This window comes from Leptonotus elevatus, chromosome 2 (genome assembly GCF_054856555.1).
Source record: "Leptonotus elevatus isolate MCC_2025b chromosome 2, RoL_Lele_1.0, whole genome shotgun sequence".
NCBI classification, from domain to species: Eukaryota; Metazoa; Chordata; class Actinopteri; order Syngnathiformes; family Syngnathidae; genus Leptonotus; species Leptonotus elevatus.
In genome coordinates, this window is record NC_141240.1 from 36,895,916 (window position 1) to 37,012,370 (window position 116,455).

The 116,455-nt window shown below is 38.5% G+C and overlaps 2 protein-coding genes across 3 annotated transcripts; one reads left to right on the plus strand and one right to left on the minus strand.

The window, feature by feature from the left end:
* Positions 1–2,388: 2,388 nt before the first annotated feature.
* cacna2d3a (calcium channel, voltage-dependent, alpha 2/delta subunit 3a) lies at positions 2,389–109,759 on the minus strand. Of its 2 annotated transcripts, XM_086068362.1 has the most exons (37): positions 109,260–109,759; positions 109,009–109,090; positions 85,637–85,753; positions 78,021–78,080; positions 67,881–68,043; positions 65,055–65,186; positions 63,916–64,127; positions 63,013–63,087; positions 60,034–60,123; positions 59,495–59,608; positions 56,838–56,916; positions 53,470–53,603; positions 51,912–51,929; positions 45,113–45,184; positions 44,076–44,156; positions 43,172–43,246; positions 40,616–40,699; positions 40,470–40,541; positions 39,822–39,883; positions 39,683–39,750; positions 38,424–38,469; positions 37,860–37,957; positions 37,668–37,761; positions 37,485–37,580; positions 37,206–37,327; positions 34,772–34,849; positions 16,621–16,682; positions 16,212–16,256; positions 16,061–16,123; positions 15,058–15,128; positions 11,952–12,027; positions 11,525–11,577; positions 10,886–10,941; positions 8,046–8,160; positions 4,287–4,402; positions 3,616–3,695; positions 2,389–3,494 (listed from the first exon to the last, which is right to left on the minus strand). In XM_086068362.1, exons 1-37 carry the CDS (start codon positions 109,451–109,453, stop codon positions 3,402–3,404), a joined length of 3,348 nt encoding a protein of 1,115 aa, XP_085924488.1. In that variant the 5' UTR covers positions 109,454–109,759; the 3' UTR covers positions 2,389–3,401. The 2 variants fall into 2 exon arrangements, with proteins under 2 accessions (XP_085924488.1, XP_085924489.1); XM_086068363.1 differs by lacking the exon at positions 51,912–51,929 and having other exon boundaries at positions 109,260–109,758.
* lrtm1 (leucine rich repeat transmembrane protein 1) lies at positions 21,809–29,056 on the plus strand. The gene is made up of 4 exons (XM_086068364.1): positions 21,809–22,162; positions 25,538–25,922; positions 26,021–26,226; positions 28,368–29,056. The coding sequence occupies exons 1-4, from the start codon at positions 22,156–22,158 to the stop codon at positions 28,874–28,876; spliced, it is 1,107 nt and encodes a 368-aa protein (XP_085924490.1). The 5' UTR covers positions 21,809–22,155; the 3' UTR covers positions 28,877–29,056.
* Positions 109,760–116,455: the final 6,696 nt, after the last annotated feature.

Below are 116,455 nucleotides of genomic sequence, written 5' to 3' on the forward strand. Positions count from 1 at the left end.
AAATCTCCCATGTCAACAAAAAAATGCATCGCATGACAATTATGCTGTGTAATGCACAATCCACACAAAAAGAAATGCCTAATAGACAGCAGAGAGCATTCTTGAAAGACAAGATGCTACAAACTTTTTATCTGAATAGAAAGATGTTCATGTTACAAGAGCTTTTGTCGCTATACATGGCGACAGGGAGGCTTTAAAAGGCAAGTCACCAAGCGGAATGTTGACAGGATCGCTTGTGTGTTTTCCGAGCTTGCCTTCACCCTGGCGTGTTGAGACCGCCAAGCCTGTGTGTGGTCCTTGTGTGGTTCAGCTCCTCAGAATCATTTCCATTTATCTGTGGACCTTAATGTCGGTAAAACTACTGGCATCTTAACAGAAAGTAACTTTTGGTGGAAAACTAAGTCACCGTGCCGAATATAATTGACACCTTAACTAAATTATTCAACTATAGTGGTGCATTTGCTAATGAGTGACATTAGCTAGCACATGTTAGCCCACACGAGCCATTAGCCTAAACAAGCTCATTAACAATTTTGACTTTGTTTTCAATTATGACTGTTTTCATGTAGTCACAACGGACAAATAGTTTAGTTGATGAATGTGCATAGACGCTTTTAAGGGTATTTTCCTTCGTGATCAATGACTCTTTTCAAGGAGACCCATCCTACCACAAACAGCAGTGAACCGTACATCAGGAATGTGGTTGCTAAACCATAAGATGCATTCAGCAAAGTTTTTCTCGCTTTTGATGGACATTTTCTGGGTGTGGCTGTCTTGGCCACAGAATTATGAGCCGAGGCCGTTCTGTCAAGATAAATATACAGTACACATTGTATGACGCTGTGCTAGGGGGTGGGTGGGGGGTGAGAGGGTGGTGGTGGTGTTGCACTAGTTTTGATTCTGCTGTTTTGCTTTCTTTCAAATATGCATTTTATACCCCATCAAACATCTTTTGAAAGAACCATCAGAGACCGCTGTCTTTACATATGTACTTCTGAATGAGACCAATCATTTTCCAAGACAAATCTTGTCCAAAGACACCCCAAAAACAGGTTGACCGTATTTTAAAAACAGGAAAATTTTAGCTAATGCTAAATGCAATCTTTGATGACTGACAGTTCAACAGCGATAAACAAGACAATGGACTCGCCATTATCCAAGCTTTTTCTCCTGGTCCCTGCAGCTTTCGGAATCCGGCCGTGCCATTTAACTCACGCCGGTTCCTCATTTTAACAAAATATGGCACTAGAAAGTTTAGCTTGCATTGGATCCAACACCAGCAGCGATCACCGTTTTGAGATAGTAGGATTACATTTCCCATGATTCTTAAACATAAAAGCAGTAGATAACAAGCCTGCTAGTGAGTAAATGTGAATGAGAACGCAAACAAAATGTGAAAGTACATTGGAATGAATTTAACAGTTAAATTCCCTTTAATGGGTTCATCGTATGAATCGCTATGACAACTGTGTGATTGACATACACATGGCAACAGATCGGGACGGGACCTGAGTAACATTGGGACAAAACAATGGGGTTGGCGAATCCACCGGGACACAAGACTCAAACCGGGACATTTGGTCACCCTACCCAAAAGATAAGATGCTATAGCTACTAAGAGAAAGCCGACTAAACTTCTTTCTGCTTTCTCTTACTACTTTCTCTTTCTAAAACTGGAGATAGGTGGTCTTACCATCAAAATATGAAGAATGTGTTCTATTACTGGTATGAAGGAAATGGTGACAAGCATTTATCACTCACTCAGTCTGATGGTGACGGGAGGACTGCAATTGCAGTAGATCCCAAGGGAGAAGATCACTTTCCACGAGTCTGCCTTAACGCCGATGTTGTGTCGCAACACACTTTCATACAACTCATCTGGCAACCAGGAAGGAATCACAGACTGGATTTCAATGTGTGTTGACCCCAAACAGCTCTCAGCCCATTATAGAGTGATAAATGACCGAGCAACGAGACAGGGAGTCTTTGGAGCATTGGAAGAGGAAGAACAGGATGAACTGGGAGTGATTACAGTCACATAGCTCTGCTCAAGGGACAGAATTGTTGAAATAGTATAAGAAAGCTCATATTTGTTAGAACAGTGAGCTTTACTTCGTCAAACTCAGGTGGCCCACAGAGGCGACTGGGTCAGAGGTGCCGAAGAAGGAGATCGTGGGGACCTTCAAGTTGACAACCACGGATGAGGCGCCTGGGATTCTCTCACAGAACTTCTGTGGTTTATTATTTCTTGTGCTACTTTTGTTTGCACAAACACAATAAGATTGACCCAACATGCCATCAAATCCTTTTGCATGCATGTACGCATATGGCCTGAAAATGAATATCAAAGGATTGTTTGTGTCTATTTGCTGAACATTTGCAGATGTGTGGCACTGTTGAATTCAATAGCTTTAATGTGTCTGTGTTGATGAAAGAGTTCTTGGTCAAAGGTGTACAGTGTACACAAAAGGACAGAAGGACGAAACAACAGATGTACACGCACGCAGGCATGCACGCACACGGGTGACTGCCACATTTCTATTGAGCAGACCGAAACGGAAAGAACAAAGAGAGCAAAACACGTAAAATCCAAAATCTGTCTGCAATTTGGGAATTCAAACTCAATATGAAAGCTCTTCAGCCCCTTTTATTTAAACATGATTTTATAAAAATAAAAATAAATAAAAGAAACAAAAAGAGCACACAAACAGGACCAATATCAAAGAATAATGCAAAGCTTAAATTTTAACAACTACTCACATCATAGGACTCAAAATCTCATAGTCACAGTTTATGGGTACCACTTGTAAATTAAATATTAAACTCTTTAGTCATATATACTGTACATATATAACTCACATATCATAACAAAACATAATTTTACTTTTTTTTTTTAAACAAAATAAAACGTACGCTTAAACATTTCTTTAACCCCCCCCCCCAACCACATATGGTTAAACTTCATTGTTTTTAAATCTTCAGAATGATAAATGTCCATGAAAATTCGTTACCAGAAGAAAGTGCACCGGTCTTGCTGCAAACGGGTGGTCCGTGGCTTGAATGCCCTCTTCAGAGTGTCAGTAAGACGACTTTCTCATCAGGCTCATATCTAAACAACTTTTGAAAAGCAAAGCTTTTGTGCCTGTGATATTGCAATAGCACCTGACTGATAACACTACATCGGAGCTCTCAGTCCTTTATGAATATTTGCTAGCAGCTAAATCAAGAAAATGACTTTTAACGGTTGTGAAAGGTGCTATAACTAGAACGTTGGGCAAGTTTTGGGGGTGTTTTTTTTTTCCAGATTGTTTCCTTTTGTGTGAATTATTTGTGATATTTTTACATGCCAAGTCGATCCAATAGAAAGTTCTGGATGGATGCACAGATGCAGCCAACTCTGGTCACCTGGGGAAGAGCGCCAGGAGGATGCAGAGCAGTGTTGCAGAAAAAGACGGCGTGAGAGTGTGAGCTCCTCCACACTCCATTGAGTTCTCCTGCAGAAAGAAGTGGGCCAAACGTGATGATGTGGAACAGATATGGAAGATTTTAATACATCCAACATGCTGGCTCAGCTGAGAATACAACACACAGACAAGTGAATTGGCATGTGAATACCTCAGGGTGGAACGGGTGACAGGGATCTGGGCGCCTCCTGTCCTTTTGCATCTTAAGTCTCTCACACTTCAGAGACTCATTATGTGAAGGGAAAAGTTAAGGTGGATAATAATGATGATCTGCTGTCCGAAAAGTCACTAAACACTCCCTCTTCTCTATTTAGTGACTTTGGTTTGTCAAGAACAGATCTTGTTTTGAGAAACTGTAATACATGCTGGACAGTCAGTGTGACGGCCATTACGTTTTTACAAACTAGCATTGACAAAACTTATTGAGAGGCGGAAATTTTACAACGACGTCAAATGGCAACCCGTTGGCAAAAATTGCAAAACCTAAGCTGTCAATTACTAATAGCCTCATGTCTATCTGAATGATACCCAAAATGAAATAGAAACATTGAAGTAAATAGTCACTTTCGGGATGCATCTAAACCTATTAAAAATATGCAAGTAGTCAAACTTTATAAAGCCGATATGGTTGTAAAGATAAACAATGCTTTGGCTCTTTACATTTAAAGGTCATTATTGTTGAATAAAAACACAACTTTATAAATGATTTGTGTCAAATGGGCAAACCCCCCAACGTCAGTACAGTTGCACCTCATACATGGGACCCATATAGCCCAATGCTTTACAGTCCAGGCCTTTCAATTAATTTTTTTAAGTAAAGGATATACATAATTTCAACAGGATCCATGGTGATTGGCTCGAACATGCTGCAATCACATTTATTGTCCACCACCACCATGAAGAGATTACTGCTGGGGATCTGCTGAATTACAAAGGACCTGCCAATCACAGCCAGAGACAAAATCATCAGAAAATGCATTAATAACACTGGGGAACACAATTTTTGTCGATTAAGGTTTAACAGCTGTTTTTTAAACTAATTTTTGGGTGTGGAACCCAATAATGATCTCAGTTTTTCCTCTATCACATCGTTTTTTTTTTTAGATATATGATCCTCATTTTCTCAAAAAATATTATTTACGTGTGTAAATAAAACACTGGGATGGAAAAGTTAACAAGCTTTGAAAACTAAATTCCCTCATAGCTGTAAATGAGTCGAATCATAATCAGCTCTTCTTACTACATACAGTCTTACTACAGGTCATCAGTGGAATTTTATCTTATCTGGAAAGTAAGGTGTGAAGAAAAAAACTTGATGTGCTAGAAAAAAAACGGACACAAATTTGTAATCAGCATATCAATTCTAGTTTTAATCAGCATAAAAATCGAAGTCAACAGAAATATTTTTTTCACATTGTTCCCCAGCGTAATAAATTGTAGTATTGAGAGTCAGGTTGGCAGAAGAGCTTCACGAAGATGAAATATACGCTTTGCATTAGAAATCTTCTCCTTTGGCGTAGAAGAGCGACTGGACTGGACGTGCATCAAAAGTCATTGCCAGCTGTCAATCAACACACAGCGGCGGGAGCACACATCATCATCCTCAATCTGTCCTCTTCAACTTTTCTCTTCTACTCAATCCAAGGTGCGCTTCAATGAAGTGTTGCCTAACGTAAAACATTCTGGAGGAGACAAAGGGGAACGAACTCTTGATCGTAGCTTCATGGCTCCCTTTTTACTGACTGGTTGGCTTGCCACAACACAGTTCATGGTAACCTTTATGAAGAAAAGAAGCCAGACAGATGATCACTTCTTTATGTCATCTCTTGACTCCCTCACTTTTTTTTTCTTCTCTTGCTCGTTGATTTATTGAACTCACAGAGAAAGTTTTAGCAGGGACTATAAGAGTCACTAATTTAAAGAAACTCTCTTTGAGCAGAAGGAATGCACCGCTTCATATGTTGCCTTTCATATCTTATTTGAGGAATTTTGTTTTTCTCAAGGCACATTTTTTTTTTAATATTGCTCTCGTATGAATGATGTATTGAATGTTGACACCACTGATACTACTATCTGCATTGTTCTCCGTTCCCTCAGTTACATAGCCTAATCTTCTCTCTCGTCTGAAACATTGAGTTGGATGCCCTTGCTTCCTTCCAAAACCTCTATACATAAAAAAAGTGTCTTGAGGCTACTTTTATTGATTCAGTACATAAATAGAATGGGATTAAATTGAACTAGCATCTTGGAACAAAAATGACATCATAACTACAGGAATATTCTCCTAATTTAATAGCATGGCCATTTCAACCAACCGCAAAGAGCCTTCAGTTCCGGAATTTCACTATACTTTAAAACAGTCTTCGCACCATGACAGAGCAAACCAGCATACAGGCCAAGACTGTCCCGCTCGTAGTGAACCGGGCGTGCTGATGTTGAATCTGCTGCTCTTGGAGGAAAACAGTCGTTGACTGCACGCCCGATGGCCTTGAACATACTGTACCCACGGCAACACCACACACACACGGGCTGTGTAACTCTTGTAAGAAAATACACAGTCTCACACACTTAGAAGGACGCGATCAAAATAGCACCGGCCGGCATTCAAGGTTAAGGCTATGATAATTATTAAGTCTGCATGCTTTGCTATGGACCAAACAAAATGTCATGCACCTTATTTGCTCACTTTTGGCTCAATGAGTGTGTGGGTTCATATTTTCCAATTCAAATTTTCCATAAATGAATGTGTGGTTTTTCATCTGTCATCATATCCGAGAAATATGATCATTATTACCGCATGTGGTTCAACACATTAATTCAGCGAAGTTTTTCTGGGTGCGATTCTTTGGGCAGTTCAAACACTTGAAACATTACCATAAAATAATAACAAAGTCATTTTTTTGTACACACCAGCAAAATGTGTTCGTGGAGATGAAATCCACTTTGATGCAGAGCAAAATGTTGCGGCAAGCTACAGAACCAGAATTGTTTTTCACCCCAGTGACACAAGAGAACAATTTGTTTATTTGAATGGTGTTTCATCAGACAAATCTGGAATTCACATTGGGGTACTCCAGGGGACGATCTTGAGCCCTTTATTGTTTTTAATTTACATTTATGACTTTCCAATGTCTTGCAACAATCTTCTTCTTTTATTATTTGCTGATGTTACCAGTTTCCTAGTTGCTGATGATGACATTAAATCTCTTATTGAATGTGTTAATAGTGAATTATCAAATGGCTTTAATTATATTACACATGATATTTTGCAGTAAGAATAAATCTCACTTATTAATTAAAGGAGTTTTCAAGTTTTTGGGGTGTTGTTTTGGATGACTGCCTCATCTAAAATAAACATACCTTAAAAAACTGTTAACCACAAGATCAATGAAAATTCTTGATATTCTGAAAAAGGTTTATCCCCTGGTCCATCCGTCTACTCATGTAACCTTGAATAATATATATATATATTTTAATCTTCATTCATGAATTACTACTGTCAACCCAGAATATATTTTTAAGAGCATTTCTGTCTGGCACACATGAATCTTCTGCACCTATTTATTTATTTATTAATTAGCAAATATTCAATATTAGCAAATACCAATTCATAAAATCGATTACTTCCATTCTGCATGTTTATGCATAAGTAAGCAAGATCTACCTGACACTTTTCAAAGATTCTTTGCCTTTTCATTTGACTTTTGTATCCAACTAAACATGGTGGCAATTTTCATTTACCCAGTTTAAGATATTTAGTGGCCCTACACTTTTTATTTTTTTTATCTGTAAACCACTTACAGTTGCAATTCTTGTATGAAAAGTGTTTTATAAATACAGTTTGGATTGATTGATGATTGGATATATCTTTGCGATCCATTATCCTCCTATACAACCTTTAAAAAGTCACTGAAACTCCAGTTTATCTTATCCTAAGTTTTCTCCTTCGCATTCATTATGATGAAATCTTAACTCTGCATTTATGAACTTGCATATGATACTTCATTATGTACGCTAGTAGTCAAAGTAGATATAAGATTGCTTAAAAAAAAAGCAGAGCTCCATGACAATGGCAATTAAAACTGAGTTTAGTTGAGTTTTTTCAATGTATGCATCCCTGCGGTGAGATTGCGTAAAGAGATGCATGAGGACTGCACACACACATATTTCCCTGACAGTTCCACAGCTGGGAGCAATGAAGGCCCCATTGGAGGGTTCCGGAGAACACCCCACAATTGCCTGACAGAAAAGCGCAAATTGTTAATGGGGACCACACTCATTTTCCCATTTTTAAAAGGAAGCCCTTTTTTTTCCCACCTCTCCTTTCCCCTCTCAAAATGCCTCGCATATTAAACTGCAAGCAGGTGTTACCAGACAAATGACTTATTTGGATCCTATATTTATTTTAAAAAGTGTCTTTATAGATGCAGGAGCTTGTTTTAATAAGCTCTCGGAGGCTTCCTGATATTAAATTTTAGAATATCACCAAAGAAAAAATGTAAGTATACTGAAATGATAATCTCATCTCAATTTATCGCAAATTCATTTGTTCATATGTGTGTGTTTGTGTGTGGCACATACTTGATGCATCCATCACAGTCGATGTTCCCTGTGTTTTCTTTGATGGTTCTCTCCGAGACAAAGGCCGGGTACTCGGTGTCACATGGTACCTGCATGGCCCGGCCCATCCTCTGAGCTGAGCAAGAGGGGAAGAAAAGAGGAGAGGAAAATGATAGGGACGTGAGGAATGGAGAAAGAAGAAGTGCAGGAGTTTGTGAGGAGTTCCTGGAACCTGAACTGCCAAAATAGTTGTGCAAATAGAATGCAAGCAAACAGTTAGACACACCACATCCTAGTAAATATACATGCTTGAAAGAAAACAGCTTTTGTGTAGCAGACCTGTTAAGGACGTGAGCCTGAAGTTGAACTCTCCTGCCACCCAGAGGTGTGAACATGAACTACAGTGTAAAAAAAAATCTTCAAACGTTCTATTCTACCCGGGTCACTGTTTCAAGGCAGCTTTATCAAAGCGGGAGCTAATCCTACTTTGCATGTCAGAAATAAACATTGGAACATAAGTGGCATCCTTTCATAAGCTCTCGATACATTTTCCCAAGCAAGTCTTCAAGGGAAGTTGGATTACGTCTGTAATTTGAATGGAGTCGTTTAATTACTGCAGCAGTCAATGTGTGCCGGCATGCATGTATTAAAACATGTGGGATTAGTTCAACTCGGTAGATGTTGCAGACTGGTTAACAGGCAGCTAAATTGGTGCGAGCCAACTATGCGTTACGGGCCCACGTATGCATTGTAAAAAACTGGAGAGTAGTGCTGCTAAGACCTGAGAGCAGCCAGCTGTGAAATTGTCCCATCTGTTTGCTAAGAAGCAGTACTCAGCTTCCCTTTATTCACGATAAGCGCATGTGAAAAAAAACCCCATTGACTTTCTCCTTTCTCATCCAAACACAAAATATTAGCGTTCATCGTAACTAAGCTTTAATCCCGCGCAGGCATTCAGCATTCACTTTGCCACAAAGTATCAGGCATCAGAATGTTTCAAATGTTGAAATAATCAGAGCAAATGTGTGCACATGGGAAGAAAATTGAAACCAACAAAGAAAATAAAAAGCATTCGTTAACTACGCTCCATAGTGGAGATTGCTTACCACAAGTTCTAACATAATGCACAGTTCTGTACATCACATATACAGTATGTGATTCTTTTTGGAAATACGAATAAAAAAACAAATGTGTGTGCTGACAGACACACACCAGGGCTCATTCCGCTTGCGGCAGTCTCATGCTTTTGTCGCTTTTATTTTTGCTCGTTGGAATCATGCCTCTTCTGTTCTGTTTTTCCGTGGTCAAGATGACGTATGGAGTCAAATACAGTACTGGTCTTCTTTTGACTCGGACTTTTGTTCCAACAGTTTATAGATCACTTTACGTTTTGGTCTGTGGATAGGCCTTTCCAGATGGAAAAATGCTTATTATTAATGCTTAATTGTAAAGAACAATGTTAATTTTTTTAAATTCCTTATAAAGCAGAGAACCAGATTTTTTTTCACGTAAGACAGAAAACCATAAGTACAGCTGGTTGATTTACAGGATAAAATGTCATATACATTTTAGGGAAATAAGGCAATATTGTAATTGTTAATTTATAAATAGCAGGGGGTATTAATAATGCTGGTTAAAATATGTTTCATAAAACCATTCTGCTATGATCAACATAAAATGTTTTTTTTCCTTTCGAGCAGACCTTCTATTATTGTCACTGTGGCGCAAATTTAACGGAACACTGTTGAAACTTTAAGTGTGTATTTAAAAAAAAAAAAAAAGGAAATTAATATTAAAAAATCATCGCATGTGGATGATAAAGCATTCACACTTATGTTATTCCGATTATTTATTCTGCTTAGTTTTCATGTCTATTTTTGGTCATTCAACTACATAAAACATCCAATTTAAAACGTTCCTATTTTAACATGCTCCAAAAATTCATGCCAAACGTTCATTCCACTTATGTAACGTTTTTGCACAATTTAATATAAAAAAATAAAAATATCCTATTCATTTTCAATGCGACAGAGGTTCTAAATCAGCATTCCACTCCCAACCCACTCATCATCATCCAAAAGTGTGTGATACTGCTTCGGTTGCACAGTTGGTAAAGTGCATTGTCTAGCTACCAAGAGGTTGGGGGTTTAAATCCCAATTCTGACAATACATTGCATACTAAATATCATATGAAATGCCTTGCTTAATCACATAAATGTGGATTGGATGGAAAGCCAGGGTTTGAATCCTAGTTGGAGTAGATTTTTGTTCAATTTCATATTATAATCATTGTCCAATTATTAAACCCCCATTATATTTAATGTTACTTCACATTTTTAAGTTGTTTTCCCCCCCAATATTATTCCATAATCTCAACAACAAAATTCACCCTTTCAAGCTGGCATTCAGCAAATTCTACGACAGCTTTCAGTATTATACTGCATTATTCAATACAATTACATACAATGTCGTAGTTTCTTATGAGAGAACAATAGCCCAGCGGTTAAAGCAAAAGAGCAGGGCGTGAAAGACAAAGGTTCGAATCCAGGCTGGAGCAGATGTTAGTCCAAGTTCAATTTCATGTAATAATCATTGTCCATTATATTCAATGTAATTTCACATTATTATTATTATAATTAAGAATTCCACAACATTCAACATGTATTCAAATATTAGCCTTCTGCTTTCAGCATTCACACACAATTTCTCTAGTAATTGCATGTCTAGTTTTTTTTAACAATACTGTTAATGAGAATCAGTCACAGGTTCTTTTTCTCCACTATAAATTACAGGAATAAATAAAGAGAAAATAACATCTCACTCGTGTGTGTGTGTGTGTGTGTGTGTGTGTGTGGACTTACCTTTTGCAGTGAGGTCAGACTGCCACCAGCTGTACAGGTTGAACTCGACCAAAAATCTATTACATGAAAAGGAACATAGGCCGTAACTACATGTGGAAATTAATTCTACTCTAACAGAATGAACCACAGTCTTCAGTCCAAATTGCTATACTGTATATTGTCGATGTCTTGTGAAAAACACTTATGTCAATTTAAAAAAAATAAGTTTTTGGGATGTCTGGATTCAGTTTTATCCCATGTAAAATGTAAAAAATAACAAAAATGAACATACGTGTTTTTCACAGGACAGCGACGATATGCAACATTTTTGCAAGTATTTATCATCTAGAATCAAGTTTAAACTACAAGTGGGGTGTGGTGGGGGTACATCTGGGCTACATTCTTAAATCTAACAGAGAGTCACCAAAATAAAAGAGAATGAAAACATACAGACACAGTGTGGCATCATAGGCATGCTATTGGCGATACAGGAAACAGCAGGTAGCAATGACTGGTGACCACAGCAACATGCGCGAGTGGAAGCTCACAAACAAGCCCACAGATGGCACACAAACAAAAACACACAAGATTTAACAAAAAACAATTTTAAGAGCATTTCTATCACAAGCAGACACCACACTCCCACATCACAAGTCTTACATGACAAGCTCTGTAAGGAGCCACTTGACAGCTGAGAGGAAAGCAAAGTAAGGCTGAAGGAGAAAAAAGAACAAATACCATATATTCCAGGAGTGACGCAATTTTCAAATCTTGATGTTGCTTACAGTAATTTCTGGACTACAAGGCGCACCTGACTATAAGCCGCGCTAGCTAAATTCGGGGAATCATTGAGTTTGTTACACATATAAGCCGCACCCGACTGTAAGCCACAGGTGTTTTAATGCTAATGCACCGGGTTCCCGCTACTTTCTTTTCCATAATGAGGGCACCCCCTTGTGATCTGATGGATAAGCCGCACCTTTGTATTAGCCGCAGGGTCAAACGCAAGTGAAAAAAGTAGCGGCTTGTAATCCAGAAATAGATTTTTAAAAAAAAACATAAATAAAAGGACGAGTACAAAACTTACATCCAACAGTGTGTGTCCACTGTCACTGCTCTCTGAATACACCCAACACAGAGCCTGGTAGTCATAAAGAGTCACCCTGCGCAGACACAAGAAACCTCTCAATTAAATGCTTCATAATGTGAAGACAATGAAGTCAAAATAAAGTCATTTCTTAAAGATTCCGATTGACACATTTTTGAGAGGCAAAGGGAGAAACTCTTATGATGGGGCTGCCGGGGGGTTGAGTATGGAGAAAACAAAGCTGAGACCATCCTCAAGTGATGTTGAAAGGTGTGTGACAAACTGAGGATACTCGGGAGTAGTATTGGTGGAATTAAGGCTTTAGTAAAACCTCAAAGTATGAGGTGCGGTGAAGTTCATGAAAGTTTATCAGACATACACTGACATACTTTCACAGACATGCTTATCTGTCTACTTTATGTCAAACATTTACTGAAGCTGATGTTGAGGATTCCATTGGTCAGTTCTTATTGATTCTTTCAGGTTTTAATGTGATTTGTCCCACTACCTAAATTTGATATGGCTTAAAATGGTACGATCCACAAATGAAGACTGGGCAAGTATTGCAATGGATATACAGTAAAACGATTACACACCTAGTAAAATGTCATTTTTTCTATTAAAACAAGAAACCAAGATAAATTAAATCAAACTTTTTACACTATTAATGTAATGTAATGTAATTAATTAATTATCTATAACCTGTACAACTCTTCTGAAAAAACAAAAACTGTGAAATATTTTAAAATGCAGAAGTAAAAATTAGGGGTGCTCGACACCACTTTGTTTCAGGCCAATACCAGTATGAGTACTCAACTCTTGAGTATTCACAGATACCAAGCACTGATACAACTAGTTCTTTGGATATCTAGAATATCAGAAAGAAAGAAAGAAAGAAAGAAAGAAAGAAAGAAAGAAAGAAAGAAAGAAAGAAAGAAAGAAAGAAAGAAAGAAAGAAAGATAGATTAAATTTATCTGGGGTTTAATCAGAAATACACTTTAAATTAAAGTAGTTAAAAGGGTGTGTACACTTGTGCAACCACATTAAATTAGATTTTCACTTTCCCACTCTAAAATTGTAGTTTTTTTTATTTTTTATTTAGTTGTACATGTTATCAGTCACTTTAGACGATTTGTTAAAAAAAAAAAAAAGTCTGGCGTTTGAAAAGGGGTGTGTAGATTAAAAAAAAAAGAATCCACTGCACATGTAATCTAGAACTCTCTCACAGCATTATAAACACAAATATGTCATGTTGTGGTTAGAAGTACATCACATCTATGCAATTGCTAATATTTGCCAAGGTTTGTGCTTTTAGTTTGGAAAAAGTGCAACTTAAAACGGGTTTGAAAAGAGCCATTTGAGAGCAAGCAGGCTTATGCTGCTTTCGACATGGTATGCAAATCATATGGAAAAAGTGAGGAACCACATAGCTAGTTGCACTTGCTGGCATAATGTGAGAAGGATAAAACCTTCTGAAGCTGGCTGCCCGTCTTGCTCATATACTGCACATTACATGACGTACAGTATCTCATATGTACAAACATTTTTGCAGTTAAACACTTTTCATCTTCGGGTATATTTGTCGGGACCATTTCGTTTGTCTGAGGGGACCAGGTTAATCCGCAGCTTCGGGTCAGATGAAAACCTCAGTCACAGGACCGATGACACAGCTGCTACGCACCACCAGGAACCAATTAGCACTAAGCCAGGTCCCATTATGTTGTAAGCAGCAAACCTGCGCTCGTGTCCAAATGTGATACATGTGAGTAATGCATCATACATGCTATTTGGCATGCAAACTTGTTTCCTCATTCTCAAAGGCAAATTCTCATCAATTTGCCTTTCTAATGCTCGCATTAGGAAATGATCGTCATGTTTAATCGCCAAAGTGGGCTGAACACAAAATCCTGACAAATGAGTGGGCATTTTGCATTGAGCTCAAAATTGAAGATTAATCCAAATTAAAAGTGTTCACATCAGCACATTGATTCTGCACGGATGGTGACAGTTGTGGAGGGTTAACACAGCACTGCTTTCATTCGTGTTAAGATCTACAAGCAATATAATTCACGCATCACGTCATGCTCAATTTCAAACTTAATCCTCATCATCCAACCCTGAAGATTCTCTGAAAGCTCTCATGGGTCTCTTTGACAACTTGTACTCTCAGCACATGCGATTCATGTTGATAATAATCGAAAATGATCCTGATTTTGTTGCAAAAGGATGAACAAAAGATGGAAATGTACTTATAAATAATTTTTGGGATCTGTGATTCCCTGAAGAGACCATTAATGCCTAATCAATTAACTGATTCACTCCCAGCCATTTTCACCGAAGCAACCCTCTTCGCTCCCGGCTGTTTTACTGGATTTTGACAGATTTTGCAAGAACCACAGAATATTATTTTCTATTGCTATAAAAACAGGGAACCTACCAAAAGAAACATATATTTATGTTTCAGTTTTGTAGCAATTAGCATCAGAATATAGCTATATATTCACAAACCTGTTGAAAATACTGGGGAAAAGAAGCTTGTTGTAACATGGCCCTAGCTGATCTCTTATACTCTGCTGCCACCTGTTGGCCATTTTTCTAGTAACTACCATTGCTTTAAGCTGCATCAAAGCCTAGTGTATGCTCTGGCATAAAAACATATATAAAATACGTATAATTACGTTTTTGGGACCATTGCAATACTTAGAATAGAACATGTTTATACGTTTTTGGGAGCAAATGAGTTAATATTGCTTGCATGGTAATATTAGTCATGTTAAGAACATAATGTATGTGGGAGATTTTTTCCAAAATCATAGAACCACACTACAACAGCAGCTCTACAAGTTTTGTATCCCCGAAGGTGCGCAAATTCTGCGTGTGTCTGTGATTTCTGGTTTCTCCGGCATTTCAGCAAAAGATTTGCGGTAATCCCGAAACGAAGAACGCTTCGCCAAGGATCGGAGTTCGACACTTAATAGCTCAACATGATTGGCCAAGTTAAGAGCTGTCAGCGCCATTGGAGACATGCTCTCATTCTGTGGCCCGTCTGTGTGCCATGATATTATGCGTGGAATTTCTAACACACCCACACAAAATGAGACTTACCTCTTGAAAGAGCCCATCTGCAGGAGCTTACTCATTACAGCCCCTTCGGCTTCTCCAAAAAAGTTCCCCGTCTGAACAGAAAGACAGTCAAAAGTCAAGTTCTTTATAAGTCCTTTGGGAACACGTCTAGAAAAACAAATGAACCCCACATGAGCAAGCACTTTGACAATGGTGGGAAGAAAGAGCTCCCTTTTATTTTATTAATTTTTTATCGGAACCAACTTCGACTGGTTGGGTTAAAATAGAGAGGCAGGGGAGACGGACAGAGGGCAGGCAAAGAGAAAGAGAGAGCAATCACACTAAATTGTGACATGATCTTATTGGCAATGTTGATACGTCAAAATAATTCTTGCAAACAAAATCTTGTTAATCATGCCAGTGGGGGGAAAAACACACTAATACAACCTCCCTTATGTTAGAGTTAAGTTTTTCTATTGTACTGTATTTAGTTGCTACAAAGGCTACATCTACTACGTTGATTTACTTCAATCAATGAATCAGCAATTAAAAAAAGCAAAAAAAGTGACTAAGAATAAAGTGTATATTTTAATGATGTCTTTTCTCATATACTGAACAGTACTCGTCCATTACAGTCATCATTATTATCTAAACCACTTGGGGGCAGTATATGCAGGTCTAAAGTAAAATGTATATTCCTACTGTATGTAGGATATCATGTATTGCGTATGTAGAATTGTTATTTATATTGTTTACATTTTATGATTGCTCACCAAATAACAGATTGCTTTTCTTTAATTAAGATAGTGATCTAATGTAAGATCCACATTAGTACTCCAGAACAAGGGAACATTTCATGTTGCAAAAAAAAAAGAACATTCACATTTGTCCAGTTTACTATGAAAGTTTGTCTAATCTATTATAAATATTGGACTCTAAAGTACAAGACTCCCTTTTACTTATTTTCATATTTAACAGTTTATAGTTTCATTTATGGATTTCAGATCAAGTGTGGCACGTGATTCAATATTAATGCGTGTCGAACCAGAGTATAGTCCTCTGCAACCAGGATGAATCCGTTGTTGTCAATGAGGTAGCAGTTAATGTTCTGTTGAAATAAAATTAAAAAAAACACACACATCACACTCAAGTTCAAGTTGATGTGTAAGAAAGTGACAAGTGAGGAAGGAACGAACCTCATCGTCACAACTTATGGAGCATTTCCCATCCAGTGCAGCACACTAAGAGAATAAATAAAAGCATGTGCAGTGAAATATATGAAAAGGCTACCAACACGAAGCCCCTTGCTAGCTGCTAACTTTTGTTATCTTGTCAACTCGTGCTTCAAAATGAATACGTTCAATGAAGCGATTCATGACCCTTTTTAAATAAGTCTTAAAAGTGAAATGAAAAACTCACAATCGCTGCCTGAATGACGAATGGCAAAACTTCACTGTTAATTGGCTTCTGAAACTTGCGAAAGCAATTTTGTATTTTCTCCTGAAATACTTTTGTATCAAACTGCACGTCACACAATAATACTTGCAATGACATATTGCAGGTTTATGTTGTATGTTGATGTGTACTGTATTTGTCATTGTGTACCTGTCTGCTGGCTGTCCAGAATTTCCTCTGAAAGAAGTCAAGTTTCATTTGGATGCCGACGGCTGAAAAACACAAAACACTGCTAAATCAGTCCTGACATAAAAAAAACAACAACATTATTTAGAATTAAAATGAATAATAAGTTAAAAGATGAATTATAGTCACTTAAGTGAATGTTGTATACTTGAAGAGAATCTTCTGTTTCAATTTAATTATAACTGTTTAGATTTTGTCATAACTGTTTTAACTTACTCAGCAAAGATTGATAAGTGTAATAATGTGACCAAACGTTTGAAGATTCTTCCTTCCACATTTTATCACTTAATTAGCCATCTGTTTCGGGGGAGAAAATGTGTTCTAATCAATTCCTTTGTAAAGTTTTATGATGCCTACAAAAGTGCCAGGATGTCTGGCAAACTGTGTTTCCGCCTGGTTGATCAGCTGTTGGGGGGGGGGGGGGGGTCGTGGCCAGGCAATGTTTGCATATCAAGTGACCATCTGTTATTGTCTTGAGATTCAGAGGGCAGAGAAAGGGGAGGGGGTTTGGGGGCAGCGGGGCAGGAAGAGGAAGGGGAGGGGCTTTTTGGGATGCTGGGAGTATAATGGCGGCTGCAAGTGGGAGGAGCGGGACAGACGCATGGGGAGATAATGGCGTTTGGCCACACATGTGCTTCTGTCCAGAAATTTCTGACAAAATAAATCCTTCGAAGGAACTGTTCACCGATCTCAACTCTGATTCTGAAAACAACATTACGAACACGCGGAAAACTTAAAGGATCGTTTTCCAACACACTTCACGTATGATTGGCACAAAACAACTTCAAATCCACACCAGGCCACTCCTCCCTGCAGCAATTTGAAATATTCAGACTCTTTGCTGACTTGAATGTAACCAAATCAAATTGTATCATTCATTTTAATATGTAGCTCATCTTTTATCAGAGACACACACCAGGTATAAATCGGTATAAACTGGTTTGATGTTGTTGATGATTTGTTGGTTCTTAAATTTAATAGTTTGGGCTTTGGAGAGCTTGTACATGTTGTACATAACTAAACATGACAAACACTGCACTTAAACTGGTGGATGGAATTATCAAAAGTTTGAAATAAAAGTCAGTGTTTGCACAAAACCTTCAGGCTTCTGCTAAAAAGCACAAACAAATTGTCAGGAAAAGACTACTAAAACATCTTAACTTGAAATCAGGGGTAAATCAGACCCTATTTAAATGGTATCCATTTATACATATACGAGTTATTTATTTTTGACTTTACTCTCTAAACAATTTTTTCATTGAGTTCTGTAGGTAGCATGTCACATGATCAATGCAAAAAGTTTGGAATAATTTTTCACAATTTTTATGTCTTTTATGTTAATTTCTGCGATTACATCATATTGCATGTACCTTGTGCTACAGCTGGTGCTTTCATATTTTACTGGAGAATATCCATCCATTCTCTACTCTCATTAGGGTCACAGGTGAGCCGCAGCCCATCATAGCTGATTTTGGGTGAGAGGTGTGGCAGACTCCTGACTGGTGACCAGTCAACCACAAGTCTTACTTTCACTATAAAAAAAAACACGGTAGTGAATTCTCGGCTGCTAAAACACTTACGAAGGAATTGTATTTTTGTTTTTGTGTATGTTGGTACAATTATTAAGGGCAGTGGTGTGCTGCTGTGGCCTGTTTTAGCTGCCGCGCAGAGGAACAGGTGCAGATTATCTCATCATAAGCTTTGCCAGATCCCTTCAGCAGCCCACCATTTCTACACCCACTTGTAAAACCCATGAGGAAAAGCTAATTTAAGACGCGGGGCAATGGAAAGAGCGCCTAGCTAGCTCATGACGCCAAAACAGATACTATATGATTTTTATACCAGGAAAAAAAAGACAACAGAAATAATGACTGTAAGGAATAAAAATAACAAGGGTGGGAAAAATGCAGTTCTCCATGCGGAATGAATGGAAATCTGTCACAGTGCATTACAGGTAAAAAGAAACAGTCAAGTCGTCTTCTTGCTAGAACCTCAGTGCAAAAACACAAAGGGCCTAAATCTGTCATGCTTAAGTTTCTGCACTATAGGGACGAATTAAATTTCCCTCGGTATGATTTACGCACGTGGGGGTGTCCAGCATTATGCTCTGAGCTGGGTTTATGAATCCAAAGATGAAGAGTCATAAAATCCACTCCAAATCCACCCATCGCCGACATCCCATCAGCGCAATCCCAGGCAGGAAGCGATGACAACCGGCTTAATGCCGACAGTTAATTGGAATTCGACTAAAGACTGTAAAACCCAAAGACATTTGAGTGAGCATGTGACTTAATGCAGTATATGCAGTACATATAGCCAAGGCAAATGTGCGTGAATTGTGTATTTGTTTGATTTGACACAAGCCCAGATGACACAATCAAAAATAGTTATTACTGTGACGCAGTTGAGATGACATTTGGGCAGTGTAAGCAGGCTTTCGGAGTGCAGACTGCTCATTTAATATTTGAGGCCATGGATATTATTTCACCTCCATGATTTTTATGGCGGTTTTCACAATGTTAGAAAGTCTTTTAAACATTTTTGTTTTTAGATGTACCTGTACATAGAGGTGTACACAATTAGTGCTGTCACTAGCAAATATTTTTTAGAATCAAATAATCTATCGATTATTCATTAGATTAATCGACTAATTCATTAGAATTTTGCATAACGTGCATTAAATAAATTCCTGATTACTGTTTATTAACCAGTCATTGGTGTTTTTTTCGTACTGTATTTGTATATAGTGATTAAAAAAAGGGGGGGGGGGGGCCCTTGACTATGTGTTACCGGTTTGGTCATTGTTTTCCAAAGTAAAAACAGATGTTTGTAAATGTTTTATTTTGCTCAAACACAGAAGATAATCTTTCATGAAGAACTACAGAAATCAGTGAACAATTACTGATGATATGCTGAAATCAGAGGATATGGACAATTAAATTAAAAAAGGGCTGCAAACGATTACTCAATTATTAAAATAGTTGTCGATTAATTTGATGATCGATTAATTGTGACAGCTGTTGTAGAAAGCTTTGACGACATACTTTATTCAACTGAACTGAACAGTTAGGACCTTTCTGTTGATCCGATACGATCTTAGCAGTGTATATTATTGTTAATTTGATCAGCCATTTTTAAATGTACAGCTATGTCTTCAATTTCAATTGCACGTGTTAGGTTTGATCACATTTAGCCAACCTCATCCCATTTTTATTTAGTTACTTTTTAGTCGGCTATTAGCGGAGCATTTTAGTCTTCGTTTTAGTCAAAGAAAACACGCACGCGCTCGCGCACACGCACACACGCACACACACATACACACACAAAGTGTCAACATTTTGGTGCAGTTTTGGTCAGGACAATCATTTTGTCCTTTTACATTTTTTAATTATGCGTGCTGAATCATTTTATTTTATCGAGATGAATTGTTGACTTAGCAGTATAGCAGTTAGCACACATTCAACTTCACACAATTACTGTATAATAGTGGCTACATGCTACATGCTAGCACGTTTGGAACATGATAGCCATTGGTTAATGTTACATTATAAATAACTACCACCAAACATTTTGTTAAGATGTGTCTTTGTGGTAACCTGCGACATGTCACCTCATGTTTGGTGTGTTTTTTTTCCCCAACTACCTTATATCCACATTCCTTCCCGTCTACAAAAATCAAGCAAACAATTTGTTTTTTTCTTCACTTCAATGTAGCGAAAATGTGTCCATATGTCAGGTCTTCTCTTTCTCTGGGCCCTGTGTAAGGCATGGGGCCATTAATGTTTTACTTTTAACCTTGCACCGTGAATCCACCATCTTCTGTCTGTCACACTGTGCTTACTGTGCAGATTCCACAGGGTGTGTGTGACTGTATGTTAATGGTGGATTACATCATCAAATTTCAATCTCTTCTTTTTTCCCTGAACTAAAATGTCCATAGATATTAGCCCAGTCTTTATTTAGTGGACAACATTTTTGTCTTGTCTTCGTTAGGCCACAAAACTGCATAGTGATTCAGTCCCATTATTAAAGGGAGTTTTACTTTTTGCCCGGTGAAAAATGAGAGTTGATTAAAATGTTAACGTTTAGTTTTCGTTAACAAAATTGTACTGGATATAAATAATAAAATGTAATGTTCTGATGCTTACAGCCACCAAGGGGCATATAAGCTAAGTATCAGTTACCATTTTAGAGCGGGAACAGGTCACGTGTTACACTGCATCGTGAACTGGATGACAGACAATCTCCACAAATCCATGTTATCAAATACTTATCAGTGTGCGCACTGATCTATTGTGTTTAAAAATGTTATAACGCATGTAGTAATTCAGCCCTGGGCCGATCCTGAGCCGGGTCATCTAATAAAATTGAATTGCCAATTGCATAGAAGCACGTGACATAAACGGCAGTTTTATACGTCAGAGAGAAGGAAAGTCACTGGATGGGAATATGGATGGACAAGGAGGCAACAAGATCCAAGGTCACATTGCGAGCTTAAATATAATAATAACCATTAGAAAACAATTCCCTCATTAATCTGCCTCATCCTTTGTCCATTTTTGCCTCTCCTTCAATTGACCCAAGAGCTCAAAAGAGCTTAGCAAAAAGAATTCAATGTAGATTTACTGCAACAGCTTAACATCCTGCTCATTCTACGTGTGTTCATGTGTGCATTGGTGCATATTTTTTTCCCCCCTTCTTTACTGTGCTGGGAGCACGTTCTGCCATCCCCTCTGCCCGCGTCACACGCGTATTAGCATTAGAGCATGCCACCACACTGGGCATCCTTCAAGTGTGTGTTCTTCCACATTTAATTGTTTGAATATTACACTCCACATTCAACTTTAAGCTCTTGCCCTTAGAAATAGGAGTGGCGGTAAATGTCATAGTGCACGTGGACCTGAAGATTTAGGAGGCACAGCTGTTTGCCGAGATATGACACTTTACTGATATAACTATGGACAGAGGGAGTGAGCAAAAAAGCAAGCAAGGCAGACGTACAATTTTGAAGATAAAATACCCAGGCAGGGGGGGAGAAAAATATGTTGAAGCACAAAAAACGATGACGGAAAATAAAAGAGACAGAAAGAAACAAGCTGCAAGCGAGAGAGAGAGAGAGAGAGTGTGTGCGAGAGCGAGAGAGCGAGAGCGAGAGAGCGAGAGCGAGAGAGAGAGAGAGAAAGTGTTTCAGTGGTTCCCACACTGGCTGTTTAGCTGGCAGTAAGCTCTGTGTTCTGATCCGGCCCCTCTGATGGGGTTTCACGCTCGTAGGCAGTGTTAAGAATTCGGAGAACAACACAGGTTTTCCAAGCCTCTTCTTGGCTTGTTAAAAAAAAAAATGCTCATTGACCATATTGGCCAACCAAAATGACAATAAGGACTTTTAGCCTCAATGACAGCTAATGGAGCCTGGACAAGGGTCACTCACTAGAACCCAAAAGGGGAGCTAAAAAAAAAAAAGGACAGAAAACTCAAGAGGTCAAAGGACGTCTGGCAGATATGAGAGGTAGGAGAGCAATTATTTTGGTTACAAATTCTGTAAGTGTGCTTTAACGTGGGCAGTATAATTTCAGTAGGCTGCATGATTTCAGCATGTTGTATAAATGGTTGTCTAATACAGCAATGGCTTAAGTATAATACTAACAACAACAACAACAACAACAACAATAATAATAATAATAATAATAATAATAATAATAATAATAATAATAATAATAATAGCAAACATTTATATATTGTAGTTCCCGGCCTTAAGATGTTTCACCTTGTTTTTAAATAGCCCTGAATTAAAACAGTTTAAATATAAAAACAATTTCTCTGTCTTTGCTGTGTTTATTGTTGTCTTTTTGCAATGCCCCTCATAGCTTCCTGTTCGAAAAAAAGGCTTTGGTATGAGGCTGACTTAACGTGGTAGCCACTTGCTGTGGGCTGCGTGTGCACATCATTACAAGCCTCTCTGCATGTATTTGGGGCTGAAGGGACACATGAGAGCACAGAGCCATTCTCCAGTGTTGACCTCGTTCTACAGCTACAATGCTTCACTGAGCTGATGCTGTGTTTATGTGTGGCCATGCAAGCGCTCGATGCATACACACGTGTCAGCGCACTCTTTCAAGGAACACTTGTGTATTAATTATGAGATGTAATGATACTACATATTAATTCAAAGTGTTCTTAACCTGGGCATATCTGTGCTGCAGGAAATTTGGTGTGATCATTAAGAGACTTTTGACTGTTGCGACGGTATGTCTGTTTATTATTGTAATCCCTTCATACTAACTACGTCGAGGGGCCGGACTAATTCATGTATAACGGAATATATGGTGTTCCACAGGGTTAAATTCTGGGGCTTCTGTTGTTTTCATTGCGTCTAATGCACTTGGGTTCCATCTTAAGAAAACAGCGGTGGTTGTTTAAAAGTGCTCTAGCTGAATTGAGTGATGCGAGCTACTAGCTATCTAGCAAAAAGGGAACACTTACGTCAGATGCATGGAGATGGAGAGTAAAAGAACACAATGCTTGCTGAATTCTAGTGGGGTTCAGGACCTCAAACAAGGTTAAGAACCACAAATATGTTCTTCGAAAGTTTGAATTTCATATATTGTTGGAAAAAAAGCATGTCTATTGGTCCACTTGGATTTATCTTAATTGGGAAGAATGAGTTGAATTGTTCCTAAACACAACACAGTAGACTTAAAACATTTTAATTTTATTTACAGTACGTCATGCTTCTATTGAACTCCTGATGTGTTTGTTTGTTGACTGCAGTGGACATGATCACATTAGATCCTGATCTCTGTTTTTTGGTGATTCGTTTTATACCTGTTTAAAATAAGTTCTGCATAGGAATACCAGGTTGAAATGGTGAATACTGTAAAAAATGTAAAAGTACAAAAATAATAACAAAAAAAAATACATTAAAACTAAGATACGACTCATTAAAACTGAGGTCACTTGACTTTCCCAATGCTTTCTAAACTCTGTGTAATGTGTAATGTTTACGTTTGTTGCATTTGAAGAGCAAATCATTTTGTAGCCTACCAATCTGTTCAGAATAAATAGACTACAATTATCTAGCTGCATTCACAGGCTTGGGCCTGAACTTCATTTCAGATAGCCTCAAGCTAGTCCAGCCAATGCTATAAATACTGCTGTGATGTTCCAGGAGGAATGGGCATGTGAAGTCAACTCGAAAGGAATCAGACACCCAATATCTGCTATGTATGGATTTGTGTGTGGGTAGCGAGTGGGTGAGGGGTTGCGGTTTGAGATTTTGACGTCACAGAGGGCCCGTGTCTAAGCAGGCCAGAGAGGTGGGAGTGTGAGTGAGCATCATTCTTATGCGTTACATTCAGACCTTTGCAGCATTCACGGAAACTTGAAACAAATATGTCCAACTATTCAAACTACTTTATGTTGTACTTAAGACCATGAAAATGTGAGCTCATTGTGTTAAACTGAACACACTCCACTTTATGATGGTAGTGTGACTGGAAAAATGGTGTACAGTAACAGAAGGGATGACATCATCATTATCCTAAAAGAAAACATCGTATGTTTTTTTTTCTAAGATTCTAAAGTTGGGTTCACCAACATTGGACAACAAGGACCACATGAGCTCCCTGCAGGCCTGTTCTAAAAATAGCTCGATAGCAAGATTAATCCATTTTTTGTCTATTGCACGTCTTAAAAAATAAAATAAAATAGTGCCACTTATCAGAAAGCTTCTATTCTGCTATTTTTTAAAACACAATTGCATTGGTCTAAATTTATAAATGACAATATTTAAAAACAAACGTAGTAAAGTATTTCAAAGTTGAGTATTGTAGTGCATGACTAAACCATAGACACAAGCTAGCGAGCACAACGAGGATGAGGAGATGATTTACCCCAAATAATCCAAGTAATTTTGTTATTTCAGAAGTTTGCAATTAGTACTGAAGAAGTAGCTGCCAGCTCCAAAAAAATTGGTTACCCCAGTTGTAAAGTATTACGCATCTGAATTCCTCGAACGCCATACTAACCTCACGTAAACTTAACACAATGTAAAATGATCCATTTGACTTATTGAAGCCAAACGAATGAGTTGTGTGGATGGCAGTAATTTTAAGATTTATTTTTAAATGTGCCAAGTTGAATCAATTAGTTCTGATCTGTATCATCCAGACAGAACGTTTGGACACATTTAAAAATGTGAATGTGTACACAAAATAGTGACTGTTATTATACAGCAGTGGTTGTTAACGTTGTTGGAGGTACTGAATCCCACTAGTTTCCTATGCGTATTCAACAAACTCCTCTTGAACCCTCCAAATTTAAGTTAAATGTATAGATTTCTATATACACTATGTGAATTCATATTGCACATATTTGTTCGACCACTTTCCTTTTTTGGCTTGACATATTATGACGGCATTAAAATAATAGGAAAGAAATCATAAGACGAACCATTACGACAGTCACAAGTCAACTTGAACACACTAATACCCTGCAGCACACAGGCTAAGTAATGTAGCGTATAACGTGCAGCCAATGATGACCAAGTGGTGTGTGTCATCACAAATCATATGAGTCGGATGTGGGTCTTGTCGTCGTGAGTTTGACTCACAGAACCCCTGGGGTTTGATCGAAGGGGCCGTCGGAACGAGAAGGGGTTTTAAGAACCACTGGTATGCAATAAATAAATACACTATTGTTTTAGGATTTACATTTGATGGTTGTAATTATAATGTGTGATTATCCCGCACATCTTAAGTGTGTGATTATTTGACTTTTTATGCTAAGCGCTTTTAAGTGTATTAACGTGATCACATTATTTTTAAAACCTTGTTTTAAAATTTTTGAAGTCCTAATTTATAATGACTACTTTCTGTCTCTGCAGTGATACTGGTGTGTTGCCTTCTCTCCCTCCTCTCTCTGTCACGTGCCTGTCCAAAAGAGTGCAGCTGCAACACTAACACCAAATCTGTGGACTGCCGGGGTCGAGGCTTATACGACATTCCCCGACGATTACATCCGGATACTCAAGAATTGTATCTCCAAGACAATCGCATCAGAGGCCTCGGATCGATGGCTTTTCGAGAAATTCCCTTTGTTCGCATTCTCGATCTATCAAATAATTCCATAACATCTGTTTCCCCAACTGCTCTTCTGGGGCTCAGAACTCTGCAGCATCTCAGTCTCGCCTACAACAGCCTACGAGAGCTTGATAAGCGGTTGTTTGGACCCATTCACTCACTTTCACACCTTGACCTTTCACACAACAGGTTAGGCATCATAATTGTCTCGATCGGACCGTGATGGAATTTTAACATTATTGGTTGTAGGATTTCATTTTGCTTTCTTCCTATGTGCCTTCACGAAGCCTGTGGGGTTTGCCCGGAGCCATGGGAGAAAATCTGAGGAACCTGAGCCACCTGGGACTCGCCCACAACAGGCTAACGCGATTAGACCGATCGCTGCTGGAGGCCTTGGCCCGCCTGGCCAGTCTCACGCTACGAGGCAACCCGTGGAGGTGTGACTGCCATCTTATAGGCCTCAAACTGTGGCTAGAGACCTACCTCTTCAAAGGTGCGTGTGCTGCAAATGTTTCGGATGTTTTATTACCTCTTGATATCAATAGAATATATCAATATGTTTGGATGACAGAAAAACTGAAATGGACTAAATATGATTCATAGCCTTACAAACCTCTTTAAGCCTGTCCCATAAAACAGAACCAAATAGGTGTGTTTGAGTGTACAGTAAATGTGTATTTGTGTCAGTGTGTCATTGAATGTGCATTTGTGAAACGTTATTGCACTGCTTTGATGTACATGTACAGAGAGTCCTAAAAGTCATTTCCACTTCCTTTCTAGTGATTTGTCTCGGGTATCATTCAAACAGCTGAAAGGCTATCATCATTTGACATCTTAGGCTTGGCAGTTTTTACAAGTCTATTTGTCTATGGCTCGCTCTTGGACATTGGAGCAGTTTGCAAAATTGACAGCAAGAACTTTCCGACTGCAGTTCACTACCAGTTTGAGGAGCTTTATGGCCATCACATTGCTCCAACATGTAGTACAATTTATACTACACATGACGAGTTTCAAATCACACAGCGGAAGCTTAAGCAAGCGGTTGAACTGCAGGGCTGCACTGGGACTCAGAATTTTAAAGAAAGCTAGATTCAACAAATGTGTCAGAGAGTGATCAAGTTTTACCCGTACCAAGTTCAGGACTTCTCTTGGCTTTGAATGAACGCCTGCTCTAAGAGCTCTGTGTACTCATCAGTATAGGCAGACCCTCAACTGCATGCTTGTCAAGACCAGATCGTGTTTCAAGAAACGTGCAACGGATCGAGTGAACTTGCACTATGAACTGGAGAAGTGTGAGATCCATAAATATTGGCAGACTGTTACTGAACTGTTGGACCATTTTGCAACACTGCCCTAATTTCAATTGATGAGCCGTGGACAAGGGCAGCATACTAGCAAAAACTGAAAAGTCTAAAATGTCAAATGGTATTGGCTTCACGATTTTTCCGAAAGATACTGTACCTGAAATGATAAAAAAAAAGAAAAGTGAATTAATTCCTTGGTAGTGATTATTGATTCACTTAGGCTTGAGTCTGTTTTCTTCGGAAAAAAAAAATTACTGACAAAACTCATATATATTTTATATAGTGCTGTTAAAGTTAAAGAGTTAACTCATTGATTAATCACAAAAAAATATTGCATTAACCATGCACTAAAGCAGATTAATCACACTATTAATTTTGACCACAAATTAGCTTACAGCGGATGGCTACGTTAAAGTTAGCACAGGTTGTGTTCAAGCAATAAACATAACTACATGCATTCAAGTAAAACATTTAATACGAATATGTTTGTGTATGATATTCAGAATATTTGTTCATGTCAAACTATTGGGGTCATTTTTTAAATTCTAAATTATGCAAGTAAGTAACTGATTAGAAAAAGAGGAGGATGAGCGTGTGCAGTGGCGTCCAAATAATAAATGTAGAAGTAATTCACATAACAAATGCTCTTTAAATTTGGTGGGCAAAATTCAGCGATTAATTGTAATTAACCAAAATTATGAGATGTGATTAATCTGATTAAAAAATGTAATCGTTTGGCAGCTCTAATGTTATGCTTGATTTGTACGAAGCACCTTCCCTCCGTGTCAATAAATTAGCAGATCCAGTTTGAAAGCAAGTTCTGAATGATACTGAAATCATGTGACATTGCACAAAAGTCGTCTTTTGACTGAGTTATCATGCACAAATACACTTCTTTTTTTCCTGTGTGAGAGCTATCCTGGCATGTACTGTCGATGTACGGTATATAACAAAATGACCATTGGCTGCCTACTTTAAAAGCTGTAAATTACAAGTGGCGCAGAACAGAACAATGGGCCTTGAAACAATAATGCCTGGTTAAGAGAATAGCAGTGATTACCCCGAGAGCTTGAAAAAAAGTGTGCTGACAGAAAGACAAATACAATACTGATTTACAGGGGGCGACACAGAGGGTGCCTGCTGAAGTCCTACAATTAATCATAACACACTTTGTATAGCCCATTCAATAAAGGCATTATAGGCCAGATTAATTACGACTGCCTCTCAAGCCCATGAACTGTTTGAAGCTGAGCTATGACTGAGGTCATCTCTATAGTGTGGTGCCAAAAAGATTATAACGCAACCGATGATGTATATCTGTGCTCCCAAGGTGGCGTGGTGGATGAGGTGCTTTGCAGCCAGCCCATAGAGATGAGGGACAGAGATCTGCAGAAGGTCCCTTACCAGCTCTTCCACGCCTGCATGTCCACAAGCTACCATTACTTATTTGCCAACATTCATCATCTGGAATCGGAAAGGCTGCTGCGAGGTCACATGCACGGCAACCATGCTCATCCTTCAAGCCATGCGCTCCATGTCCCCATGGCAATGGGGGAGGGATTTGGTGGCGGGGGAGGTAATATCCCAGAGTGCGAGACTAAGCAAAGGCATCGGCCAGTCAACTTACGCTATGCCATCGCCACCGTGATCATCACCGGAGTCGTGTGTGGCATCGTGTGTCTGATGATGCTGGCAGCGGCAGTATACGGTTGCGCCTACGCTGCCATCATGGCCAAATATCAGCGGGAGCTGAAGAAAAACGAGCAGTTGGCAGAGGCCCGTGCGGCCGATCATGCCAGGCTGGACGAGAAGGAACCATTGGAGAATGCCATCGCCTAAGAGATGACAACACAAACCCTGAACTTCAAATTTGGGCCTCAACCCTTTAACCTAATCATATTTGGATGATATATTTGTGTGTATGTGCTGTGACGGGGAGAGAAAAAAATGAGGAGTGTGAAATTAATCATGTTGGTGTGACTTGACTTTTTCTACGGAGCCCCTTTGGTGCCAGGGTATGAAAAAAATGTGTGTGGGGGGGGGGATTAATATGTACCCACAGTTTTGTAATCTGTACCCACAGTTTATTAATCTGTATCCAAAATGTTGTAATCTATATCCACAGTTTAGCAATCTGTACCCACAGTTTAGGGTTAGGGTGGGTTTCAGATTGCTAAACTGTGGGTACAGATTGCTAAACTGTAAACACGGATTAGTAAACTGTGGGTAAAGATTGCTAAACTGTGGGTACAGATTAGTAAACTGTGGGTACGGATTACTAAAGTGTGTGTACGGATTAGTGAACTATGGGTAAAGATGACATACTAGCAAAGAAAAAACAATCTTTCATACCCTGGCACCAGAGGGGCTCTGTAATTTTCTGAAACTTGGGTAGCTAATTAAATTCCACAGGTATTTGACTATGCACTGAGAAGAACTGGAACTCAAAGTATGAAAATTAATATATTCCACTTTCTCTGAGAAACGCATATCACAGATACAGTAGATGCAAACTGATATATTTAATAGTCTGTATTTGTAGGTCTTAGTAGAGTTCTGGTATTGGAAATTTATTTCAGAAAGTGGTTGTCTTTCAGCTGTTGTTTCTAGTTTTGTTGTCCAATATCAAATTTGTTTCCGAATTCATAGTAGGCAGCTGGTGTCAGTAATGTTTTCATTTGTCTTTGATGAGAAAATATGAGTGAGTGTGTTACTGTTTATGCTTGAGTGTGTGTAAGTGTACTGAATGCACATACTGTATTTGTAGAGAATTTGATTGTTTGTGCCTGATAACGTGATATAGTTTTGCAGAGAAAATATGTTTTATGAAAGATATTTTTCTGACAACCCTTGAAGGGATGATGGGAACTTCTTTGAAGCAATAACAAATTTACGGGTACACAGAGATTATTATTGACCATTATTGTACTGCTGCACAAAATCACATGCAAAACTTTGACTGAGCAGTCAGTTGAGGTGTTGTTTGTGAGTCATGCTGATCTCCTTCAATATACAAAATAAAAAGAAACATTTTAACCGACAAAACTGTAATTTTGTATTGACCAGTGAGCGGGTGTACATTGGCAACTGGAAATTTGTACAAATTTGAAATGAGTCAAAATTTTGAATAAAATAATGGGGCAGCACATGATACATTCCTTAACAGAAGCCAAGGAAAACCAATCCCTGTCATACACTCTCAGGTGAAAATAATGACATCAATATAAACTTTCATTGTTGTCTGTTTGGCGTTTTTTAAAACAAGACGACATGGGTGCTACTGGTACACCCAAATGGTCCATTCTTGCGGAAGGAATGGCATTTGGGCAAACAATAACTCCTATTTTCTTTGAAAGCTGGCACACCACCACAGGCACCAGGCATAAAATTATTCAAGCAAATTAAGGTTGTATTTTTCCAACATGTGTTTAAAACTCATTCACTCCCAGCCATTTTCACTGAAGCATTCCCCTTCACCCGGCTGTTTTACTGGATTTAGATGGATTTTGCAAGGCCCACAGAATATTGTGTTCTATAGAATAATTAGAGTCTCTTCTTTCATCTGTTTCCATTTTCAGCAATTAGCATTAGAATATAGTTAAGTTTCATCATTATTCACAAATCTGTTAAGAACTGTGGGTAAATTAGCTTTTTTTCAACATGGCCCTGGTTGATCTCTTTTGCTCTGCTTCCACCTGCTGGCCGTTTTTGTAAAAACTACCATTGCTTCAACCGTTCTGTGCAGTTGAGAGGCTGCATCAAAGCCTTCTGTATGCTATATATATATATATATATATATATATATATATATATATATATATATATATATATATATATATATATATATATATATATATATATATGTATATATATATATATATTTATATATATATAAATATATATATGTCTTTGGTACACTTAAAACATTTAAAATAGAACATATTTATACACTGCCTCATAGCGGATGGAGGAGGGATGGCCTTTCAGCATCTGAATGTTTATAACTGCCCTGTGTGTGAATATCTTGAAACAGCGTGTTTGTCTCAAAAATAAATGTGCGTACCTGCCGATCCACAAACGCGCATTCAAATTAAAATCACTGATTTATTTGTGGATCTCAAAAACACTTGAAAATCACAAACATATTTGTGTGAATGATTTTGAGACACATTTCTCCCCATAATTTTCAAAATTAAATAAAGTTTTCCAAAAATGTCAAAATACTTGACATGTTAAACTTTTACTTATCCTTGCTTTTGTTTCAAACAAAAACAAAAGGTGCAGAGAGTTCCCAGGGTGAGCAGCATCTCTTACAAAGTTAATTGAAAATAAAAAAATAAGTGTGTACCTTTAACGTAGCCATTCCCTTGAGTTAATTAACAGTTTAAAATTTAAATCTTATCCGCTGTCATATTTTTATATATTTACATACGCCATTTTTTTTTAAACCCTAACCCAAATACAAACAACAGACCATGTCACTTACCGTATTTAAAAAAAAAGAAGTTAAAATACGCTTTTTGCCATTTGCAGTTGACTGTTTAATTTACAGTTATATTTGCTATTTTTATGTATAATCGGAAAACAGCACTGAATTATAGCTTACTGAAGCATATAATGTAAACATACACAGATGCTTTTGGTCTTAACGGCTGACGTGACATTCATGGCTGTGCGCGTTATGCCAGCGAACCCACGGCACGTGGCACAGGATGTGACACACGCGCACACAGATATGCTGGCATTCACGTGTGTGTGCGTGCGTTCGGCAACGTTCTGACTCAAGTGATGTCTGCGGAATTGTAGGGTGGAGGATGGGTGCGATAGGCCCATGGGGTACCGTAGCGTGTGATGTCATCAGCCTGTCCTGTCAAGTTAGTCTGGTAGCGTATTCACAAGTCTGCAGCTCGTTCGAAACGCAGGCCAGCGAAAACTGGCCCGAACCGGCCTACGCTAAATTTGCATTCCAGCCTACATATCCCCTCCCATCTGACTCTCTTACATAAAATCATTCTTACAGACATCCCCCAATCTGACAGCCATGATCATCATTACTGTACATCAGCAGCCTTTGTAATAGTAGCGTCTCCTTGTTAAAGCTAGTTTAGTCACTCCGATTGCAGCTTCACAGATCTGACACAAGGATGCAACCTGAGAAAAATACTGAGAAAATAATATGGCGGGCTGCATGTTTACCGCTCTGCCAGGAGTCTGATGTATGTGTGTACGCGTGTGTAGGTGTGTGCGTGCTTGCTTGTGCGAGTGAGAGGGAGCTGTGGCACCACACAGACTCTCCCATCTCTGTCCTTCTGCTCCAACGGTTTCCCCCAGGCCTATAATACCCACAATGCACTGCTCTCATGTCAACGCAGTCAGGCACCGTGAAAATGTTTCTCTTTTCCTGCCCTTCTCTGTTCCCTCCTTTGTCTTACCAATGGTTACTCACAACCCGATGGTTGTTCTCTGCCAAGATACAGCTTTGTCCTATGATTCTTGTGCATAATCACCTGTTTATCTGTGTATATGCCTAATTTCATTACTGTATTTACCGTAATTTCTCAAGAATAGCAATTTTTTGGACTAAACAACAACAACCAAACTAAGAACGTATCATACACAGTAAATTTCATAGAGTACATTTTACTCTAAAAGAAGACTATATCCGGTCTCATACTAAACAGAGTAAACTTTACACTGTACACAATAGTAGAGTAATATATATATATGTATATATATAAAAATAGCACTCAAGGGTTGACGAACAATCGCAGAACCTTCAGGTTGGCAGACGGCCAATCTACCCACTGAGCCATGCCGCTCTGCTGTATGTCAGTACACTCTAAAAAGAAAATCGTTGAACCAATTTAAGACTATAGATTGAATTGTTGACCAACTTAAAAAAAATGCTTCAATTGGTAACACACAATTTAATTAAGTTAGTCCAAAGTGAATATATTAAGTTTAATCAATTATGAGTTCATTAAACTTTTTTTTTCTTTTTTATTCATTCCATGGATCTTACAAGTTCACAAAAAACATATTTTAGAAACAGAGAAAAAAACAACCAAAAAATCAGCCTTAAAAACAATCAACCCCACCGCCCCTCCCCCAAAAAACATCCATACACAACTTAACATCTAAACAACTAAACATTATCATCATCGTTGTCATAATGCTCAACCCAAAAACATGATGACACTGAATCAACATCCAAACAGAAAACAATAAACACACACTAAATAAATAAACAAATAAACAAACACATAAAAGGGCACACATCATCCTAGCACTCTACACAAACATTAGCACTCTCGTTGTCATCATCATTAGTAATAGTAATAGTCCAAAGTGAATATATTAAGTTTAATTAATTAGGAGTTATTTAAACATATATTCACCTGAACTAAATTAATCCAAAGTAACTCCAATCCAAAGTTTAATTAACTCATAATTTATTAAGCTTAATATATTCACTTTGGACGTACTTAATTCAGTCGTGTCTTACCAATTAAAGCAATTTTATAAAGTTGTTCAACAATTCAATTTGTAATTTTAAATTGGTTCAACAATTCTCTTTTTAGAGTGTATATCGCTGGTGTCAGGTGGAAGACAATCATTTTTGGTCTCCTTTTGGACACATCAGCAATATGTTAACAAACCATAGGCATTGCATAGCTCAAGTGGTAGAGTGGCTGTCTCCCATGCTGAAGATTGTGGGATCGTTCCTCGACCTTTGAGTGACCTCTTTTAAAAAAGATGATGATGATTATTATTAGTTTTAATATTTTTTACAATATTTTACTGTTTAGACTGGGACAGAATCTAGTCTTTTTTATTGGACTATTTAATTTGGTTGTGTTCGGGTGGTTTCTGTAGGACAAAAAAAAATACAAATTCAAATAAAATAAACATGATCTATTGCATGTAAATGTCTTGTTTATACAATGCTAATAAACTGAGGCAAATAATACAGGTAACATTAACACAACCCACAATCACTAATAACACTTATTTAATAACACTTAATTTTTGAGGCACTTACTTGCTAATGCACAGACACATTGTGAATCAAGTGAATTTGTGGAGGAAGTCAAACGTGTTATGTTCCCCATCATCTGGCATTTAGTGTGGGTCTTAATCTTAAACATAGGAAGCCAAAACATGCCAAATTAAAATTAAATTGCACTAATAAACTAACCACCAGAGGGTGCTGGAACGGCACAAATGGAAAACAATCAGCCTTTTAACAGATGTGCTGCTTTTAATATCAAAATATTACAATGAAGATATTGTGGCAATTTTAAAAGCACAATATCACAATATTGCCATTATCGTTACATCCCTACTGGATAATACTTTCCCCCCAAGAAATTCCGTAATAAAAGAGAAAAATGGCAAAAATCACTGGCTGCCAGTTTGCACCCAAAGATCTGCATTGAGTTTCACTGCCTTTACTGTATTTTCTACCTTTTGATGCGATACACAAACAGGGACGGATACACGGAAATCTGATTGTTTACACAACTTTTTGTCTGTTCATTTTATACCTTCTTTTGAGCGTAAATTCATTCACAACAGCAAGCGGTAAAGTCAAGAGGGAAAGACAAAAGGGCAAACAAATGCAGAGCTGATCAGCAGGCCAAAGATTCCTGTACGATAGTCAGAGGAGAATTTTGCAGCCACTGTCAATGTAAGAGCGCGTGGCGGAGACAGAAGCAGCCATCCTCTACTTACCCGCAGCGATGGGCGATTTCCTCTCATCCAGGAGCTGAATGGCTGTGCTGGCTAAGACAACACTCTTGTTTTCTGAGCCTACAAGCACACAAACACACCTCATGAATCATTTCCAAAAAAATTTTTTATCAGTTCTGAACTGACCACAAGATAAATGCCAAGGAGTATTATTTCATGGCTGCAGCTTTCTGCCATGAGTGAGTGAATGCAAGGCGAGCCGTTGCCAGTAAATAAGAGGCTTTCAGATCACTTGTATTAGCTGAGACTAATGGAAAGCCCGGGGCTGAGGACAGATAAAAACAAGTTCCTCCTTTAAAAGGAAAAAAAAACAAAACATTTTAGTGTTGTAGTTTAACTGTGTCCGTGTGTGTGTGTGTGTGTTCTGGCCAAGTCACTATGGAAAGGTCTGGACCTATTCCTAACATATCTGATTTCACCCCAAAGCAATCAGACCTGTCCTCAAGGGCACAGCACAGAATTAATAAGAGGGGAGGGGAGGATACATGGCTGTAGTAGACGACCAAATGTGTGTGCGAAGAATAAGTAAACACTGTAGACCTAAATGTACCCTGTGTTCATTATTTTTAAGCATTCTTACAGCTTAGTAAGTCATTACAACAGAATGTTTTTTTTTAATTTTGAGTGTTTTGAGATTCAGGAGTTTTGTAGAACCTAATTTCATTTCTACATTTATGAAAGAGAAAGCTTTTTGGAAACATCTGTAACTGAGGGCCCGTTTATACGAGGTTGCGTAAAAACTCCCAAATATTCTATCTGAAGTTCCTTTCGTTTGGACGGTGACGGTATTTTGGTGGCTTGAACATGCAAAAATTTGAAAACACCTTCCAGAGTGGAAAACTGTGTGTGTTCCCACGGTCCAAAACTCCGCTGAGATCTGCTCCCGTCGTGTACGTGTTTAAGTCACATACATGCGCCGGTACAGGGAAGTACACAAACATGTCTGACTATATCTGTCCGTCGGCCCTTCAAGCTGCTCTGGCTGCTTTTATAACACAACACGAGTCCTTCCAACAATTACAGACTCATCGACTATTACTGAACAGAGGAACATCCTTTTGGTTTTTGTGGCGTGATGACTCACATAGAACGAAGATCAGAGATTCGACGCATGCGTATGGACATGGTGGAGTTACATCACAGCATCACTTAGCCGCCTAGAATGTGTACATAACAGAATTCTGCGTAATCTTGCATCACTGTATGCACACCGTATTTTCTCTGATAGACGCTCATCTAAACGTGAAAGACGAGACGCCACTTTTGTGTCTTCTGTTCAGAACGTCATCATATAAATGTAGTTTAAACTATCAAATGTGATCAAGGTTATTTGAATGATGAGCCACATCAAAAAAGGAATGAATTGGTTTTATTAAACAAATATATTGTAAACCTACTATTTTTTTTACAATACAGATTAACTGAATGCATTTACTGGAGAAAAATAAAGTAGGGATGCATGAATATCGGTGGCCGATAATTATCGGTAATTCTCAACCTATTTGACGTCAAACAGTTAAACCAGATAATAGAGAAATTTGCAGATAATAATAGACATGCTGCGTTGGTCCCTCTATAGTGGCTCAAGTTGTGCCCAACTCCTCAACCCCTCCCCTCTCCGATGGTAGTGTTGCATATTTGTGACGTCATAATGCGCGCAACCTCGTGTTCACAGAAGATGCATCATGGCGACATGGCAGTGTCCAGTGTGGGCATTCTTTACTGTGTCTCCCCAAAATGTTACACTCACCGTTTTTTGTTGCATTTTTAAAACATGACATGTTTTGTTTTGGCAAACTCAAAATTAGTTACTGGTTGTCTTTGAAGCAGAGATGTCAATAAAATTCAACTTCATGGTGCTTTACACAACGTTTCAATGTATTTAACATGTAAGACTTATAGTAGGACTCAAAAGTATATTTGTATTCAATTATCAACTTACTTATCGGTTATCGACATCGGCACTTTCTAAATGAGTGGTTCATTGGTATTAAAATAGCATTATCGTGCATCCCTAAAATAAAGCCCAAGAAGAGAGAGTACTAAAAATACAAAATATGGACCTTGGACCTTTTTTGGGGGGAGGACTTTTATACAGTACGAAATGTAATTCGCAACATGAAAAACATAAAAAGAGAAATTTACTTTTGTCAATAATTGCAATACTAATAAATCCTCTCTTTGCTCCCCCCTCCCCCCTCTGTCTGTCTTGATAGAAGTTACATTGTTAATGGGAATCTAGTCAATTCATTTGTCATTGGCATCTTCTTAAATATTGACACATGCACATGAGAAAACAGCTAGCGTGTTCAATCCAATTCCACAAATCCTGGTTTGATACACCATGGCTGTATATTACACGGCGAGAACCATCCATACTTTAGAGACACAAATCGCAGCATTCTCCTTTACTGACCTGAGTTGAAGGGCAGGGAGTAGACAAAGGTCCCAGGAACTTGTTCCGCCGCCCTTTTGTACCACAGGGGGAAGTGATCGGCATTAAACACCCCTTCTTTGTCCTCGGCAGTCAGGAAGTCTCTTGAGACAGACGGAAATGACGGAGATGATCCATGCATTGTTTGACAGGTTTAATGAAGTGACAGACTAAAAGTTGACTTTCCTCATTTTATCAAGTAACTAAATAGAAACTTTTCCAAAGACGAATCACAGCGAGATACAGAGATGACATACTTACTGGTTAGTAAGCTTGTCAGGTACAACAAACAGGTTGATTCTGGACAGGCCGGTCCTCGTGCCAAGATAGGCAATCTCAACTCCTTTGTCAGAGTTCCTAGGTTTTAAAATGATTCACAAATGCTGTCTCAAGTAAGACCATAATACAGCAAGCATCACGTCGTACTGTGTGTGTGTGCCATACTCAGACTTATTGAGCACCAAGCTGGTCCAATAGGCTTCCAGTGGGGCAGTTACTACTGCATCAAAAAGCACTTCTTGAACCAACTCCTTATCACCTACAAGAAAAAAAACAGGGCCAAATTTTAACCAGTGAAATACTGTACCACAAAGAGACTCGTTGAATTAAGATGGATTGTTGGTGAATTTTACAAACATTGCAGTTGGGGTTCATGTCCACTGAGGTAGAGTTTGATTGCCTCTATCTGGGTCATGTAGCGGTGCTCTGGGTGCTCATCTGTATTGCAGTATGTCCTGTTTGAAGAAGACAGATATATAAAAGAATGGACAAAAACATAGTGCTAAATGATGACAGAGTTTTTCCATACGGGAAAGTTTGGATCACATTTTCAAGAAAAACAACTAAGCCCCAAAATATATGACCCACTATTGTAGTGGGATTTAGCTTTTTCTAGAAAATTGGTTGCAATGTCACAACAGGTTACTGAATTTCTGCTTAACACTGAAATCATAATTCAGGATCAGTAACCTTAGAAGATGTAACTTATTTAGTCATTTTCTTCTTCTTTTTTACTTTTACATCCTGTAAGCTAAATAAAGTGTTTGTATTACATTTTGACAGCACTTAAAAAAAAACAAGTAAAAAAAAAAAAACCATCACAGTTTAAAATGACAACAACACTGTTAACAATCATCCCCTCACTGATTTAATTAATTTTCCTTCAAAATGCTGATTGAAAAAATGCTTAAGTACGCATACCATTCATCTGCAAGGGCTACATCAGGATGCTCTAAATCGTGAAGGCCTGCAAGAAAAAAAAAATCGTATGAACAAGCATTAATTCAAGCCGGAGAAGCTGTTAAATTCTTACACTTTCAAAATACATGCTGCATGTGTGAAAAATGTATTTTGTGTCTGGTTTTGGCAAGTCTGATTGGATCAGGAAGAGCCAAGTCATGCTCAGACCGCTCCCAATGATGGATATGTTTGGAGTTACAAAGAGACCACCGTGACATGAATATTTACACGCATGAGGCTGGATATGGAAGTTTGACTCTGTGGTTTGACATAAGCATCGATCAAGACGCAGTCAACTCATCTAAAGAGCCACTAAAGAAATATTATACTGTTTAATTTTGAGGTTTCATGTTACATTTACTACTTCAAGCTGAGAAGTGGAATTTTACTACCTATGATGACTTACGCAAATTGTGAGGAATGACTTGCCAACATATTTGACGACCTTTGTAGAGCTTTATGTTCAAAGAGCATTAACACAAATTATAATCAGTAACACCAACGTCTTTATAACACTGATGTACACATTACAGCATGAGAGATAATTATCTCAGTGAGAAAAGAGAAGGCAACTGAAATATGAAAATGAAATGACCGAATCAATAAAGTAATTAGTTAATGCTGTTATAAATTGTAACCCTACTTTGAAACCCTAACCCACATTCTGACAGCTGAATTAAGTAATAATTTTATAGCCACTGTTATAAATGATGACCCTACTTTGGAACTGTACTTTGAAACCCAACCCTTCTTTGAAACCCTACAATAATTTGAAACCCTGACCCACATTTTGACAGCTGAATTGTTTAAGCAATATTTTAAACCGCTGTTATAAATTGTGACCCTACTTTGAAACCCTAATTTGAAACACTAATCATTTTTGAAACCCTAAAACTTTGAAAACGTACTTTGAAACCCAACGTTGAAAGCATAACTTTCCTTGAAACCCTACTTAAAAAAAAAACTAAACCTACTTTCAAACACATTCTGACAGCTGAATTCTTTCACCTATAATTTTATAGCCACTGTTATAAATTGTGACACTATACTTTGAAAGCCTAACCACACTTTGAAACCCTATACCAGATAGATTTTTCCTGGTTCGTATTTTATAAAGGAAAAAAAATACACATTTGAAAAGAAAAAGTGCGTACAATTTTTACATCATGTACGCATACAATGGAAATTATATGGCTTAAAAAATACTGTGCATGTCATACCTTCTTCCACAGTGACATTCCCTGTGAAGAAGGACTTGCCGTGGCCCCTTGAAAGAGCAACTCCAAGACTAGCAATAAAACAAATAACTTGTCTTTTTAATCTTCATTGTGCAAAGATAAATGTCTGAATGTTTCTCACCTGAAAGGAGTACCATGAATATCCGTGTAGTAGTAATCATTTTGCAACACCAGTACACGCCTCTGTAACAAAACGGATAATACACTCTGTTGTGGCCAGCTTTCATATTCACAACACTAACTGCCATTCAGTAATTCATGGAATTGGCTGCAGCATGGCTCCATCTAGTGGTGATGGGAGTATTTGCTATGTGGCATACAATGTTGCTGCACTATGAAGTTTCCTGCATTAATATCGTGAATATGAATGAGTGTTGTGTGCCTGAATGTGTATACTGTATTTGGAGATACGCATTTGCATATTGAATGCTTATTAATCAGCTGAAAGTACAAAGCTTTCAAAGTGCAATGCAGAGGCAACACACACACCTGTGTGTGTGTGTGTGTGTCTCTCCAAAAGACACGCCAGGCTGCTGTCTCTCGTATTCAGCAACATGTGCATGTTGGAGATAAGGGGCTCACACACTGAGGCAGACACACTCGTGCATGCAGAACAAACCAAATCAGACACAAATTCCCCAGTCAGTGTTGTACATCGCTGTATAACCTCTTGGCAAAGTGGTCTTTCCCTGCTGAGTTCTGCTTTTCAAATACAATTCAGGACTTTGAGAAAATGCTTTTGTTTGCATATTACGGGGGAGATGCTCACCCCTTTGTCGATACTCCTTTTCACTTCCATTGAGAAGGTCCCCGTCTTCCTGTTGACCATGGCGTTCCTCAGCTATAAGCACAAAGACCGTGCTGAGTGTCCAACATCGCTTTCGTAACGGTGTTGAATTACCACAAGAGTTTCACCGTGTCGTCCTTGTCCTCCCATTCTACCTCGGACAGATCCACACTGCTGTAGTTTGGCTTTCGTCGCTTTTTGCCGTCGCCATACTGAGCCGGCAGGAAACATGCGCATAGAAACATATGCATACTGAAGAAGTTGTGATGGCATGAATTCCTATTTGTGTCAAAATAAGGGTTAATTTACATTAGGGGTGTTAAAAAAAAAACGATTTGGCAATATATCGCGATATTACAGCGCGCAATTCTCGAATCGATTCGATATGCGGCCGAATCGATTTTTAAACATCAATTTTTTATGGGAATATTCAACAAAACGTCTCACTTAGGGTTAGGATTCACACATTAAGCATGGAAGAATGTAATATTAATGGAACATTAAGCCATAATATTTGATTTCAGTGCTGTTCAAACATGAAACAGATTGCAACCTGTTTGTTCAATGCAGTGGCTCAGTTATAAACCTGAATTTTCTGATAAATAAATACATTTTCATACAAATCTTACAGTGTACATGTACAAGTTTACTGATTAGTATTTTCAAAATTTGAGTTTAAAAAAAATCGCAATAATCAATGTATAGATTCGCATGGGGATTAATCGGTATCGAATCGAATCGTGACCTATGAATACTGATACGAATCGAATCGCCAGGTACTAGGCAATTCACACCCTTAATTTCCATAGTATGTTTTTATTTGATTCAGGTTTGTCCATCAATTGATGCACTTGGTCAGTTGGTGTGGCAACAGCTTGCCAAGACACATTATGTTGTTTTATCCTCTTTCAATTTGTCACTCATCTGTGTGTCAACATGTTTTTGTGGATCAGCACTGCATGCGTGCACTCGGAAGTCTCGTCCGTGTTCATCTATCAGCCAAGATAGCCTCCCAACCCTCATTAGCATTACTCATTAACATCTTTAATTAGACCACTATTAAACCATCTGTCGGTCTGTCTCGCCGTTTTCTCCTCTGCACCTCCTCATCTTATACCTCCATTTTTACTGCATCCCGATAATTTGGCCATCAGCCTCCTGCTACACATGCACTCCTCTTCCACCATTAATAGAATGGCGTTAATCATAATCAGTCAGGCATTATATGTTCACAGTGAAGGACTGGAGCACACTCTCCTCATTTACATAGCACAAATGTGATGGCTCAATGGTTTTTATGGGATTACAAAAAAAAGTCCTCATTGAGATATTCATATACTTTAATTCTACACTTAATTCCCTTTAAAATGACATATATTACATGGAAGTAGCTCAAAGATTGATGGTGGTACTGCAATTTTAATGTTGCCGGGTTGAAATCAGCGGTTCGGAGAAAAATGGGTTTAAAGTTTTGGCAAATACATCTTTCAAAGGTTCATTGCAACCATTATCTTAGAAAGACGATTTTGAACCAAACCCTTGAAAGACCACTAGAAAGAAAATTCCAATCGCAGGTAAAGAAGTCATCCAAAATGTTAACCCTTTAAAAGCTGTCCTCAGCTCGTTTGACCTCTCAACAGATGAAATCAGCCTCAAGATTCCATTTAACCTACAATCCAAAGTTTGTTTTATTGTTGCTATTGGTGGCGTTTGTTATTATAATTTTACCGCAATGGGAAATTTGATTTAAGAGCTTCGTATCCATCAAAAGGGTTATTTGTCTGTGACAAAAATGCTTATTGATATTTTATCATGGATATTATATCTCAAATGCATTTGGCCACAAAAAGAAGACAAAAAAGTTTTAAAGGTTCAACACAGTATTTTCTGCATTCAATGTAATTCATAAGCAACACAAACACTTTTATCATATTGTACAGTATTTATAAGTCACGCAAATATGCAGTGTGCACATTGTGGGGCGTGGGAAACGGGCTTTGGAAAGAACAATTTAGATCATCTACAAATTTAACAGTGCTCATATTTGATTTGAATTTCATCCCACTTAAAACAGCATAAAGTGGAAACCATTTGTCAATGACTTACGTGGCGTGTCATCTATAGTAAATGTCACATGAAATGATGACATCGAGGAGATCAACATTAAATTAAAAGGAGAAATAGACATAAAGAAATAAAGAGATTCCGGAACTGACGATTACCATATTTGCCGGTGTACGGATCCCATGACAGCATTGTCTTCTGTTATAAGGTATTATTTCTCTTTTGATTGAAATTGAATATTGATTTGAATCCAAAGATCTTGTCTTTACGTAGTCAAAATGGCTCAAGCGCAAAACTCCGGGTTATTTTTAGACCAATTTTGCAAGTTCCCGAAACAAATTAGCTAACGATGCACATTGTTCTACAAATCACTTATCATCCTACACTTTGTCGAAATTGAACATTTTAACCATCCGGTCTATTTTTGTCCATAACTTGAAATCAACATGCGTACTCGTTAACCTGAGCGGGTCACGCATGACAATTTTTACTGTGTTTCTGTGCCAAATGACATTGTTGTGTGACAGCAAAAAAAAAAAAGATCTTATTTGACATTGACGTAACGTAAAGAAGGAATATGTTGCGTTAGCGTACGCTCCCAATGAGCAACTAGTACTTACAAGTGGCCGCAGATCTGGGTGGGTGAGAATGTATCCGTTGTTGGTGATTGCAAAGGCATAGCCGTGTATGCCCAACTAAGAGGAAAATACAAGAAACAGATACAAGTAACATGTTTTGACTGACTGTCAAAAAGGGTCTCACTGCAACAAAATATGTTAGCATTGCGTTAGCATTATGTTAGCACATCATTTCTTTGTAATAATAATATAAATGACTAAGATTTGTGTTTTTTTATATACAGACAAGTGGAGAAAATGATTAGATTAGCCTCCATTTAATTGTGAGTACTTCCACACTCCAAATCGCAACATTAATAAACTATTTAAATCCAACACCAGTCCCTAACAGTGTAAAAAGCAGGTTAACATAAAGCATATTTATACATGTACCTAATTGTAATACTAGTGAGTTGATTTCTAGAAGGAAGCAAAGATTTCGGAGGCATTGTTCAGTATGTGTGTGGAAAGGAAACATGCATGCATGGTTCAATGATCCTTACAGTCAAAGCTCATTCTTGTAAATCTCTCGTTGGATGGTAAAAGATTCTGATCTGCTACGCTAATTAACCTACATGCAAATCAAGTTTTGTGAGTTTGTTAAAATCTGTATTTTATTTAAGAACAGCCATCCATTCATTATATGATCCGCTTGAACAAAAACAAATAATACATCAAAATCCAACATTAGCCACAAGTATCAATTAGCACTGGTGTGCATGCTGTATAATTTATTTAATTACTGCATGGGAGCAAGAAGGCAATAACAATAAGTATCAAACCTAATTTAAAAAAAAAACTCATTTTCATCCTCGCCACAGTTTGCCATTCCAATTACTTCGTCCATATCCACATGCAGTCTATAATTGTACGGGGGATTTGGAAAAACAATAATAGCATCTAATACCTTGTATTTAGGGATAGTCTTGAGTAGCTCTGAGACAGGGACATCTGTTCCTACCACCCCAAGTAAAATGCCATGGTTCCGCTGAAAGCACATAATGAAATACAAAAAGTTCATGTTTGAGAAGTAGTTGAAAAGATTATTGACAGAACACACTTTGAAAGTAATCTACAATTCCATTCCTAAAAACGTGCTGTCAAAACTAGGATTATTATTATTATTATTAGTATTATTATTATGGGCATCTTAGTACATTAACATTGTCATCACTAGTAGTTTTGGGAATGTGCGTAACCGTAAAGTGCGGCTCGGCTGCACGTGGTGACAAATGGTGCTCGATAGTGTAATGGTGTCAATTATTGCCGTTTGTTTGGGAAATGTGCGCCCCCTTGTGGAGTCACCCTCTCTAGAAGGCACACAGGAGGAGGAGTAGAAATACTCTGGATTAATGCAACACGGGGAGCAGATACAAGGACATAAAGACGATTATGCATTAAGGAAGACTTGAAGACTTTTTTTAAATAGGGGGTTGTGGGGCGGCTCATGCAAGGTGATATTCAAGCTAGGTCCACCACTTCCTTCCATCATCATTTCGTAACGAGGTTCTCCGATCGTGTGAGCTTTCCAAAACAAAGAAGAATCAAAATTCTCGGATATGTCGCGATGTTACCCGAGTGTATCTGAACACTTGCTATGGAAAATACTTCTTACCGTCTGGGGAACCCGATTGTCTTTATGTGTGTACCGTGCTGGTACAGTGTGGTGGAGAATCAGGTAGTGTGCTTATTTGAGCGGACTTGAAAAATATGCTCAGGGACTTGAGGGTGTAAGGGTCTTAATTTGACTGGCGCTTTTCCCCCAACACAAATGCTGGATTGTTTCAATTTCGATTTTCTTGACAAGCTGACAAAAATATTAAATAGACCAGTAAGATCAACCATTCATTCAAAAAGGGCAGTCAAAGAAAGAGCTAACAGCACTTCACAATGTGTTGGAACCTGCCAGGGGAGTCATAATGAACTTAATGCACGGATACTTACCGTCTCATTCTTGGTGCTGAACACGGGCATTGCCACGGTGGTCATCAGCACTGGACCTTGACCATCATCCAGCTAAATAGATATTGAGTGAGTAAATAAGACAGAAACAGACAGGGAGGAGAAAGAAAGGAAGCAACAATGGAGTACAATTTAATAGGTTCATAAGAAATTGTTGCCCATTGTCACTCACATTCTGTGAATCTGCCTTGTGACACTTATTTTAAGATCATACCCCAAATAGCGGACCTGTAAGTAATTGTGCGGCCGACCCAGTCGTACTCAATTATCTTCTTCAGGCTACATCCAACTTATATGACATGTTTTATTCATGTTCCTTGTTTGACTTAAAACATGTTCAATCACAGCCTGTCTTTGATCTCCTTCAGAATAAGCTTATCCAGAGGCAGTGCTTCTAGTTAGGATGTGAGTATCTTTCTTCCCTCAGGACTGCTGGAATAATTAAGATATTTATCTTTGCAGCGGCTGCCAGTCTATGCTTGTAACTTCAATTTCTTGATGAAAGTTTGTTGTGGAGACTGCTCACAATGTGTTATATGGTTGTCCACAAAAAAAAAAAAAACATGCATAGTTAGAAGTATTTTTACCTCTTTGGGTACATAATGTCTTAAAGAGCTGTCAAAATGAATCAATTAATCGACAAGTAATATATGACAACTATTTTAATAATCGAGTAATCATTTGGAGCCATTTTGTAATTTAAAATTGTCCAAATCCTCTGATTTCAGCATATCAACAGTAATTGTTCACTGATTTCTGTAGTCCCTCATGAAAGGAGACTGATTATCTTCTGTGTTTAATCAAAATAAGACATTTGCAAACATCTGTTTTTCATTTCACTTTAATACAAAATTAAAATGAATCCGATGAGTCGATTAATCGATTGAATGATCGATAAATGAATCGATACAAAATGAGTTGATAGTGACAGCACTAATGGCTTGTCACTGGGATGACACCCTCAACACTTCTCTTCTGCTTGCTAACCCTTCTACATTTGGAAACATGCCTGTGCCATTTTGGTCCTTGCAATGACTAACTAACTAACTAACTGACTAACTAACTAACTAACTAACTAACTAAAACAGTGGTGGACAAGAAGTGACAATTGTGTTTAGTAAAAACTATATAAATTGAGCCAATATCACCTTAAGGCTCTTTTGAAACGTGCCCATTTCATCCCATAAAATTAAATAAGACATTATTTTCCATTAAACTTCAAATTCATTGTTGTGATTTTATGATTATTAAAAATCATATTGGTCACAACACATTTTTTTAAAATATAAATTAACTTCAAACTGACAATGTAATTGCAAACAGCAAAATATGCACACTTGTTGACAGGGTGGACAATGACAGAGTGGACATTCTTGGCCAATGCTGGCATTTAAAGAGCACATGGTGGACCTTCACTTGGAAAGTTTGTTAGAAATTGAATTTACAAAAGGTTTTATATCAATTTCACTATTACAGGGTGGACATGTTAACCTTGACAACATCCAATGACACACATAATACGAATCAATTAGAAAACATAAACATTTACTCTGAAACTACTAGCCACTATATCAACCACTATTGAAGGAAGACAAAATGCTGGCAGTAATATCAATGAAAATGTCATGAAATGACAGGGTGGACAGCAAATTCAGAATCACATGCAAAATGTTCCGTATACATGATCAAAACAACTCAATTTATTGAATAACTTATTTTGGACAATAAAACAATGTAAGCTGCCAAAATCATGCATATTCAATGTCGTTTTTGTTTTGACACTTATTTTACTGAATGTAGGTAAATATTTGACCCTTTGTAATAAAACCTCAGTTTCATTATTCTACTACTTTTTCGTGATTGACCCAGTTATTGTTGATCCATTTCTGCTGCAGCAATCGGTTTACAACTATTGTGTTATAGAACAGAGTGCACATCCTCATAACAGCACCTCTATTTTACCACCAGCAATAACAGGTAATGACATGAAACTACTAGCATCCATCCTGTCTCTATCAGACACAGAGCGAAAAAGAAGCAGTGACCTGAGCCTTGATAGATGATAATAGCAACTGAGGACACAGTATTGGACATCAAAGCGGGAAAGAAGTACACTTAAGTACAAGTGCCGTAACAATGGACAACCTTGCTGCTGGAAAAATGGTATCGATCAAAAGACAAGGGGGAATGAACAGGACCTCATCTAAAAATAAGAAATCTATTTCCAAGCTCAGGTACAGTATATTGGATCATATATCACAGGTCTGTAAACACATGTGCTTGGAGTTATCGTGTATTCTCATGACATCAACAGCTGTTGAGAGTTTCCATTCACTCGCTACTACTTTGTGCGTGAATGATCATTCGTTTGGTGGAATTCAGGCTTGTTTTGCTCTGCCGGGAAATGAAAAATAGATAAAAGGAGCCGCACGGAGATTGACAGGCGACTTATTTAAATGTCAAAATCACTGTGAAAGTGGAGTTTCTACTTGTCTTTCCTGCGGGAGGAAATGCATCAATTTGCCTTGTCATAATCTCAACGAAGAAGGAGGACCAGCCTTTAATACTTAATGAGACCCACAACCATGCTGCCGAAATTCTAGAATTTGACCTGTTATCTCAATTTGCTTAAAGGCACAATCATTACAGTTTTTCCTAAAGCTCTCAAATAAGGTGTGTTCCCAATATGGAGAATGGTCTCAGCAGGCTGAGGATTTTTGTTGCATTCACTCTTGACTAACAGTTTGTGACCAAACCTGTAAACTTTTGACCTCAATAAGGAACACACAGTTGGAGAGAATAATTACCTCTGTGCGGTAGATTGCACTGTGCAGGACAGAAATTGATGCCTATCCCTTTTCTGAGAGGTCATGGGCTAAAAAAACTTTTCCTCTTAGAGGCACAAATAAAAACACATTTCAGCACCCCTCTAAAAATACAGATACAAGCCCATGCCCCAAGTTTCATGTCTCGGGGGGGGACACCTTGTAATTTAGATTCATGTGACAAATGCAAGAGCTTGTGTATGAGGTGACCTTTGTTTCCTTGGAGACGGAGCTCAATGATGGTGTACAAGAACAGGACGGTGCGCAATGCTGCAAAGGGGGTTACGGCAGCTCAGAGAGGAACCGTCATAAAAAGCTCTCATGATAAATTTACAAATTAAACAATTATTATACATATATTATACATATATTATTGACACTTGTAAAGCTATCGACTTTGCATTCAGTAAATGATTTTTAACTGCTCCCCTGCTCCAAAATCCTCCTCACACGTCAATATTGGGTCGTCAATATTACGCTCTACTACAACGGTACCTTGTAGCAAGCAGTGTTGCCACAGTTATCTTGAAAACCTAACTTAGTTACTTTATTCATCACTTGATTATAAAAGTAACTAAATTCGATTACTAGTTATTTTATCAGTTATACTCAACAGATCACGACATTCCCACGTAACATAAAGTTGACAACTCGTTCTGCTAATACTTCATTGGAAGTGCATTTTTAACCGTGACATTTAAGCATTAAGGTTCTGTTTTGATTAAAAGTAAGGACAACCTTTTTTGGCATAATATATGTAATTTTATTTTTAAAAGAGTTTATAGATTTCACTTAACATAAACGGGGTAAGGAGATCAGGGCTAGTTGTATCACTTTTTATACTTTTATATATTTCTGTACATGTATACCAGATGAAAGACCACAGTCTTAGGTATATTTTTGTATTAATGTCATTTTCATACTTTGTGTCAGTGCAGTTATAAGCCATCAAATAGAGGGAGTGAATATCTGACATATTGCCCCACCAATGGGTAGGTTGTCACACTATATGGGGTAAGATGTCACACTGGATATTGCAACTAATAAAACAAGGACAAAATTATCATTGTTCTCCTGTTTTTTGTCTGTTTGTTTTCTGGCATACGTAAACAGTTGCCAAAGGTGCATTTTTTTTTTATTGGCCCATTCTTTGCATATGAGACAACAAACCCCAAAATGACTGAAACAAGTTGCCCCAAACTACCATGTTGGCCAATACTTGCTCTAGTATAAAGTTATCTTAAAACGGAAGTGACTGAGGCATCACAAGATGCCTAAATCTATCCTCTAACCGTTAGAGCACCAAATCATGTGGACTCGTTAGAGTCTAACGAGGCCACATGATTTGGTGCTAGAATTTGTCTATGTATGACGCCCGTTTCAAAACATATAATGTTGAATTATTTTACTTTGGGTTACTGGCTCACAATATGCTATACTCTTCTCAGACAGTACACATCCCCTAACCATTTATACGAAGAAAACTAGAATTCCACTTTTTTCGTTGCGCCCTCTGGTGGGGAAGGAAATTGCAATGTGACAACTTACTAGCCCCGGTCTAAACGAGAGGTCTTGTTTTTATTTAAAGAAAAACAGTCTTTCCAGAATTCACTCATCCAAAGTCTTTTTTGGTCTGACATATTTAACATGGCAAAATTCTAATTTATATTGTATATTGTTTATAAATACAATGATTCAATTTGGTGAACTTATACAGTCACACAGCCTTGTGGGTCTTTCTCCAAGTTTAAATTTGCTGTGAACCATATTATTATTATTAGTATCTATTATTATTAATTTGATCCACAGGTATGCATTAGAATAGTCATTACTGTAAAAATGTTTTTTTTAATAATAATAACAATGCATCAGATTTATACAGCGCTTTTCTAGACATTCAAAGACGCTTTACAATGGAATGGATACATTATTCATGCACTTACACATTCACACTCTGGTGGCGGTAAACTACTTTAGTAGCCACAGCTGCCCTGGGGCAGACTGAGGGAAGCGTGGCTGCCAGTGTGCTCCTACAGCCCCTCCGACCACCACCAAACATTCGCACCATTCATACACCAGTGTGAGTAGCAGTGGAGGCAACGTGTGTGAAGTGTCCTGCCCAAGGACACAACGACACATGACTTGGGGAGAGCGGGGATCAAACAGCCGACCTTCTGGTTACTGAACGACCGTCTCTACACTTTGAGCCACGGCCGCTTTTGCGTCACTGGCATCACTGGTGGTAACGAGCACCAACTCAAAAGTTTGAACAATTCTTACAACCGACATGATGATGATGGTGATAAGGTAAAATAGAAGAAACAAATCCACTAAAGTTAGCAAACATTCTAAGCAAAAAAACGTCGTCCACATACTAACAGCTCATATCCCGGACAACATCCACAAGAAAGAACGGACACGTCATCTTAAGTTTCTGAGGAGGCTGTGTTCCTCATAAACTGCTACACAGGTTTCACCAGTCTGTTGTTGCCTGTTTACTTTTCTAAGTTGTAGTTTGTTGGGAAGGTAGCGTTAAAGAGAAGGATATAATACCACTGGACAACTGGACAGGCTGGGCAGGATGCGGTGTGTAGGTGTGGTGGGCACAAAACTAAACTCCTTGGTCTCTGTGGCAGACAGAACAATCCTGTCCACCCTTGACAGCAGCCAGCATCAAATTCATGTTCAATTCCTAAATTCTGTCTGTGACCATATGGCTTTAAATCTTATCAGCGACCGGCCAGAAAGGGACACAATCACAATCACAACCACTTTATTAGATGGACTATTTCAGACCCAAAATGTGTACTTATTTTCTTGCTTTTTGCAGCTCAAATACTACCCGTATTTTTATGACCTGTAATGTTATATTTGATATTACAGGTATAATATCAATATGTTATAATGTAAGATCTGGGATGCTGGAATTTTCCTTTGGATTACTAACACTCTTTTGTCCAAGCTGTTTCACTGTCATGCATGGTCACATGAATGAATGAAAAGATCATCCTAGTCCAAATAATTATCCAAATCTGTCTAACCTTGTCACATTAGTTTGCTAAGATGGGGAAAAACTAATTATCGAGAGAAAAAATATTAGCCATTATTTTAGAGTCAGTCCCTGTTAAATACTTTTTAGACACTACAGCTGTGCAGAAAGTCTCTATGACTTTGTCTATTTCACTTTTGTTTACACAAAAAAGCACACTGGCCAGAGCTGTGATTGAAGATACCATGCAAATAAATACTATCGCGTTAATCATAACCACAATGCTAGACAATACTGTATCTATTTGTAATTTCTGTTGAGCTGCACTGGTGTCTATCACCCTAACAGTGTGAAATGTCTGCCAACTGCCTCATGGGATTCTATTCCCAGTTCATATTAATGGTGTAATCAAATATAACACCAAAATGGTTTAAAGAAACAAAAGCATCAGTGCAGATCATCCCACCAGTTATTATGGGCTGCTGCATTTCCATTCAACCATTTTCTGAACCGCTTATTCAGACTATGCAAATTAAAGTTATTTCAGAAAATCAGACCGAGACAAATGCCACAAACAGGCTTGTTTTCACATCACAATGCACATGAAAAAATAATAATAATAATTATGGTCACACTGCAAGCCCCTAAAACTGTGCCATGCATGCCTGACGTTGCATCACCACTGACGAATAAAAGTTAAGCATTTGTAAAGATGTGATGTGCATCTTTGACCAAACATGCAAGAGAGACTTTACCAACAACAATCACAAGTAATGCCTTGAAAGGACAGCCTAAAGTCACAGTAAGACACCTAATGTGATGTTCCTCCAACTATGTTGTCTTATAGTTGTGGAATTTGAGACCAAACTCATATTACACGACCAAGCAATCCCATGACCACACAGGCCTCAAGACAACACATCACAACACAGCACAGCAACAATCTCAAATCACAATTTGTATTTACCTTTTGTGCTTGAGGGAGCTAAGGCCAGTTCAAGTGGAAAAAGAGGAAGAGGACAGGAGAGGTCACTGCTTTTTTGGGGGGGATTGGTGACAAAAATCATGCCAGTGACCCCTCACATTCATCCAGAAGAAATGAACACAGAAAAAGTGTTTGGTGGCATTCGAGCCAAACTCATTCAACCGTATTTGAACAGATATTGCTTTGCACACAGAAACAAAAGACAAAAGAACATATGAATGAAGCATAACAACTCTGTATTGACTATTAAATACATTTGTCATTTTCGTGAGACCTTTGATCTATATTTTTTTGCACATTCCAGCCTCTACATTAACAATGGGTAGATATTCATCCATTTTAATACTGCTTATCTTATTCAGGATCAGGGTGAAGCCTAGCCCAGCTAACAATGGACAAGAGGCAGAATATAATCTCATCACTGGGTAGCTGTGAACAGAACATTGAGGGAAATAGTTCCATCATCAGTTGCATGGAAGTCTGCTTTGTATTATTTTGGTATAAATCCACACTTTGATGTCCATTCCTCTTATGAAGAGCAAAACATGAAATCATTGTATTAATCATTGACGCATCCGAACCAGATGCCCGAGCCACCTCAACTGAGTCCTTTCAATGCGGAGGAGCAGCGGTACCTCCCGGATGACCGAGCTTCTCACCCTATCTCTAAGGGGGAACCCAGTCGCCCTGCAGAGGAAACTCATTTTAGCCGCTTGTATCCGGGATTTTGTTCTTTTCAACCCACAGCTTGTGACCATAGGTGAGGGTAGGAACGTAGATCGAGCGGTAAAACGAGAGCTTCACCTTTCCGCTTAGCTCCTTCTTCATCACAACTGATCGATACAGAGTCCGCATCAGACGCTGCAACGATCTCCCGCTTACATACATTTTGCGTCTTATAATGTGATTAGATCAGGTTGTACTGGAACTGGATCTGACATTGCAGCGGCTCACTTAACTGATTTTGCAAATGACAAATATTCGTCACTTTTCAGGAGATTCTAATAACGACGTTTTTTTCAAATATTAACATTGCATCATCAAAAAGAACAAGCCCTTTTCAACACTTTAGATTGGTCAATAATTCGTAAAAGTGACACCCACACATGAGGACTGACCAAAAGTATAGATTTTTGTAAAAATATGGACTTATGAGGTTTTGGCCCTACGGCAGCGATATAGTGTTCAGGTGATTTACTGTAGCTCAGGTCATGTATAAGTAAAGCAACAGAGTCATTTTGTACCGTATACTGCATCTCCAAACAACCCAGAGAAAGATCATATATTTTCATCCCCCCCCAAACACTCAAACAGCTTATTTGCTTAATTGTTGCATCTGCTTCCTTCACACAACACATTCACATGTTGTGACACAAACAAATGGAGTGTTAAAACATTGCTTCTTTTCCCACCACAAAAAAAAAAAAAAAAGTAAATGCACCATTTAAAAAACCCACAGAAGCGAGGAAAGGTGTTATTAAAAAAAAAAAATGGTTATGGTTCTTCGACAGATTGTGTGAAATTGAGTTCAGCAACTTACGGTGCTATCAATGTAGGCCTCAGTCCAAACTGTATCATGCTCCCTGTCGATCACCTTGGGACGACTCAGCACATGGAGATATTCCATCACATTCTCCTGGACATCTGCCAGTGTGGATATTTGAGTGAAGTAACCTGTCGGGAAAAGTTAAAGAAGAAACTCTTGAGAATTTCCAATAGAATTATCAATAATATAGTTTGAATTGGCTACTTCTCTTCACTTAGCTACCACTCTTACTTCAAACAGGAATGAAAATTCCAAAGTGTGTCATTAAAAAAAAAAAAAGACTTGTAGTGCAACACAATCAATATCCTCAAAAAGCATCAGAATGTTTTCAGAATCATTTCTTGCATTTTAAGGAATTGCACGTAAAATACAGTTCAGCAGGTGGCAGACAGCTTCGAGATGACGCTTGATGCATGTTTGCGCAATCGCGACATGATTCCTGGAGTCGAGCACAAGTGAAAGGAAAACCAGCATGGGCTTGGAGACAGGTAAAGTAAGTAAGTGCTATGTAAGTGTTGTGCAAAAACGCTTTTATGTATAATCCAAATGTGATGCTATTTCATATGACGATAATGTCACCATTGTGCCGAGGGAAAGCGCTGTTATCTCAACAGGGGGCAAAAAGAATCAGGGAAGGAGTGAGTCAGACAGAGAGGGCAAAAAGTGACATGGAGAATAAGTGAAAGGAAAGAGAGCACATTTCTACCCGTCCATGAAAGAAAACTGTCACCATCACAATCATAAAAATCATAGCTAGAGGAAATTGATTTTGGGGTCATCAGTCCAGGCAGTGACCTTTATTCCACATGGAGAAAGGGGCCATCGCCAGAGGAGTCCAGACTAATACATAACAGCGATGTGTGATGGGGAAAAGTCAGTCAAAACTTCAACAACAACCAAAACAGCAGAAAATGCAAAAACATAAAGCATTGTTGAAATTGTTTTTATTAAAGCAGCATGAAATAGCATCTCGTACTTGACAAGGAAGTGAGCCATGTCCTCTTCTTTTCGTACCAAGGCACTCTGGGATCCAGCTATTATTCCACCAGGTCGTTGGTTACAACACACACTGAAGAGGCTCACATAAGGCACAAAACAAGCTGCCTCAATGTAGCAGCATCGTTTATCAAGGCGCTGAGTGAAGAATGACTGGTCCCTCCGGAGGCCTAAGGGCGTCCTTCAGGCTGAGCCACGACGGAGAGCGAGATGAGGTGGGGAGCAAAAAAAATGAATCCTCCCTGCTTTCCGTGACATGGTACACCTGGTACAGGCGAGGAGAGCATCAGTGTGAAATGGTCGTGATGAGAGTATAAATATGTTCTAATGGACCTCTTGTGGTACCAGACGTTAGCGAGAATACGCACAACGTGCTGTTGACAAAGTATGTCATGACTCATGAGTGTAACGAGTCTTTATTATGTGTTGGCCTTACTATAAGTACATAAGTTATACATAACCAACTCTCTGTCTCTAATAGAAAGTTGGCCATAATAAAACAAATAGAATAACTATAAAAGGCTCCAGCACAGTCTAACTATGAGATTAGCATGACATTTGGCATTGACGGATTGATTTTGAAAACTGTTACCAAAAAATGTAAGTCTGTAATATAGATGAACAATGTTTCTTTCTTAGCCTGTCCCAGCTGTGTTGGGCTAGTAGGCGGGATAAACCCTGAACTGGTTGCCAGCAAATTGCATGAAGATCCGAAATTAGATTTTTTTCATGAAGACATATCCTTCACACATTTTTTTGTGGGACATAATCGTGAAGTGGAACAAAATGTATACATTTCAAACTTTTTTTCTTCTTTTTTTTACAAATATCTAAAAAGTAGAACGTGCAAAATTAATCACCCCTTTTCTCTCAGTGCAGCCAACTGACTACAGAAGTTCCCTGATGATTTCTGAATGATCCAAAATTGACCTAAATGAATGATGACAAATAAAGTCCACCTGCAAACCTACCAAGACCCGGCTGTCACTTTTCAACTTGATGATTGTCCATTAATCAACCAATTTTGACAAATCCAAAATTCCTAAAAGAAGCGCAATGAGGCTTGTGTCAGCACGAAAACCAGTACGCTTGAACGCAATGGCACCTGTTATGTGCTAGGGCACAAATGATGCTAGTCGGAATAAAATGGGGAGCAGGGAAGTGGTGGAGAATGGGGTAGCATTCTGACGGGGAGTTCGAGTCCCGAAAATAACAAACAAGAAATAATAAGCAGGTGCTCGACGGAATGATTTGCAAAACCAGGCTGGACACCTCTACTCTTATCTGGAAAAGCAAATGTGGGGCGGACAAAAACACAGAAATGACGTAAGTCCCCATTAGCTATGTGATAGGGCAAAGTTTAACACCCACAACACAAAACACAAATAAACAGCCATGACATATTGTGGACCGTAACAGCACCATCTACGGATATAGAACCCTTAATGTTGTAAGGCTGGTCGATGTATAAAATAGTTCTGATGGGTATGCAGTAGCATAAAAAATACTAGGGGTGTCAGGCGATTAACTGTTTTTAATCGTAATTAATTGCATGACTTCAATAGTTAACTCACGACTAATCCCCCCCAAAAAAAATTCAAAATGTACAATAACATATTTTTTTCTAACTTTCATACTTTTGTTCACGTAAAAATGGAATAGAAATATGGTTGCAACCTCTAGTTGTTGATACAGTAATTTCATAATTAAAAAAATAAAATTGAGTTAAAAATTAAAAAGATGTACTGTAAGAAAACGAGTGTGTTATCGATTTGTGTTGAGGTCATTTTCTGCCACTAGATGGCATAATTGCATTTGTAAGACGTTGGTGACAGCTCAGTGCATTTTTCTTTTCATATTAAGAGCTATCTAATCTTTAACATGAAATAAATTGTGAAATTCTGCACAAAATTGTACAATACAATATGACCCCTGCAATCTCCACAAATATATGCATTATTATTAAATTGATTACTGCTAAATTTTGAGGTGGACGTGCCTGCTGCGTTGCGACTGGAATTCCCCCAGTGCAGGCTTTCCAAGTAAGGGGCAGTCATTAATCGCGCAAGAAAATAATTTGTGGTGTTAAATCAACTTTAAATTAACTCAAAATGAATACATTAATTTTGACACGCCTAAAAAATACACATACATAATAATAAATGTTTGGCAGGTAGCACACACTCAAACGTACATGCATACAAGCTCATCCTCATCTTGAAGACCTTCAAAGTTTACACCCACACACCAAAGCCCAATCATTGCAATGGCAGATGTGTTTGTGTATCGCAAAGTAACACGCTGTAAGCGCTCTGAGCAAAAAAAACAACGATTTAATATGGGTGAACAAAGTATGTCGATCGCACCTTTGTTAGCACATGCCATCCATTTGAGATTATCTGCAAAGGCCGACTCTCGGCCAATCAGGTAGGGGAATATGCGGACCTGAGGAAAAAGAGCAGATAGGACCCGTCAGTCATCTTAATCGTATTTCCACAGAGCCCACCACGCCAGCAAGGGGAAGATAATGCAATCAAAACAAAACGGTGGCACGGTGGGTTCATTATGTGGCATGCGAGTGATTAGCAGGACTGTTCTGTTGATTTAGTTACAGATTTTTCCTAATAAATCATAGTTTTAAATATGAATTAATATCATGTTTATGAACCCAAAGGACAAAATTAATCAGTGAGGAATAATGACATAAATTTACATAAACTTCTGTGTCAAGTCATTAGATAACCATCAATACAAAATCAGTCACAACAGGTACAGCCTGTAGATGTGTGTGAGTTTGTGTGTACATACTTTTCCAGATTGGACCAAATGCAAGCCTTTTAGGGGCGCAGCTGTCATAGCACCCAAGCCTATATTTTTCACTGCCTTTCTTCACCCTGACAGCATGTGTCTGCTTACTGTACGTGTGTGGATGGGGCACAGCACGTTTGAATGAGAGTGTGTTTGTTTATCTTATTTTGAATGGCTGCTCTTGAAATAAGTGCACCATACATTTATTAGACTCCTTTGTTTTGTTCTCTTGAGGTTCGCCTCCAAAAATAGATTCATCACTGTTACTATGATGTATCCTATAGACTTGTAGATATTGTCTTACAGCAATAGCAAATAAATGATTAGTTTCAGCTCGGTTCAAAGTCAATATCTTTTTAGTAAAAATATTGTTGCTTCATTGTTAGCTGCTATGTATTTTATCGGATTATATCGTCAATGTGACAACAACATACTATGTCAATATGTTTACAGTTGCTCCATTGAGGCCTATAGATGAGAGAAGTCTGAGAAGTACACTTCACCGGTCATTGACAGGTCAAATTACAGCGACCGCTTATTAAATATGAAAGTGGTTGACTGCAGTGCAAAATGCTGCACAAGTACAAACAAGCAGCTGCAGCATGCAATCTCCAACCCACCTGAATGCACACATGAATACGACGAATACCCTTTCAAATATTTACAACATAAACGCAAAAGTACATTTGTTTACCTGAAGCCTATGGGCGGGATTTCTGAAAAGACTTCATGATTAAGATTTAGATTTGCTGGTGCAAATACTATTAAAAAGTCATTTCCATTCTGATACAAAGCGACTCGGTGTGATCGTGAGACTGAAGTTGACGAAAAGTGACAATAGAAGAGGGAGAGCGTCTCTGTAGAGCGACAGTGACTGAAGACTTCTATTATCAGCAGGGCATTTTATAAATTGAACGATGAGAAGCTTTTCCACTTCTCATTGCTCCTCAGCCTTGAGGCAGCAGTCAGAAGTTGGTGAGGGGGATCACCACCAACACCCGCATGGGAAGAGTTTGAGTGTCGTCATTTCTATCGACGCTTACCTGGTGCCTACACCGTGAAAATGCATCTTTCTTTAGATAGGTTAGGGTTATACATTTAGAGGGCCTCGTTGTAAGCCATGAGTGCACGCATGTAATGGAGGGAAGGCAGAAGGTTAAAAAATAAAAATAAAAAATGAAAGTCCAACTTGACAGCCAGGATCTAAAAATGTGTGGCTGATTTAAGAGAGCCTTGTTGTTGCAGGGTTAGCATCGCAACACTCCGGTGTGATATATTCCAGCCCTAGAGGCTTTGAGTGTATATATTTTTGCAGCTCAAACATGCAGTTATGTGTAGGCATAAGAAACATGCATGAGGACGTAGCATCCATTTTTCCAGATCATAGTAGCGTTTTTTTGATTGATAGTTGAGCAGTGTGTGGTTTCAGTGTATTTAGCACATACACCCACAGCGTCCGAGAGAAGAGAGAATAGATTTCTTTTTCATGATTTTGAAGCCTCATTTTACATACTTGGTGATTATTTTTTAAATCACTAAAAATGAACAGTGTTGTTGACAACACTTGTCTCCGTTGTGTGTCAAATTGAGAAGTTCCAGGTTTCCAGAGTAACTTTTTTTTTTTACTTGGAGCACATTGGTCCCTAACTGAAATTTTAGGGGCACAAGCAGAAAATTTAAGGGCACAGACTAAATCAACTTGCAAATTAAATATTCAAGAATAGTCATTTTTAAAAACATCTGCAAATTTACCACTGGAATGGGCACGGGTACATGAAAAATTGAATCCCACTGTCTCAAATGTTAGGAGCAAAATGCCACCATTTTTTTCCCACATTGCCTTTCTCCTGCAAGCCGGCCTCGCCTTCCTGAATCTTGCATCCTGCATCCTCACCCCGCAAACGTAACACCATTAAGGGGTGGGGGAAGTCTGGAGCCCTGAGATTACATATTTACTTTCACTTTACAGAGACTTTACTTATCAAAAGAAGCACAGTATGTGTACACACACTCATTTCTCAAGCCGCACGGTATCAAGTACAGAGCCAGGTGGGACAACGTGGCTTTGAGCAATATAAAAATGACTATGTACTATATTTAGAACTGTTTAAAATGCAAAACCTATTCATAGTCTGCTGTTGGTGACGTCAATAGAAAATTGCGCTTGCATATAATACTGACAATGATGTGTTGTGTGCGTGTTATAATGCCTCACCTTCCTGTCTGGCCAGTTGAACTTGGCAAAGATGGCATCGTACGTGTCCACTGCTCCATCTGTAACCAACATAATGGCTTGGCTACACTCACTGCCTCTTCCGGTCTCATTGAACTGGGAAGACGGGGAGTGAGTGATAAAGGAAGGTAGAGTTACTCGAGGATACCACAAACAACACACCACAATGCAAACTGATTGAAAATCAACATGCAAAATATAGCGCTGAATATGATTCCCTTCGCGGAAGGCAATGCATCTTTAATCAGCTTTCATCAACTAATCAAACTGAAACGGATATCTGTTATGACAGTATTTTACCGAGATGAAATGATTGCATCCAGTGTGTAACTTCCCTTCTGTATTACTTATTTAACTATTTGCTGAAAATTGAGTATTCTGTAAAGACATGTCCTATTACTTTTGAATAATGATACTTCAGCTTACATGCTTTTGCAGATGGAAAATTAGAGCATCGTAGTGACAATGTTAGAGCATCTAAGTTCATGTGTGAAATGATAATGCATTGGCGTAGCACATACCTCACTGAGAAGATCGAAGGCCTCACTTAAAGCAATATCTAACATTCCGATACCTTGAGCAAACAGCTTGTCAAGGTGCTCCCGGAAATGCTGAAAAACAATTGGGAATGACTGAACTCACGCTATGCATCAAAACAGCTTTGAGCACATTTTACGCAAACTAACTAACCCTTTATAAATAATATTAACAAACTGCAACATTGAAGGACGTGAGTGAAGGGTGGAAGCTGCTGCATTTTTCTTTTAATGTGTTATATTTTTAACTTTTATCATTGATCTTTTAAACTTGCCATTCATTTACTTTAGGCAATAAATGTTTTTATTTACACTATTTATTTTGTACTTTTGCACGTCGTAAGGGCATCCTTAACGATTTTCATTGTAACTTGTGAATAATGACAATAGAGCTATTTGAATTTGAATTCACGCAAACAAACTAACCCTTTAATTATATGCTAATAGAAGTGACGGCCTAAAAAACTTTTTATATTTTTAAGTATTTTCTTTTTTTCATATCTATATATATATATATATATATATATATATTAGAGCTGTCAAACAATTACATTTTTAATCAGATTAATCACATCTTAAAATTTTGATTAATCACAATTAATCGCGTTATTAAAAAGGTGTTTTATCAAAAAAAATTGCCTGCCAAATTTAAAGAGCACCTGTTATGTAATAATTATTTTGACATTTAATGTTATGAGGACGTCTTCCACATATTTTGATCCTCTGCACACGCTAATCCTCCTCTTTTTCTAATCAGTTAATTATTTGCATAATTTAAAAAGAAAAAAAAACACCCGATAGTTTGACACGAACAAATATTCTGAATGTCATACGCAAAACATTTATTAAATGCTTTACTTCAACGCTTTTTTTTTTTAATATCTCAAACACGACCTGTGCTACCTTTAACGTAACCATCTGCTATCACGATATAGGATAATCTGTGGCCAAAATTAATAATGTGATTAATCTGCTTTAATTCACGATTAATATGATAATTTATATATATATATATATATATATATATATATATATATATATATTACTGTCAATAGAAATATAGAATGCTTGTATAGGTTGTTAAAGTCTTGACATACATTCAGATAAATCCAAGTAAAATGAAAAACATTTATTTACAGTCTCCATTTTCAGTTTAGTTGCATCTTGTGGAAAAAGCTCTCTGGTTGGCATTTTTATATGGTGTATGATACACTTTAAAATTGTTCTATTGATCTTTAATTTACCCAACCAAATAGGGAATCCATTTTTACACATTTTCACTTTTTGGCTATCAACATTCTAGCTGCACCGTAACCATCCTCAATTATTATTTCTCTCCACCTTTACTTTCCACTCCCTCGGGTCTTTGGCTCCGCTGGGATGAGAAAAGGTTCTCCACACTCAGCGGGAGGCCGAAGCTGTATTAAGTCCCTATCAGTGTCTGCTTATTTGAGCTTGGGTGTACCCCCCACATGCATCACTAATATGTACAGTAATTGCGTCAAAACAACCTCCAGCGACCTGATCCAACTCGAAATAGCAAAAGGCACAACCTTTCCTTTAGGGTGGGGAAAAAAGGTTAATCAGTTCCAATAAATGGTTGCACCCCAGAGCACAGCAAATATTACCTGCTGCATTTGAGTGTGACAGCGGGAAAGAACTTGTTCTTTAGGTTTGTGAGTTAAGATTCCTACTAATGTCCGAATACAATGGGGCACTCAATACATATCAATACGGCTCTGAGGTAATAATGAACAATCATTGAACAATGTTTAATAAAAGCTTTGTTACATACATTATAATGTTTGCATGAGCCGCTTTTGAGTGACATGACCCTGTAGCCACATTAAAGATGGTAATAACGTCAGTATTAATTTTGATGGATACCAGTGAATTAGATAATGAGAGATTAGATACATAGATTATATAATGCATTTTCATTACATATGTTTTTGAACTCAGGTGGTTGATTAGATTTTTTTTTTATTTACTCTTTTTTAACCATTACATTATTTTTGCCCTGTAATAGATTGGCCACCAGTCCAGGATGTAGCTATTTAATTTCAAGTTGGGATTGTAAAAGATTAAAATTTACTCAACTTGATTTACAATATAGAGCACTGACATTTTTTTGAGTGAAGCACCCCACTGTTGTTTCATTGTTGACAAATATCTGCATTCAATTTCACTTTCCTTCGTTTTCTTTGGTCCTTCCTCGGGTCTCCTGACGGCGGTGTTCGGTTTAGGTGAACGGTATGGGATTTTTTTAATAGGTTTTTGGTGAACTAATGAATACACACACACTCGCATGCACGCACACGCACACATACACATACACACACGCACACACACATACACATACTCACCCACATTAAAAAAAAAGAAGAAAAGAAAAAATATATATATATATATATATCTGCATTAAAATGTTGAAATAGTGCAAAGGGTTTAGCATGACGCAAAAAGGATAAGAAGGTGAAAAGTACAAATAAAAAAGACAGCAGATATGTTTTAAATAGGCTGCTGTATCACAGGAGTGCAAAACAAGCACCAATATTTACTGTCCCCGCTAAAACACTTTAAATAGTTTAACACCAGTTAGTGCGAGGGACAACTAATATTAAGGAGTGAATAAGTACAAATAAAGGATAAAGTTAACAGAGCTGAAACAGGCTGAAACTCACAAGTGCCAATTGGAAGAATTCAATTGAATATGACGCAAACAATATGGACATTTACTGCCTGATTAAAGATAGGGGCAATCTGACACAATAACTGATGAATGCCCAAAGCCACACATGACCAATAAAATCCATGTATGACTAAGATTCAACCAAAAAAAAAACCATTAACTTGATGGGAGTACGGCTTTGATAACACCCCTAATTAGCTTCAGCAAGAATTTTCTTAGAACTGTGTGTCTTTCGACGGATGGAAATAATAGGAGAGTGAAAGAGGGCTCACATCTTTGTTGGCGACGTCAGCCTGGACCAGTGTTCTATTCAGGCATGGCTCCACATAATGCAATTCCTCATTGTACTGAAACAATACAAACGGGATCATTAGGTTATTGTTAGTTTCCCCAAAATGTACAATATACTTGTTTAATTCAGTGGCTGAACAATGCGCAATGTGAGGATGTGCAATGTGCCGCACACGCAGATGATCCACGAACTGGAACGCCTGCTACATAGTGATAATTAAAAACATAAAAGTGCATGAAAGACAAGAGATGTAGGCTAACATTCCCACCCCTCGTCAATTTATTTATGCATAAAGTAGCCTCAAAAGAAACTAATATTATTTTGGAACAAAACAAAAATATATATATTTGGGCTTGGGAAGTTTTTGTGTAATTATATGCGAAATGTAACAATAACAAGTGAAACAATAATAAGGAAACAAGCCAATGAGCCAAATGGATTATTGGGAAACACATTTTCCCTATCATTCTTCAGTTTTCTAAAAGAATAATTTTCTAAATAACACGATTAGGCTATGAAATGATAATGACAACTTTGTTCTGTGGTGAGAATGTGGGCTGGCAATGTGACAGGCTACATTTTGATGTGAAATAGCATCAGACATAGGCGTTTGCGTGGTGACACACACACAGTAACAATGGTTTGGAAGCCGGAGGCGGGATCCAATCAATAACTGTCTTTTTTGTGCTTCAAATCTTCATTTAGCAGGCTGCTAATTGGCTGAGAGCATGACAAGGGAGAAAGCTGATTTGTTCCAGAATTTGGCCTTATCTTAGCAAGAGTGGAGCCAGGCTCGGCTCGCGCGTCTCTATCTGAATCTGAAACCAAGTGAGTTTCAAAGTAATGCAAAATTATTCTTTTTGCAGCAGCTGTGTGAACTTACAGCAATGATGTTGAAGAAGTCATCATCTCCAAGAGTGTCCAGAATGGAAGAGACGGTTTGCCTCGCGATGGTGAGTCTGAGACCTTTCATGCTTCCGCTGACATCAACAAGAATCAGCACATCCTTTGGCGAGGTAGCAGCTTGGATGTACCACTTCCTGTTACGGCAGTCAAAAGCAATGACCCCGTGTTCATCTGGCTTCCATTTAATCCCTTGGATAGTGGAAATAAATCAATTACATTAATTGTATGTGTGACAACAGCTCTGACATGTTGCTATTTTGAACTTTCTCGTAGGTTCTTGGTCCTGGATGGAGATTCTACAGCACAAAATAAACTGAAAACATTTTTGTGTTGTTGTCCTGCTTAGTCTAAAAAGCATAGACAATCAAATACAGTGGTACCTCGGAGTTTGAACACAATTCGTTCCTGTGAAGTGTTCAAAGTCCGAATTGTTCAACCTCCGAAAAAAAATTTCCCATAGGAATTAATGTAAATGCAATGAATCTGTTCCCAAGCTCCAAAAACAGAAAATTCCTATTTTAATTTATATTTATGTAAAAAACATGTACACCCTGTGCAGCTAAGGGGGGTCCTTGTGCAGTATTTACGGAAGTAGTCACAGTAGCACTGTATGTTTTTCTTTTCTGCCACTGGAACTGGAACTTTATTTGGGCACATGTTGAAGAAAATTGTCGTGGAAAAATCAAAATGCACTTACTCCGGGAGTATTCAGTTGCTCTGACTGGAAATGAGCAGAGCTTCGTCTCCACTATCGCAACGTGAGCATTCGGCATCACTCGGCTTCACTCGGCTACCCGATCAAGGTACGTTCAGCTTTGCATGGTTTGCTTTAGTGTTCAAACTCCGAGAATGAGGTCAAACGCCGAGGCATTTTTTACTCAGATGATTTGGTCGAAGTCCGATTTGTACAAGTTCCGAGACGTTCGAACTCCGAGGTTCCACAGTATTAATTGAAATAATAGCTACTTAATTATACTACTTCTCTTCATGTTCATGCTGCTTTCCTGATGGACTCCAGTATCATTAACCATTAACGACATTTTGGGAAGATGGAGACAAAACACACAGAAAAACATACAGCAAAAAAGACAACAAAACAAACAAACCCACACTTACCTGGGTACTGTCTGAAAAAGCCTTTGGCGCTGCCAAAATACTGCCATATGAGTGACGGGTCTCTCTCAAAGTTATCCACAAAAACTTTGTTCAAGGCTTCTGACCAGTACACTCCATTCACAATGGCAGAGTCTGCTCATTCATGGCGGGAGTGGGAGAGGGGATGGGGGAGAGGTAGAAAAAAAAAAGTACAATTTCAGTAATAAAAAAATTAATATAAACAAAAAGAATCAACAGTTTTCGTTTGCGTAGCTTTTCTGTGGCGCTAACCGGCAAAATCGAGCAAACAGACAGCATCTAATCCACAAAGCACGCGCTGATGGTGAAATTCATTACTAACTGCACTGTCAAGCAGATTGTGTCTCGGTGCGCCGGTGTTAGTGGAATACTTACCCTCTATGCAAATGAGCCTCATTGATAAATAACATATAATTCAGTAACACCGGCGCTCACTGCCACACGCACCAGATAGAAAGCTGGTGTAAAGTTGGCGCTATTAGTGGAAGCCTGTTTCTTGTCGCCGTCAAATTTTGAACATGTTCCAAATTTCTATGTGAGCAAAAAAAAAAAACGTCGAGCTGAAAAATTATTTGCAAGGATCTGCCGAAAGTCTTTGCAACGTTTTGCAGTCTTGAACGAAACCAGACAAAATACCGATACTCACTAAATGCACACACTTGCGCAAGCCTGCACCATTCAGTGAGTACGTTTCCATGCAGTCAGTAACCCTTGTAAAACTCGAATATTGCCAATATTGGGGTTTTGAAAGGCCATGTAAACACGTGTAACACAAGAAGCAGAGTTAACAAAAAACAAAAACGCGGGGTGATTGAATTAACCCATTAAGGCCGGGAACGCATTACCGCGTTTCTATCTTTATGCCGGCCTGTTGTGTCAGATCAGCATACCTCGACAGATCAGCATACCTGTATAGTAAACTCTATATATAGCCTCACCCTAACACCTAACCTGTTCTTACTGAAATAAATGACGCAATTGACAACGGCGCGGGAGGACTTTGAATCAATGTAACCAGTCGACAGTGACATACTGTTAAGAAATATGTTTGTAGACAATGAGGATGTTGAAAATTTCGATGGCTTTGTAACGGAATGGACGACGAATAATTACCACTCGATTCCCCAAGGTTATTACAACTGCGCTCCAGTGTTGAAGGTAAATATACCCGCAGATGCTACAAAGTTGTTCATTTAATAAAAATAATAATACATTGAAGGTTTATAATAATAAACTTAGGTTTGTGTGAGCACCACATGTGTAAGCTATGAAATGTTTTGGGAATTATGTTTCTAACTGCTTCAGGAGCTGAGATATCAATTATTTAGTAGGTATTGACAATATTGTTGAATTTCCAGGAAAACTTCAGGTTTTCGGAGGTGATTCTAACGTCACACAGAGGTTTTAGAAGCATGTTTTGGCAGGCGCTATAGGCCTTAATGGGTTAACAAAGGTGAACATACAGCACATTCAATAAATAAATCATACACAAAAGCCCAACATAAAGAAAAAAATAAGTGTGGATGGAGAGGCGGGCAAAAAGCAACCCAGACATGTGATATGGAGACAGAAAAGCAGATAAGACGTTCCTCATCATCTCCAATGCCGGCGCCATTGTTGTGCTGTCATCACTCATGCCAATAAGCCGTGAATGAATTAGTCTTTTGGAAGCAAGCCTGATATGCGACACCAACCCACCTCCGATATTTGGATGTGAACCATTTGCACAACAATACCGCCACATTTTGCGGTTTGAGTTTCTTTAACAATTCACAAAATTAATCTGCACAATGCAGAGTCTCACTCATTTCTATATACAATACATACACAACAGTGGACACTTACAAATGTATAATACAACATTTTGTATCATTTTCAGTTTATATTGTTTGCCATGTTATATTGAAGCTCATTGACTTTCTAGTTTGCTTTCTGTCCCTGCAACATGATGAGGAGTCCATAACCAAAAGTGGTCTGGGTCTTGAAAACACGCAACCCCGACTTCAAAGAACAAGTGCTTGAATGAAAACGTTCTAAGAATCCTTCTTTGCTCTTATCCAAGCCTCTTAGTGCTTTTTTTTTTTTTTTGCAGACGGGCGAGTTGTTGCCCACCAAACAAGCTCCCTGCAGTCGCAGCAAATACATCCGAGTTCTCACTAGCAGTGAACAAAGCCCGAGGATTTAAAAACTCTCCAAGCTCTTTCCCTCTCTCATTCTATTCATTTGCCAGGGAATCAAATCAAGATTACGGCTTCCTCTCCTTCCATTAGCCTGCCAGTGTCACTCATAAAATTTTCATTCACTTCCATTCCATTTCATTCAATCTTCTTCTGTCACTCTCATTTGATTTTCCCCCCCTCCCATCACCTAGCAATAATTAAACTGTTTCTTGGACCTTCCATCATCTTAACCTACTTTCTTCCCTTTTACCCCCCCAAGATAATTCTGCCTCGAGTAGCTGACTTAAGCCCTCGCGACATGTAGTCTGTCCACTAAGCACCGTTCAAAGGCCTGACTTCATTGGTATGACTGTGTGAACCATGAATTAGACGAGTGTTTGACTTTTTGACAATTAATTAATGTGACTGAAATAATCGAAAGCGTTACATTCCATAAATGCAAATGCCAAAACAGTGTGCAGAAAGCAAACTTCATAATTTTCCTATATGAATTATTCAATATTCAATTATTGCCACTGAAGCAGAAACACACAATCCACTTTTTCTCATGTTGAAAATATAAAGCAAATATGTGTCTGCATCACAGTTTGCAGCTCATTATGGGAAAAAAACGAGGTCGTGAACATACCCTTGTTGTACATGTTAGTGGGCACCTGGACCACACTGAGGCTCAGGTTGACTGACAAGTTGTTAAAGTGGTCATTCGGTTGTAGGACGAACTCTCCTCCCAGCTCTACATTGTTCCCCGCCTCATCCACTTCATTGATCAGCACTGCATTGAAGTATTCATACTGGGGACGAGAGAGAGACAAAAGGTGGCGTGCGATCAGGAATTTGCACACAAGTAAATACATTTCAAACCTGCAAACATTGCACAGGATGTATCGGTCATGGAAATGCTGAGTCGGAGAGGATTATGGCTGCTGATGTAACCTGAATGTCTGAATCATCATAGACATGCATGATATCAGTGTGATAAAAATGCTGAGCCGGCAATTCTCCCCACTTGCCTGCACACTCCTTTCCTATCATCATGCTGCATGCGGTGGCCTGGCTTTGCTGTATTTTTAGTGCTGCACATACTGGAAAGACTATTAATAAATGATGGCGCTAGATAAATATAGCACACATGGCTCCCTGCAGCCCCGGAGCTGAGATACCACCCGTGGCTGTGGCCGGAGGGGAGAACATAACACGCAGATTAGAACGCTTAGGAGAGTGGGAAAAGATTTCACAATAAAATAAAACATCAAAACGCTAATATGTCCAATACGCCCTGGGCAGCACAGAGAAATAGTGGTTACCGTGCCTGCCCTCACAGTCTAAAGATTCTGGGTTTAAATCTCAGCTCGGGCCCTCTTGTGTGAACTTTGCATATTCCCAAAAATATCATATTCTCAAAATTGTCCTTAGCTGTGAACGTGATTGTGAATGATTGCTTGAAAATACTGTATGTGCCACGAGATTAGCTTTGCGACCAGTCGAAGGAGTTTCCTGCCTCTCACCCAAAGTCAGATGATTTTGCAACACTTATGAGGACAAGCTGTAAAGAAATTGACGAGATGATTTTGGCCCAGACATTGGCAAGCTCGTAACTAATATTGAACATGTGCTTCAGATGAGCCACCACTTATTTTGTTCTATTATGAAAGAAACTAATTATTGCTTGACTGTTCTAAAAAGTTAGCTGCGTTCAAATCAGGGGACAAGTGTTCTAATTTCTCCTTTCAATCCATTTTAGTTTTACTTCCCTTTTGATGTTTAAATTCTAAATATTCAGAAGTTAGAATTCATGATGTTGATGATGATGATAACATTGGGGAACATTTATGGAGAATTGCAGGGGAGATCTGTCGAGTTAGATATTTATGCTGATGAGAACTGATTTTTTTATTCTGATTCCAAAATTGCAGTCAGTCTTTTTTTCTCGGACATCATTTTTTTTCTCTCCACAACTTACCCTCCAGTTAAGCAAAATTCCACTGATTAGCTGTATTAAGACTGTAGTTAGAACAGCTGATTATGACTGAACTGAGATCACTTTTGGATTCTGCACCTAAGAATTTGTTATGAACAGCTGTCTGACCAATCTCAAAAATAATGTAATGGGATTGATGTTTTCCTTTTTTCAAGCACTGGAGCTGGCTTGTCTGCAAAAGCAGGTGAACGGGATCAAGGATGTTTATATACCTCTGCCAAGCAAATGTGTCAGCTATTGTTTTCACACATTTTATTTAATTAGTTAGTCATTTAACATAACTAACTGCACACTGCAATATGTCCACGCAATGATGTTGGAGTAAAAGTTATGTTCTAGTTCGATCAAGAGCTGATGATCGCTCTGTGTCCATGCGCAAGTACAGCCTGATGGCAATTCGTGTCAGCGAGTATTATTTTCATAAAATTCACTAATGAAGGACCATCTTTTTGGATACAGTAACAGAGACCTCACTGCTATACGTTACTTTATGTTTACAAGGTGCCAATGCATTTTAAAGGGGCTGCCAATATCTACCTTTCTCCTTTTCTGCCTCTAACATTTGCTTCCCAAATCCTGCTCACTTAGTATTTGTTATTTTCAGTCCTCATCAACCACTTCCCCCTTTGACTCTTCTCAGAATTCAAACCATGTTTTCAGATTTCAATTTTGAATAATTTTCAGCTTTTCCGCCCTCCCCACTTATATTTTTTCCCTCTAAAATTGCCTCAACCCACTCCTCTACTCATGTTTCATTAACTTTATAAATTTCTAGTGTTTACAGACATATCTCAAAATAAGAAGGTGATGCATCTTTTTCTTCTTTTACACAACGTTAAAAACACACAAAAAGTGAGCATATAACTGAACATGTAATTATTTAATACAATCTAGTGCATCCTGGTGGGATAAAATAACTCCCAATAAATGCAATTTCTAACACGTCTTTAATTTTAAACAGTGACGAGATTTGAAACTATCTGTTAAAAGTATACAGTGTACAATGAGATGAAAGAAATACAACAAACAGTGCTTAACGAAGCTGTTAATAGACTTATTTAAATTCACAGAATGTGGGCTTTAATTTTGATTAAAATTGCATCCATTAGCCACAGAGTTCCAGCAGTTCTGGAGTGCATGTGGGCGTGTAAGTGTGTGCGTTTGCATCTGTGCAAGCTCCTGTGCACGTGTGTTCGTGCGTGCGCTTGTCCATGTGTAGGTGTCTGTGTTAAGTCAATTATGCAATTCCAAAAGTACAGTTAGTAAAGGAGTGCCCAGTGCCACTAATGCAGTCCCTGATCATGGTGTTAACAACCTGATCTTTATGCCGAAAGACCACATTTGCACCATCAGCACCCACTCAGTGTGGGCTAGAGAGAAGACGAGAGGATGAGGAGGGGTACAAGAGCAAGTAAATAGTGAAGCATATCTTACTTCCCTGTTTAAAAGGGACCTAGACTGTACTGATAAGTTTGCTTTATATTATTTATTTGGTCGATGAGATTCTTTATAAAAAAAAATAATTTCCAGTTTAATTAGGGGTGCACCGATCACAATTTTCTGGCCGATCACCGATCTCCGATCTTTTAAAAAGTCTGACCTGCCAATCCCGATTTTTCCGATCTCGATTATTTTCATAACAAGCAGCATACACCTTCAGAGTTCCAATCTTATTTTATTAGAAAACATTGAACAATATCTGTGAAATAATACAAACTGCAAATTAAGTAGCTCTCTGAAATGAAAATGAAAAGCCTATTAGTCATCTCAGCAGAAGAGGACAGTGGCTAACTTTTTCAGACCTCTGAGGAGGGAGATGAGATCGGTGGAAAAAAATCGGTTTATATTTAAGGGATCGGCCGATCACCAATCGCCCAAAACAAAGGAAATCAGGGCCGATAAATCGGTGCACCCATAAGTTTAATACATTTTGTAGAAACTTTATTTGGAAGTAAGGAGCCATTGTTATATATGTCACAACACATTCAGTGTGTAGTGACGTAAAATGGCGGCTAGCTCTCTGCCGAGCAATGTGAAATGCCTGTAAAGAAAGCAAGGTAAGCCTCCGTAGCGTTCCTAAAAAAACAACATGCGATGGAAGAGTCACCTTCTCCCACGCCGTGCTCTCATCATTCACCAGACGCATTCAAGAGTTTTGATCGTCCCTTTAGGAACGCTACGGAGGCTTACCTTGCTTTCTTTATAGGCGTTTCACATTGCCCAGCCGCCATTCTACGTTATTACGCACTCAATGCGTTGCAACGTAAATAACAATGGTAGTGTACGTCCAAATAAAGTTTCTACAAAACGTATTAAACTGGAAATTATTTTTGAAAAATGAATCTCATAGTTATGTTAGTAACAACCAAATAAATAATACAGAGAAAACTTTGTCGGGGTTCCTTTAAAAAATATATATGTTACACTTGTAAATTACATATTATTTAAGTTCTATACTTGTTTTGTTTTTTTCCGTCTTTTTTCTGATGGTGAAATGTGTAGATTCCTTTAACATTTTCCAAGCAATTTGCCACACTAAAGTTGAAGTGTTTGATGATTATTTTCATTGTGTCGACTGCAATAAATCAGATCAATCAATCTGTAAAGTGGTGGGATTATGAAATGAAAGCAATCTGTGAGGGCGCAGAGTCAGAAAATGCAAGATATTTAATCACTGAGTGCCTGATTTACTAAGATCCCAAACAGTGGTTGCTAAATTGTCTATCTGTGATGATTTTTGTTTCTGGCATGTCAAAAACTTTGATCTCTGTCACCTCTCATTTGCTGGCACAACTGCACATGCCGGTTTTCAAATGCCTTTCGGAGGCAGTAGGGAAAAGCACAAAGTTCAGAATTAGTTTCAGGTTGGATAAATCACATCACGCACTTATTTCACAATTGGACAGATTAGAAGATTGGTTTACCTGTTCAAATTTTCAGAAATGAATTGAAATGACCTGGATTTGTACCCAAATAACATAATATGAAAGATTTCCAAACTCATTTAAGAGAGAGAGAAAAAAATATATTTTCTTATTAAAAGTAGTGGTTAGAAAAATGAATGCCTCTAAAGATGCCTTTGTTCATATTTAGGTGCTTCTCACATCTGTCAGATTATAAATTTCTATATTCCTTTTTTGCAATTTGTTAAAGTTTTAAACTTAAACTTTTTCCACCTCAGCCATTAAAAAAAAATAAAACACGTGCGTATTTACACTCCAAGTACAATTGTTTTCTTGTGTCTAGCAGGTGTTCTTGTGTTTTCGCAATATCCGTTTTTTCGTATGTTTAGCACTTTAGCGAAGTGGAATAAAAGAAGCAAACAGTCTCTTGCAGTCCAAACCTTTACACAGATATGAAATATGTCACAGAATTTTGATAATTCATTTTTCAAGCGCACAGAAATAATAATTCAAAAACAAAAAGTCTATATTTCTTCATCTCATAAATGCAAAAGTTTCATGCACACACTCTATATAAACACACAACTATTTGCTGTTGGTTTCAGACACGCAGGGAAAAAAGCATAAAATTGAGTCAAAGCCACAAGGAGGAAAGAGATAGGGCACCAGAAAGAACCGTGACGCCGCAACCCTCTGGTGTTCACTTTCAACTTTCATCACTCCCAGGGTGTGGAAATATGACTGGAAAACAACTTGCGGCATGGATACAGGTAATTTGGGGGTAAACACAACAGTGTAAGAAATAACCTAAGGGAAAGCCAAGATTTGTGCTCAATGCCCTTCATTATGCAAGTATTTTAGTTAGTTAAAATATAACGTTTATTATTTGCGAGAGCTGTCAAACAATTACATTTTTTAAACAGATTAATCACATCTTAGAATTCTGATTAATCACGATTAATCGCCTAATAAAAAAGGGCTTTTTTATCAAAAAAAAATTCCCGCCAAATTTGAAGAGCACCGATTAAGTGTTAATTCTTTTTTACATTTAATATTATGAGGACATCTTCAAAAAAAAAATATCCACTGCACATGCTCATCCTCCTATTTTTCTAATCAGTTAATTACTTGCATAATTTAAAATGGAAAAAATATGACCCCGATATTTTGACATGAACAAATATTCTAAATGTGATAAGCAAACATTCATTAAATGCTTTACTTTAATGCATGAAATTATGTTTATTGCTCAAACACAACCTGTGCTACCTTAAACGTAGCCATCCGCTGTCACGCTAAAGGATAATCTATGGTCAAAATTAATCAATTAACGCTTTAGCTTTGACAGCACTATTATTTACCTTAAAAAAAAAACTTGTACTGCATCAGCTATAGGGTCTCTGCTTAGACTATTTTTTGTATATCCAAGACTGTGTAAAAAAAAATTCCATGAAACAAAGGCAAAAAGAAGGGTCTATTAATGTGCCAACACAAAGCCTCTGGTGTCTGTGTTTCAGTAGGCTTAACTGTCAGGAAATAAGGTGCTAAATTAGTACCGTTAAGGGTCCAATGGCTTGTCACTGGGATACCGTCAAGGATGTTCCTATTGTACCCCTTAAACAGTGTACATACATAGAAGTCCATGTATATATATGAATGGATTAACAATTGGCCCCTCACAGTTGAAGTCAAAGGACCATCTTATGTTGTTACTGTTACGGACAATTTCTGTTCAGTTTTTGCTGAAAACACAAATATCAGCACATTTGTTTTATGCCAGGGTCCCCATATGGAGTAATGAAAGGCCACCTTTAGTTTGCATCGACCATTCAGAGTATAATATCTCAGTATCGTGAATCGTGACTCACAGAGGTTTGGTTTACATTTTGCATCATATTTTTTTCCTGGTGGAATTTGCGTTTATTTCATTGTTGACGGTTCTGGCAACATGATGCAAATGAATCCTTGCTTATCACGCGTATGTACCTTACAAGCAAACATTTATAATCACATTCTTACCGATGCAATGTGCATGTCGTATGGCAAACACGGTGACATCTTCACTGTAGAAAATAACGTGAAAACGCCACAGAAAAATGTATGTATTCAAGTTAGGCGCACTTAGCGAGTGGTAACGTAAGATGGGTGCTGGCGGCTCCAATTCACGGCGGGGTAAATTACATTATTAGTCTATTATATAAACGTCTGTGGGTACATATTGGGACCCTTAGGATTGATACAAATTGTAGAGAAATACTTAATACGTACCTTAGGGGACATATTTGTACCCTTTACCTACAAAGGGGACTATCTAGACCAGTGATGGGCACATCATAAAATATCCGTTAGTAGCACTTGCACCTGCTCATCTCCATCAGAGAAGAAAATCAAGATAATGATGACCCTGCCAACATGGAGACGTATAGGCGAAGGGTCTACCATGCAGAGGTGGGCATTTTGTCAGTAATGGCGAACTGTCCTTCAGTCCGTCATTGTCAATTGGTTTAAAGTCCAACAGGTTTCCCATTGCTGGTCTAGACTACTGCACTTACAGCTCATTTCTTTAAACTGCATTCCATACAACTGTGGGCTCTTTCAAAATGGTCTGTTTGCCCATTTGGACCATTTGTGTACCTTTTCTAAACATAAATAGTACTTATTTGTACAGTACCTAAGGGTTCAATTATGCATCACAATGATTGTAAAATTTACCCCAACAGTACCTTTTTTTCTGACAGTGTAGGGGTTAAAAAAGGTTAATAACATATCTCTTAGAACTCCAAAAGTCCAATGTCGAACGAACAACTTTGGTAAAATATTGATATGAATAGAAAGACATAACACACTGTGACACTGAGATTGGGAACATTGTTGTTACACTGAGGTAAATGTCATTATTACTCATCATCACCATCTTTCAGTAGCCGAGGTTCTGTCCACAGGAAATTAGTGATGAACGTAATTACTGGATAATTATCTCTCCAGATGCTCTCTCGATTCAACACTGAGCCGTGAAGAGGAATTGCACAGGGAACAGGGAATGTCAGGACAGGTAACAACCAACAATGACTTGTCCGTACATACATAGTATCTATGTGGATATAGTATAAATATATGTACTTTTAAAAGGCATACAACTAGATTTGAACTTCCTCTGTTTTTGGTGTTAATAAGTATTTTTTACTCTTTTGCTCTGAATGTTTTCTAATTGTAGCTAATGTTTTGTTTACCGTAAAATTATATTATAGCATTGCTTCAGGCTAAAACGTACAGCATTCTGTGTTGTTGCATATACACACAGTATTGTATATTGAAACCACAATTTCAGAATGCAACACGTAATCATTTTCATAGAATTTGTGTGCGCCTAGCCAGATCAGTGGAGCAGAAGATGAACTGATTATACTGGCAGCACAGGTCAAATATGCTTTGATAAAGAAAAACAAACAAACTGGCAAATCGACAAGCATGAGGCCTCTTCTGTGCACTCCGTTGGAAATACCCTAGATATGATCACGGAAGAACTAAAACATGAGGAGTTTTTCTCCCCACCTCCAAGCGGGACTACATTTTCAGAAAGCAGAATTAGGCTTTGCAATTGGTTGCTTGTTGCTGTCCTCCATGGATGGTCTTCATTGGCCGCACAGGGCATGGGAAACTGCTCTATGCTTTTTCCTATTTACAGTGCATGAGCGTTGCGGGTAAAAGAGCGAGGGAGGGAAATCGGAGCAGATTACCGTGCCAATTTCTCTTGGAAGCAGAAGAGCTCTGGAATGGATAGATAAGGAAATTCCAAGCAAACCCCTGCCAGCCAATAGCCCAAAAAAAACAACACACAAATACACCCTGAATAGTGATGGAGGAGGTTTCACCCTACAGGGTGGATGGATATTTTTAACCCAGCTGGTGATAATTACCATGTATTATTCACCATGGTCTGCAATAAAAAGCGATATCAGAACTACCACCATCGGAGCAGTGTGACACAGGCACGCATACATGCAAATCTTTGCAGGTGTTGTGGAAAAACAACACAATTACAGTACATATTCACCCGGTTTAGCAGTTTAGGTCATCAACTGAAAGGAAAATTGAGGAAACTACCATTCAATTTATATTCAGTGGCAGGAAAACTGTTTGACTTGTTTCAAATCAGAATATCGAGTCTGTCCTGTTTAATGAATCAATCAGGTCCAGACAGTCCAACTGACAAATATGAGGCGTTGATCTTATTCTGACGATAAGAAGGCTAATATATTTCACCAGCTGTCATGTGAATTTTTTCATGCACATATTTTGACATTGTACTACTTTTTTCAGGGGGAGATGACTATGGCTCTTAAAAAACAAACAAACCTGTGTGTCCTTGTATATGCAGTGATCACTTCGTGAAAGGTAAGGCTACAGTAATGAAACTACTTAAATAGCTAAATAAAACTCTCAACAGATATTACTATGTGGAGCATAACAAAAAATAATTAAGAAGCACTGAGGAATAAGTGGTTTGGAAAATGGATAGATGAATGGATGATTTAAGGACATGCCAATACAGTGGTTATGTACAAAAACAAACGATGATCGACAATGAAACTATAATTCCTATTGCTGTGTCTTTCTCATTCCTACATTTTACACCTATGGCTGAGGCAATTCTCAAAATCTATAAAAATGGATTGTATGCAAAAAACTATACACCAATGTACTCATACATCTGCTCACACAAGGAAATTCCCAGTAAAGGCAAGTCGCAACATTGTTGAGGTCGTAGTTTATAGTAGTGCTTAAACAAAGAATGGACCAAAGCATGAGCAGAAAATACCTGAGCATTCACTCTGACACCATCAAGAGCTGAAAGCATCAACGCAAATTCACTGTCACAGCCATACAAGCGCTTCCCCAGACTCAAAAAGTAGTTGAGTAGCAATTCCTTCCAAGTCAGCTTTGCATCACATCCCCATTTAAACCTCAACTTCCTGCTGCGTCTCCTCCTACTTCTCCAAACTCCCTCCTGAGATGTGCACTAAGTCAACTAAAAAAAACATGACGAGCGCACAGCCACACACGCCAATTGCTATTATTTTGTCTCGCTCCCGCCGGCTCTCACACATATAAAGAAAAATTGCACTCTAAAAATTAAACCTGCTCAAATGGATTTGGGGCAGAACGGTGCAGGAAGTGGTTTAGTTAGTTTTCGAGCAGGGATATGACAGAGATGTCAAACTATTAATAATTCATGAATTATGAACATTCAATCAGCAAATAACATTCCGATTAATTGATGCTCCAGTGAGAAAATTGATGAGTTCCCTCCACATATCGTTTCATCTGTAGTAACTATTAGTAAAAATCAGCATGCCTTACACATGAAGCTGAAGATTAGGGTAGCATTTGTACGAGCTTGATCCTAAATACCTCAAATGCATTTTCTTTTTTTAAATTGTTCATCAACTCATCGCGTCCGACACGAAACTGGTTATTTGTCACATTCATTCCACTGATCAATATTCACCACCACCCCTCCTTAAAATGCACAGATGCTAAATCATGAATATACACGGCACATTTCCCTTTCAAATTCATATCATTAAGCTTTTCAAAAGTATGTGCATCTGTTGGCATGGTTACTTCTAGGGAACTGTGAGTACCTGTTAGGATGACAAACGCAAGCTGAAACATTTACTGCAAAAGAGGATAAGAAAGAGATGTAGAGGAGCAAACATTTTAAAAAGGAACAGCCTGCATGAGAATATATCTAATCCCTTCTTTAACGTTGTGTTTGTGCAGTTCTTTCGCAATTGTAATGCATGATTTGGGCTCTGACCAGTTTACCGGAACAAATAATGTTGCTAATGACTGTGTGTTGACAGCAGGAGTCATGCATGCTCACCTGCAGGTCTGGATCCTCCTCATGCTGTAAGTGGGCTTCCTCTGCCGCAACTACAAGTCTCTGGCGAGGTAGAAGACAAATTGGTGTTAAAGTAGAATACATCTAAATAGAATACATTTAAATCTAGACAAGACTAGACTAGCCTTGATTGCTGTTATATGAGCAGATATAGTGAAATTGGAGTGCAACTGCAGGATTTCCCCCCAAATTTTTTTTTAAATATATTTGAAATTGCCATTTAACAATAGAAAGTTATACCGTGCATATGTAATGCACCAACAAAATGTCAGAGCCAAGGGTGGTACCATAATTTGGGGGGCTTGTCCAGGAGCATTTATTCGGTGAGTAAGCTATAAAAAAAATTAAAAAAGCCCATTTACCTATTTTTTTTTTCCTTCATTTTTTTATTATAGTGTTTTGGTTGGCATATTTATATATGAGCGCGTCACCCCTCACCTGAATATCTTTTTGGCTTTAGCATGTTTTCTTGTAACAGTATAACAAATTGTATAGTGATTTTACCTCTGACTTTTTGTTTGTGTCACCCTTGGGGACCGAGAGTGATCCTTAACTCTTTTACTGACAAACGTTATCCAAAAAACAACACTTACAGTGCCAGTCGATTTCGAGCATTTTCACTCATCTTTCAAGGCAAAGTGAATATTGTGTGCTATGACTAGTTAAACATGGTGTATACCATATGAAAGATTGGATTCCATTATTTCATTAGGAAAAGAGTATGTTTCAACCTTATTACGTTCTTTAGTAATCACCATTTGAAAATAGGTAATTTGAGTCACATCAAGCAAAAATGGAAAAAAATGAGAAAACAAGCTTTTGACATTAATATTTTTTGTTTAGTGACGCTCTGTGAATTAGATTTAATGTGACAAACACTTTTCAATTCAATTCACCTCATCCTTGAAAACGTTCTATTTTCTGAGATCCGCAATGTTTTCATGTAATTCGATACACTGGGAGCCCATTGAAGAGATACAATGCTGCCATCTGCTGGCCATCGTTAGCGTGTGTTGTTAGATTATTCTAGTCCATACACAAAGCAGCGCTGCACAAGACGTTGCACTGGCCATTGAGAAAAAAAAAAATTGTTGACGTCAATTGACGTTATTGGTGGTATACAGTGGGCGTGTCCTTAACACCAATTGACGTTTCTGGCGGTAAGAGAGTTAAAGTGGAAGTCGACCTAAAACTTTTCTTGACAATAATATGTTATATGTGATCTCACTAGTTTAAACACAACATTCTGACTAATATTACATATTTGGAATATGAGTTATGAAGCAGTGGACAACTGGGGCTGGTAGAGCACTGTTAACAGGTATTTATTTTTCTGACTTCATCTCCCTTTGCCATTTTGGATATCATGTAATGGCATCTTAATAATGTGCAAAAAGTCACTTCACGGCTGGTAGTGCGAGATCAATACTAAAAGCCCTCAGGACAAAAGCAAAGCTGTGAGGTATTTGGCCATCTTGTGAAAAGAGGCTATTTTCCTAAATGGTTTGGCAGCAGATGTAATGGCCAAGTCAGAGTCAGTTGACGCCATAAAAACAAACTCAATCCTCACTTGGTGCTGTTTTACACATGTCCTCTCTACGGCGACTCGCACACTACCATCAGCTCCTAGCTGCTAATGTCTACTTATGGGTGACTGAGGGATTACACACATACACACACTTGCCCTCGCTGTCCATGGTTCACAGCTGGCTCTGGTCACAGTAATGCACTTTCCTTTCATTTCCATTCAAATGACTTAATTGGTAAAACTAGCGCAATTGCCTATTTTCACCTGTTTGCGTTTGTGTGTTAGCTATCGCTTGCTGGTTGATTTAGAATGCAAACATGCTATGTGAATTATGGCCCTTTTTTTTTTAAACACAGCAACACACCTGGCCATTGAATATTGTTGCATATTATTCTGCATATGGTGCCAGAGATATTCATAAATTATGTTGTGCTTCCAAACACCTAAATCCATCCTCTTCTATTTTAACCATATAAAGCCAGACATATATTAAATAATAATTACAAGACAATTTTAGCTTTCTATTACATGAGTACAATGCACTTAGCTTCACACTCCCAGCAAAATGTCAGGCGCCACCTGTAAAGTGGATGTCAATAGAAATACTTTTTTACTAGGGTTTTAAGTATGTGTGGGTGTTGAAGTGACCATATGCTACTGTGTTTTCCCCTTTGGAATGTTTTAAGACATTAGCCTTTTCAACAATATTCGGTAGCCATTTTTGCAAATGTCACCGTGTGTGTGCTTGCGTGTGCGTGTGTGTTTATATGCAACCGATTTTGACTGCGTGTGTGCATTTGACTATGAAAAATCCCACACTTTATGTTTGATTCATACATACAATTTCAACAGTGATATTCTCAAATAGAGTACTGTATCATGTTCATTTTTACAAATTGAAAAAATTTATTAAAATGTGTCAATATATGTATTATTAAAACATGCATGGGCAGGACAAAGCAAGCATCACATGCAGTAGGTGCGCTCTTAAAAACTCTTCACGCCTGTGAATTTCCTACCATTGAGCACTTTGGATGTGTTCATCTCTAAATGTGTGCTGACTTGGAGTGGGTAGAAGGTGTTGCATGTTCTCATATAATAATGGTACGTAGCATAATGCACATAATGTACATTCGTTTTCATGATTTTTTTTTTTAAACGTAGTCATTTCACATTGTATGATGTGATATGAAAATAACTATTTTAATATTACTTTTATATATATTATATTATTATTTAGATAATATTAATTTTAGTTTTTAAGAAATATCCTTGTGTTGCGTAGTGTTGTTCCTGATCTGATTTGGGCCAACCGGGCATAATTTCAGTCTCAAAATCATCTCACATGTCCGTCACTTTTATATATTATTACTTTCATGCCACTTTGGAGTAACTTAGTTGAGCTAACAAACAAACAATGAAAACAGAATCATCCTTCGTGTTAGTAATTACTGCACAGTACTTACTGTACAATTTTCTAAACTATTAGTTCCCCTTCAATGAAACACATTTGGACACACGTGGGCAAAAGCTTAGTGGTGACACAGAAACAAAGGGAACATGAAAGGGAAAACAGCATGTCCTGCATTTCATCATTTGCCTTCACTTCAAATTTTACAATACATTTTGTCGAAGGTTTTCTCTTCTCAGTTTTCCATGGATCTTTTCAATCGGTCCTGAGTGCATTTTACTTTGATGACAAATGATATTCATCTACTCTCTAAAAAGAAAGCTGTTGAACCAATTTAAGATTACAAATTGAATTTTTGACCAATTAAAAAAAAATGCTTCAATTGTTAACACATGATTGAATTAAGTTAATCCAAGGTGAAAAAAAGAAAACCTTATTCAAATACTACCCTGCAGGTGATGATACAATCGAAAAATTAAATATTCCTGCTGCCTTCTGCAATAATTGGACATTTAAGTTCATGGCAAAAGAAATTGCATTTGAAGTCATGTGTGCTTTTGTTTTTCACATATCGCCATGCATTCCCTTCTCACCGCTGGCAAGTTGAAGACGACAGAGAGAGCGACTGCCACAGGTAAAACAATATCAGCAGGTAAGGACTGATTGAAGTAAATGTGCCATTAAAGAAGAAACAGTGCTAAAATTTGACAGCTTCTTCAGTGCATAGTGAATGACTCAACTTCAAAGCGTGTTTGAACAGCTCCATTTTAACTTGGATAGCACACAGCAGTCACTGGTTCCTGCTAAGGACGTGTTTGTATAAAAATATGGACAGCTCATTTTTATTGTATATGCAACCGTGGCGGACATTAAAGTAACAACTACAAATTCTTAGATTTTGTTTGTTAAATACAACACAGCAGTCTTTAATTGTGATTACTTGGTGGATTAAAAAAAATAATAATAATACAAGGGAACACCTGTCCAAAATGCAATCAACCAAAACAAAAATGTAGAGTGCCGGTCTCGTAACCTTCCCAAACACACGATGACAAGTAGTAATATGACATACCATCACCCCTTCTTCAGATCAAAACAATTACTGTAACACACAATTAAATAAAATACTTTGTTTCACCCAAGTGCACTTTAAAAGAACACACGTATTACAGGTGCAGCCTTTGCCTCTCCGCAGGTGGCAGCGAGCGATAAAGAGGGGGAATTGACACAGAGACCGGGAGATAACACCATGATGACGGACAGGGCTGAGCACCTGCACGGAAATTGAATCTCTGGAATGCTGCATACACATTACCGGAACAAAAGGAAACAACAGATATGAGGGAGAGAGAAAGAGAGAGAGAGAAAGAGAGAGAGAGAGGAACCAGACAAAAGAGAGAGGGATTTTTGAGGACAGCTGCGAGTGTGCATGCTAGGCTTGACAGATGAGACTTTTGCTAATATAGGCAGAGGGAAATTGGATAGAAAGTGAGATGAAGAGAGAGGACTTGCCAGGGACTTCCATTGTGGGTTATTCACTAATAATTCAGTGAAAGGTGAGAAAATTTGAAAATGAGAAAGGTGGCAACGAAGTATAATAATAGCTCCTGATGAGGAGTAATTTCTCCATCCATTTAAATCAGGGATAGGCAACTTAAAATGCTTGAGTGGAGGGGAACACAATTTTGTATCAGTAATACTGGGGGAAGGGGGGGGGGCACATAAGACCACACACTTCTTAACCAGATGAACGACAAAAATGCTATTTTAAATTTGGACAAAAAATGTACTCTTAATATATTTGATACATTTTTCAATGTACGTATAAAAATTCCGCTATCCTAACCTAAACCAACAACATAAGCGTACAACAAATTAACCGCATACTGTGTAAAGAAAGGACAGCATAAAACTGCTGAACAAGACACCAGCATTAACTGCAAGAACTCATTTTGTGCATTTTTTCGAAAAAATCAACTCACTGAAAATGTCAATATTATTGAGGTACTATGTTTGTTGCGCATATCATTCTAAATCTGAAACAACAACAAAATGATTAGGCCTACTCACATTGCAGTATAGGGCAGAATAAGACCCGGTGTAAGCGCATGCAACTAAGATATGTCTGCCATCTAGTGGTGAATTGTGATATTACAACTTGTTTGACATATGCAGAATTGTATATTCGCGAATTTTTATTTTAGTTTTTTTTAAATATTTGTTCATATTTGGGATTTTTCTATCTGTTTTTTGTTAGTTTTTTAATTAATTATTTCTTTTAGGCCACCTCCCATAGGCCTTTCATGGAAAATGTGTATGTCTTGACTATTATTCTACGTTGGTTGAATAATTCTTTGGGTGTAGAAAAAAAAAAGTAATCGAAAACTTTTCTTTTCCACATTTCCAAGTTAGTTAATTCTTACTTTTTTTCCCCAGTCATCTATAATGGTGCTTCCAGTTGATCAAATACCACCAAAAACATTAACCCTTATCTTGCAATACAAGTGCATTCAGTTAAATGGTGTCATTATTTTGGGAGAAATCCCTATCAGTTTCCAACATTGGACTTTTGCTGAAAGTCAAGCTATTGTGCCATCCTGGCAGGTACAGATGAGCATATAGTATGACCTTGGCATTATGAAGCCAGAGAATCCATGAGCGATCTTTTTATTTTTATTTCTATTTTCATTTGCATGCTCAGTGAGCAACTGTCTTTTTCCAGCATTCAATCAAATTTGTATTTAATTGCAATCTTTTTTTTGTCATGCAAGTAATAATTGCATACAAATAAAAGATCTCAAGTGGGTGTTTTTTGTTTTTGTTATGACTGCATATGAACTACGTAATCCGCAGTCAAGATTGTTGCTCTCAGTGTCAATGTGTGCATCTTTTTACATTGGTGTTAATTGACTATAGCCTGACTGTATCTCCTCTCACAACATTTACTTCACACTCCCAGTCCCCTGAGATGAACAATTATCAGGCCTTCTGCATCCAGGCAGAGGGCTTGAGAGGAGCCATTAGCCCACAGAGTCCTTGTATCTTCAGGGGTTTAACGCACTCTCCAGGAGATGACACACAAAGAGTCGCAGTATGTTACTGAACTCAATGCGTCTTATCAGTGAGCTCAAAGAAAATGACTCTTGTCAGAAGGCACATTTATCGCCCAGTGGCAACAGACTCAAAAGACACGTCCGTAATAAAAAGACAGTTATGTAAGTGAAACAAAGTGAAAATTATAATAAGGGTTTAAGCATTTGCAAAATTGTGTTTTTGATATCGCAACTCAGCACTTGATGCTTTATTTTTAATTTAAGCCCCATTTAAGGAATTGTGATCAAGAAGATTTAGCTTCAGGAAGTTGTTGATAGTTTTGCGATTTCCTTGTGCAACAGGAAGGTTCCAGACATGTACTGGATGTAGCTACACAAGTGGTCAAAATCATAGACAAGCCTGCCGTGATCTTTATTGTGTACACATGACACAAAATAGGGGGGGGGGGGGGGGGTTTCTTATATGCAGTATATTATGAGATGTGCTTTTAAAATATTACTATACCGTAACTATCACACTCAAATGTCAATCACCGATACTGAATTAACTTTGCCTAGCCCTTCTTGGTGATGCTGGTGCACACACACTCGTACACTCAACCATGGGTTATCCGTCTATGCAGAATATATTCACAATACTGCATTTGTAAATGTTATGTTTGTGAGCGCATCTTCACATCTGTGGATGTGTTTGTGTGTGCTAGTTACTGTGGTTCTGGATGTGTCCTCCTGTAGCTGCAGGTGATAGATCCTATCAGTACAAAATGGTACTGGTAGCAGAAATTAGATTTCTCCGGGCGAGTCTGGCTCAAAATAGAATGTTGCTAGATTTTTCCTGTTGAATGCAGTACAGCCAACATAGCGCTTTTACTTGTATTTAATGATATTATGTATTTGTTTATATGCTTGGATTTACTATGTATACAGATTGCTATGCTCATCTGTTGCATATTTTTTTGTATATGTATGGATATATTTTTTGTAATATGAATAGTAGGGATAGTTGTATTTTATCTTTATCCATTTTTTTCTCATTTTGAATATGTAAAAAGAAAAATCTATATTTATTAACATCGGCTGACATGTTATGCTTACATTGTGATGATTTTCTCAGCCCTATTTCCAACTTCATATTTGTTAGTTTTATTTTGCGTTTTTCTTCATTTATTCCAAATAAATTGTCAATTAGAGTGAGCTGCTGTCTGTTTGGTTTTTAAACTTAAATTATCTAAGGCAGAGTGACTGCTCTGTTGAAATAAACGAAAACATTTTCGTTAAAATTGACAATCAGACATTGGTTTAACAGAAATGTTATATGTATAAAAAGTACTAGTGGTATTGGTATCTATGAGTACTCGAGTTGAGTAGTTATACTGGTATTGGTCAGAGCAAAATAAATAAATAAATAAATAAATAAATAAATAAATAAATAAATACACGGTATAAAACATCCCTAAAGGATCACTAAAGTAAATCAACCTTTCCCACTCTGTCACCTTTCGCCTATTTGTACACATGCCTAACTGTACATAGTTGAGGTAGATCAACTGAATTAAATAAATGTGTTATGCTGTCTTTATCAGCTTTGGTAAAGTATGTGTCTTACCTTCATTGCCTGGGCTTTCTTGTGAAACATCTCTTCCATGCTCTCAGCCAGCTTCTTCACTAGACGCAGCCCATCAATCTCCTCCACACGCACAGTCCTGTCGAACTCTTTGTATTTCTGTAAGGGGGAAAATGGTGCACCATTACCATTAAACACCATTGCGAGAAGATTTGCAGTCTCTTTATTGATACTATTTTTATTCGTATCAGACAAATTAACTCAACAATTAGATATATCACACTGTAATTGAATAGATGCGAAACTTTTGGGGACATAACTAAAACTCAAAAACTAAAAACTGCATATTTCTGTACTGTCTTAAGTGTCCACAAATGTCACTTTTTTTCCATCTTCATCTACATGTACTATATACAAAACCAAGCAGCTCAGCCATGAAATTTATCAGCCACCTTCACATTTTTAACAACCACATAGCAAGTAGCAGTGACACACCACTTCCCTCGCTTACTGCCACACACAGAATCCTATAATCCCACTAAATAAATCCATTCACACACGCTTGCCATAAGCAGCACCTTAACTTGGGACAGTGACATTAAGTCTGGCTAATTCCAACAACCATACTTGCCCCACACACATTTAGTAGTTAAGTAAAACAGACCTATGTCCCCATAATATGAGGAATATCTGATCACATTTACATACATGCACACTCAGAGCATGATCTAAGCAAGGGAGTATATACCACACGATTTTCTCAAATATGTGCAAAGCTCCTGGTAGAGATTTTTCACTCGAGGGGATTAAATGGAAGATTACGGTCATATCATACGGTGTGCCCTCCTCTCTTCTCGGCACATGCTCTTCGCTGCTCCTGCACAGTGCCAGACAAAAGAGCAGGGTGACGACAGGGACAAGTTCGAGGGAGGATAGGAAATGGTCCGACAATTTTTAAGATTTTAGTAATTGGCTGAGGGTGAACAGATTGTTCTCAGCAGAAAATAGGACGTTGTAATGCACTACACTTGGTAGAAAATTGTGGCTCGCTTGATTTTGTTTAAACTAATAGAGGATTTGTAAAGATTGAACCCTAATCATATCCACATGGACAAATATAGTACATTATGGCCAAATGTAGGGTTTTCAGGCATGTCCATTATGTTTGTGATGTGAATAGAACACCGGTTCTATTTTAGAACTGTTCTTAGTAATCTTTTTCTTTTTTGATAGCTTGACCATTCCGTTTATCAAGTCCTCTTAGACTAGGGGTGGGCAAACTAAGTCCTGCAGGTTTTGGATGTTTGCCTTCTCCAACACAGTTGACTTATGATCAGCTCATCAGCAAGCTCTGCATAAGCCTAATAATGATCCTGTAGATGGAATCAAATCAGCTTGTTTTGGAAGAGATAAATCTCAAAAACCTGCAGTACTCCGGCCCTCGATGACCGAGTTTGCCCACACCTGTCTTAAGCCATGTACACACGTAGCAGGGAATTTTTTAAAACAAATATTTCCCGCCTCTGGGTTTAGAAAAAATTGTCCACACCACCACGTTTGTAGAAAATAAAACATTCACAGCTAACCGCATTAATGCGTTTTGATGTACGTTCATAACAGTGCTAGAGGTGGCAACAGTTCCCCAAATCCTATCCAATCAGAGTACGCCTCCGCCTGGCAACGCCACTTCCACAAATTGGGCCTACAATAAGATGCATGCCAAGCCTCTAGGCGGCAGTAGTTAGCCAAATACTGCTCGTCTCTTGACGTCACTTCACCATACGTCACACAAGCACGGAGTGTCAGCTGGTGATCTGTATATAAGCGGATCAGCGCACACAAGATTTTATTTCTATTTTTTTTAAATATTCTTGCGTGGGTTTTCTCCGGGTACTCCGGTTTCCTCCCACATTCCAAAAACATGCATGGCAGGTGAATTGGACACTCCAAATTGTCCATAGGTGTGATTGTGACTATGGTTGTTCGTCTCTGTGTGCCCTGCGATTGGCTGGCAACCAGTACAGGGTGTACCCCGCCTACTGCCCGAAGCCAGCTGGGATAGGCTCCAGCAACCCCCGCGACCCTTGTGAGGACAAGCGGTACAGAAAATGGATGGATGGATGGATGGATATTCTTGTCAACAGTCAATTGAGTACATCGGAGCAGAGACGAAAACAGAGAGGATAAAATACCAAATCTTAAAAAGCTTCAATTGTCTTTGTTTTAACAACTTTTTTTTCCCACTCGCTCACCACACACACACACACACACACACACACAGGCTGACACAAATAAATCTAATGTTACGGTGTGTGTGGGGTGGAGGACCTAAATGCAGGAAACAGGGAGGCGAGGCAGGCTTGCAGGAGGTTGGAAGAAAAAAATGATTTTATTTCCCAAGAGGACAAACCAAGAGGGAAACAAGGGACGTGGAAAAACTACTGTTAACCAAAAGACCAAAAATCAGAAACAAAGTAATAAACAAAACTCACTAGACTAACCAGGGCAAGGACAGGACAAATGGCAGACTGAGAAACACCCACAAATGATCCAACAAAGAGTGCAGGGAAGGAGGGAACTAAATAGGAGAAAACTAATGAGACAATGACAAATACCTGGACATGACACAAGGGGCAGAGGGTGCTGACTGGACAACAATGTCATGATCTGAGCTGTCAGGCTGCGCTCAGTTGTTGTTTGTTGTTGTGTTGCAGTCACACACACAAACTCACACAGCTGTTTTCATTCATGTAATCAGTCGGCGTATTTAAGAGGCAGTCCAACCAGCGACTGGTTGTCAGACGATTCACTTGCCCATGCCTAGTCTCAACTGTTTCTCGACCTCGATTCTCGTCTCGCATTGTACCACAATCTTGCCTTGCCCTTGTAAGTTTTCTAGTATAGTGATTTTTGTATTTTGCCTTTTGCTTGTTTGTGCAGCAGCAATGCCTCTCATAGGCCACCCGCTGGACTGCTGCGGCCCCTGCCTGTCCCGTCTGGGCCTTGGTCCTATGTCTCTCTGGACTTTATCACGGGCTTGCCAGCTTCCCGAGGAAACACAGTCGCTTTGACCATAGTGGACCGGTTCACGAAGATGGCCCACTTCATCGCCTTGCCTAAATTGCCGTCGGCCTTGGAAACCGCCAACCTCCTCATCAGTCACGTCTTCCGGCTCCATGGCATCCCCCTGGACATCGTCTCCCCCCTGGGCCTCAGTTCATATCCAAGGTCTGGAGGAAGTTCTGCACGACCATGGGAGCTACAGCAAGCTGGTCCTCCAGCTACTATCCCCAAACTAATGGACAGACGGAACGGTCCAATCAGGACCTTGAGGCCACCCTCTGATGTTTCTGCCAGAGCCATCCCACGTCTCGGTCTACACCCTTTCCTTGGATGGAGTACGCCCACAACACACTCGTCTCCTCCGCCACTGACCGCTCGCCGTTCATGGCAGCCTATGGGTACCAGCCTCCGCTGGAATCTGATTCACTAATTTTGTTTATGAATTTCCATCCCATGTGGCGCGTGAGGACACCTCAGATTTTATTTAGGTGCATTTGCACCTAATTTGTGCAGCTGGAGAAAAAAAATGCCAATGTGAACACAATAAGCTAATAATAAACCATATTTTGTAGGATATGCAACTACGTACAGTCAAAATTGAAATGCCACCCAAATTTTAGAATGCAGGAACACACAAGCCTGAACTCATAAAATATATATTTTTTTAATTACAAATTGGAAACAAAAATGTTATAAGTACAAAGTTAATATAAAAGAACAGTTCAGGCATTTAAATGTACAATCAGACAGGCTACAAACAGTTTTACAACAACCAATAGCATCAATGTTGAGGCAGTATGTGGGCCTGAAAGAAAGAACTGCCAATTAAAAGAATTAAAGGCTGCTAAGAAGATGAGATTTTTAGAGCAATTACAGAGATTAGAGGAAAGTGAGTTGGATTCCCGAGGGCAATTTTTTAAGGAGTCAAACTTGCAGTATGATGGCAGGTGAATAAAACTTGTGTTTGTAAATGTTCCGTTCTTCTAGGGATGTCTGTCTTTATCTCTGTATTACGGCAAGGAATTCCCTTTCTAAAGAGAAAAAAAAGTTTCTTTGAAATGCACTGACAATCTACCGGCCAAATTGTGTTTTGCTGGCTCCAAATAATCCTCCATAGCAAGATTCAGAAGGGAAGGCATAAAAAAAAAAAAAGAACCATGTTCTTCAAGATGGCCTGGTGAAAGCACTTTTTTTTTCCTCCCAAACGCTGACATGGAACAGTGCTGCAAAGTATATGCTTGCACTTTCAGGCACATTGTGACTGATGACTCAGCAGGTAAATTGCGGCAGATTCAACCATGTGAAATCACGGTAATAATCCCCCTTACTGGGTGACAACTGCAACAATTGACTACGGAGTGTGGGTGGGGTTAGTGTTGGGGAGCGAGGCTGTCAAGCCAGGTTTTAGGACATTGTCTACTTCTGCCTTAAGCATTGTCTACTTCTCACAACAAAGCATTTGTTTAGTCTTTTCCGCTACATTCATGCCTACAATAGGAATCCTGAAAGTATTCCATATTTGCTAGAAGCCAAGCCTATAGTGCTACAATTCTGCCACAAAAATAATCGTAAAATGGAGGAGACACTGAATGTGTGCAAACTACAAGCAAATGAAGACAACGAACAAAACAAGAAATTTAATCACATCACAGAGGGAAACTATATTCTATAGTATACCGTCACAGTTACCATTTCACTTTACCAGCACAGTAAAAGAGTGAATGCAGCAAGATTTTTAAAATTCTCATTTCTGTGCAGCATATTAATGTTAGCGGAAATTAAGTTTGTTTAGGGAGGAAAATGCTTTTCTACTCAAAAATGGTGAATCACTTAAATATCTGTTCAAATTGTGGACTGCCTTTCCCGGTAACTTATCACATTTTACCCAACGTCTTGGTCAAGAACCCCTGCAAGATTAGACCAAAAACCTCGTTAATCCATGCTAAAATGATCTCATAATACACTCCTTTTCATTAAATTTGCAAGAAAGATTGATGGATGCATATTGTCGTCAGAAAGTACTATGTTTGGATGGCCCTTACGTCTCTGTACGTGTGGTGTATCTAAGTGGAGCGTGCACATGCATAAAAGTATGCAGTTCATTTGAACATACGCCCGGTTGTAGTTATGGGAATATTCGTCAGGCTAACGATGTCCTAGCAATGGGAATGTTTGTCCAGCTAACGCCTCACCGTTGGCCAGCTAATGCCGTATTAGTAACAAAGTACCTGAGATACAAACTATCTTAGCGCTAGCTAGCATGATGCTCGTAGCAACATAGATGGATTTAAAATGGGAGCAAAGAGAAAAAGCATCCATTTCTCTGCCATTGGCCAGGGTTCGGCACAGGATCTTTGAGGTTAAAGCAAGTTATTGGCTTTGTAAGCATGTGTAAGCATGTGATCAAGACAAAGCACTACATAAGTGCACCCTATTTACCATATTGGTAAAAATTGGATTTTTCATTTGTTGGTGTGTGTTTTTTAGGCAAAAGTATATTCAGTCACGCATTAGAATTGATTCCGTCATTCAGTGGCTTATTTCAATTCAAATAGCAAATGCACATCTCAGAGCTCTAATTGGTTTTGTTCCAGACATCTACACTGAGAAATAACATGTCTCAATATTTTTGAATGTAGGATTGACTCTAAAATTAGTTAAATATTATTAGTCATGAAGTGCACACACTTATATGCTTTGGCTGCAGTAACTTGTGTTAAAATGGAGCATCTGTTCATGTTCACCAGTCAAGCAGGATGCCCTGCTGTGGAGTGTGGCACAAAATTATATTTTGTCTCGCTTGCCAGTCAGCTGATGAAAGCAAATAGTATTTTACCATTTGCACAGAGCCACTGTTCGCATGGCATGGCTTCAGTTTGCGGACACTGGTTGGGGCGAAATCAAGCCATATTGTGTTAAAATACAAAGAATGTTTTATTTTCATCATTTGTTGGGGTTTATTTGTGAGCTATAAACTCAACAGGACAACACTAACATTTATTTGTGGAAGAATGTTGGTTGTGACATCAGGTGACAGAAATTCAATGTTAGGATAAATATATGAAGAAAAAAAACTACTAAGCCGCATATGAAGTAAGATGGTGATTATGGATAGATATACCACTTGCATTGTTATTTTCAAAATAAAACAGATTGTAGTGATTTCAAGGATAATTTCAAGGGTATTTTTTCACATCTTCAGCAAATGCAAACGATATTTTGACAATATTGCTAATTTTAGACAACAATCATGACATGAAAAATGTATATTGTTTCCTCTCTAAAAGAGATTTAATATGATCTTTTTACACGTACTTTACAATTAGGATGACCATTAAGCAAGGTGGTGAAATCCTGGAAGTGTGATTCAAAATCTGAACAAATTAGAGCTCAGGAAGAACTCTGTTCGAGAGCTGTTCCCTCCCATTTGCTCCATTCAATGTGGCGTGTTAGCGCATAGACAAGCGAGTTACATCATATGCATCTGTGACAATGTGCATTAGCCTCTTGGGATTTGAGGATCAAGTGATTAATGGGCAAAACTTCATTTCACACGACTGAACCCCGATCTCCCAAATCCCAGCTCATTTAACGCACCACTGACACTCACTTCATCCAAGCCCATTTTTACACAATCTCACAGTTGTTTGATTCCTTTACAAATCCCGATCGAAAATGTGAGCAGAGGCATGTCAATCGAACCACTTGTTTATCATTACATTTATTTCCTCTGTGCTCCATTATTAACAAGTGGCCAGTTATATGGATTTCTTGATGGAAATGAATTGGAAGTCAGGAAAAGACAAGTTACACAGGCCCATAGATTTAAACCTGCCACCTCCCTCAGTGTTGCATTAAGATTGTCAGTACAGTATACTTCAGGTCATCAGCGGGGTTTTTTTTGTCAGAACCTGTTTCCATTCAAGACAGATTTCCTTAAAAAAAATAAAAATAAAAATAAAGCATTGTAGTGGATTACTTGCATTTTTAGAGTTTAATGCAAACAAACTATTGTTTTATTACAACATGACTGAAAGTTAAGCAAAAACTAAAGTATTATTGTTTTTGTGGCAGGCATAACAAATAAATTCTCTTGAACTGGATGTCAAACCTGTGCATCCAACTGTTTCAATTCATACAACAGAGTAAGTCATGGCTAATAGCCAATACAGCAAATGTGTGTTCAAACACAAAAGTCCAGAGTTCACATTAAATCCATTTATGACTAAAGACAAGATCACCATTTAAGTATGCATACTTTTTCTGTTATTTTTGTTTGTTGGTTTACTGTAAGGTTTTTCTTATGTAAAACAAATGACTTGGCTCCACAGGTTGGAAAACAGTGATCAACTAATTACTACTTTCCTAAATACAGACTCAAGTTATTAGATTAGTTTTATATGACGGAGATAGATAGACTATGATGCGTTATAATTCATATCCAGAAGGGACAAAGGAGTGATTATTACGTTTATAATATCTACCTGATGAGCTGTTGCTTAAAATAACTTCTTCCGTCTCTTCCTTCATAGGACACGTTTCTCATTTTTTGACTCAAAACACCACCACAAACATGGAAACGAAACAAACAATATGCACTTTAATGGCAGACTTTCAGCTTTAATTTGAGGGGATTTTCATCCAAATCAGGTAAATTATTTAGGAATAGTAACAGGAGCCGGCTAGCTGCAGACTAGCATCGCATATTCTCGGGTTAAACTGTTTCTGTGATATTCAAAACACCTCAGTCACGAACTTAGCGATTTCCAGCGAGTTGTAATTCTAAGTCATCCGTTTTAAGCACCAGAACTCTTGCGCTGGATATGTAAGCCGTTGTGATTTGAAAATTGCATTCTATTACATTGCGATGTTGATTTTAATTTGATTAATGATTCAGCCGTACATGGCTCAATAAAGGTTGGGAAACTGCACTAGTGTGTATACTGTAGGTTAATTAATACGCACATTTATTGCTCCATGCTCAGAACAAACATCTTGAAGTGTCATTGTATTGTATAGAGCAACATTTTACCCCCCCCCCCCAAAGCCATATTGGTAATTATAATTTCATCATTTAGTGTAGGGCGAACATAGAGAACATGGGGCGATAATAGAGACCCAAAGGCGTCACCTTGTTCCGGTTCATTTGGTTTTCAGACATTTTTTTGTGATCAACTGATGTGTTGCTGAGAGAGCAACCACGTGCAGATGACAACTAAACATCGACAACATAATGTTGCATTCCTACAAAAGTGGGCGGCAGGACTGTGAGCACTAACCCAGGTGGCAAACCACTCCCGGATCACAGGAACTCTCCGAAATAGCAAATCATTGCTCTGCCCTCCTCCTTTCAGAGCCTCCCCCGTGTGGCAGGCGACAAATTGTTCCCTCAAAAGAGGAGCGCTGACCGGAGACGAAGTGGAACAATTAATTTCACGCTTGTCCTAGCTGCCTCGAAAGCACGTTGGGCCAAGTTCGTATCTGCTGGCACAGAAACGGAGGGTTGCAGAAATCCATCACACGGGGAGTACATGTAACTTACACACATACTGAAAATGCTCAATACCCCGATAAAGCTCAATGATCATCATCAGCTTTTTTTTTTTTTTTGCATGACTGTTCCACATTTTAGAATCTATCAGAAGGATTGAGTTGCATTGATTTGTGACAGAATGCACAAATGCATGATGCAATTTGAAAAAACTTGCATAATGCTTTGTTACAATCAGTGATATACTGAGAGGTTGTCTTTTTTGCACACATTCGGGTGATCCCTTTATTATTATTTTATTTTTTTTCTCTTTTCCTCTCCCTTTATTTTCATCCCATTGTATACTGTATCTAGTGCTGTCAAAGTTAAAACGTTAACTCATTGATTAATCACACAAAAATGACCCCATTAATCATGTATTAACTAAGATTAATCACATTATTATTTTGACCGCAGATGGCCCTTTAGCTTGACAGCAGATGGTTACGTTGAAGGTAGCACAGATTGTGTTTGAGCAATAAACATAACTACATGCATTAAAATAAAGCATTCAATAAATAGTTGTGTTGTTCAGAATAATTGTTCATGTCAAACTACTTGGGTCATATTTTTATAAAAAAAAATTATTATGCAAGTAACTAACTTAATAGAAAAAGAGGAGGACGAGAGTGTAAAGTGGATGAAAAAATTTAATTAAATGTTGAAAGAATGAATATATAACAGGTGTTCTTCAAATTTGGCGGGGATAAATGTTGATAAAAAAGTCGTTTTAATTAAGTATTTAATCGCAATTAATCAAAATTCTAAATTGTGATTAATCTAATTAAAAAGTAATAATAATCATTTGACAGCTATAATAAATACATGCATTAAAGTCAAGCGTTCAATAAATGTTTGTGTATGACATTCAGAATATTTGTTCATGTCAAAATATTGGGGTTAGGGCTGCTCAATTATGAAGAAAATATTAATCACGACAAAACAAAGAAATGTTCAAACATCAAAAAATTAAGACAAACACATTTATTTGGAACGCTATAATTATACAAGTTGCTTTTTGATGAAACAAAATAGGTGCAAATATGTAAATTTAAACAACTCAAACACCTCAAAATTAGTATGTTTATGATTATGCTGATTTTGTAATTGTGGAGTGTAATAATTGAAATTGTAATTTAATTTTGATTAATTACACAGCCCTAATTAAGGTCTTCTTCTTCTTTTTTTAATTATGCAAGTACTTAACTGATTAGAAAAAGAGGAGGATGAGAGTGTGCAGTGGATCAAAACATGTTGAAGACGTCCTCATTAAATGTAGAAAAAATTAACACATAACAGGTGCTCTTCAAATTTGGCGGGCAATTTTTTTTGCTAAAAAGCCTTTTTAATTGAGTGATTATCAAAATTCTAAGATTTGATTAATCTGATAAGTATCTCTTGTTAATTAATAAGATGTAGACCTGTAATAAACTTCTAAACAATCGTCTTCAAATGAGTTCTGATTTTTGTACGGTGTGTGAGGGGGGGGGGGGGAGAAAGCTGCTCCGGGGCATAGAAAATATTGAAAAGTGTTGTCTTAAAGTAATAACAAGACATTCAAATAAAATGTGTTATTAAAACTACATGAGGATTCAGTAGTTCATATGCTTGCTTTAACCATGTCAATATGTTGTGTCTCAAGTGGTCTTAGAGTTACCTTACATGAAAAGAGCCCTAGGAAAAAAATTGTATTTGGTTCTGTTTGAACTTCATTTTCAGTAGTCCTTCAGCAGAAACTGATTATAGCACATTCTGGCTTGTGTGAAATTACTTGATATTTCCCCAAAAGCACTACCAAAGGTCGCCAACATATGTCGCCCCCAACCAAGCCGCCGACCCCACCCCCAGCAACCGCCAGCACCCCAGCCCCGACCCCCAAACCCCGTGGACCCCCGTACCCAAGCATCGGTGCCGGAGAGGGGCCGGACAGCGGAGCGGAGAGGGCACCCGCGCCCACCCCACCTCCCGCCACGTGGAGGGACGGAACACCGGGGGCAGAAGGGGACGGGCGGCACCCCCGGCCGCAGGCCAAGCGGGAATCTGTATTTGTTATTCCAAACGGGAAAAAACTTTCAAGAATGTTGGTGAGTGGGGATCCCCGAAATATACACGACAATCATGTAAACATTTAATCTGTTAGTCTCACACTTTAATGTAACAATTAAACGTTAATAGTAACATTAACAGCAGCAGATCTGAACAGAACCTACAATACAGGCTGCTCTTCCACTGGACCAAAACCATATTACTCTTTCTTTTAATTTGAAAAATATGCACCAACATCCATTAAGCTGCAAAGCCACCCAGATCTCCTGTGTGTGTGCCCGAGTGCGCATGTGTGTTCCTGCCGATTTAAAGGCCGCCTGAGGCTTATTGAGTGGAAGCGTAGAATAACAGCTGTACACTAACATGCGCGTATGCCGGCGTGGAAGGCCTCGTAGCATTGCTGCTGAAGGAGCTCGGAACGTTTCCCAGTGTACACGGCGTCTGTTCGGTATGCACCATTGCCCGTAAGAGTGGAAGCCAAATTCATGCCCTCTCTCTAATGGCTGACATGTCCTCGCATGAAATACCATCGTAATGGCCCCTCATCGACACGCATGTACTCCTGTTGGCTTTGGCAACTTTTGTGGGAATTTTTTTTTTTTTCATTTTTCAAACAAGTAACAAAATCTTTGTCCACATTAAAAGACATATTTGCACAAGAGCAAGCCATTGATTTTGAGAGACATGACACATTCTTCAGGCGATATCTGTTATGTCTCGTCGCTTACAGATTCCTGTTAATTACTCAATAAATCAGTTTCCTTTTTGAAACCTGGTCATGCATTTGAGTCTTTTGTTCATCCTTGTCAATATCAAAGTTATAATAATTGATCATTCAGATATCCATTTCTTTATATCACTTGTCCTCATTAAGGTCACAGGTGACAGCTAAAACTGTTAGCAAGGTAAGATAAACTTCTACTTAAACTCTTACTAACCCAAGAAATCCAAATTTGTAAAATGCTTCAATTTATTAGCTTGAATGCCAGCAATTCTGGGAAGCATATTATTCATGGAGAGATGGAAAATCTGCTATCTGAGGGGCAATTGGGGGGGGGGGGTCTAAAACCTATTATACATAGGAAATTACAATAGCAATTGACTACGTGGAAAAATATATATAGTCGCACCAGAGAAAACACTTACAGTGCCAACAACATGAGAAAATATATTACAAAGGCTTCACTTTGAACAAAAAAAGATAAATATTCCATATGTTGTATGCAAATTATGTGAGTCATATAGAATGTAGAATTGTTTCTAAATGCTGTCTTATCTCATTCATGCTTCAACATATGTGTCATTATCAGCATCTACAGTATTTTGTTGCAATGAATGGCACTCTAACAATGTTGATATTCAAGATGGAAGACTGCTGGTATAAAAGCAAGTAATAAGAAAACACTTTTACAGCATTCTTGTTAGAAATGAATTATGTTATAAGTTTTCACTCTATATTCTAAGAAGTAAGGGTGCTAAACTGAAAGAACTACTCTATGGTCATAATACGCAAAGTTATCAGAAGGAAAATAATGACGCTGTAAGAGTACCTGCTTTCTGTTTGGTAGAAGTTGTTACCCTCTTCTCTCAAATTGAGCAATCAGCAGTCAGCGCTTCATCTTGATGTCATTAAAAGTTCAATAATTCTCTCATAAGCGGTTCTTGCAGTCAATATAAGAGTCTAGCAGTTTATTATACCCTTTGAGAGAAGAAATACCTGGTCCTTCACTGACATTTTACATTGCACCAGTCTTAAGAGTAAGCATCTTCGAATCCCTCACTGGAGTAATTAAGTATAGAGTACAGCTGTTTGTCTTACAGTGAAACCAACCACAGATGATACTATACTGATGTTAAACAATACCGAGCTTGGATTATGTCTTTGTCATAAAATTTAGCGTTTCTATTTTATATGGACCCGTTAAAGAAAAACAAAATATATATGCCGTATTTACATATAGGATGGGGGGCAAAATGCCAGGAAAAGCCTATTAGAACATCTGAAATATATTCTGTTCTGACTCCAATTTAACACAAGTTTGAATGTGAATGGTCAATTCTGAACACAGCCACATCACCGTTGTGAGAGGGTGTGCACACTTTTGCAACCACATCATAACAGTTTATTTTTACTTCTCCCTCTCGATTTTTTTGTTAATTCAATTGAGTTGCACAGGTTGTACATCACGTTTATAGTGGAAAAGGTTTTGAAATTTTATTTTGATCTATTTTTTTCATATAGATGCAAATTTGAACAGGGGTGTCCACTTTTTTTTACATCCACTGTAACTGCAGCTCTGCATGCAGGATGTGGAATTGTTGAAATAAACGTCAGTTTTTTGTTGCAAGACTATGTGCATGCTCTGATGACGTGCACTCCCATTGCTGCTGCCTGCGCCACAAGTTCAAAATGTTTTTGTCGAGGCGAGATGCGGGCAAGTGCAGGTGAAGGTCGACAGCAGGAGGGGCAGTCACTCCGCTCATCTGGAAGCTCTGCTGAGGAGTGATGTGCGAAAGAGGCGCAGTGCACAAGTAGAGACAAAATAAGAGTATTTGTGTTGATGTGGAAGACGACGTGGCGGTTGACTTGCATAATGTGACCCCCGTGAGAGTGACGCCAGTGCAGGAAATTGTGCTGGGTCAGCACAACTACCGTATACTGAGGCCTCTGCACTTGTGCAGCCTTGTCCCGAGATCCCCTTCCATGTATTCTTTAGTGCAATAGCTGCATGCTATCCATTATTAAAACAAAGTGACGGCGGGGAAAGAGGAGGGATTTTGAGAGGTAGTCAAATAATTTGGCGCTGCTGAACACTCACAATTGAGGTCATAGCCAGTGCAAACTGTGAAGTGTTACATTTTCCCTTGAAACTGTCAGATATTCTTATTGGCTTCTGAATGCCTGTAATTGTTTTAAGATTTTGAACAACATTTGGGGTATCCTTGCGTCCTTGGAGAGGGGCCCAGTAGAATAAGAGCTTGGTGGCAGAAAGTCGGTCTAAACTCACGCCTGCTCAGACCACGTCTAAATATTGGCACAGCTGGTCTAATGCAATTTTGGTGAATTTGATCGAGGCACAGGCAGACAAATTCTGAACTCCGCGGACGTGTACGGTGAATGTCAGACGTATGTCATTCATAAAAATGTGAACAGTGGGCATCTAACTCTGTAAATCATTGCATTATGTTTTTAAATTATAGCACACAAATGATCAGAGGTTGGGCCAATCTCCAAGTGGTGACTTCACAATGCAGATGTGTTTCCCACTCCAGCGAGTCGCTTTGATGGGCCATGATTGAAGGCGGCTGTAAACATTCCCAAAGCGGTGCAGTACAAAGTCTTGCCTCTTGCAGATCCGCCGCCCTATCCTTGTCTGCGAAACTACCGATTTCCGCCTCCATGCAAAGATATGTCACACTCACACTGCACTGGCTTTGAATAAATCCCTGGGACATCTTAGCCACTTAAGATTCCCGTAAACTTCAAAACCTAAAAAAACTATTTTACAGTTCACGCTCAATATGCTCAACTAACCATTAGTTAGGCTACGTTCACACTATAGGTCATAATGCTCAATTCCGATTTTTTGGTGAAATCAGAAATTTTTTTGAGTAAACGTTTACATTACCTATTAATTGCGACCTCAGTCTGTCTACTGTGTGGACGTAATCCGTCCCCAAAGTGACCCGCATGCGCAGAAGAAGATACAAGGTCACTCACAACGCTGTGTTTGCGGAAGTAAATACGTATGGTCCAGCATGTCAGGACCACGGACTTTTATAAATCTGTCGTCGGGCTCATATTTTTACCATCTCATATCTACATGAGATTGTAAAAATTGTATTGAAGCGGGAGGAGGTAGAAATAATATTTTGTTTGAGCGCCTCATCTCACGGGGATCTCTTTTTTTCTCCAGAAAGATGACGTCACGTCATTGCCGCGCGTAATAAATGCCACCTTTATACTTCAGGTTTCAAGTGGGATTAAATTAAAGTCAAATATGAAGTCACAACTGTTGCTCGAAACAACTTTGCAGATTCACGTACGTCTCCTGAGCCAATGCGGACCTCGCGGATGCGTCAAGCATTAATTAAGCTTAATGCCCCCCGCCCGCACGGATCGCATATTGGACTTTTGATGACGTGGAGGTCGGATATATGCGACCTGGCCGTTCAGACAGCGGTCGCATTGCAAAAATACGGATACGTTTCGGATATGAAAAAAATCTAAATTGAGCCGTTCAGACTGACATAAAAAAGACAGATACAGGTCACATTTGGGAAAAAAAAAAAATCCGATCTTTGGTCTCATTGTATACAATAGTTGCAATATTCTCCTCTGCTGAATTCAACTTTTATGAAACACCTTTCAATGACCCTTTAAAGTCACCGTACTTCTTGCTTAAGCTTGGCAAAGCTGACGTTTGTCTGATTCCTGAATATGTTTACGAGAATGTCTCGGGTCCATCTTTACCTGCAGGAAAATCCCTAGAATCTTGAGTATGATGGATCTGGGAAGCAGCAAGTCACTGACAGTCCTTCACACAAAGCTGCGCAGTATTTAGCACTTCTAGACATTTGCAAAAATGGCCAATGTTTACTGTGGTTCTGGAGCTATCTGTCATAATCATGGAAACTTAATGTGATAGATCAAAGGTGCTTGTGCGTGTGCGTGTGCGTGTGTGTGCATGAGCGTGTGTATGATTGTATGAATGTGCCTGATAACCTGCACTGCTACACGGTGACATGCACTTTATCTGCTGACCAACTGAGGCAGAGCCACACCTGAGTTGCATCTACCTGACGACAGAATATATTCAGTGCTAGTGTTAATTTCGTCAAGGAAAACTAAAAAATATATATTTTCATCAACACACATTCTTTACCGGACTAAAACTAAATTAGGCTGGAATAAAACCCCCATTAATAAACAAAAACTGCAACGAAATCAGTCTGCATTTTTGTCGACTAATAAAGATGAAGCGAAAATGTAGCTCACTTAAAGATGCATTGTGCCGTTTAAAAAAGTAATATTAAAGCTTTTTCTACATCATGCATGCTATACCAATGCCCAGATGAGTACAAAGAGCCCTGACTGTTTTACTCTGACTGCACCTATCAGCTTTTATATTCCCTTTATAGTAGAGTGTGTGGACCCTGCACACTCCACAGTTTATTTGGGGAAGGGAAGGGCGGAGTTTCCAACTGTGGCTGTTGCTTGAAGCTCGTGCACATACTCGCACACGCACCATGAACAAGCCTGACACAGATGCTGCAGTAACGCTTTGGGCCAGAGTTGGCAGTCGCGAGTAAAAAAAAAAAAAAAAAAGTGACAAACTGCACACAGATCCTTTAATAAAAACTGGACCAAAATCTATGGACATTTTAATTCACGAACAAAGACGAGGTGAGAATTACGATTTTGTAAAATCCTGTCTCTGCTAATCTGTCACTAACACACAGTGACACACACCCTTTCAAATCTGAAGCTAGTGAGTGCAACGTGCACAAAAACATGAGACGGACTAGAGGTGGATTCACGGTGGAAGGTAAAGAAGAAAGAAAGAAAGAAAGAAAGAAAGAAAGAAAGAAAGAAAGAAAGAAAGAAAATTATTACTGGCCATGCTTTGCTTTGCCTGGAAGAAAGAGTAGACGTGATATATGAACACATTATCGCTACAAGTGTGTGTGTGTGTGGGGGGGGGGGGGGGGGGGGGACACCTATGCTTGATTTTAGCATATGCTTGAATGTGGACACAAGATAACTGGAAAAAAGAACGACAAACCTAATGAGACACGTCACAGTTTACCACAAAGACATTGCAATAAGTTAACAAAAAGTTTGGTGGTTGTTGTTTATAACATAAGATTAATCCAACAGCTATATTGTTCAAACAATAACGTTAATCCGACTGCTAACTAATCCTGGCTAATTGACTATCTTGTAGCATGGAGTCATAGTCACCTGTTGATATACTGAAATTGTGTGTGAAGTTGTTTTTCATCAAAGAAAGATGAGACATTTTATGTGAAGTAGTTTTAGCTTAGATGAAAATGTTTAATATTTTCTGCTGATGTAAAAGGGTAAAATGATGATGAGTAAAACAAGACTAAAATGTTGTCAGTTTTTGTTAACTAAAACTAGTCAAATAAAATTATGTTTTCTTGGACTGAAATAAAGACTAAAATGCTTGACCTAAACAGTGACTAAATAAAAATGGGATGTGGTTCACTAACTACGAAAACTGAGACTAAATTTAAATAATAAAATTTTCAGTACTTGTGTTCACACAAGATTAGACTGCATGCTTGCATGTTTTGTAAAAATGCTCAAATGTGGATGAGAAAAAAAAAACACCTCGCAAACACAAATTAGCCACAAAAATCAAACACTTCACATCAGCTTTGTGAGAGAGGCTGGCAATAAATGAAAAGAGACACGCAGAAGAACAAGACATCAAAAGACATTTGATTTTTCTAAGCCCACAAATACAGCGTCAGCGCATGTGATCTAAATACTTTAATCTGGTGGCCAAAGGCCTTGCTCCCTTGCACTTGAGCTCTCTGCAGCAGAGGTGGTGTGTTTGATTCACGATGGCTTTTCTCACAAACAAAGCACTAATTGCATTACGAGTAGGTGGCTGCGTGGCAAAGCTGGCTTGCTCCAAACATGAAAGCATCATGCATGGCACAGGCTGCACTCCTTCCTGCTGACTTTGTAATGAACTCCACACATATGACATTGCTCCTTATTCTTTGTGTCTCATTTACACACAGACACGCACACAAATAAGCACCATCCAGGCAGCTAAAGATCATTTTTGGCGGATGTGAACGTGGAGGTCTGTCATCGGTACACACACCCTCAGCTCACCTCATCATCGGTCACACTGAACGGAACCTGACAGCGAGTCAATTTCCCCAAAACTAAATCCAATCTGCGGCTGTCTCCCCTGTACTGACACATGGAGCAACAGCGGAACGCCTCAAACGTCACCCATCCTCGGCAGCAGATTGGCACCATCACACATCCCACGCTCGCACTAAGTCATCTCACGCCAAAGAAGGCAAAGAGCAAAAGGTGAAAATGCTTCATATCCATGGAGGCGTAAAAATGCACTGCATAACACTGAGAGGTCTTTCATGCATGTTGCTGCTCACAGGTATAATATGAGGCTGTTTTCACACAAACAGAGCCATTAGTCAGCATTTTTCACACGTGAACATCTGAAGCGTTGGTTCATTATTGGAATATATACACAACCTTAAAAACACCTCGCACTGGAAGGCAGTACATTTCCATACACATACGTCAATGAGCAAAATGATCATTATCTTCGTAACTTTGGCAGAACTTTTGACACAGCTCATCATTTATTAGTACGGTGTAACTCATATTGTGGCCAAACCAGTCAGCAATCTCCCAGAGAGAGAGATGAGGGGCTCTATTTTCGCAGACCTGCGCTTGGGCCTAAAATGCGTGCATCTTGAGTTTCATATGTGTAAAAGTATCCTCCGGGTACGTGAAGGCACTCCAGGGGGTGCGTCAGATTTTTAAATATATTAACTCATTTGCTCCCAATAACATATAAATACGTTCTATTTTTAATATTAACATGATCCCAAAAACGTGTTCATACGTTTTTTTATGCTAGAGCATACAGAAGGCGGCTTTGATGCAGCCTCTGAACTGAAGAGAACGTTTGAAGCAATTGTAGTTATTACAAAAACGCCCAGCAGGGGGCAGCAGAGTAAAAGAGATCAACCAGGGCCATGTTGCAAAAAGCTCTTTTTCCCCACAGTTTTAAACAGATTTATGAATAATGATGAAACTTTAAAAAGCTATATTCTAATAAAGAAATATACCTTTTTCCTGATAAAAGAAGCGACTCAAATCTTTATTTTATAGCAATAGAACACAGTATTCTGTGGGCCTTGCAAAATCAGTCAAAATCCATTAAAACAACCGGGAGCAAAGAGGGTTGCTTCAGTGAAAATGGCTGGGAGTGAATGTGTTACAAATGTATAGCGTATGTAAATATTTCAAGGAAAAATATAAGTTCATGAAATTATCTTTGTATTCAGTATGCTATTCTATTTCAGTGTCCAAGAATGGTTCAACCCAACTTGTCATATGCTACCTTGAATCACCTGTCAATTACAGGGAGTCCTTGAGCTACGACCTACGTCGACTTTATGGCGCCCGTGCCTCGTCCGTAGCACCTTCTTTTTTGTTAATTTCCCAGAGTAGTCACGCCATTTTAAAGTTATTTAAAGTTGTGTTGTTGTTACCTCCAGCAACGAACATCCATCAGCCGGTTGGCTCGCCATCAGGCGCGTCACATTTCTGTGTTTAAGCTTGAATTAGCTCCGCTCTGCCATCCGTCAGCAATGAATGTCAAATATTGGTTCCAGCGTCTTCAGGGTCGCGCAAATATGTTTTTTTTTATTACTGTACAAAGTATTTTGATGTAAATATCGACTTTAACGGGGAAATCCGACTTAAGTTCAAATGTGGGTTACATCGCCAGCGTAGGAACGGAACTCCGCTGTAACTTGAGGACTCCCTGTACTCGAAAAGTTAAGATTCAGTTATTTATTTATTTTTGAGAACAGAGCTTTACTATGATCCCGAAATGTTGTCAGCAGACGTCATTCGATTACAACGTGAAGCCGAACAGCAGACCATGCATTTGCGCAAAACTATAGACCACACACATTCTCTTTCTTCAGCATTCAGGAAAATGGATTCCTGCAAAGCAGCCTGTCACACATCATTACACCTTCGCATTGTCCCCTTGTCTTTTACTCTATAATGCTCCCTTGAGTGTGTGAGAAAAGCGTTGTGATGATCACAGATCCAGCGTGCTTTATGTCAAATCGTCGATATGCAAACTCTCATGTACGTAATAAGGAACAGGAACAACCGTTGAGGACACTGTCAGGGAATATAGTGTGAACATTGACAAAGGCTAACCATTTCAGGAAGTTCAGAATTTTTAATGAAAGATGTTGGAAATCTACCAGTCTGTAGTGATATTAGTGCCAGGGGCGTCAGCAGGATTGCTAAACTCATTAATAGAGATGCTGACAACAGGGACTGAAGACGGTGTGCTTGTGTAACAATATGGATGCATGTCAATGTGCAAAATTATCCGTAATTCAGCGGCATTGGGTTGAAACATCCTATGTCACAATTTGATCAATTTCCTATTTTTTCACAAATCTGTACTATTCACGTGTGCACGTCATTTAAATGGCTTGTGATCTTTGATGATGCAATGTTAATGGTTGAGGCACAAATATTCCACTTGACACCAGCAATACATATTTATATACATATAAAATTCTGTATAGGCCAAACCACAGCCAACCCTAGACAGTACAATGGCGTGTACCAATAGTTGTGTCCACATTTAATGTGCACAGCCAACAAAATCCCTCGGCCATTAAAGAGCTTTGGCTTTTCTAGGTTGGTAATTTGAAATGTACCTTTCATCACTGGGGGGCTTGAAATGATTGCACTGTGGAAAAATGTCCCATATTGTGATTCGAGGAAGCTGTAATGTCAGTGAGCTGAAAACAAGTACAGCCGCCATCCAACACACACACACACACACACACACACACACGAGACGAGAGACAACTTGTTCAATGATACATGAAATTAAGAAATTCAGCAGAATAGCAGTGAAGAGGGGAAAATACACAGAGCTCATTGTGACGATCAATGGGTGATGTTTAATGTTTCAGAAGTCTGTAAGCTGCATTTTGACTGTGACGCACTGCATGCAGTGTAAAAAAAACACAAAAAGTTATTGATCAGGGTTTTTGTGTACAGGAACACACACACACATTCCCTTATTGATATAACCTTGAAATGAGAGCTGTGAGATAGATTCAGCAACTGGAGAGGGAGGACAAATGAGGACAGAGGGTGAAAGGGGAGATGGAGGTTTCAGGATCCAGTGCTCTTTTAAGATGCGTCAAAATATGTAATACAAATTGAAACTGTCTTGCACAGGAATTGTTTATTTTTGTTTCATGTAAAATGGAAGTTAACTGAATGCATCTTACTCGTCATCTCTGTCAGGTCTCTCTTGGAAAACAGATTGTAATGGTAGTTGGACTAACCTGATGAAATAAAGGTTTATTATTATTATTATTAGTAGTAGTAGTAGTAGTAGTAGTATTACAGTAAAATTAAAACTGTTAAAATATGTGCAATTTAATTCAGAGATGTGCTTCTAAATACATTTGAAATGTTTTGGATTAAATTGGAATTTCGGAATTTTCACTGTCCCAGTTTTCCTGTTTTTTGGGGGGGAGCAGGACTAAAACGACGCAAGAGTGATGCACTTCCGGCAACTATATACTAACTTGAGCGCCTTCATTCCCATCTTTGGTTATCCGGCAGTTTTGTGTCATTGGAGCCATGACTTGCAATTGAGACCAAGACTTCTCTTGGGCCGAACATTTACCTCCAGTATGCCTTAACAGTCTTGAAATTTCATTGTACGCGGCAAAGCTGGAAATACGTGCAAGTCTCAAGTTAGTTAGTTAGAAAATAATAATAATAATAATAATCAAGCAAGTCTTGTCACCACCAAATTTCAAGTAAGTCGTAAGTTGAGAATATTTTTCACTGATCATGACACAAAAAAGTACACAACAAACAACAAGCTAAGAGTATGAAATGAATGTATGAATGTACATTATTTAGAAGAAAGCACTTTTTTTTAACTAATGTTTATATGAATGTTGCACTGTTACGATAAATAATGAAATATGGGCGTAAGCATATGATCATCAGATTTTAAAACTACATGTGTTCTTTCTGGGCTGGCCAATCTGTTTTCACAAAATTATTAGTGTGTGTAAATGAGGCTCATTAACTCGGTTGCCACATTATGATGTTCAGTCAAGTTGACGAACATTAATTTACGGGGGCCCTGTCACATCAAATATGGTGAACACACTCGTGAAAGTACTCAAGGAAAGTGTGAAAAGTATAGTCGATGTAAGGATGTCTAATGCTTCAGTAACAATTGCCTTTTTTAATGGTATAGCTTCAAGATGATGATGATGATGATGATTTATTGCTGTCTTCTCCATTAAATCGACGCTATTGGTGGGCTAAACGGTCAAGCTAACCTAGCTAGCTTAATTTAACAATTCATACAGTAAACTTAACAGCATATATTCTTGTGGCACATGAAGCAAAGCAGCACCCAGATCATAACCAAACCATTCTCCAGGTTTCAAATAAGCTCTTTGTTCTTTTTGTTTGTTTGTTTTTAAATAAAACACTGTACTTCCTTTTTTAGCCTGTAATCATAGAGCAGATGTGACTTGCCAAAAAAAAAGAAGTTTTTTCTCATCTGTCATGAGGACATTTTGCCAAATTCCCGTCTCATCACTTTCAAGTTATTCGGGTCACTGTTGTGGCTTTCTTTAACAGAAGGGTACCAACAATTTTGTCCACATGTATATAAGTCTTCAGGGGATCTGTTGTTGCTCTTCATCTTTTCACGCTTTACGAAGTGTCAAAGCAATTCAACACAATGCGCATATCAGACAAGGCTCGACATTCAGTGGGAAAGGTGAGCATCACTCAATGCCTACGCAATAAGGTGAAACATCCCCCAGTTGGTGTCATAAGATACAATTTTCCAGCAACAAGGTCTTCAGTCTCTTTTTTGCTCAGTTAACCCTGTGGCCCTCATTTGCATTTTCTAAGGAGGTCGTCACTCCGTGAGGAGGGTTATCTCCTTTTTGGAGGCGGCAAAAGATGAGTAGGGGGGAAGAGTTTTTATCCCGTCAAAAAGATAACACCCTGACTCAGGCTTATCAGCAGCGGATGATGAAATCCGCGCCAGAGGCATACAGTGCATATGTGTGATTGTGCATGTGAATATAATGTAGTGTGTGGTCGTGTTCACGCTCATGCATCGCAGCAACAAGCCACAGTGGAGTTGAACTAACCCTGACACGTACTTTTATCCACCTGTATGCTTTCAACCGTTTTAATTTTTCTTTCATTGTGTCACCTTATGTTTTCTACACATGTCCGCTTTGACGTCGCAGAGTGCAAATGATGATATGCATTCTCATGTCAGAAATAGGAGTCGAGCAAGCGCAAAAGTCAGCTGGCTGTGAAAGTCAAAGATACATAAAGAACATTTCAGGAAATCTAGCGGCAAGCCCACATGCCCACAAGTACATTTTTTTTTTTTCTGAGGGTGGATATCTTAAATCTCGCTGCATCAGTAAAAGCACAATTACTAACCTTCGGAACATCTAAACAACTTATTCCAAAATATGACACATCCTGCAGCAACGTATACACTTTATCAATCCATTCACTCACTTACTGTAAAAAGGAAAGGAAAATAGGTTAAGAAGCACCAAAATGACTGCTCAAAAACTCTCCAAATTACAGCACATTACTGTAAAACTATTAAAATTGGGTGTCCATATATAGAAAATGTTATGAGTGAGTGCCTGAACACATTTAAAAAATATATATACATTTTTGGAATAGGCTTTGAAATAATGTTCTATAAAGTAGTAGTCCCACATTACATTCACTTAATATACTTGTGTATTGCCGTTTGAAATGCACATCTGGTTACACTGAGAGATGCATACGTGTCATTTGTCATTTAGCCCACTCATGTAGCTACAAATGAGGCAATCATGAAGTAGGTTATTGTGCAGGTAAACCTACAATAATGAGTGTGAATTCAATTAAGTGCAGATGAAGTCAACTAACCTTCTGTAGCAGCTGAGAGCCCGAGTACTTTGCAGAGATTGACTTCATCTCACCACCAAATGCTGACGCCCAGAGCTTCACTCTGCGGGTTCAAAAATATGATTAGAAACTAACATCATTTTAATGACTGGCAAATGTGATTATTCTTAACGATGACAAGCAAACGTCACAATGAGAATTGATATAAATCGCCAACTTTCTTACAGTTGCCGTCAAAAAAAAATAATGTTGCTTGGAAAGCATTTACTCACACTGATGGAGGGATGCTTTGGTGGGAGCCTCCAACCTCAGTTGTACTCAGAGTTGAGCAAAGTAATAAAAAGCACGCACTCCACGCACGGACCTTGCCCCGATCAACCTGCATTTTGGTGGTCTCCGGCGCACAGTGCTTGTTGGGTTTACGCATCCACTGTGAATATGTATCCCCCTCCAGAGAATTAATCATAAAAAAAAAAAAGGAATTCAAAAAACGGAAAATCAGCCAAGCTGCCTGGCTGATAGATGCATAGTGGACAACGTGTGTAACGACGCGAAATCGCCGCGTGACGTAATTGTCGAAAGTGCGGCGCCAGTTCAGTCACACGACTCGGATGTGAAAAGTCGAGCTTGACTTCTCCGCTCGGAAAAGTCCACCGCTACCTTCGCGTTGCTGACAGATCTCAGCAACTGAGGAGAGGAGAGGAGTGGAGGTTCAGGTGGAACCGAAAAACGCTCTCTCTCTCTCACTTTCTCTCTGTCGCTCCCTCTCGGCATCTGAGGATTGGCTACAGAGGATGCTGCTGTTGAATTACGCCATACTTCTGACCCAAGCACACACCCCCACCCCCCCTATAAACACACCCCTACGCACACACGCACACACACTAGCGTTATTACAGGGCTTTAATAGATGTCCTTTAGCTTTCACGTCACATCAAGTCATGCACTATATGGCCAGTTCACTGAAGCAAATTACTGGCAAAGTGCTGATGGGGGGCGGGGGGGGGGGCATACAAAAGGAAGGGGTTGTGGGAAGGGGGGTGTTTGGCTTTGTCCAGCTTCTTGGTAGAAGGCCGATGACGTGACATTTCTGTTGCATCCAAGTGCCCCTTTCGAGCGACGTGGCACTGGCAATGTGTGAGCATATGGCTGGTGAAAGATGATGAGAGGCCTTCGGGCGACACGTCCCATGTGACAGCTCGCATTTCTCTTGGAGCTGCAAATATTCCGGCAATGCTCTGTGAAGGGATCAGCAGCACCCAATAATTTACTGTATGTCTGCACTTTGGTGCCCTATCTTTCACACAAAGTGCAAGGGGATGATGGATGAACGTTTTTCCACACATAGTTGGTGGAGCTCAGATAGATGTTACACTCTTGCACAATATGATAAACTTACGGCATCATAAACTCCTTTTGAATTGTTTTAACCTCAGGGCAAATACATGGGCACCTTGAGATATGAATTTAATGCATTCCTTGACCATGCTGTTGGCTCAAATTTTTGTTTAAAACCATTATTTGCACTTATAAACTGTTTTTTATGCTGCTAATTATAACATTATATTACTCTATTATATTATATTGTAGGACACCAGTTTCATAAAAGTGGAAGATGACTGCTTTTGAGAAAAATTGGTTGTTCTGTATTCAAATTGTCTCTTTGCATTTCTCTCAAAATGCCTGTCCTGTCTCATGTCCGTTAAGGTTTCACATTTTTCCCATGATGCAATTTGAATTTGAAATTACCCTTCCCCATTGAAATGAACATAAATAGCCTTAATCTGTTCTAACCTTACAAAGAGAAAGTTTTCATAAGAAAAATAGCACTCTATAATATTGTACTTTATTAGCTGTTTGCCTTAAGGTTTTTAACACTGCAATACTGATGCGATCCGCTAGCCCGCCTGTGCTGTTTTGCAGTTTTTTTGGCATTAAATTAACTATTTTACTGCCATTGACGTCAAAAATTTTATGTTAATACTATTTCTATTAGTTTTCACATTTTTTTCTGCTTTTGTTAACAAGAGTATGAAAACCTAAAAAAAAAAGTATTGTACATTTAGAACAGATATAAAATGTGCGATTAATCATGAGTTAATTATTGAAGTCATGCGATTAATTACAATAAAAAATAATAATCGTCTGACGCCCCTAATTTTTAATCATCTTTTCTTTTCTTTTTAATTAAGGGGCGTCAGGCGACTCAATTTTTTTATTGTAATTAATCACATGACTTCACTAGTTAACTCACGATTGATCACAAATTTTATATCTGTTCTAAACGTACAATAAAAAAAATTATAGGTTTTCATACTCGTTAACAAAAGTGGAAAAAAATGTGAAACTAAGAAATAGTTCTAATGAATTTTTGACTTCCATAGCTGTCAATGGCAGTGAATAAGTTAAACTGATTTATGTAAAGCAAATCTTGTTTTAAAAACAAGCGTATTTCCCTTTGTTTTATGTTTAGATTGATAGTAAAATTCTTTAAAACACTTTTTTTTTCAATTGTCCCACATCTGCCAAACTGCTGCTTGTTGTGACATACAGCACTTTTATGTTAAATGTGTGCTCTCAAGTCAAAGCAAAAAAATAAATAAATCGGCTTAGATCTTGAAAAACTCAGTTCAATTAGTATCTTCCGACAAGGGTCATTTTCTGGTTATAATGCCAATAAAAAGGCCAGTGAGTGCATTTATATAAGAACAGCATGTCTATAATGTTCCTCCTTTTTCTGCTACCACTTTGACTTCTGTTGTGCTCTTCGTTTTTTTCCCAGCTGCTCATTAGCATCAAGGTCAACTTGGATGAAACAAAGATCCACAGGGAAACGATGGCCTGATAGAACTTGATGTGCTGATCCATGTGTGCACATACACAGCTTTTCATTCGTTCGAGTCAAACCATGTTGCAGAAAATCAATTTATAGAACAAAATAATTTTTAGGCATGTTGTTTTGTTCATCAGAGTTATTGGACAGAGATTACTGGTCATTCTTACACAACGGTGTCAATAGTTTCCTCAATGTCACTTGCTTATGAAATCCATCAGGGGAACATTTATTGGGCTTTGCTCCCGGTTGGATCATGTCCTTCGAACGAAGCATTTGAACTCTGATCTTGGCCAAACACCAAGGATGTCCGTGGCTTCAAGTGGTTTATTGACAACGAAGGTTAATTGAATCTTTTGGGCAAAAATTATCCTCCATAGTGGCTGTCAATATGAATAGTGATGAAAAGATGCTTTCAAGTCTCAAGCAAGTCCCAAGTAAAGTCACGTTTGTCATGTCATGGTTCTAAGTCAAGTCATAAAATCTTGCTCAGTCACGACTCACAACACATATTGGAGTGACAAAATATTCTCTCACATATGCTAACACATCGACAGACGGATCGGTGCCGCGTCTGCAGTGATGCGGACGCTGTATCGGTCCGTTGTGGTGAAGAAGGAGCTGAGCCGAGAGGCAAAGCTCTCGATTTACCTGTCGAACTACGTTCCTGTCCTCACCTATGGTCACGAGCTGTGGGTCGTGACCGAAAGAACGAGATCCCGGATACAAGCGGCCGAAATGAGTTTCCTCCGCAGGGTAGCCGGGCTCTCCCTTAGAGATAGGGTGAGAAGCTCGGTCATTCGGGAGGGACTCAGCGTCGAGCCGCTACTCCTCCACGTTGAGAGGAACCAGTTGAGGTGGCTCGGGCATCTGGTTCGGATGCCTCCTGGGCGCCTCCCTGGGGAGGTGTTCCGGGCATGTCCTACCGGCAGGAGGCCCCGGGGACGACCCAGGACACGCTGGAGAGACTACGTCACACGGCTGGCCTGGGAACGCCTTGGGATCCCATCGGAGGAGCTGGCTGAAGTGGCTGGGGAGAGGGAAGTCTGGGCTTCCCTGCTAAAGCTGCTGCCCCCGCGACCCGACCCCGGATAAGCGGAATTGAAGACGGAACGGAACGGAAAATATGCTAACACAAAAAAAGTGCACTCTCTAAAAACAATTTAAGAGTATGAAATGAACATACACACGTGAATTATTTAGAAGAATGTAGCTGCAGCTGTTGCTGCTTATGGGTTTTAGCATACAGGACATAGGCCTAAACGTAAGACACCAGGTGAAATGTAACATATGACTGTTGAACTTTTAACCTTACACGTTGGTCCTTGTGGTTACATATTCAGCGGCAGAACACTTTCGTCATCATTTAAAAAAAGAGGCAAAATGTTTACACCACGCTCACGCTGGTTTGCAAGCAGACGTGACTCAGCAGAGGACACCTGCAGCCTGACTAGCTTGATGATAAACGTAGTCAAATCCCACAGGATGTTCATTTCACCCAAGAATATATGCAAGGCTTGCCTAAAGCACAGTTGGCAGCTTCAACGGACCTAACAGGAGCAAATTATGAACTAGAATTCTTGATTCTGATGTAATATTTCAAGGCATTTCAATTAGTAATAGATCTCACATTTGACTTACTTCATCATGCCTGCACCTACTTGAACTTTAATAGACATGCACAGTAGTAATGGCACTTTCTTCAATTTTCGTGGGAAAGCAAAGTTTAAAAAGTAATGTCATGAACACAAACAGTAAAGAAGAAGAGTTGAATGCCTACTGTGGCCTCAGCAGTAGTCCATATGCTTTCCTCATGCCATCTATAATGTAATGTCTTGCTTCCCAGAGGCTTATCAATTAACACATTTAGACTGTATTTTATTACCATACAAAAAAATATTAAACATACAACAACGTTGTAATTTTGCAGACAGGAAAACTATTTCAACGGAGCATTTCTGTTTGACAGAACGGTTGCATTGATTGCAAAGTCCACCAGATGTCGCTATTTTGTAAGGATTTAAGTGCAAAACTTCAAAACACCGTCAGCTACTGTAGTGTAGAAAGAAGACATTTTTGGGGAAGTCATCTTCCATAAAATGCAGTATAATCAAAGCTGCCTACAGCCCACTGCATTACTTGAATATTTACATAAAAAAAGACTTACATGGAGAAGATCCAAGGGGTGATGTGTTGAAAAGGACGAGTGACTTTTCCTGTTTACCTGCTTTCCTGTCTAGACAGGACATGATGTAAGAAGAGGTCAACAGCAAAAAAAAAACAACGCAAAAAAAATAAAAATAATAATAAAACCAAATATTCCATCTCCAAACGAATATGTGAAATAAAAAACTAATAGAATTGCAGTTGGCTGAAAGAAACTACTACTACAGGAGAGGTGTGTTGTCATTATGGGAAGCAATAACAAACAGACAGTACATTAACTCTCTGTATTATTATTTTGTATTCCAAATCACTTCCTATTCTGCACAAATGATTTCCAGTTATATTTCGTATTCAACACTTTCCCGTAATAAACCTTCGCTTTTCCCCCTCATTATTTTTGCTTCATTGCTTTCCTGCCTTCCATTTCCATCTGATTAGGTCAGAAGAGGAATTTGTCAAGTGTTTCATTCAGAACTTTATTCTACAAAAAATATATTTATATTCTGGGTGTGGTGCAGCATATGTGGAACACCATGATGATCCATCCACGGAATTTATATTCGCCGCTGCCCACAGGCTTGTTGATTAGCACCTCATTTGCAATAATAACATGCCTGAGGGCTAAAATTAGGCCCTCCATGCTGGCGATGCTGACAGGGGGCCGGAAATTCTGAGTCTGTGATTGTCTTGACTGCAAGGTCCAATTAAAAGTTGAATCACCAAGTCAACAGACATGAAAGAGTGCCATTGGGGGAAAACAGTGATTGGCGGAATAACAGCAGTCAGTGTGAATGACGTTATCTTGGACGAGAGGAAGATGTTTTTCTTCTTAATATTGAAATGTGATAAAATGAAAAAGATGAGATTGCTGCGAAGGTTGAACCCGACAAACCCTCCTCCTGATCTCTTCAGCTCCCACAATGCAAAGCAGCTTATTTAGCGCCTCCCCATCCCAGCTTGGCTTCAACAAAGCAGTTGTGTGAAGAACCCAGCAGGCCTCTGCTTTCTGACTGGCAGCTTTACATATAAAGCAGGCGGGCCTATCTGTCTCTGCTCAGGCCAAAAAGTCCACAATTGGCAGCTTTGAGCGCTCCAAACATCCTCATGCCAAAGTTATGCACTGGGAGAAATTAACATTAAACACAACACATGACTCACTAATTGATGTTTTGAGGTCATCATAAAGAATCTCTGTCCAGAAGTACTGATGAATCATTTGTAGTCTTCCTGTGATATTTGTTGACTTTCATTTCTTGTTAAATATTTTTAACAATCATGTTACAAATCAAATCAACATATTGCACACATTAGCCCTGGCGTAATCAGAAGACTCATAGACAATAAAATACTGACATCTAGAGGATTTAATGTAATATTACACCATCTGTAATCAGATGGTTGCTTATTAAAAATTAATTTGAACGCTAATTATGAGTTAAACACCTCATGATCAATTACAATTTATTTACATATGGTACGAGAAATCTTAAATATGAGAGAGAGCGAGAGCGAGAGAGCGAGAGAGCGAGAGAGCGAGAGAAACCACACTATTCTGACCTCTACTGGTTATGCTATGAAATTACAGTTCAGTTTTTCATGTAGGGTTAGTCAAATGAAAGACCAAAATATATTTTAAAGTTTTTGCCATTTATAAGTGACAATTGAATACAAGTACAAGTAATGTGTAATCTCAGTTTTATATTGGTAAAATGTTAAGGCATAAATATAATATATGTAAATGAGTCAATCGTAATATTAGCAGTGCACATCCACATATCAACACAGCACACATTTTCCTTTAAATATCATTTATTGTTCAATCAGTTGGTCCTTGGACAAACTACCCGCACCCATTTCATTGTTTGTAGGATACACTTATGACCAAAGAACACATTTGACACTGCTACAGATTGACAGAACTGCCATATCGAATGTTAAGATATCTACTTATTGTCATGCGGACTCTTTATTATTATTATTTTAATCAGTGGTAATGACTTAGTGATGCTGTTACTGCTGCTAGTGTTGCTTCTGGCATAATAATGGCATCTAAATCCCACTTTCTGGACGGCATACTACAGTTAGATGGACTTGACTTGACTTCATCAGACCCTGACTTAAAACAAATTTGAGGGGGGGGGGGGGGGGTCACCTCACTAACCCTCATCCCGTTGCACGTCTTTTAATTATGCTTCTTATATTTGAAGTCAACAGCTGTGAAGAGATCCAGATGTACCTGCAACTTGTTTATCCTAATGAGTATGAGCATCATTGTCAGTTTTTCATGATTACATCGTATATAAAAAAAAGACAAAAAGAAAACAAAACAAAATGACCTCCGCAGAATGACACTTCTGTACATGTATTTGTTTTGTACATAGCTGAAACGAATAGCTCTTTTTCACAATATCTCACTTACCATATTTTATGGCAACACCTTTGAAGCTTCACTTTGGCAGCCACACCCAG

What these genes read in the sequence shown, in the direction of transcription:
- lrtm1 (XM_086068364.1), top strand. An exon ending in CTTGACCTTTCACACAACAG is followed by an intron (nt 25,923 to 26,020) that starts GTTAGGCATCAT and finishes GCCTTCACGAAG; the next exon opens with CCTGTGGGGTTTGCCCGGAG. An exon ending in AGAGACCTACCTCTTCAAAG is followed by an intron (nt 26,227 to 28,367) that starts GTGCGTGTGCTG and finishes TGTGCTCCCAAG; the next exon opens with GTGGCGTGGTGGATGAGGTG.
- cacna2d3a (XM_086068362.1), bottom strand. Translation starts at nt 109,453, where the DNA reads ATGATTAATTCTCTGGAGGGGGATACATATTCACAGTGGATGCGTAAA. An exon ending in TCAACTGGCCAGACAGGAAG is followed by an intron (nt 56,917 to 59,494) that starts GTGAGGCATTAT and finishes CTTTTTCCTCAG; the next exon opens with GTCCGCATATTCCCCTACCT. An exon ending in GGGAGGACAAGGACGACACG is followed by an intron (nt 40,542 to 40,615) that starts GTGAAACTCTTG and finishes TTGTGCTTATAG; the next exon opens with CTGAGGAACGCCATGGTCAA.